The following is a 104377-nucleotide window of genomic DNA, read 5'->3' as shown; positions in this document are numbered from 1 at the left end:
GCTGACATAGCTGCATTGGTGCAAACACTAGTGCTGAGCAAGAAATACAATGGTTTATAGCAGTGAAGTATGGCAAATGGCAGGAGCTGGCAAATCCCCAACACGCACAAGGGTGTAAGTGCAGCTAATCTCTGATGGAGGTGCCTGATGCTGGGTTAAAATAGTCATGGTGGCTGCCAAGCCTGGGGAGAAATGGAGAGAGTTCACATAGGGTGGTTTTGGAAGGGCTGAGTTTGTGCCTCAGCCGTGCCCAGGTGGGATGCCAAGCCCCGTGAATATGGGGCTTGTTCAGCATCAGGCAGGGACGGATCCTGCTGAGGGCAGGAATGAGTCTGGCTGCAGCGCGGGAGGACTTGATTCCACATTTCCTCTTGCACTTCATTTGCTCATGGCTCTCTATGAGAAAGCTCACAGAGCAGCACAGGTGCCAAGGAAAACACCGAGGCACTTGACATTCTCTTTCCAGTTGCTAAATGGCAGGGAGGGAGTAATTTTTTCCCCTCTGTTATCTTTGAAGAAGTGTGTATTTTTGTGGTGAATAACTTCAGTAACAAATGATGTCTCAGTGCTGCTCTAGGAGATGGGGATAATCTGGGTTTTTCTCCTGCATCCCCTTACATCCAAACTCTTTCAAGTTTGCTCTGCTCACCAAATTGCTCCCTTGCTTCCTTTCTAGTTAAGGGTGTCATTTCAAGCTGACTGTCTGAGCCAGTACAAAATACTGAATAAATGCTTCAACATATTCAAACCTGGATGCTATCAGTGAATTTACAGACTTAAAACCTGTGGCCAATTTTAAACTGGATACACATGCGTGCGCACGAAGGTTAGCACAGTTTAGCTACTTTGGTTTTGCTTGTTTCTAAGAGCATTTTTGGCTCAAAAATGTGATGTCTCTCACGTATTTGGAAAGAGTTGTCCAAAGCACATGACCAACATCTGTTGGTTTCAGATATGCCAGAGGAGCTCAGCAAGAATGTAATAGATGCAGAGATCAGAGAAAACTGTGCTCCTGTGTATTTTTTTTTTGAAGATGGATTTGGAGTTTTCCTATTGCTCAGCAATTTGAGCAATGGACTGATGATCTGGTTAGTGAAAAAAAAGCAAGAAACCCACCTACATTGGTTCAGGTTTTTGTTAGTTTTGGAGGGAATAGCTGAAAAGGATATAAATCAGACACTGCTGCTGTACTGTGCTTGCCTTGCCAGCTTAAAAGAACTAAACTAGTTTAAATAGGCAGAAACACTGTTTTATGATGGCCCGCATCTCAAAACAAATCTAAGCACAAAGACCGTGAAGGAAGTTGCTAGGAAACCTCTACAGTGCGCTGGAGAAGTTTTGTAGCGCAGGCACCTCTAAGAGAGTTGTCACCACCTGCCAGCCTGGGCATTTCCCAAAAACTGCAGTGCAAAATTGTAGTCCACTTTCATTTCCATACATGAAGCATCAGGAAATGCCTCACAGCCCATTTTAAATCAGTGCAGCTTCAGGGGAGTGTAAGCCATTTCCAGAACCATCCCTGAAGACTCGACACTAAGGTCCTGTCCACACTAGCGCTGAAGCCCTGAGTTCTGTGTTCAGGCAAGGTCTGACCAGGCTGCTTTGCTAGCACATGCCTGCAGTCATCTTAATTAGGTTCTTAGCAAAGATCTTTTTGCTTCTGTGGGCTCTAACCTTGCCCATGCTGAGATTTCAATAAGGTAACTTTAAGCCAGACTAACCTTCTGGAGGCAGGGCCACCGAGTCTCATCTCTTTTGCACTTAGTCTCAGGGTGCGGTTTGCCAGCAGAGATTTCATGCAGGCATGCTGCCACCTCAGGTGGTTTTTCTGCATGGGATTGCTCCTGAAAGTTGAGGTGAATCAATCGAAAATGTTAAAGCTGCAGGTCCACAAAGTCAACGTGCACATGTTAAAGCCCCCATTTCTGTACCAAGTAGTTGTAATTATGATATCTTACTCCTCTTAACACTTGTTTTCTTTCCTATGGCTACTTCATAGCTGAACACATCCATTTTAGTCTGTTTCTACGAGGAAACTGGTAGCTGAAAGATTGGGGAATGATCAAGGACATGTTTTTCATTCATCATGAAGTCATCTGTCAGTGCAGCTCATGCCTAGGATAGGACAGGTAAAGACATCAGGTATTGCTAGGATTGCTTGTCTGTACGCTTCCTCAGTAGCTTTTTCCAAAAATGGGTGGTGTGAGGCATGGTGGTGGAGTGATGGCTGCCGTGAGCATGATGAACAGAGCAAGCCGGCTATGGCTTAAGTCTCTGTGAAATTCCCTATATGTGGGAACCCCCTGATGGTGCAGCACCAGCAAATTCCTGGCTGCCACCACCCGTCCTTGCTACGTCGTAAAAGCCTGCCCAGCACATTCCCCACTCCTCTCTGCCCACCTGCCAACATGACCCATCATGGCTAAAAGCCATTAGCACTCACAAGGTGGACTCTCCTTCAAAGATAAGCAATAAATTAAGAGAAACCAGGAATACATGTTAAGCCTGAGGGTGCTCCTTTGAAGAAAGGTTTGTTTTAAAACACAGGGGTTCATTACATGGCAAAGGAGGCACTCCGGACAAGATGTGACGCTGATATGCGATGCTGATACATGAAGTGTGGCTGTTACAGGATTTTCCATTCTGGTTTATCTAGTCCCTTGACACATAAAAAACGAAAGATCCAGATCTTCAGTTTAACGTAAAAAAAGCTCTTAGGAAATCCTTTTTTACACAAGGTATAATTAATGTATGGAATCAGCCCTGGATATTCCTGACAGGTTTAGACTAGCTCTGCACTTGATGGTCTAGCAGTGTTTGTTAGCTGTGTCCCCGTGTGATGCTGTGGGAGGAAGGGCTCCGAAACGTTCTGTTATGGCAGAAACTCAGTTGTTAATTTAAAGAAAAGCCTTTTCTTCCAATATAGTTTCTGGAGCACGAAAACTCTGCGAGAGTTATAGCAACAACTGGAGCTTTCCTGGTTCAGAGCAGGTTTTCTGCATTTCAGAAAGGATTACATACGTGCATAGAAAGCATTTCCAGTGGTGTTACTGGAGTAAGGTTACATCCAAAGACTCTCGGTTCCCACACTTTGGGACTCGGAAAGCAGCACCCACCTCACCTGCTCTTACAGTGGTGATGCCCACACCTGAGCTGGTTCCCTGCACCTTCTTTACAGCCAGTGGCGAGAAACGGGGACCCGACGGACTCAGCTGTACAGCTGTTGGTGGGATTAACTGTGCCCTAGGAGCACCTCTCTCCTTCACTGGCTGCAGAGGAGATTTAGAGGGGAGTGGATGTGTTTACTGGAGAGGTTTGAAGTGTGAACCCCATTAAGGTGCTTGCTGACTGCAGCCAGGGAGCCATCTGCCTGTCCCCGCTCCGAAGGCAGTGCCGCCCCGGATCAGCGCTGGGCAACCCGGAGGTCCCACTTGGTGTCGGACAGCTGAAGCAGTCACCTCTTGCAGTCATTCGTCCTGCCCCTTTGGTAGACACAGTTGCCCTGAAGCAAGGATGTGCTCCTCCCCTGAATCATCTCCTCAACCACACATGTTCATGTGTCACTACATGTCTGTTGGATCCCTGTGTTCACCGCGGCCACGCGCCTTGCACCGGTGCAGAGCAGAGCAGTACCCGGGCAGGTCCCGCTCGGATGCAGAGCTGCTGAGTAGTGAGAAGAAACAGGAAAGGCAAGTTCAAAGGCAGGTGTGACACAAAGGAAAAGATGACGGTAGTAACACCAAGCCAGCAGCAACAGCAGCTGCTGCACGTGGCAGGCACCGCCCCACACAACCCACTGGTGTCCATTGGACTCCTCACGTCAGGACATGCTGCGGCAGCACCGTAACTCCAGCTGGAAATGAGAAAGGGTCTTCTCCAAAGCATCCAGCACAGACAGGACTGTTAGAGGCAGGGCGCCAGAGCAGACCTAGCCCTTACTCATCACCACAACGTCCATGTGCATAGGTAATTGCCTCTTCCAAAGCAGCAGCCCTCACAGACCTGAGCCTGGGAGGCGCAGAGCATTTCCCGCTCTGCCTGACACCTGTGGGCCATCTCGGAGATCAATGCTTCTAAAACAGGGTGTAATCATTATGGTTCATCAAAGCACAGGCTTAATTTTAAACTCCTCAGTAATACAAGAAATTACTGTCTGACCCTGTCTCACACCCTAACAGTGCTGCCAAAGGAGGAGGGAAAGAACTGAAATTTTACGCAATGGCATATGGAGAGATTCAGAATTCATTTAAAATGAAGATGATGAGAAGAATAGTTTTGTCTGGTCTTTGATCCCTTTCACAAATACAACTCCCTGGGTGTGGTTAGAGAGGGCTCATGCTGTGAGCTCCGGTTTTTGTAATCACCGCTGACTGGAAGTGCTTGTCAGTCCGATTTGTGCATTTTTCCAGTATGTTTTATAATAAAATCAAATTACTGTTTCTACATTGTAAGAGATACTTCACAGGTTTCTTGGGAGATGACACCAAGCTCCAAGGGTAAATTTTTTTCCTCTCAAAGAAGAATTTTACCAATGTTCATTCTTAAACCATTTAATTTGATGATTACCCACAGAGGATGAAAATCGATTCAAACAGATCTTGGGTAACAACACTTCACAGAGACATCTTGCGGTCTTCCTCCTCCGCAAGCAGCTGCAGTTCAGTGACATGTTTACCTGTGCTACCATCCCTGCTCTGAAGCTCCAGCCCCCTTTGGTAAGAGCCATTGCGGCTTCACATAGGTTGGGGAAGTTTACTTGTGGCTTCAGAACTGGCTTCGTTTGGGGTTGATACAGTTTTTGTGACCAGATGTTCCCCAAATTGGAAGCCAGCCATGGAAAAGAGGAAAAAATAGAATGAAAGAAAAATCCATAAATTGAGGAACTTCATATTTCACAATACTTTAAGTGGTGAAAGCGTCTCTCGTAGAGTGGCACACCAGGATGTACCCGACGCCTAGAGGTATTTCCAGATCCCCGTGACCGGCCCTAAACCTGCTTTTCCTTACGCTCACCACTGTTGCTGGTGCTGCAGAAACAAGCTACCAGAAGCTCTTCAATTTTAACCACTGGGTTATTTACATCTGTTTTGAGGATACTGTAGATAAAATCTCTGAGGCCCTGGGATAGACTCAATGGAGAAAGTAAGGCTGACACAGCTCCCGTTTCACCACTGCTAAAGGTGGCCCATGCTTAGTGTCCTGAGGTAGGACCTGTACAGCTGCACAGCTCGTCCTTCTGGGCCACTGCTATTGCTGCACCTTGCCGGGGAGATCCTCGTTGCAAACAAGAACTGCTCATCCTTCTTTAAACAGGGAAGAAAAGCTTGAGAGAAGGAAGGCAAAATTAGGCTTGGGGTTTTCTTGTCATCGCCAGAGCCCACGCCTTTTTCCATCTGTGCAGAGAGAAGCTGTCACAGAAATTATGGGAGCCTAGTGGTGAGAACTGACCACCAGAGAAAGACATCTTTAGTAGTCTGGAGTGTCCAGCCAATGTTGGTGAGTGGTATAGAGGTATTTGGTAACTCATTTCTCACTAAAACTGACAGATTTTTTTCTTCCTAGCAGAACAGGTGAGAGTAGAAATGTTTCACATAATCACTGATTTCACTGAGATATGACAGAATTATCAAGCACTTTAAATCTTTTTCAACTTGATATGAAGCCCATAAAATATCAAAACACCAGCATCTAAACAAAGGACTTCAATAAGCTTGGTTTTGATATTTCTATTATGTTCCAATTCGGAATGAAAGGAGATTTGAAATAATCAACATTCCCAAGAAAACGTGACTTGTGAGACTCACGCAGCTCTAAGCATCCTCGCGTAAGCCTCAAGAAGCCCAGTGATCCCTGCTGACAGGCAAGTCCTCTCCTGCGCTCAGTGATGCTGCAGCTAGTCCAGCATGCCTGCCACAAAGGGAATTCTCATTTGCAAACTGCTCAGGGTCGTCTTCCAAGGTGGCAGCACCAATTGCCAACACCGTCTTTTGGGGGAGTACTTTCTTAACCACACTGATGGAAACGCAGAGGTCTTCACCAGCGTTCGAGTAACCTTGGCACATCTCTGACGAGTGGTTAGGCCTTACCTTCATCCTGCAGAGGAGAAAACAAAAGGTGACCTTGGCACATACAAACTATTTTCTGTTGAAGTGAAGATGGATGTTGTAGAAATAAGAGAGTTCTCATTAAAAGAGTTCTCTCTTCATTGCACTAGCACATTGATTTCTACTCCTGCGGCAAAACTGAGTTTCATTTGTAGAGAACTGTCCTGAAGAGAAGTGGATGTCAGACTATTAACTAACAACATAAAATGCACTTTTTTATAGCAAATAACATTTTGTTCTTTATTTACGTGTAGGTAGACAAGATACCTAAAATGGAAGAACAAGACCCAGCAAATACACTATGTACTAAACTGCGCAGGCACCAATGGCTCTTGGCACTTGTTTTCAGATGGGAGTCGTGCGCTGCTGGGTAATACCCACCTCTCTCATTCATTCACCTGAGAGCTGGAAAGCGTAGATAGCGACCGGCTTCAGCTGCTCCACAGTTTACATCTCTTCTGGGTGCCAGACTCGCCGTTTGCTGAGCTATTTGAACAAAATGGGAGCAGTAGGAATACAGTAATGTTGGCTGAAAACAAAAGCTGAAGCAAGTGGATTTTCAGAGCAGCTTTAGAGCCTGAAGACTACTGCAGTCCTCCTGTTTGTGCTACGGAAAGGTGATGTGGGCACCTGGAAATGACTCTGGTTGTGACAGAGAGAAGAACTTTCAATTTATCATCAGGCTGTTCTCTTTAGGCATTGCAGCAGCTTTCAGATACTACCTTTGGGAAGACTGGACTGGCTTGATGGAGGGAGAGAGGAGCTCTTCCATAGCATCACCCCCTCCAAACCTGCATGACGGCAAGCAGCTGCACCGTCTGCTCCGCCCCAGCAGCGCAGGAGCAATGGCAGGGGCGGCACAGCCAGGCTATTGCAGAGGCTGTCACACGGGAGGAGCAGTGAGCAGGCAGAAAGCCAGAGCTAGTGGGGAGATGTTGGGACATTTTAGGGTTAGAAAAGGCTCTAGAAAGAGTAAGCTTAGTGAATGAGCACAACTGACATGCCATGACAGGCACGCCATGGGCTTTTCCTCTCCAAGGTGTGGTGCTGCAGGGTGTTTCAGTCAAGATCCTGTGTACACATGGGATAAAGCATCTTTAGCAATGATGCTGAATACTGTGGTGCCCTGAAATGTGCTGGGGAAAGACCTGTCACTGCTTTAATTGTATTCAAACATGCAGAACTAGCGTGAATAATACCATGAACAGGTCAGCAATTAATTAACTGGTTTGCTGTAAAAGGGAAGGGTAACACTCATTTTCTTCCATGCAGCCTGTTTAGACCAGACCTTGTTAGGAAGAAAAATATTTATTCATTTAGGTGTAAGAAAGCATGTCCCTGCTCTCAGGTCCTCGCCACTATGTGCCAGTGGGAGAGCAGAAGTGGAAGAGAGCCCGGGATGATGCGGGAAGCATTATTTGAAAGGAAGACACCTTAGGACAGCACTAGGAAAACAAGGAAAAGAAAACCCTTTTAAAGTTGACTAAGCGTCAGTGTGTCTGAGCAGCAGAGTGAGAAGTGAGTCAGTGTAAAATATTCAATGAATCATGTAAATTTGAATTGAAGGAACTCAGTGGCTCCATTATGAGTTTCAAGTGGAGAAAGAATTCCTTGAGGAAAGACGTAAAAAGCAGTTTTTGATATAACATGAATATCTTTTCCCATGAAGGTTAGAGAGTGTTAAGTATGTCGGTAAAACCAAGAGGATATCAGGATTGTCTCATTTACATAAACAGTGTGTTGGGAATCCAGAAATACCATCCCCAGGACTTAATTCGACAGGTTTGTGTGGGAAGTCTATGCCACTGCGAAGAGCAGGAGGCTGAGCTGGAGGCTGACGCCCTGGGTCTGCTCCAAGGCTTTCAGCAATACTTGGCTGGACACATAGGTGCACAGTTACAGGGCTAATTACTTCCGTTCCATATGGAAATTAGGAGAGGGGAAAATGATCATTATTATCCATTTGAGCACATGGTTACCTGATTTCAGTGTGTGGCTGCAGTGCTCTGCATGCAATTGCACTCTCAGTTAAACAACGTCTGGCTTTCTGTGCGAGGGTTAGTCCAGGCTGGGCTTAAAGCGATATCCTTGCACCACACTTAATAACATGGCTGGGGTGTTAAGAGATTCTGGCTGATATCTGTAAATCAGTGTGTCAGACACTGTCAAAAGCTGCCAGGTCTGAAAATATATTGACCAAACTCTGAATTGATCGGTACTTGCTGTACTTGATCTGTTCTTGCTCAAAAGAGACCAAGAGAGGCTTTGAAAGAACGGGCTAATCAGGCATTATATTTGGAAGGGCAATGAAGGCAGCAGTGCTTCCAGCCTTTAGATTTTGGGGTTTGGTGGGTTTGGGGTTGGGGTTGGTTTGTTTGGTTTTTTGTAAGTTTCATGTCATTTGGAATATCTTAAAGTCCATCTCCACAGACTCCCCTGACAAGGTGGACTCTATGTTGGGGGGTCCCTGGCTCCGCGCTGAGGACAGGGAGAGGCAGTCATAGCTGGCACTAAGCTGTGATCTGAAGGACATCTCCCAGTTTCCATCCCTCCACTCTGCTTTTACATTTTAAGAGAAAGGTTCTCAGCTTCATGGGTGTCAGGAAGATCTTGACAACCAGGGACACTAAAGGGCTCAGAAACAAAGAGCCAAAGAACCTATACTGTGTTTGACTTACCTGTGTTGGGATGTTGTTGCCTTTAAGGTCACCGTGGGAGTGAGTTCAAGACAATCATCTGTGAGACTGACAAGGGGCAGATCAGAGATGGATGCTGTGGTATATGCACTCCTTCATCCTCCTCCTCCTCCTCACACTGGGTTAGATCTGACTGCACAGCCTCCCTAAGACTGCAGCAGACTCAAAGGAGGAGGATGTCCTATTCCACTGATAAGAAAAGACAATTTCAAAACAGCATTTACAAGTTAGGCTTGATAGCGGACTCACTTCCTTGACAGCCTCAAATATGTTTCATTGCCTGATCTTAGCAGCAGTCAAAATTCATCTTGACTTCACTGTGCAGGGACCTCATTAAGCGGAAGCCTGCATCACACCACAGCAGTTTTACCGTGGTAATTCTTCATGTCCCAGGAACATGCAGCATCCACATATCTGCATGTTGCCAGCAACCAATGTTGCATTTACAGCACTGGGTGACTTGCAGTGAAGGAGAACCACTAGAAGACCCTCTTTGCCAGAGGGAGTATTGGGACTACCCCACCAGCAGCTGGAGTAACACATCGTGTGGCAGAAGTCCCTCCTTCCCCTAGAGAAATGGAGCTGAGCTGGTTCTTGAAATGGCAGACAGCAGTTGGAGTTGACCTGTGCTCAAAGCAATTCCCATCCATCCACATACCTTCTCAGCCATGTTTGGTGCCCCTTTCAAGCAGGGCCAGCTAGGCAGACCCACATAAACGTGGGTGCCACTCCCCCATGCCTGAGAAGTCACTAGCTCCGCAGTGGTGACGTTGGCCAAGTCACCTGCATGTGGTTGGTTACTCCTCCAGTGTGCGCCCATAATTACCCATCCGTGCCCGGAAGGGCAAGCAAGCTCTCCCGCAGCTCGCAGGAAATAATTACAGAGCAGCTCACCTTCCTGCAGCGCAAAGCTCTTCCTCATACGTCCCAGAGGCACCGGCGGCATTACTCATGGTGGGTGACGTTTCCCAGCGTGATTCTCACACCCCGGACCGGCCATCCAGCCCACTTCCATCTGGGGCTGGTCAAGCCCGGGACAGCACGTCAATGCTGGGGAGTTGGGGAGGAAGGGGAGGAGTGGACATGGCTCTGGCTGTGGGAAGCAGCCCATCAAGAAATGCTTGTTTAATGCACGGTAGATTAACTTGCCTCAGGAGCAAGCTGCTTCTGTAAATTAAATGGTTCCTCATGAGTCAGGAGCCCAGCCCTTTATTACAGAGTTGTGTATTTTCAGAAATTGCTGAAAAAGTAGCAGGCATTTTGGAGAAGCTGTTTCACACTGGTGTGGCCCCACTTCCCATTTACTTGGCTGGTTCCTGTGCCGCCTCCACAGCTCACCAGCTCCATATGTGGAGCAGCTGGAGGTAGTCCAGCGTGGTGCTGCCCTGGAAGAGGTGCCCTCCCACACTGATCCTCCCCTGATAAGGGAGTGAAAGGCAAAGGCTGGTGATTTCTCATGCCAGCTTTGCTGAAGAGATGCCTTCTTAGCAGCTCCACCTGCAATACTCTTCATTCTCTTAAGCTGGAGATGCCTTGAGTCTCCCTTGTTGCTCTGCAGGAGCAGATGCAGGTCTCTGGTGGAGACCCAGCAGCCTCAGAAAGTCTCTTTACCTGTTTAGGGTGATGCCTTAAGACACGATACCTGCCTGCAGGGGGTTGACCTCACAGCCGTGGCAGAGAGAGAGCTTGCATGTTGTCCTTGTCTGGTGATATGTGGTGGTAGCACACAGCTAAGGGACTGCGCTCACCCCAGCCCATGGGTGGGCTGGAAGAAGCTGGGGAGTGGGACCTTCATCCTTCACCTGCCTCTAGCCCTGCTCTGTTGAAAGAGGTGAAACCCCCCCGATGGAGTCCTTGGCCACCGTCTCTCTCACAAGGCACCATGTGGGCTCTTTTTACCGCAACAAACACTGGTGAGTGGAGCAGCCCATAGCCCATTGTCACCCTGGCGGCTTATGGAAGACCCCATGGCCCTGCGAGCTGATGCCCACTCAATGACAAGCCCGGCGTGTGGGCTTAGCAGGCTTTTCAGGGCTGGGGGATTTTGACTGAGCACTGAGTTGTTTAAGATATCCTTAGCTGCCTCACCAGTCACCTACTCACGGTGACGTTGCAGAAGATGCCAACTACACCGCGATCTTTTCAGAGAGAAGCAAGACCATGAGAGAAGGCTGGGAGAAAAGGCAGAGAGAAGGTAGAGGGAGGAAAGACTCACATTCTGAACGGTTTGGGGTGTTTAGCCAAAAACTGAAGGCAGTTTATGGGTCATCTATGTACCTCTCTCCAGCCTGTTGAGATATGTCAAGCCTGGGCTCAGAAGGACTTACTAACATCTCCATTCATCACAGGGTTCCAGACCGTTGGCTTGGCATCTGTAAGGAAGAAACTTGCTCCATCCAATCTGCTGCTGTTGTGTTATCAATATCGAGTCACACATTCCCCCCCAAAAGGGTGGTTGGTGACAAACCTTATCGTTACGGTTTACCCACCTGGGCCTGTCGCTCGCTTCCCAATCTGTCCCCCGTTTCTCTCACTGTACTGGGAGCAGGTGACATCAGTAATTCAGGGATTTTTATTGCTAACATTTGCTGGTTTTTATGTACCAGGCTGAGGTGGGATCTGACTCCTTTGAACCATTAAGACCATGGGTTTGTCTGTAACACCAGCACCCAAATGGAGTGAAAGCCTGGAAAGAGATACCAGGCAACCCATCCGCTACCATCGTTTGCCAAGAGAGCCAGATCAGTCTTTCTCCTCTGAATGCTTTTGAGGTCCCTTTCCTAAAAATGACATCCACAGACAGTAAACTCTATGGGGACAGTGCTGGAAATGATCACGTACGACTGAGAATGCTGAAACTAGATTTGTAATACTCAGCTGCTGTAATGTGCAAACAGTGCTAAATGCTAGAAAGAGGCAGCAGCCACCTTCCAAAACTGTTTTTAAGTACATACGATCAAGAGAGTCACTTGTCACAGCCAAAGCAGGTGCACACTTCTGCTCAACCGCTAGGAAGTCACGGTAAGTATTATCATCCTTATGTAGATCTTTCTAGAAAGATCATAAAACATAAGATGAAAAATAACTATTAAATTGTCTGGTCTAGCCACCCATCCATCCCTTATAAGTGCAAAATGAATGATTTGCATAGGGAAGACCAAAGATTTAAAGTGGGGGTGTTTTAACTAAAAACAGCAACAGAGGCATGAAAAAAGCACGCTGCCAGCATACAATTCTTGCTTAGCTGCTGCAGCAAAGGGAAACAAGGCTACAAATGACTTTCAGAGCTGTGTATTTCCTTTTGGTTTAAAAACTACAGCCCAGTTTTCAGAGCATTAAAAAAATGTCCTGCCTGCAGTCAGGTTTTTATGATTTTTAAACACTGATTGAAAATATAAGTGAAGATATGCAGTTGGTGTGACCCTTGGGGATGAGCAGCTCTGCGCACAGGTGTTTTGGGAAGTCTTTGTAAACCAGTGTTGCTACCCCTGGGTTAATTGATTCCACAGAGGGCACTCACTGACACAGCGTTTCATCCTACTGCAGGATTTCCCGGGAGGTTTTGGGACACGGTAAGACAAGGAAAAGCTGTTCCCGAAGCAGGGCCACTGCACGCCAGGAGCAGTGCTGCACGCCGCGCTTCAGGCTGTGATAGTGGGATGGGAAAGGGGGCAGAGGAGGAGAGCAGCAGCTCGGCAAATCTCTGCTTGGCTGATTTGTGTCCACAGACACCTACTTACCCTACGCAGGATGTGCGGTGATGCCCTCCGAGTTTATTTTGCATGCAGGTCCCTCTGCGTGGTGCTGAAGGTCATGGGCTGTGCTGATGTTCTCCAGGTCTGGGAACAAACTCCCTGGGTGAGCCTGCCTGTGAGGAAAAGCTCACATCCCCTGGCATAAAAATGCATCCCAAAGGAGGCAGCACCCCACGGGCACCCCCGCCTGCAGAGCCTCCCCACTCTCCTGCGGGGCACGTGGTGAATCCTCAAACCCCCTGATTTCATGCGCCAGGGAGGTTTAACTTCAAATCGTTTTCAAGGTGTTGCTTTTCCTGCAGAAATTTTATTTTGACACTCACGCTTGTGTTCGGCGTCTTTGCTTCGTAACGGATCCTGCGGTCCGTACCCCAGGACTCTGACAGGAAGGTTTAGCTCGATGCTCGGTTCGAGTGGTCTGCTCCAGATCTCATCTCTTCAGACAGGACTTGATGAACAAAACTTCCTCTGTGAAATAAAGGATTCAGACTCTCACCATGCAAGAGAGACGTCCTGAAAGACTCTTTCATGTGGAGCCAAAGAGACTAGAGAGTGTCAGAGTTTTAAAGACAAAATACCGCCGTCAGAAAGGTATACAGACTTCATACAGGAGGGACCCTTCACACATTGGCAGCCTTTGAATTCACCTTTTAAGTAAAAGATTTGTCTTCAGACCGAAAAAGTGATGCCTTTTATAAGTAATAAAGCATAAAGCAATTTTTTTTTCCTGGATGAAACTACCATTCGATGTAAATTAAGCTGGCTCTTTTGATTTATTGAAAAGCCAAACTCATATTTCGCTTTGGGAAAAGAACACATCATCCAGCTCACCAGTTTGCAGATGCCTGAGAGACGAGGTGCTGTTGAGGCTGGGATTAGCTTTTGTGTCAACAGGCCAGTCTGAGGGAATATGGTTCATGTCTTGGGCTACAGCACTGATCAGAGATGAGGGGATGGAGGCTGATGGCGAGTATCATTGCTGGGAATTGGGGATTAAGAAGTTTTGCTTTATAAGTATGTATTAAGCATTTGGCTTTTAACAAAGGTTTTTCATTGCTGGTATATGTAAATGTAATTAGGTATATAAAGTTATTTTAATGTTTTAATTTATTCTTGCATATGATACACCAATGTTTGAATGTGATCGATGTCCAACAGAAAGCCTCACGTATTTTTGTCCAACCTGAGATGTGACCTGCTCCCCTCTGTGGTTTCTGGGGTCCCCCTTTCGCACTCCCCGCTCGGCCGCCGGCAGGCCCGGCTCCCTCCCGGTGGTTGCAGGCAGCCCCATGGGAGCAGGCCCCGGGCCAGTGTGGCTTTGCCTCCTTGGAGGCTGCAGGGGATATTTTTCTTGTCTGGGGCTACTTGGGCTTTTGGACACAGCTAATAATTGAAGGCCCTTCCTCCATGGGAAGGTACGAGCAGGTACCAGCAGCTGACAGCCTCCCGAGGGGTCTTCTCCTGCTCTCTTAAATACACAGGGACTATGCATTCCCACTGATACTCGGTCCACTGCAAGCCCTTAAAGACCAGATTTCCCCAAAACACGAAGCATTCCCCACTCCTGTAGTCTTCTCTTGGTTTTTCAAGCAGTATCAGACCCAGGAAGTTTTGGTGTCAATGCTGCTTGCGATTAAAGTACATCACAGGCGCCTTTCAGGGAGCCAGGCAAATCCATCCGTGCCATGAGCATCGCTGACACTGAAACCCATGCGGGTCATTCTCAAGAAAAACTGATGCAACAGCTTGACAGGACACGATGGCTTCAGAAGTCCTCAAAGCAGGAGCTGATGACTGCGACACCCCTGCCCAAGCTCACTGAGCGAGCAGGCAGCAGATCCCAGCACACACGGGATCTGCAAAGGTAAAACTGTCAGCTCAGATAAGTTCTTGCAGCAGTGCCCTGAGTGCGCACGGCGCATGTGCCCTCTCTCCTTCTCTGTAAAATAATTGCGGGATGCAGCATCCTTTTTGCTGTCTTCCATCAACCGAAATCCTCATGTCACCCACTCTTGCCAAGGCAGCACCTCGTTCTGACGCATGGGCAGGTAAAAACTGCAGAGTAACATCTGTAAGGGAGGGAAGCAAATACCTGGGTCTGCTTTTCCTAGTGCCTTGTTTGCTTAATATGGTGCGAGAGCACGACATAAATATTTTTGAAGGTGCATGTTCTCAAAGTGTTCCCAGAAGTATCTTAACTGCAGCTGTCAGTATGGGATGTAAAGAGAACCTCCCATTTCTGCACATTTTTAACCATTTGCCATGTCTTTCCCATTAAAAAAAAAGGGCAGAGAGCTAGCAGGCAGAGGGAGAAGTTCCTGATGGAAGCAGCGGGTTTGAAGTCACATCTGAAACTTGTAGCCACTGGAGAAAACCCCGGGAGAAGAGAGCCGGCAGGACGGGAAGGCGGGGTGCTCCGCTGGGGAGAAGCTGTGCGGGAGTCGCCGTGAGCACCTCGCCTTTCCCTGGCACTCACTGGGGGGCCGGTGGTGCTCCCGGGGGTGCCAGCACCCCACAGACCAGCCTGATGCGTCTTCAGGCCAAGGCTTCTGGTAGCCTTCACCTAACGCCATGCTGGCTGTCAGTGAAAAATGTCTGTAGGCATCACACATCCAACGCCTTGTGCAAAGCACTTGCGAAAGGAGGAAAAAACATAAAAAGCAATTGCAGCTCTCCTTAATTTACACATTTTCTTTCAGGCTGTGGTAAACAGCAGCAAAACAGCGAGGAGGGGAAGGCTGCAGGGGGCTGCAGTTTTGCAGCAGGTTGGCAGCAGCCCACTGCTGGGTGCACGTGCACGTTTCCCTTCTCCCAAGGCAGTGGTGGTCAGGACCTGGGAATAGGAATCCCCACAAGTTTCAAGACGAGACCACACTTAAAGGGTTGAGTGGAGATCTGGGCTTTGTCCGTGGGGATTTCTGCCTGGGAGTGGAGAGGGGCGGCTTGCGTTCCCTCTGCGCTGGTGTGGCAGGGCAGGAGAGGGGGATAGTGTGGGCAGCCGTGCTGAAGCGATGTTGTGCATGAAGCCGCACCCAAGTCATGCTCCTGATGGCCCGCGGCTCTGCTGCCCGGCCATTGCACACATACCCCCGCCATGCCCCAAGCCTCCCAACGTGCCCCCCTGCCACGGGCTCCCCTGGTCCGCGGGTGGGAGCTGCAACGGAGGGGGCGGTTGTGCACGGACCCGGGCTGCGCTTCCCATGGCGACTGTGGAGCTGTGACGTGTCAGCGGGCCCGTGATGTCATAAGGTACCTGCTGGAAGGCTGCAAGAGTACCTGCAGCTCCACTCACACGCTCAGCTCCAGACAAAACTCTTGAGGCAATTTTTCCCCCTCTGCGAGTGCAGGCTGCCACGGCCGCGCTCACGCCCTGATGCGCTTTGCAGTGTGACGATGTCGTTGCACAATCGCCTTTTGGAAGACGCCGAGCGGGATTTGAGGCAGGCGGAGAGAGAGGTGCAGAGGCACATGAGGCTGCTGGACCTGCACCTGCGGCACCTCCGCGAGGAGCTGCCTGCGTCCTGCCCGTGCAGGCTGGCCCCGCGTCCCTGCTGCCTGTGCCAGCCCGGCCTCCGCCCCCGGGAGAGAAGGGCCCTCACCGCAAGGCTGGACGTGGAGCGAAAACTGGGCAGGTAACAGGTATTTGCCTGCTTTCTATGGGCATCGGCATCCTTTAAGGCAGGATGAAGGGAGGTTTGGCATCGGTATCAGGAGCAAAGGTGGAAACAGATAAGCAGGACAGAAAAGAAATAGGCATTTTTGGAGAAATTAGTTGAAAGGGGAACAGGAAGGCACAGCTTGTTCAGGCCGGCAGCCCGAGAGGAGCCATGCAGGCAGCGCCTGCACCAGAAGGCATTTGGACCATGGCATTGTGACATTAACCATCTCGCAAACTGCGTCTAAAGTAAAGTACACAACCAGATCCAAGCTGTTCAGCTGTGGAACAAAGTCCATCTTTGATATAAATTCAGTTTAAGTCTGTTAAACACATAATTATCTTCATCAATAGCCAAAACGTGCCTGCACGTGGGGGGGTGCAGCACTGACGCACCACAGACGTGTGTCTGTATTTTCCCACCTCGTATAGTAGGAGGAATAAATCTCAAGATTTCTACATCTCCATTTTGACCACTGGTGTGATGATTTTATTTTGTTAATGGAGTCCAAGATTGACTCTAGTAGAGATAAAACCCAAAGGTAGCCCTACAGGAAGGGAGTTGTTGAATGATAAAACCTTACCATTTGGGTTAAGGCACAACCACATATTGAGAGACCAGAAGGGCTAAGAAGTCCCTTGGTCATCAGCAGCGGTGGGAGTCTCTTGCTGCATTTGTGGCATTGGTATTTTCTCCACAAACTCAAGCTTCTGTTTGAGTTAGTTCTCTTGGGTTGCACCTGGAGATGATGAGACCCACATCTTGGCAATTGAAAAGTGACATTTTTGTTACCCATCGAGCAGCATCATCCCACAGTCTGCCACGTGCGTTACCTACTGGGTGCAATAAAGTTAGAGGAAAAAGGAAAAAAGCCTGACCCTGGGTTAATTTTACACTGACTTCAGCAAAACCAAAAGTTGCTGTGAGGTTACTGTAAACTTGGCCGGTAGCTGCAGCTCACGCAGGGCTGTCGAGTAGCAGATTTCAGGTCCCAGGCATTACAGGACTGGTGTCGGCGTCCAGATTTTCATCAGTGCTTTGGCTACCAGAGCTGGGCAGGTGCAGCATCCCCTTGCAGAATCATTGCACACCAAAATCTCAGTGAAGGAATGGAAATTCAGTCTTACTGGAAGCTGGGGGGTCTCAGGATGGGCCGTGGGATGCCAAGGTATGATCTCCCTGAGTGCCAGGCTCCCCGGCCCTGCCACACTCGGGACAACTTGCTGGTTTGAACATGAGTCCATACCACTGCCACCTGAAACCACACCACAGCAGGATTTCAGCCCATCACACTGGGGAATTCAGCCATCCCCTTCCCACAAAAAATACTGTGAAGGACCAACTCTTGTCAGCACATTTATTCTCTCCGACCAGCGATACAAAAAGACCAAAGAGGCAGGTGGAAGAGACAGCTCTCACAGAGCACAGAAAACATATCCCAAAATCAGCACACCGGGTTGAATCATTGCAGGCTTTAAGTAGAATTGCTGAAACGGGTATACCTTGTAACGAACCACTCGTTAGGGATTTCTCACCTTAGTGGTCATGCCCGTTCCCTCATTGCTTGCCCTATTTCCTCTTCCATCACACCCATTATCTTTTTAATTTGGTGCCTTGTGTCCAATTTAGCTATTATAACTGAGGTGACCCTTCCATTGCCTACTTTACAAATGGTTTGAATAAGAGCCAGCCTTCTGGTTGAGCAGAGTCACTGTTTGACAGTATTAGAAATCATTTTAATGGCTCAGTGAGCCTCCAGCCCAGCTCTGCAGGAGCATTTTGGATTTTTTTGCCAGATGCGTCTCCTATCCACTGATTGCTTTAAACAAAACTCCTAACTGGAAAATGTGATCTATTGTAACTATCCATTTAAAATGTAGGACAAGGCATAAGGTGGACACACATGGCTTCGTGGGTGTATGTACATGTGAAAGAGGAGCACTGGATTTTCTGTGTTTAGGTGAAAGAACTTTTCATCTCCACAATTGCCCCATCCCAAGAGGGGACACTGAAATACTCCTGACTGCTGTGGTGTGCAGGTGGGAGCTCCTTCTGATGGTGCAGACACCACCCCAAGTGCTGTGCATGAAGATGGATCCAATAGTTTCCTATTTACTTCTCTTGTCCTTAAGGTCGTCCACCCATTCCTCTGTGAGCTGGACTGAAAGGCTGTCCCCTTGTTTTTATTCCAGCATGCAAAGAAGACTTAACAGGATGTTGAATTCTTCCCATGATCACAAGCTTTTGGCTTTGATGGACATGAAGGGTTTTGACCCCAAGGAAGTCACTGTAACGGTGGAAGATGGGAAGGTGAAGGTGTCAGCAGAGCACGAGGAGGAGCACACCACCGCAAGAGGGAAGGAGTATAACTACAGAAACATCACGAGGGAAATCAGCCTGCCGCCGGGGGTGAGCGAGGACGAGGTGACCTACTCGCTGGGACCCAATAGTGTGGTGGAGATCGAAACGGCACACAAGTGCCACCCTTGTCTGCTGAGCCGCTGAGCCGCAGCAGGGAGCAGCACCCGGGCACAGCCGTTCCTCTGCCGCATCCCTCCTCCCCATCGGCTTTAGGTCTGTCCTGCCAACCGCGCGCCAGCAGCTCCTCTTCCGAAATAAAAGACAGCACTTCGAGCAGATGTGTGTGAGGCTCATTTTGAAGGGGTTTGATGGCAAAACAGGAGATGCCAGCAGGAAAATGCAAAAATGGTTTGGGGCATACTTGGCTGCGGTCACTCGCTGGGTACCGAAGGCACGGCTGGAGGGAGCATGGTTCAGGGCGGATATTGCTGTTGCGTACAATCTCATGGATTTTAGAGGCTGAAAGGCACCATTTATGATCAGTCACATTTCTATAAGGACACGTCTTTCAATCCCACCACTTCCATTTGAGCTAGTAGGATATTTCTAGGAAAAAAACATTGATAATAAACACCTTGACGGGAGGAGCCTCCTCCCAAAAACTGAGCTGTGCCGTTTGTCCCCTCGGTTTGGTTCTTGCAGAGGCTGCCCGGCTGGGAAGAGGGGAGTTGAAGGACAGAGAGCTTTTCCTTAGAAGACACTGGGACTAGGGCAGAGCACGTACCAGCGGAGGAGCGGATGACTAAAGCATTTCCTGCTGTAGCCCGAGAGAACTGACAGCTCCAAATTAATAAGAAAACATTTCTCATGTTGCAAGAGGGAGAGAATTGTCGATACAATTTCTTCAACAAAAAATTTAACGTCCAAAGTGGGATCTTAGACAACTGCAGCCCTCGCTCTCCCTAAGCACAGGAACCAGCAGGATCAGCGGGACGGGGGTGGCACCAAGGGACAGCCTTGCGGGGGGATGGCATTTGCTGCCCTGGCCTCAGCACTTGGGCACGCGCTCCTGTGGGAAGCAGCGTTAGCTTTCGCTGCAGAAAGGCACATCACAAGACAATATACTTGATGCCTGCATTTGCGAGCCGCCTGGGCAAGCCATCTCTCCAGCCAGCACCACCTGGTTCAGGCTTCATGAGCCCCCGGGGCTGGGGGGAGGAAGGTTGCCACCTCTTTTTGTGGTGCACTCCCCCGCGGCAGATTTTCCTGGCGGGGGACCTAACGCTTGAGGTTGTACTGGTGTGGAAATGAACCTCTGGCATTAACTAACCTGTCAGCAGGAGGGCGGGCAGCCCGCAGGCCGGTGCCGTGCGGGTGTGATGCCCGCTTGAAACCCCTCCGAAGTGGGGTGTCGTCCCCTGCCATTAGCCTGGCTGAGAAATGCAGTTGTCTGCTGTCGCACAGGGGGACCCCAGCCCCCACGGGACCCCCATGGGGGGATATTACCCTGGAAACACTCACGTCTAAAGACAACAAAGCCAGTCCTTTATTTTCAGCCTGCAAACAGCCAGCTCCGCTTTCACAATTTAAATTCATCTATGAAGGTGGTGAAATCAGACGGGATGGGTTACAAAGCAGCGAGTCAGCGGCTGGGAACAGCGCGGCTGGGGGAGACCCTGGCTCCATGCCCCCTGCTCCTCTTCTCCCGGCTGGAGACACGTGGCAGCAAACCCGTCCTTGTCCATGCGTTCAAAAGGCTCAGAGCAGCCCTCTGTGTCGATTTGATGCCGTTTGGACAGGGCTGGGGAAGTCAGCAGCACCTCAGCCGCCTGCGAGTGAGCACAGCCCCTTAGGCCAGCTCACTGCAAGCATCTCCCCAAAATCACCAGCACCATGAAACAGCTCCTTCAGTCAAACGTCCCAGCAAGTGGTTGAAGATCAGTTTGGCTTGGCCGTAACCAGCTAGGTAATTTAACTTTGGTGCAAGAAATGAGCTGTTTCTGGCATGTTTTCAGTATCTAGCTAGTGCTTAAAAACCACCTGATAACAAATTTTAAGTTTTATGGGCTTGGTGTGTAGCTGCATCGGTATAGAACGATACAACCGTGGAATGGTATGGTTGGAAGGGACCTCTAAAGATCATCTAGTCCTACCCCCTCGCTGTGGGCAGGGACATATTTCTCTAGATCAGGTTGCTCAGAGCCCTGACCAACTTGACCTTGGACACTTCCAGGGAGGGGGCATCCATGACTTCTCTGGGCAATCTGTTCCGCTTCCCCACCACTGTCATCATAAATAATTTCTTCCTTATGCCCAATTGTCCTGGTTTCAGCTGGGATAGAGTTAATTTTCTTCCTAGTAGCTGGTATAGTGCTGTGTTTTGGATTTAGTATGAGAATAATGTTGATAACACACTGATGGTTTAGTTGTTGCTAAGTGGCGCTTACATGGTCAAGGACTTTTCAGCTTCTCATGCTCTGCCAGCGAGGAGGTGCACAAGAAGCTGGGAGGGGGCACAGCCAGGACAGCTGACCCAAACTGGCCAAAGGGATATTCCATACCATATGACGTCATGCTCAGTACATAAATTAGGGGAAAGCTGGCCAGGGGGCAGTGACTGCTGCTCGGGGACTGGCTGGGCATCACCACTGGTGGGTGGTGAGCAATTGCATCATGCATCAGTTGCTTTGTATATTCTTTTTATTTTTATTATTATTACTACTACTACTACTACTACTATTTTACTTTATTTTATTTCAATTATTAAACTGTTCTTATCTCAACCCACGAGTTTTTCTCACTTTTACTCTCCCAATTCTCTCCCCCATCCCAGCGGGGGGGGAGTGCGCGACTGGCTGTCTGGTGCTCACGTTAAACCACGACACAATCTAAATCCTCTCGCAGTTTAAAACTCCTTGTCCTGTCACTTGGTAAAAAGTCTCGCTCCACCTTTCTTATAAGCCCCCTTTATGTATTGAAAGGTAGCCTGATTCTGCTGATGTTGGTCGAGGACCTTTAGCAATAAGCCATACCTCAACCAGGAGGCTGCAGGGACGGGGACTGGGGATGCTACAGACCCCCGGAGAAGACCATTTTCTTGCGAAGCAACGCTCCGAGTAATAAAACTGAAACCCCTTTGGAATACAGTCTTCTCACTTTGTAACTGTTTCTACAGAAGGTGTCTGAGCGTGCAGAAAAGAAACATATTTCAACACCTCCTGTCTACCTGTGACTTCAGACTTGCAGAATATATCAAGTACCACAGCGATCATAGGCTGCTCTTATCCTTATTGCTTATCCTTTAACACGTTCTTCACACTTTGTTCCTAAATTAGGCTCCTAACACCAAATCACATTCCTGAGCAGCAAGACTTTATTGACAGATATGACTTCATTCCCAGACTTCAAGACCAGAAGACACTGTCAGATCATCTGGCCTAATCTCCTCTTATACCACAAATAAACTGCCCAAAGTCTAACTTCCAGGAAGGTATCTAGTCTTTGTTAGAAGAATTCAGGAGACATACTCCAGCACCTTTCTTTGTATTTTGATCCAACGGCTGATTTCCCTGTAATTAAATGTCATGCCTTGTTACTAACACGAGATTGTCTGGCATCATCAATTCATTTTTTTTCGCTGCCAGATGACAAAAGCCCTCAGAAGCTGAATTGTAGTAACTCAGTAACAGTTATGAATTTCGACATTGTAAGCAAGTTACTTTTCAATCTTGAAATTCTGGAGTTTCTCATTGTGAGAGAGACCTGGTGTCCAACCCTTCAATATTTTTAGCTCATTCTTGCCCGCTTTTTCAAGTTTTTGGTGCCCTCGGCAAAGGTGGCCACCAGGACTGGCTGCAGTAATTCCCTCTCCACCCTACCAATACAGTGTACGGAGGTAGAAACACAGTGTTGGCTCTTTTACTGCCTTCCCAGGTCGGAAAGGTCTCTGTATCGTTCTGATGCTGCATTGCATGAGGTTCTCCTGCTGGGCGGCCGTTCCGCTCCCAGCCCTACAGCTCGCTGAAGGGGTCCCGTCCCCCCTTTGCAGGCTGCAGCCTGGGAGGGTGCCTGTGCTGCTCCTCCTCATGCTGCAGATGCGGAGAAGGCTGGGGTGGCAGCCCAGGGGATTTGAAGAAACATCCAGGGGGGAGCACACTTCAGTTAGTTATTAAAGGAAGGTTTAGGAAAAAACTGCTTGGTTTATATTTTTTCTTACAGAAATGAGCCACAAATAGCCATTTTTTCCTACTGATTAGGACTCCTAGTATTTAAATTCAAAGCGGACTTTCAGGCTGGGAGGCACGACTTAGGGGGCATCCTGAAGAAAACTCCTAATTTGTTTTATATCCCATGAAATGCTAGTCTGGGCTGGTAGGAGCATCTTTAGGACCTTTTCCGTAATAGAAGCAAATCACTCAAATAGTCACTTAGTTTTGTGAATACCTATGTGCTGTAAATACCTTGGGCCATACCCCAAAGCGTTCTCAAAATCCGTACCCTCCAAATAGCACTTAGATGAGAGTTTGCCAAGTGAACATACCTTTGGAAAACTACCATTAACACAGCCAGACGTGCTCACGTCAGCATCTCCCTAAAACAAATCCCTTTGCCACTAGGTGGCAGATTTTTTTTTTTTTGATTTACCACCGTGTAACTCTTTTTTTAAGAGCAAACCCGGTGAAGGTGGTGGTACAAAGCAATAAGGCTGGCTTGTGCTGCAGCTGGCGCTTTGATTGCAGTGTTAATAGCAAACGAAGAGGAGGACAAGAGTTAGAGCTGCGGTTTGGGATCCTGGGCGTGCAGGAGCCCTCGCGACAGACCACCATCACGTTAGGTTTCTGCGCTGGATTATATTGACCTTCAATCCTGCAGCTCTTTCCCTCTGAGTACAGCTCCTGGATAAGGAGAGTTTCATTTGCTTCAGCAGCCCAGCTCTACCGCAGCTATTAGCCTGAATAGGGATTTCCAGGAGTTAATCTATTTTTCAGCATATTGTTGCACCAAATTATTTTGGGGGCCAATTTTGACCATCCTCGTATAGCAAATACCCTCTCTGAATTCCCTGGCATGAGAAAGATGGCTGAGAGGGCAACTTGGCTCTGTAGTTATAAACGTCAGTGCATTCTTGAACTCTGGCCTTATCGTGGCATTTATAAATAGCCAGAGCCCTAGGAATTTGTAACAGGAGGTCATTTGAGGATGCTAACTCAAGGCATCTCTTCGGTCATGGGTTTCTAGGGGTTTTCCTACAGCCAGGCAGTGCTCTGTGGGCTTAGCTCATGTAGAAATGTTATTTCTCTCCTAGCTATTGCAAAACTGGGGAGAGCGGTACCTCAGTGGGAAGGTGCAAAGCGATCCCAGCTTTCCTCTCCCAGTGTGCCGGTTGCTGCTGCTCCCGAGGGCACCGGCACTGCCCCAGCTCCTGCGCTCTCTGCAGGCAGCACCAGCGCGGGAGAGCTGTTTCTGCAAAAGAGCAAGCTGTTGCCCGTCGCAGGGGCCAGCCCCGCTCTTAAGCCTCCATTCCTCGTCCTCCGGGCTGCGGCGCGGCGAGGCTGTTGGGATCACGCCAGCCGAGTGGGGCTGGTGCGGCTGCAGCCTCCACAGAAGGTGAGAAACTTCATCCATCCATTTTATTTGTGCCTAAAGTTAAATTTGACCATTGTCCCTGCTAAGCCGTGTGGCACCTCAGTTTCTTGGATAAACTTTCCAAGCCTGTTGTCTGCCATCTCCCCTGGAGAAAGCACTGAGAGTTTGGAAGACGGAGCAGGACCCACAGCTCCAAGTGTGCCTCTGTGCCAAAGACTTGGCGGGTGTGTTGTCATCCTGGACTCTGCACTTGTCACCTCATTAATAATCCTGCACTGGATTTAGGTTAGGAGTAAGCTGACCCTTCCAGCGCGCTTGGTGTGACTGTTGAGAAGCTGCCACCTCCGCGAGCGTGGGGCGCTGGCCCTTGCTCCCCCTCTTTTACCCTGTGGGTCCCTTACCTGGTCACTTGAATAAAAAGTTATTTTTCCGTCTCCGGCTGTCTTCTAATTCCCCCTGCCATCCCATTTGTCCCCCTCCACTTCAATTGCTGTAGGTCGGTCCTTTCTTTTGGCAAGTGATGTGTGGGGTTTTCTTCTTCTCTTGAAAGATGGAGCCTTTTGGTAGGGCTAAAATCCCAGTCTAGTTGCACAAAACTTGTCCGTCTCTGAGTTATCCTCTGGATTGCTCTCTTATTTGTAGGTGGCGTGAAACCATCCCCATGTAACTGTCCTTGATTTCAACATTAGTTACAAACAATAGAAGGTCTCTTGGCTCTTTGGTCCCTCGTCCTGGCCCCTAACTTGGGACGTTGCATGTAGTCTGTAAAGACCTGTAAGTTAAAATAATTCTATAATTTAAAAAACTGCAAGCCACAAATCAAATTATGGGGAAAATCATCATCCCCTGCACCTCACTAGAACAGATTTTAACTTGCCAGAAAAATAAAATGCAGCTTCTTTTGTTTGGTTGGTTGGGTTTTTGATATAGCTTTGTGCATCTATGCCTGTGTGTGCAGAAAAGCCTGCAAAAGGGAGAGCTGCCAGGGCTCCACCTCATGGTCGCACGATGCGGCACTTTAAAACATCAAAAGAGAAAACAAAATCCCCTCCCCGCTGAGGTCTGGGTCCCAGATCCGGACTGAGCCGAGAGGGGCCCGCAGCAGCCAGAGCACGCGACCGGCAGTGATGGCGCTCGCCCCGTCCCCTTGTGTCCTGGCGCTGCCCTGGGTTTGTCACCTGGGGTGTCACCAGCCGCCACGCACCCCGTGTTTGTGGGGTGTAGCGTTGTGTGCCTGCAGGCACAGAATCGGGAACACCACCCAGAGCATCTGGCTGTGGCTTGATAAGCATTTCGAGGAGAATTTGAGCCAAAAGTTATGTCAGACGGAGAGACCAGGAGAACTTGCCAGGGTGCTCGCAGCCCAGCGACGGGCAGTGTCACTCCGGGCAAAGTGCTCGAGCCCTGCGGGACCCAGTGCTCCGGGCTGCCACTGGGACTGCGGGGCCGGGCCGGGTGTTTTGGCCACGGCACGCTCAGAACCACGCTCAGATCCATCACAGCTTATGGTGGAAACTCCTTCACCATGCTCTCAGGTGGTGCAATGAATAGCAAAGCATGTGGAAAACTCTGCCATCTTGGGGAAAGTGTCAAAACCCCAGCTTCCCCATCCCCTCTTGGCTGCTCGGTGTGCCTAGAGAGCCAGGCGCTTAGCTCGAAATCCAGGGCTGTCACCCGCAGAGATTTATGGATGTTAAAGCACCAGTGTGATTTGACCCTGACCTCAATATTTAAAAATAGCCCAAGGGACTGACCCACATAAACTCCAGTCTAGATTGGGTGCCCGGTTAGCACGGTGACATTTTAAACGTGGTGAAATGGATTTCATGATAATATGGTGGGTCTCTTCTAGGAAGGGTATGCAAAGTGTGTATAAAGAACAACACTTTGCGTTAGATTAAAGCAGCAAAGGAAACTGGAGAAAGCACTCGCTGTTTACTCCCCAGAGCAGCTACTAAAGGAGTAGGAGCAATGCCTGGACTGTAGTATTATTCAACCATTTATGTGTGCTTCCTACTTTCCCCAGAAAACAGGTCAAGCAAGCCACCACGTGGCAGAGGATGACTGCACACGCGAGGGGAGAAGCAGTAAATACCACAGTAAACACTGGCCAGACCGAGGCCCCTGGGGCTGGGCATCCCACCAGCTCCTGAAGGAGCTTTGTACCGGCTGCCCGGGGGCCCCGGAGGCAGGGGTCCTGCTGCCTGCGGCTTGAGCCCTGCCTTCACGGGAGCGCCTGGAAACTGGCACTCGTCCTCCTGGCTCCCAGGCAGGGACAGCGCAGGGGTGCCCGTTCAGCACTTTCCAGGTTTTGCACCCTCAGTGTTGCCAAGCTCCTTCAGCGTTGGCCCACCCAGGGACGTCAGTGATGAGAAGAGCAAGGTCAGGTGCCACACCGGGAGGCGGCTTAGCCTCCCCTCCCGGGGTGCCTGCAGCCTGCTGGGGAAGCGGGATAAACCACCTCAACCCCACTGCGCACACCCAGAGCCCTGCACAGAGGAGCTAGCAAGGGCAAATGTGCCCCCCGTGTTTGGGAGGGATTTTCCAAACCATAGGCAAATCCTTAACGAGGTGCTCCATCACCCCAGCAGCAAACGGAGAGGAGCGAGCCAGAAGCCAATGTAATCCCCGATGCAAACACGTGCTTCTGGGAATGACAGCGCACGGAGCGCCGTGTATGGGATGCAGCCAGAGGTTTTGTCACACCTACTTCATTTTGCCTAAACCCTTGAGCTATATGGGAGGTCTGGGAGAAAACATGTACCCATGGCTCGCCAGGACTGCACTCCCGCTGCTCAGCCCTGGCCCTGTGCCCTCCGTGCCACGCGCTGCCAGGGAGCAGGAAAGCCAATGCAGCAGAGCTTGGCTTCAGCCAGAGGCTCACTCTGGTAAGATGTACATGCAAGGTAAAATCTGGTTTAAAAGAGATTTAAAAATGAACTCACGGAGGACTGCGGAGCCGGGGAGCAGAGGGATGCGTTGCCTGTCGCTGTGTCGGTTAGCAGCAGGCAGCTCTGCAGGCAGCACAACCAAAACTTCCCCTCTAACAGCCTATGTGAAAGGAATTTATCGGTGACGGCCTGTCCCCGGGGTACTGGTGACCCTGAAACAAAAACTGCACCTCGTTTGCAGCCAGATTATTGTGGCCCCTGCTCCATGCCAGGTAGCACCCTGGGTCTGCATCGTGCCAAGTCCCTGTCAGCTGGAGTCACCCAGGACGAGGGGCCGTGACAGCCGGGCTATGCACAAACACAGGATGGCACATTTCCGTTTTTCTGATCATCTCTTTGGGGATGTGTTAATGACCGAACAAGGTTGACCAACTGTGTCAGAAAAAAAAACCTGTTTCAGATCAAAATTCCCATAGAAAAGCCAAGCACGGGTTTGAGGACATTGAAGTCCTTGTGTTGGGAGATGCTGCATCCTCAGACTGCCTGAGGACCACATTTGGTCCTTAATTGTTTCATGTTATTTGTCTGAGACCCAGCATGGTGTGGTACAGAGAGTGCTCAAATCCATATTTCATCTGAGGAAGAAAAACCATGAGTGAAATATTAAAGGAGTAAAGAGTAGAGGTTCCAGACAACTTCAGAAGGAATCAGAGTGAGGGACAAATTTAAAGCAAGAACATTAGGTGGAGAGCTGACTTTGGAGCAGTGCAGAGGGTGTGCAGGGAGATCCCAGCAAGGACTGCACAAATAGCCTGCCCCCAAAACGGGGAGAGGCACAGGCTTTGGGATATATCTGTAAACAAACCCAGGCTGCACCAAGAACACTTCACTCCTTTGGCAATCTCTCCTCACTAGAGCAAGGCAAGATCCCATGGTTTTGGCCAGCCCAAGGGTAAAAAAAGGTCCCAGGGGCCTCTTCAGTCCCTGGTAGAAAAGGCAGTGGCCCGAAGCCAGACCGAAGAGCGATGCAAAGGCAGACAATGCCTGGAACACACTACCAGCCGCTTTGGTGGGATCTCCCCCTGCTGATGATGTGTCATGGCGGTAGTGGACGCCTCTCACCAAACACCAGTGGAGCACAAGATTTAGCTCAGTTCAAGAATAACCAGCTGAGATGTAATGGCCTAGAACACAGTGTATCCAACTAGATGACCCGGTGGTGCCTGCTAGTCTGAAAGGCTCATTAGCTCCTCCTGAGCGTACATCCACCCCGGGGCAGCCCCGCCGCAGGGCGTGGGAAGGAGCTCCCATCCATCCCCTGCTGATGACAGCAGTAACTCGAATCCCAGCCCAGTTCATTTTCTGTAAGGGAATTTTTGTCTTTCAAATGGGAAATAAACAAAATTACTAGTTCAATGCTTACCTTCTTGCACAACAGATATCTCCGCATAAGAAAGTTTAATCCGTTCCTAATTCCTAAATCACCTCAACACATCTTGTAGCCCCCTGCGAAAGCCTCTGGTTTCTCTAGGACTCGAATTCTAGTCCTTGAGCTCTTTTCTTCCAGAAATACTGAGTCAGTCCTGGGCACCCGTGTTTTGGAGGGATGTAAATCTGAGGCTCGGGATCTGCACAGGAGTGTCTCCCGATGACACCCCAGAGACCTGACTTCATTCATCCTGTCGTGGGGACTGACTGGGAAGAGGAACACCACCTTTCCTTCCCATCTGCTTTGTTCCACCTCAGGGGGACCCAGGCTTTTGACTTAAATTCATGTAGCTTTCTAGACCTCAGCTTATTCTTTCTGACCTATTAACAGCTTTCTGCCCATCGACCTCTTCCACGCCCAATTTACAAATGAAAAGCGGTTTGCTTCCAATGCTTTGAGTGGGTAGACCCATGAGATCTGGCAGAAACAGCAGCTCATCACTTACGTTCATTACACTGGAGGAGAATATCACAAATAACAAGTAGGGAGATGGGCTTACCTCTAATAATCTAACATTTTTAGAATATTCCTTTGATTATTACAGAAGGAAAGGTAACTAAATGTGTTTGAAGAGACAGAGGCTCTCTCCCTTGCCTAGCATTAGCATCAATCTCTCTGACATTATTTGTGCTAGTTTCCTCCTGGGTATAGAGGTTTAACTGGATTTCAAACATTATTAGGAAGACTCAAAAGGTAAAGGCCAGATATTTTTATGCTTGCTGGCTGGAATGGGTTTTATTCCATCTCCTTGACTGTGATTATAGAGACACTTCTTGCTCCTTGAAAACAGTGTTAAATTCATAACTGCTCACAAAGCCGTATAAAAGTAATTTATTGCACATCACTTAACACCCTCAAGAGGCCTGAAGCAGCATTAGCATTTTTATAGGAAGTGCTGGTATATCCTTTTGCACATACCCTACCTGCTCTTTTGTTCCTACATGTTTATGAAAGGCACATATACGCTTGCGAAGATGTGCCCAGCACCATTCAGAAGAGCCAAAGCCGGCTAGAAGAGTCTCCAGCAGGATGTAGCGGGCCACACCGACTTCCACATCAGCTGCAGCAAGACATTTTAACTCCATTAAGTGCCAAGGACCAAAGGCATATGGTTACAAATCCATCCATGCTGACCACATAAGGCTGGTTACTCCTGACCAGAGAAGCCGTGACTCATGTCACCTCCTGCTGGGGTGGTGACAACAGGTTGTGGCAGGTAGGACACAGAGGACCCAAGAGGAGAAGTGACTCAGCCTGTCAGCAGGCTCTCCAATAGCTTTTATGACACACATATTTTATCCGAAATAAAGGTGACCATCACCGGTGTCACTGACTGGGCAAAGAAATAATAAAATATCCAAATAAAGAAAAATAAAGAACAAAAGAAAGCTGCATAGGCTCGTGCTTTCTGCCAGCCACACCAGTGAATGCCACAGTCATTGAAATTTAAAACACCAAGATAGTTGGGCTTTAAAATTCTTCTATCAACAAAGCAGTAGTAAGAGAGTTCCATATGAGCTAATATAGGTGGTGCAGATTGAAAGTCATTTGGCACCAGCGCGAAGCAAGGGAATTGCTTAATTTTTGGCTGAGGTTCTCAGGGGTTGTAAAAGTTACATTAGCAATTGGATTTCTTACTTTATCAGCTGACATTCCCTCTGATCAAGCTGCTTCTTCTCTTCCCCTATTTTTTGCTTGTTTATTTTAGGGCATTCACTGCTGGTACAGAGGGGCAGCAGGTGCTGTTTGTGGACTACTCTTGGCATAGAGAAGCCGCAGCTCAGATTTTGGTTGCAGGTGTATTTGCAGGGAAGGAGCATACAAAAACATCTGCAGCACAAGATGATTTTCTGCTTAGTCCGTGGGCCTAAAATGAAAAAAATAATTGTCCTTTGCCTGGACCACTGCTCCACCTGGCTCCAATTTCTGCATTGAAGAGAGCCAGATTTCACAGCAGGCTGAACGTGGGCTGTCCTTTATGCGCAGAAATGCTCCTTCAGCACGCTGTGAGCATCCACATGTCAGGGAGCACCAAGTTCACCAGGAGCTTCATCACGAACTCCGGTGTTTGCTAGGAAGCACCTTAGTTTGTGGTGCTCTGCTCCCAGCTCAGCTCTCCTGTGATCTGAATTTGGCTGGGACAGGGCTGAAATTCCCGGAGAGGCTGCTTCAGCCAGACTTTGCTGAACGTTGACCCCAGCCAGCTAAAGTAATTTTCTCTCCAAAGCTCTGCTGTAGGTGCTGGCAGGGCTTTTTGTGCAGCAATGCCCTAATTAATACACAGAGAGGAGGTTGCAGATTTGGTCCTAGGCCTTGTTCTGCCCCAAAGGGACCAGCCTTGCAGCTCACATTTCTCAGGAAAGCCCACCGGCAATAGCCGGCAGCGGGCAAGCCTAGAGCAATCCCTCTCCATAGCAGGAAGGGCAGAGCTGGGCAAGTAAAGCCCCGCAGCAGGGAACGGTCAAAGTGCTCCTGACTGCAGCCTTGGGGCGAGGATCCCTCCTGTGTTTGCCATTTAGGAGCATCTACACCAGATGCAGAGTTGTCATCAGGAGGCTGTCGTGGGTGCCGAGTCAGGCTCACTCCCACCCTCCAGAGCTGGCCTTTCCAGGCATGCAGTGAACAGGAGAGCGAGCGTGTCTCCCTCGCTGCCTCTCCAGTGGCTCCGGCATTTACCTGGGCAATGCAATCCGTGGGCTGGGGTCTGGGCATGCATTGAGAAACATTCCAGGCTCTGTCCCTGGGCAGGCTGCAGCTGTCCCCCCATGCTGCTCGGTGCTGACCCAGCCCAGCCATCTCAAATCCCAAATGCCCAACGCTGGGGCCAACCTGTCCATGCACCAGTTCCTGCTGAAGACATCATAGAATCATAGAATGATCAAATGGCTTGGGTTGGAAGGGACCTTAAAGATCATCTAGTTCCAGCCAGGGGCAGGGACACCTTCCACTAGATCAGGTTGCTCAAAGCCCCATCCAACCTGTCCTTGAACGCTTCCAGGGAGGGGGCATCCACAGCTTCTCTGGGCAACCTGGTCCAGTGCCTCACCATCCCCAGGCTCAGCGTCAGGACCTGCAAACAGCAAGTGGGGTGACCTGGCTTGTACACTGAGAGAGGTGCAGCCCTCGTGCTGGGTTCTGGATTGCCCGGGAGGTACCCATCTCCCCCAGAGGCTGCACCGCTCGCTGAACAACCCTCCTGCTGCCGGGAACCTCCTGCTCATGTGCTGGCTATATTTGTTCCAGCAGTGCAATGGCAGGGAAATCAGTGGCGTTGGGGTGTGTGAAGGTCTGCCTTTTCATCTTTTACTAGCACAGACTTTATTAAAGAATTAACTCCATAAATTCAGGCATCCATGTAATTATCAGTGGTCTTCATGCCTTTGGGAGTCAACCATAGCCTAAAAACTTCTTCTGTTACAAACTTTCCTAAAGGATCTTCTTGTATTTACGATCCCCTAAATGCCCTTGGAAACTCCAGGAGAACGATAAGAATCAGGCCGGAGGCTTTTTGTCAGCTTTGACTAATGAAAAACCCACTTCATGAAACGGAGTGACCTTCTTTCCAAAATACCATGGCCGTGTCCCAGACACCAAGGTCTAAGGATGGATGAGTTCATAGTTTATGGCTTTGTTTTCAAATCAGTATATTCATATTCAGAAAAGGTTTTTTTTTTTTAAAAAAAAGGAAGATATTCTCAGAGCAGCTACAGGGACTGAAAAAGTTCTCAGCGAAGCAGTATTTTTTTGGCTTGCCACTGAGTTACCTTAAGTACTGCCATCAGCACAGGAACCACTCAGAATTTAATCAGATCTGCTGAGAATAGCAATTTGCCTTTCTAATGCCAAAATAAAAATTAATACAAGCAGTTTTTCCCTAATTTTTTTCTGACTTGCAAAACGGGCCGTCACGTGGCAAACCGAAGGGGAGGAGGGAGGCTGCCTCGCATGCCGCCATGGCGCTCAGAGCTGCAGGAGGAGGTCTGAGGGCTGCGGGGAGGCCCCTTCTCAGCAAGATGTGACAAACGCTGTTTTGTCTCACCACAGTGGCTCGTGGGGACTAACACGCAGCGAGGCAGTTGCAGCAAGGATGGGGAGCAAAGCCTTGGCAGCACAGCCTGTTACCTGTTTCGCACAGATGCTGGGTGTTATAAAAGCCCCTCTCAGCCCCTTTTGGCTTGGTTTTAGGATTACCTGGCGGGGGGGAAACAACAAATTGGGATTACCTGGGGGGGAGGAGAAAATCAAGGGTATTGCCAAGATGCAACTCCCGGCTGCGGGTTCAGCAGGACCTGCCTGAAAGCTGGGAGGCAGGAGGATGCACGTGATGTTAGAGAAGCCTCAGGCAGCAGCTTTCCCAGCTCAACAGCAGCAGAAGCAAAGCTGCTTCTCCTGCCTTTGCTGTTCTCTGCTGCCTTCTTGACAGGCATCTTCAGCCCTTCTTCCCCATCACTCCCCATGCCGAGGACATGCAGATGTTCCCATCAAAAGGTCTTAGATCCCTGCTGGAAGAGTTCATGCCCTTGATTTCATAACTCTGAAAGGGGAAAAAGGAAGAGCAGCTACAAGAAAAACAATCTCTGAACAACAATTCTTCCCGACGCTCCTTTCCAGAGTGTGTGATGGACAGAAAGGGAATGGCACTGAGCTGCAGTCCTGCATCACAGCGCTGGCCTTCGCCTCTGCTGAACAAGGACGGCACGGCAGCTGGGACCTCGGTGCTGCCAAGCTGGAGACGGCGCAGCTCTCGCCCCGTCCCGTCCCTCTCGGGCTCTCTCTCCCAGGGGTCTGAGTCAACTAGAGGAATGTGTGGGGAATGCCAACACACTGAAGTAGAGCAGAGGAAGAAAACAACAAAAGGAAAACATTATTTGGGCTTTTTTTTTTGCATGAATCTCATTAAAAATGCCATAATTAGAGAGGGAAAGAGAGTTACAGCTAAATTCATCAATTCTACAGTTTTTATGCTTTGCATAATCCTAGGAAACCACAGTTTCAAACGCCATGAGGCACCACTTCAAAATATCAGCATGCCTAGAGACATCCCCTCCTACCATGTACCCTGCACTCCTCGGGGACCAGCTCTCCCCTTCGCAATCCCTGCCCGCTCGCCTCACACTCTTGCCTTCCTCCAGCCCCCCTGTCCGGGGCCAGAAGCCCCCTGCACCACGATTAGTCCCCCAGCACCCGCGCAGCCTCCCCAGCCCCAGCGGCTCCCTGTGGATCTCCTCCTCGTGTAACGCCTTTTGCCGCACGGCAATGGCCGGAGCAGCTGCTGAGCCAGGGCTGGGAGCTGCTGCACCCGGCCACCACCACCCAGCACCCACCACGCACGCCAGAGGTGTTGCCTGACGGGACACCGTGTTGAAGCGGTCCTTCTGCAACACCCTCTCCCTGGCTGCTGCCTCTTTCCAGGAGGCCTTTCCTGTTGCACGACCCTCGGCAGTCGCCGCGGCATGCTGCGTGACCCAAAGCCTGGGGGCTACGCTGGGGACAAAGCCCAGAAGGAAGCGAGGGTACCTAGGATCTGCCACCCCACGTTCCTGCTGCCAGCAAGGAGGCACAGCTGCAGCCGTGAACTCATCGGCATCTGCCAGGGCAAAGAGTTCAGGCTCCGATCCCCACATTCATAGCAGGGGTTAACACAAGCATGGTCTCTTTTAACCCTGCATTAAAAATAGCAAATTGCCTGAGGCTATGCCTGCAAAGGCAGGTTTGCGAGGCCTTAGAAGACGTTTGATGTGTCCTACACCATCATGTAGAAAAGCTGTCCCTTTCAAGCACCTCTCAGTAAGGACCTGTGTAAGTGTTTGTTTGGAATGAAATACTAGGAATAAACTATCTTGGACATTCTTTAAAAAAAAAAAAAGGCAGGGGGGGATACTACTATATGTTTTTCTCTGAAACACTGAAATACAGGCTGGCTCGGCCAGCCCTGGCTCTGGTGTGCCGGTAGTACAAGCAGGCACAGCTTAAGCAAACGCCACCTTTTGTCTGAAAGAAGCTGCGGGGGGGAGAAGACTAAAAGGGATTTAATTTTCTGCCTTAGGACCAAGAGGGCTTTCCAAGATCTCCTTAGAAATTGGACCATAATGAAAGTGGCGTTGCATGGTTGAATTTCCAACCCCAGCCAGCCAGGAGGCAAACAATGCCGGAGAGCCGGACGGCGGCCAGGCGAGCCTGCCTCCACGCGCAGTGCCCAGCCGGCTCCCATGCTGGCACGTCCTGCGCCGCCTTGAAAATCTCTCCTTCGGACGGCGTTCAATTTAATGCATTGATGTATCAGGCAGCAGGCACCCAGATCGGAATCCTGCTGGCATACGTTTTGGGAGGCAGGGGTGCCCACTGCCTGGTGGGACCCAGAAGGATGGCAGAGCAAGGGGGACTTTCTGGAGGAGGTTTTGCACCAACTACTGTCCTAGAAAAAGCTACAAACTCTTCTTTTTGCAGTTTCAGGTCACATCCAGTAAATTTTAGGGGTTAATTTTGTTGTATCCAGCACACCCCAGGGCTCCCCCCACCCTGCCCAGGGCCCAGGACCCCATTTCATATCTCATCTGCAATTAAACATCTGCTTAGAAAGCAGCCAACACTGCAGAGCTACATTTGTTTCTGCAAGAGCAAGTTTTGTGCTGGGTGCTGTATCGTGTGTGGGGGTTGTTGCCATGGGAAATATCGGTGTTTGTCAAAACTTTAAAATCCAAAGCAGCGTACCAAAGCATCCCGCTCCCTCTTGTGCAGCGTGCCCACAAAGCTGGGGACAAATTAAAACAGTGGCAAAGTGACTGTAGAGAGGATGGGGAATTAAATCTGTTTGATTAACATTAAAGAGAGAAAGAAATAGGCAGCAGTGAGGAAAACTGCTGAGAGTATCGGCATGTAAACAAAAAGTATCAGGGAAAAACAGGCCAAAAGGCAAAGGAGTTAATTAATAGTGACATTTTATTTGACTTTGGTGACATTAAGAGGGAGTCCTGTGGCTTCAAACCCAGCACTGAAATTGCATTGCAATCAGTGCTCAGGGTTGTAAAGAGTTTCTGTTACATGGGTATTAATTACACTAATTAGTGGCAAGGCCGTGCCTTGGCTGTGGCTCCCAGCGCAGGTGGGTGAGGGGTGGCCCCGTCCCTCTGCTCAGCGTGGGGAGGACAAAGCGCTGCTCCCTCCTCCCCAGCTGGTCAACACCCAGAAGAGAGAGGAAGAAGTGGGGGAAGTGAAAACTGCCCCACGCCCCAGTGTTGGCCCTACTGACACTCCTCCAAAAATGCAATGCTCTGCCAAGCAAGTCTAGCGTAGCTGTCAATACGACAAGAATCATAGAATCGTAGAATCATAGAATAGTTTGGGTCGGAAGGGACCTTTAAAGGCCTCTAGTCCAACCCCCCTGCCATGGGCAGGGACATCTTCAACTAGATCAGGTTGCTCAGAGCCCCGTCCAGCCTGACCTTGAATGTTTCCAGGGATAGAGCATCCACCACCTCTCTGGGCAACCTGTTCCACTGTTTCACCACCCTCATCGTAAAAAATTTCTTCCTTATATCTAGTCTAAATCTACCCTCTTTTAGTTTAAAACCATTCCCCTTGTCCTGTTGCAACAGGCCCTGCTAAAAAGTTCGTCCCCATCTTTCTTACAAGCCCCCTTTAAGTGCTGAAAGGCTGCAATAAGGTCTCCCCGAAGCCTTCTCTTCTCCAGGCTGAACAACCCCAACTCTCTCAGCCTTTCTTCATAGGAGAGGCGTTCCATCCCCCTGATCATTTTTGTGGCCCTCCTCTGGACCTGCTCCAACAGGTCCGTGTCTGTCTTGTGCTGAGGGCTCCAGAGCTGGAGGCAGTACTGCAGGTGGGGTCTCACTGAAAGAACTGAAAGAACTGAAGCTTTCCAGAGTAACAAAATACCAAAGGCTCAGAGCTCAAGCCGGGCAGGTGAGAGTTCAGGAGAAAGAAACTCTAAACCATCGCCTGTCAGATACCAAGACCGAGCTTTGTCTCCAAATTGCAGACTTAACCACCGCAGGCTGTCCTGCCTGGCACCAAAGTGAAGCAGTGAATATGGTAACTTCTGAAACCCAGTTTCAAGCCATGCGAAGACTCTGTGGAAGAAAGCTGTGCCTTCCCAAGGGCTCCCAGCCATCGCAGGCTGCGTACCGCAACGGCACTACTCAAGCAAAAGAAACGGTTTATAGACTATTTAAGCCAACCAGCGACATTAGCAATGCACAGAAATAAAGCTGATCGATTCCTTATTGCAGGGATGATTTTTATTTAAATGATCCCAGAATACACCACCTTTGAGGACAAGTAAAAGTTTGCTTTAGTGTTGGAATGGCTTTCAACATAGGCTTAAAGCTTTCAGGAGGCAGGGCCTGTATTTCTTAGATACAACATGATGAAGCCAAGACAGCACCACGTTACGCCGCTGAGAAATTCTCCTCCCCAGCAGCAGTGTTGCAAAACTAAATCTGTTAATACTTCGTTGCAAAGTTTCCATTGATGGTGGTGGTAAAAGCCATTGAAATGCCCTCGCAGGAATGCTTTTCTTTTTCTTTTCTTGTTACCTACTAACACCAGCAATACTTTAAGCACATAGAAATTGGGTGCCCCCTTTTTTTTCCTTAAAGGCTGTGGGTAACAAAGGCAGACAACTCTCTTAATTTTAGCAAACAAAACTAGCTTTCCTCAAGGGAGGCATCACTTTGATTTCCCCCCAGAAACACACTGATTTGGGTGATTTCTTTAAAGATGCACTGGTTGGGGAGCTGTCACCCAGCTCACACTATTTACTCGTTGAACTGCTGTCCGTTCAAAGCCCGAAAAGGGCAAAATAGTACTGACCATTTTTTCACCTTGTGTACGTTTAATCAAGAGAAATTATCACTTAAACACTAGAGATCCATCCTCCTTCTTCCCCTGATCCAGTGCTTTATGAAACTAGAGCCTAAATAAACTCCTAAACACGTTAAATCTCATTAGGTATGCAGATATCCCACAAACTGGGACACGTGCTGAACATCAGCATCAATTGTCTTGGATGACAACTGTGAGCACTGAATCAAGCCACCAGCACATAATCAGCGTCTAAAGCGATAAAGCAAGCTCATCACCTTCCAGTCCATGTGTCCTGTTCAAGCACCTGTTTAACCGTGCCGTGACATGGTTTCGTGACAGGCTTTTGGATTTTAACCTAGTGTCGGAAGTAGGGATGATGTGAGCACAGGACAGGGAAGTGAGGGCAAAGCTGTGTTGGCCACCTGAATGACCCGTCTGCAGACCCCTCTGCTTCGAAAGCATCAGGTACTGGCACGGTCTAACGCCATCCAACAGACATTGATTGTGTTTTGCAGCTGAGACTTTCAAGACCTCAGGTGCCGTTTTGTCTTCTTGGCAATGGGTCCTTCCCTCCGCCCCCACCCAACCGCTTCCCAGAGCAGCTACAATTATCCAAAATTTAACTGTCAAAACCTGGGGAGATGGGTGATCCTCTGCTGCTCTTGGAGACAGCTCTGGCAGTGCTCGGCAGAGGTGAAGCTTCCATTGCTTTCTGCTGCCCAAGCCCAGTATCGAGCAACAGCATCTCCATATTGAGGTCACCTAGGCCAGTTTGCACGCTCAGTAATGCTCTTGCCAGCCATGCCACACAATTATTGCCAAATAGCTTTGGTTTTCGTTTCCCAGTGGCACCCCTGCATCCGACCTCGTGGTCCGGTGGTGTGAGCCGGATGAGCAGAGAGCTGGAGAGGCTGAACCGCGGAGAGGTTTCCTGCTCACGGCCCACTACCTCCCGGCAGCGGAGCCGGCAGAGAGCAAGCGGCCGCGGCGCAGGAAGCCCCTCCAGCCACCTCCCGGCAGAGCCCCACATCCGCGCCGCTGCCGGCAGTGACTCACACGGCGGTACCTGACCTTACTCGTGACGAGCTGCCTCGGTGCAGGCAAGCAACTCACGCCGCAGCGGCGGAGAGCTCGGGCTGCTTTACCTCCCCTCTCAGCACGCAGAGCCGGTGCAAAGGCAATAAATGAGGGGGACTGTGGCTGCACGGCCGTGCCCCTCAGAGGAGGGCTGCAAAGCTCCCCCGTGTCAGGGGCGAGTGGCCAGCAGGCTCTGTGGCACGTGCTGCTCCGTGCAATGTCAATGAATCCTTTCCAAAAAAGCACGTACTCCCCGCCAGCGCTTCCCCCCTCCTTCCTGGGAGGCTTGCTGTCTGGCGCCTGGGAATACATGATCCCACGAAAGAAGTTGGAGTCACCTTCCAGATCTATCTGCATCTAGAATATATTTCCTTTCTTTCTTTTACATTTTATTAATAGTCCAGCCTTCCTGCAGCTTTTTTCCTGGCCTGGTGACTCATCATCGACTCATCATACTTGTTGCTTCACTTAAATAGGGAATTAAAAAGTCTCTTGCATAAATGGAAAAAAAAATAATAAAAAGATCCCCCCAGCTGCAGATTAGCAACTAACCGCTTAGGATGTTTTCCTATGGAAAGACCTGAAATCATTCCTGCTGTCCCATGGCTTGGGAGGGTTATTATTAAGATGAATTGGTGCGAGACACAAGCGATGCTATCTAGGCCAGCTAACTCGTCCTTTCCACCCGCTCTGCTTCCCTCTGGGTACTTCCAGACGGTAACTATTTCTTTCTCCTTCTTAGTTCAGCAATGAGTATTTTTGACCTGTGTACTGCATTGAGAATTTCACAGAGATGCCACAGTTTCCCCCTTCATTTCAGAAAACGGCAAGACTCTCTTGCCAGCGTGATTTCCCCGCGAAAGGAGATGGAGGCGATCACACCACCCTCCTGAGCAGCCGCCAGCTTTTCTGGCAGCATGGGAAGTTTGTGGGTCACCTCGGCCGCAGCCAAGCGAGGAGGTGAGGTCCCAGAGACACTAAGCTCTCCCAAGCTTCTTGCAAAGAAGAGACCCAAATTTCAGATGGCTGCCGAGCAGGGCTGGGGACTCGGTGAGTGCCGACGCTGGTGGGGAGGGTGAGCCCATGGGTCAGGGTCAGCGAGGGACGCGGCCGGGCAGTGGCACGGCTCCAACGTGGGGTTCAAGCTGCTCCAGTGCCCCCAGTGAAGGCTCCCATGCAGTGGGAAATTGTTTCCCACTTCCTAAGCTCTGCTCTAGGCTGCGGAAGCCGGTGCAGAGCCAGGAGCAGCAGGGTGCGGGGTGATGGGGTGACAGTGTGACAGTCACCTGCCAGGTGGAAGGGCTGTGGTGCCGGTGGGAAGCACGTTGCCTAATTCCTAGCAGTGGGAGCTTCTCGTAACCCACCCTGCAGCCCAGGGGCACAGGGGAGCCCCTCTCCTGGAGGGCAGCGTGCAGCCATTTGCAGGCAGGAACAGGCTCTCTCCTCCCCAGGAGTGCAGGGAGCCTGGCAGCTCTGGGGAGCCCGAAAGAGCCCCAGAGTGCCTGTGTGGCACCATGAAGGCTGGTAAATGTTGGTGGGGAGAAGAAAAGGAAATAAAACCGCTTATGCTTAACCAAGAGCATTAAAGGCAATTGCCCCCTAAACCTGCGTAGCGATCAGACCCAGCAGCAGCAGGATGCCCAAGTGCCGTGCCCGTTGTACAGCCCCAGGGGCAGGAGGAGCTCTCAGGGCCAACCCTGCCGTGCTCCTCTGGCCAGCGCTCTGCGCTGCAGCTGCAAACAGGGAAATCCCTCTGGCTAACCCGGCCCTCGCTTCTGCCTTTGCACTCCCTCTCCCTTAGTCGGATTACCTGATGAATATTGACTGCAGCTGATCAAGAATTATGTTTTCATTAAGCTGATTGCTTGTTTGAAGATGGCAGCTCCATTCTCTTGCAATGCTGCAGCTTCTAACTATCTTTTTATTTAGTGACTCTAGTGACTGGTGATGTTACATTACGGCTGACACATGGTCAGGGGAGTTGCTTTATTGTTTGCTTGATGAGGGTTTCATTAATGTTTTGACCACCCTGCATTTTAGGCTATTAATGTACTCTCTGTACTCTATATATATTTCTTTAATTCTGCTCAGGTTGCATGCGATACTCGCTTTCTATTTTCAGTTTGGGGAGGTGGGGGTTGTACTTTCCAGCTGCCTACTAGGCAATTAAACATAAAAAGTTCTATTTCCCAAGCAGAAGTGTTTAAACTGGCTGAGGTTGCTGTTCACAGTAAGTATCTCGTGCCAGTCCCCTAGCTATCACTGCGAAGATCCCAGCCCTCACAATTAAACGATGACAATGGGATGGAATCCAGCCCAGCTGGTATTAACGAAATGAGAAGTTTGTGAATGTTTTAAAAAAAATAGACTTGACAAATGTCAGTTCCTCCTGCATGTGTTGGAAGCAGACAGGAGACGAGCTGTGCAGAGAGGAGATGCTATATGCCTCAACTATTCAAAGCCATTTAAGTTTTGCAGAGGCCCTGGGGAATATTTAGTGGAGGCAGGGTGTGCTTGTGCCTCGCCACAGCTATTAGTGCATGGGCATTCCCCACGACTGCTGCATCGGTTTATTTGGGAAGTTGTTGCCGTGCGAGTACCTGGATACCTACCAAAACCTTCTGAGTAGTTGAAGTAGTGGTAACAGCAGAATTTTTTTCACCAGACAATTACTTTGACTTTCGGAGTAGAATACACAAGCAAGTATAAAGTTTCATCAAAACTGTGGTATCCTAACAAAGCTTCTGAATTACTTAACGCATTTTATATGATTATTACCTGATTTATACCACAACATAGCAAGTGCATTAGCAAGTTTAGCCCCTGTCTTCTTGTGCACATAATGAGATGGCTAAAGACATGTTTTGCTCTCATTTTCTTACTGCTTAAGTATCACATTTTCTTTTGGTGACAACAGAAAGCGTTCCAGATCACAATATCCCTAGAAAAGACATGGAAGCTCTGTCTGACACGTTCAATTACATTGTAAGACATATTCGAAAAACATTTGTTCTAGCTGAATATTAACCCCCCACTGACTACATGCTTCAGAAGCAAAGACTTCTGCAGAAAATCTGTGGTACAGAACAGCAGGGAGCTTGAGCCCATAATACACATATTCATTCATTCATCATTTCTCTTGACCTGATTTTGTGCTCTAACTTTTCTGACAGTTTGCAAGTGTTTCCTTGGTGATCTAAGTTTGTTGCCAAAGCAGACAAATGAATCATCTATTTACAGTAAAAATGGGGAGCTGCCAGGGGAATACCTGATGCCTCTGCATGCGGTGTGCAAGCCTCAAGCCAGCCAACGATAAAGCCCTTCCTCTCGGCTCTCGGGCATGTGCCACGTCTGCATTGTGGCACCCACCCTGGCGCCGAGGCTGTACGGACCCTCTGCCAGGACCACAGGACCGGTTGGTTACAGTTGTCTTGAAATAACACCACTGGATGGTGAAGCTTGGGAGGAAAAATCTCAGAAAGCCAAGCTCTGCAGGCGGGACGGGTAGACAGGCTGCCCTGGTTCTCGTCTTAGCCGTCTGTGGCTCCAGACAAGCTGCCCCAGCTCAGGACCCCTCTTCTTCTAAAATACATATTAGTTCACTCATAGAGCATCTAAGCCTTCCACAAATACTCCTGCTGTAATGGAAATTATTCTTCTCCAAACCACAAGGGAAAATGCTTGCTTTTTCCAGCCTTCTCTCCATCCTCTCTGAAGAGCTTAAAATCCCCTGAGCACTGTCAAAGGCATACTCAGTGCACGTGCAGGGTGCCCTGGCACCGCAGTCCCCTATGGCTTACCCGTGCTGATTTAGCTAGGGGGTGGGATAACCAGACCCCGACCCCCCCAAGGCGTCCTGCTCAGCCCTGCTGCTCCTCCTGCAGCAGGAGTGAGCTGCCTGCCCAACACCCAGGGCAGGCGGGCACCCTCTGCCCCCAAACGGTCCCTGTCTCGCCCAGCACCCATCAGCAAGGTAGGCATACCAAGCGTGGGGTTGTATTGCTTTGCTTTGGACACGGTGGCTCGCTCCCTCCTTTCCCAGGACAGCTCGTTGTGAGACCCCAGCTGCTCTTCCCTGCCCACCAGGACGAGGAACGTCCCTTGCTCCAACTCACATAATAGATGTCACCACTGCGGCATCCATTTTTATGGGTGCACATCACTTTGGAGATTAGTGCTACACAGCAAGATGAAGGGTTTATAGATACTTCTGAAATCTGCTTCCAAGAATATATGCTGATCTCCTGGATCTCTTCGGATCGGCTCCCCAGAGCCAGGTGTCTCCACAGCAAACGACAGCAGCGGCCGCCCCAGCAGCCCCGCCACAGCCAGCGCCTGCCAGCGTTGGCATCCAAGTACGAATCGGGGAGGTTGCTGAGAACATTTCGGTTTGTGTTTCTGTTTGGCTTCATCATTAAACCCAAACAGAAGGACAAAATACGGGATGTGTTTTTGGTTTACACAGAGGAGTAAGGAAACCCTAATTATTCACAGAAATCTGTAGAAAATTCATAAAAATTAAGTTTCCGACTACGCAACCAAATTCTATTGCACAATAAAGTCAGCATTGAAAAGGTGTCTAATAATGTCCTTTCAACTACATTTTTCAGGTTAGACTTGGATTAAACCCTGGAATGGCTGGTTTAATTTCCAGTTGGCTTCCATGATTAAGCTTTAAAAAATGGCGTGTGAGGTAAATTCATAATTACGGCTCTGCCTTCAGCTGGAACCAGAAGTGCACTTCTTACTGTAAATTCTGTATTTAGAGTGAGAAATTGTATTTTATTTAGCTCGCAGCAATGCCAGAAACAGGCTTTCCTCTGCAGCCTCCCCAGCGGTGCCGCCAGCGGGTGCTCTCAGGGCACATCCCACACACACCTCCAGAGCTGGATGACACACAAAAAGCACCAGCAGCTGATTTTCTTTGGGAAACACAGGCAGCGGAGATAGCCACGGCACGGAAACTCCCTTTCTTCCCCTTTTATTGCATGGCAGCATGAGAGCATGTGCCTGGGAAGTCAGATTTAAGTTCAGCTCCCTGCTGAGCTCGAGAGGATTCAAAGCTCACCGCACGCGCTGGCGAGGAGAGCCACGGCCGTGCAGCATAACGATGGGGGTGGCACTTTCTTTACGCCCTCCTTATACGGGACCACGGCACAAAACTGTTCAGTGTGCCAGAGCTGGAGAGGGGACCCTGCTTCCTAGCCCAATGGATAGTTGCAGACGTGGAAGCGTTTCAGACCCAGAGCTGTTAAAATACTTTATCTTACGCCCATGAAGCTTAAAATACCTTGAAGCAAGATGGCGGAGTGGACTCGGGCTCATGGAGAAGCGTCTCTTTTGCACTGGGCTACGATGCCGTATTCCCCCTGGAACAAGAAGAAAGGGCAGTGACTCACGGTTTTCCTACGCAGGGCACTGCATCAAACAGGATAAGGTAAGGAGTGCCCCTGCCCCAAACACCCGCAGGGCAGGGCAGTGAGTCAGCAGCCACGCGATTGTGAAACCTGGGGCTCCCCGCAGGCCGGGCAGAGCAGGAGGCAGAAGGGCCCCCACAAACAGCACCCAGTGGCCCTCCCCTGCCCACAGGCAGAGGCAGCAGGAGGCAGAGAAACCGTGCAGCCCACCCGCCGCGCGGAGCGGGTAAGAGCCCACCTCCCCGCCCTCTTCCCTGTGGGAGTCTCCCGCAGGAGACAGCTCCCAGGAGGGAGCCTGAGGGGGCAGAATAGCGACAGTGGGTGCACATCTCCCTACCAGCGCTGCGTTCCAGCAGCATTGCCCGGGGCAATGCCACGCAGGGATCTGCTCCCCCTTCCGCCTGACGGCTTGGCCATTGGAAACAGGGGCCAGGTTCCATCCCGGGGAAGACAGCGTGGTTCCATCACCAAGAAAAAGGAAATATTTGTCACAGTGTTGTAATGGCCCACATAAGCACATTTATTTTTGTGTGCCTGGAGAAAAGGAGGGAGGATGAAGAATGGGGAGGGAAAAAAACAAAAACAAAACAGCGACTCAAGAGTAGTAAGCGCAGACTTGAAATTCCACTCCTCTTGGTTTCATAGAGCTTAAAAAAAAAAAAAAATCAACGTTTAAGAAACAGCGTTTCATTGGTCAGGACACATTGATGGACACTATACTTTGTTTTGAGGTTATTTTCCTTGCAAAGGGATAAGTTCTGCTATGGAGAAAGAAAAGAGAGGTCTATATTAAAGAAAATTGGTTTTATTGTAAACAAAGTATAAAGTACAACATAAGAAATGTGCAAATCTTTAAAGTAGTCACAAAAAGCATATCTAATACACTATTTTCAAACTGTTCACTTTCTGATATGTGTCCTCAACATAATATGATAAAATAGAAATAGTGGAAGTTGATGCATTATTTGTCACAAAAGCTACAGTTCAAATTCTAGGCCGGTGTCTTTACTGCCTCATTTTACTTTTCGAATCACAACTTTCTAATTTAATACAATACATAATATATCCATTTCATTTTTAGTATAAGCCATCTTTCAAAGAATAACACGATCAAGAAGCCTAAGGTTCTTGGTTTTCTTCCTTATTCAACCCGAGTAGTTTACAGTTACAACGTTTCTCTTAAAAGTGCACTGTATCCCTTTATGGAAAACGCAGTGGTACGGAACTGTGAGAAGGCATAAAGGAAACCATAAGCAACACAAAAGCAGAAGCATCATACGATGCCCAGGTACAACCAATTGTAATAATCACAAAGCTTGCCAAAGCAGCTGGGAAAATACTACAAAACTAATGAGGATTCAGAAACACTCCTACCCTCCAACTGCCCGTGTGGTGCCGCTTCACGCGCATTCCAAGCCCCCCTGGACAGCAGAATAAAGCTTGGTGCGTTGAACACCCCGTGCAGGAGGATAGGTCTAAAATCTCCAGGAGTTTGGCACCAAATCATTGCTCATGACTGGGCTGGAGAATGGATAGGAAGAAAAGATTCCCACCAAGAAAAGGTGGCAGAAGTAGGAAAACCAATTTAGATTATCTTATGCAGGTGCGTTCTGGGCTTTCGAGCCTATGCCCGTACACTGCTGCCTTCCTAGTCTGTGTTGTACTGAAGACTGACAACCGAAAGTTAAAATCGGAGTTGGTCTCAAGCGTCAGCAGCAAACCTTCAGTAACACTTACGCATGACTGATCTAGAGTATGTATGAATAATCTGCAGAATTCAAAACTGGCACAACATGTGCTGCTCCGCTCTAGAACCTTCCCTTTCTCTCTCGCCTTACCAGTGCAAAAGACACCCGCTATTCCAGTCAGCCACCGGTTCTCCCAGCCACATTTTTTGTGACTGAGCACAGGCTGCCTTTGCCTCTCTGCTGCACTGCCATCAGCAGCCGGCGCGGGAGAACCGCAGACCGGGAGCAAAAGCCTTTCTTTAGCTGGTGTATCCCAGTGACAACAGTTAATTCCACCGCCTTCAGAATAAGTCCTTTCACTGCGTGGTCGCAGATGTTGGCGGCACGGAAATATCGTTTAACTTGCTCACTTCCATTTGCCAGTTTGGTAACTTCTTAGCTGACAAGTGGCGACGCGCATGCTTCGTTAAGTGGTCGCTCCTCATGAATCGCCGCTCACACATCGGGCAGGCAAACTTCTTCTCCCCGGTGTGCGTTCTGCGATGGCGAGACAGTTCATCAGACCGTGCAAACCTTCTCTCACAGCCTTTCCAACTACAACTAAAGGGCTTTTCTCCTGAAAGAAATAAATTACAAAGAAAAAAACCCAATGAGTACTGACTGAGCAACAAACACTACTGCGTTGACTGGCAGGATTTTTTAAAGAAAAGTTTCTATTATGACAGTTGGGCAAAAAATCAACATAAATATTAATTATTTTTATATAGAAGAAATGTGAAAAATTGTTTATTTACCAATATTTAAATATGCAGACTCACTATCGCCAAGGCTAAGTAGTACAAAGAGTTAACAACTCTCTGGAACCAATTAGTTTGAGATGCTCTTTACGTCTCAAGACAGCTGATTTTAACTCTCAGCTCCACATGAACTGCAGATTATGACAACTTAGCAAAAACTATCCTCTGAAACACAACGTGCAATAACATTTTATGTAACAGAGCTCTGGTAGTGCACTGTGAGCCTATGTGAAAATACAGGTGAGTCGTCTTGCTACTGCGATTAAGAGCTGAGGCGTGGAGAAGTTAGTCTAAAATAACCAAGGTAGGAATAGTCTGGAGTGGATCCTTACATTCTTTCATAAAAGAATCTCTTTAGGTTTTACCCGCTTCTGACAAAGGCATTCTTGTGGAGAAGCCTAATAAGATGTCTTTAACTCTGGAAAAGCATACTCTACATTGGGCAAGGCCTTGCTTCCACACTCGTAAGAAGCATTACTGAATGCCTTCTGACGTGAAGCAAGGCCAGCACAAACAAACTGCTGAGTCAACTTCCCCTCCGGGAGATTTCCTGTCAGAGATTAGGCAGTGTTATAATGCATGCTGGCAAAAAAAGCATTTCATTGCTGCCCTGCAATTTGTTCCATGAACGAATCTGGTAATCGCTAGAACCTTAACAAGTTGTGCATATAGGTGCAATTTTCTACATTAATTTTTAACATCCAGTAACAGTGACCAACCTGTGTGTGTTCTGACATGAGCCTTCAAATGGGAGCTCTTGAAGTATGTTTTCCCGCATCCTGGGTAGCTGCAAATGTGACTTCTTATTCTCGAAGAATCAATGGGAGGAGTGGTTTTTGCTGCAGAAGGTGCGAAGCCAGGAGCAGGGGCAATGGGAGAGAGTCTCGTGCCGTTTGGACTAATAATGGGAGCCTTTGTGCTCTGCACAACTGGCTGGGGGACAACAAACATAACAGCACCTTTGGGAACTTGGGTGCCCATGAAGACCATGGGCTGACAGAGAGCCGGCTGCTGGCTCGGCGTGGCGTTGGGCACTACGGCCGTCACAACGTTGTTGTTTGTGGGCAGCGGGACCATCTGGCAAATCACTGGCACGGGGGGGGCTCCACTGCCTTGGGCAGGGCACGGCGGGGCCACCCCCGCCGACTGCTGCGCCAACCCAGGGGCAGGCTGATATCTGCTGACCGAGGGCCTTGTCAAGGGCGCCGGACTGACAGCTGCTGCTGCGGTTCTTCCTTTTGCCACCGACTCATCACTGGCTCTGCTCGGCGCCACAGCGGAACACACCGCATGTTCTGCTTCAGCGTTTTGTTTACCGTTTGTTTCCCTCGAAACACTGTCCTGGTATTTCAGCACACTGTCTGTTCTCACTGGGCAGGTTTTGCGGTTACAAAGCTGGGCATCAGCTGTGTGGCGGATAACACTCGTCGCTCTGGCCTTCAGAGGCCCGGCTGCTGGAGGCCTCTCCGCCTCTCTCCGAGGTGCGGCCAGAGGAGGCTTGGCAGCCTCGGCCAGCGACTTGCTGAGGGCTGCAGTAGGCGCCGGTGCCCCGGGATGGACCACCTGCGACATCTCCAGGTCGGAAGGGCTGTAGGGGGGGGTCAGGCACTGCGCGGGGAGACAGACACAGGGAGGGGGGCGCGTTACCAACACATCGCCACACCAAATATTAAAAACAAGCACACACACATACAAATTCAAAAACTTACAAATGTCGGTATCGCATTAAAGTCGGCTGCTCCAGGAAGCAAAGTCTCGTCACTCTCTTCTGACATATCAGATGCTGGAGTTATAGGTCTCATTTCCGCATGTTTTTTGAAGTCTGATTTCCAGTTGCAACTCATAGAAATAAGGGCTTCTACAGCCTCATAATCGCTTTTTTCAGGAGCATGGTTCCAGAAATACCTAGTATCTCTCTGTTTCTCAGTCATCATCTCCATTTCTTCCTCCTGTTTCAGTTAGAGGAAAAAAGGAGACTTTAAACCTGATGCTAAGTTTGAATATTTTGCAGTGACTTATAAGAAGGCATTGTAAAAAACAAACAATGTAGAAACCAAACAAAGCAACTTGTGCAAGATAAATACGCTTGGTCATGTGGGGGGGTATGCCTGTATTTTCCTGCCCTCTTTCTTATTTATATAATATTATTATGAAGTTGTTAGTGGGGAAATCTGGCCATCTGGTGAAGATTATGTATTTTCCTGAGACAAAAGAACTCCCCCCAAATCTTAAGCAACATTTTAAGTTATTCCATATTGCAAGTGTTGTGTCTGAAAGCTTAACAAAAATCTTCACCCAAAAAAACCCCAAACTTCCTCCCCCTCCTTCCATTTTTGCTTTAAACACAGCCCTTAGTATTGTGCTTATTTTGACACATGAGAAAGGGCCATATTGGGACCGATGCACATTTTCTTCAAAAGGTGTTAGCTACCAAAAATGTTCCAGAAAATATTCAAAAGGTCTCTCTCACACACGCATGCATGCAAGGAAAATCACCAACTTGGAGAACTGAAATATATGTACGTATATTCACTATCTGGCAGATCACCACACAGAACCAACCCACGCAGAAAGCCTCCTAAGCTCTGTGTTCCACCATTATCCCTAACACAGCTTTCGACCTCTGAGGGATGGTAGCCGCCACTGCTGGCGAATCCCCCCCCCCCCCCCCCGATGAGATGGTGTGGGTGGAAAAGCCGCGTCTCCAGTCACGGGTAACAGGCACCTTTTTAAGGAGGCCTGGCCACCCCTGGGCGGCGGGGGCGGGAGATCAGCCCCGGCTGTCACCAACAGCCCCCACAGCGGCGGGCTGAGGGGGTGGGGCCTCGCCCCCGGCCGTTGGGCGCGCGCCACCCTCACCTCAGCGCACCCCGCCGCCCGCCCCCGCGCGCACCGCCGCCGCCCTCCCCTATTGGCTCCTCGCTCCGCGCCGCGCCGGCGCCCATTGGCCGGCGCCGATCGAGGCGCGGCCCGGGGCGGGGGCATGTGAACAAAGCGTGATCAGCGCCTGCTCGGCGGCGCGGGCGCTGCCGCGCGCCGACCTTTCACCCAGTTCCCCGCGCGGCCGCCCCCGCCCTCAGCCGGGCGGCAGCCGGCAGGAAGGCAGCCCGCCACAGCCGCCGCGCGCAGGGCCGCGCCCCGCCCCGCCTCCCCGGGGCCACGCGGGGCGGGGGAAAGCCCGGCCGGGGAGCCGCGCCGCCTGGCTGCGCCGCGCCTCGCCTCGCCTCGCCTCGCCGCGGGCGGGGGCCGGGCGAGGGTCAGCGCCGCCACACCCGGCGCCTCCCGCCGCGGGGGAAGGGAAGGGAGGCGAAGCGGCGTCCCCGCGGGGAGCGGGCCCGCGGCTCGGCTCCGCCAGCGCCCGGCGGGGGCGTCTGCGGCTGGCTCTTCCCCGCAGCGCCGGCCCGCTTCCCGGCCCCCGCACCGCCCACCGCCGCCTGACCGCGCCACGCCGGGTCCCCCCGGCTCCCTCATTCCCTCCCCCCTCCCCCCCCCCCGCCGCCGCCTAGCAGACGCAGCCGCGGAGTCTGCCGCTCCCCCGCCCTGGGCGCGCCTGGGCACGCAGGCTGCACGTCGCCGGCCCGGCGGTGCCGGCAGGTTCCGGGCAGTTCCTCTCCCTCCCGCGGCTTTCCTCGCCCACCGGCCCCCTGGGGGCTCACCCGCTCCCTCCCCTCGCCCCGCAGCCACCCAGCAGCCGCCGTCCCCTCGCCGCGGCTCACCCCCTCCGGCCGCCGCCTCAGTCCGATCTCCCGCCCGCGCCGCTGCCCGCCGTCCCTCCTCTCGCCCGCACCGCCGGCCGTCCCCGCGCGCCCCTTCGGGATCCCGTCGCCGCGCCATGCCCGGGGTCCGCCTGCCTGCGTGCCTGCCTCCCCACCTCGGGGCACCCCGTCCCCCACCGCCCCACGCACCCCCGGGGGTGCCCTGGCCGCCTCCCCCAACCCGGGGCCCGCAGAGCCCGCCGGGCGGGGCGGGGCCGGTCACTCACCGGTGGCAGGAGCCGAGGCTGCCCGGGGCCCGCGCCGCCGCCGCTCTCCGCCCGCTGCCTTTATTTTCCTCTTTTTGTTCGCCGCTCCCCATTCAGGTGGCGGCTCCCCCGGCACCGCGCGCGGGGGGGGGAGGCGGGGCTCCTGGCCACCCGCCGCCAATCGCCGGCAAAGGTGTGTGAGGCGGCAACCAATGGGCACCCAGGCCCGCGCGTGATCGGCGGCTGCCCCGCGGCGTGGCCACTGTGTCAGCGCGGCGTGTGCGCGGCCCACGGTAAGTCCCCGCCGCCGGCTGAGTCAGTGCCGCCCCCTCCCCCTTCCCCCCCGCCTCCGGGTGGGAGCGGCGGGGGCGGCCCGGCGCTTCCTCGCGCATGAGGTCACGCGGCTGCGAGGGGGGGGGTGGGGGAGCAGCCTCTGCGGCGCGGCCCCCGCCCATCCGCCCGCTCCCCCGGGCTGAGGTGAAGCGGGGTCGCGGGCGGGGGGAGAGGAGGGCGGCCCGGCCGCTCCGGCTTCCTCAGGCCTTTATGGGCCCTCCCCCCGGAGGAAACGCCGTGGCTGGGCGCGCCTGGGTACCCGCGGATGTGTCCTGGCGGCACCGCGGGGCCGGGCCGGGTGGAGGCTCACACAGCCGCGTCTGCGCGGGTGGGGGGGGGGGGGTGTGCTGCCACGCGTCGGGATCACCCCAGGTTTGCAGGCCGCAGCCGCCTGGGGCGTCCCGTGAAGGCCGGGCAGGGCCCCGGCCTGCTCCCCAGCGCGGCCGGGATCTCCGTGGGAAACCCCAGCCCCGCGGGGCCTGCGGGCATGTCGGCTCCGCAGGCCGGAGAGCGGCGCGGTTCGGCGGTGTCCAGCTGTAAACCAGCGAGCCTGAGCGAGCCGCGCTGCCCGCGGCCCCGTGTGCTCCCTCGCCCTGCTTCCCGGCAGCTGCCGTCCGGCCAGCTTGGGTAACAGCTGCCAATTAGCTTGGGTCACAGCTAGTTACGTTACACTGCAGTCTGCGGCGCTCCAGAAGGGCGAGAGCTGTTTGATGTATTCTGCTCGATGCAGAGTTTAAGGCGGGTTCTTTTTCCTGTCAGAAAGTTTTAATAAAAGCAGAAAAGGTGGCTGTGTGTGTCAGCACCTGAGGAGCGGGATCCCGAGCCGGGCTGCAGCTGTTGAGTGCTGCTTGTGCCAGGGTGCTCTTCTGCTCTAGAAATACTGTTGATGTTTTGTTATGGTTCAGTTCCATTTCTCCTATTTATTCAGCTTCACTTCAGCGATCTCCCCTCCTCCTCTTAGGCAGTCCGGCCTCGTTCGTTCAGAGCGTTTTTCTACTTTTTTTTTCCTTCTTCTAAGATACGTCTCCCTGCCTTTCCCCTTTTCAATGGTGTCATGGTCCGGTATTCTTTCATTCTGCTTAATTCTTCTTCCCCTTGTCAGCCGATCCCAATTGACAGAAGGGGTCTGACAGCAGGTGATGTCCTCTTGTGACTTGCCTGGAAACTTCCCAGAATGTTTAATTATGTCTGAAAGTGAAAAAAACGCTGCAAGAATAGCAAACGAGCAGTTTCTTCAGCCTGAAGGAAGAATGAGGATATAATAATTGCAAAACATGAGCACAGAGTAAAATATAATTTAAAACAATTCTTAACTAGTTCAAAGACAGAAGAGTGGTAATTTTATTCTCAGGAAGACACTTTTTCTTTTGGTATTGCTTTAATTCCAGCATTTCCAGTGATGCACTGTACAGCTGGAATTTCTGTTATTCGGCTTCACTCTGGTACCCCATACACATCTGGTGGGATGCGCTCTCCTGCTGTGCCCCCCTGCACCAGACTGCGGGGGGGGATCCCCCTCTCCTCACTCCTACAGCTTCCACGATTGTCAGGTCTGAGAAAACGTGCTGCCTGACAGGGGGAAATCTGCGTCTCCCATCCTCTGTTTCTGTTCCGTAACCCGAGTATCTGCTTGCCTTTTGGCCAGGTTTTATAAGATCCCTGCTGCGCCTGCAGGGAAACTGATTGACTTGACTCCCTTATCTAGAGGGAATTCCCTCTAGAAGGGAAAGAGAATTCACTTCAGGATGATGCAAATCCTTTTCACTAGTAGTAGAAAACAGTTGGTTACAAATTACTCCACTGGATCCCACATCTCTGGGTGTCTTAACAGGAGAAAGTGTGTTTACTGTGTGTTTCCCACTGAAATCAACAGGAAAAAATGTTGATGAAATGGTTGCTTGACTCCCGGAACATGCTCTCCTTTGCCAAAAGGTGCTACCGTCACGCGGCTGGGGAAAGACTTCTTGGCTCCTAAGTGCATCTGTCTGCATCCGCTCTGGCTGAAACAAAGGTCGTGGAACTAACACAATAGTTCTTGGTGAAATTCTGTGTTTTCTGTTTATGGCAGGTTCTGTCATGTTTTTTGTGATTGTAATTGTTTTCATTTAAAACATTTTGAAATCTCTTTTGAAGCATATTATTGGCCCTAAAACTAAATCTGTAAAAGTTGCACCAGCATTACAGTTTAACCTATGTGATAAATTCACTCACAGAACTAATAGCTTCTGCCTGTACGTCAGCAGAAAATTAGGCAGATCTTTGTCACTTCTTTCACCCTTACATGTATGTAATGCATATACACAAAAGTTTTACTGATACAGTTGAGAACTTTAGTGTCAAAAATCCAGTTGCCAACATGAACTCACAGCCTGTAACATGAAATACTGTTACCATTTTTAGTTTGCTTGCTATGGCAAGATGTTGCAGGTATGTGCTGGACTATTTGTGGAAGTTAAGGTGATTCTGCAGTAATTTTCTAGAAGAAATAAACTGCTCTTTGGAGAAAACAGAATTATTTTCACATAAAATGGAAAGATGAAGAAATTGGTATAGCGATGTTTGAGCTTTAGATTTGTGGTAAGGGTAGCTTTCAGTGGACCCAGAGCGAGGCTGTTGTAAATGCTTTGAAGTTTTGGCCGTATCTCTCTCAGTTTATGCAACGTGAAGTAGGATGCGACCCAACGCTGACAGGTACTTCTGGGCCCTGCTATGGTATAACTATGAGAAAACAACGAAGGGCTGACGCGCAGTATCAGCTCCCGCTGCAGGTGGCCTGTTCTGTTTTGTTCTTTTCCTGCTTTTACTTCTCTCTCCTCCTGTCCTTGGTTTACCTCCTTGTCCATACTCGCTTTGGCTTTCCGATAAGACCGCTTGGCTCTTTGCCTTTGTTGCTGTGGGTCCTGCAGGACCACCCTTGCTGCTTGCAGCACCCCTTCCAGCGGTAATTCTCCACTAGCCCTCACAGCTCGCCTTTCCCTGTTGCCGATCTCATGCTCTTAGCACACACCCTGCTTCTTAATGCTTAATACTTCTTAATGCACCTTCCTTCCCATGACATCTGGGCTGCTTTCGCTCCGTGAAAGCCTCTCCCTGTGGCCATTCCCAGTGTGCCTGCCAGAGCCTGCTCCACACCACCTATGGCCAACCTTACCCTGCCACCTCCTCAGGCATTTCTGAATCCTCCCTATCTGTGCCAGCACCACCAGCCACTCCATCCCAGGATGCTCCCAGCTCTGCCTTCCCAGCTGCCATCTTCCTTTGCTTCTTTTAACCAGCTTGTTTCAACTTTAATTTCCAGAGCAACCCTCTGCAGCTGCTCTTCTCATCAGTCTGCTCTTCTGGTCCCTTGGGAAACCTCCTGCTCGTTCTCCCTCCTCCTGTGTTAGTGTCTCCTCTCACCCCTAGGTTTTGTTCCCACCACGTCAGTGCTTGTCTTCTGGTGCCACAGGACCTTCTGGCCCCCCAAGTTTCGCGTTACACACTGACCAGCTGCAGTCAAAGTGCATAAAATGGCTGGGGCTGGACTGGTGGGTCAAAATCCTGTTATACTTTCCCTCTTCAGGGTCAGATCTTCAGATGAGGTCTGGGTGCTGATTGTGGTACTTGGCAGGGAGTATGGGCTTTGTAAGAGACTGCCTGGTGGCCTGAAGGTGACAGGGATGCAGCTGGGGTGAGGGACTTTGTGTGGCAGGGTGGAGAGGGGCTTCACTGTGCCTGTCCTCCACAGGCAGGCTCGACTGTCATCTCAGAGGCGTGTCCTGTAGCAGCATTGCTAGCAGCTGGCCTTGGCTTGGGAAAGGGCAGCCCTCAAAGTGGGGAGACTTAACTGCTCCTTGACTCCCATACCCCACAGGAGCTTCGTGTCCCCCCACAGACCCTCAGTCCCTTCGAGTGCACAGCCAGGAGCCCTGCATGTGTGTTGAACTGCTGTATTCCTCCTCTTCTCCCCCTGCACTGACATAGCCTGCCCTGTGCTCTGCCTGTGAACTGCAGGCCAGAACTGTCAAAACCACCTCTCCTAAAAATAATCTCTGCTTCAGAGGCTGGAAAATGTGACAGTTCGTTTTCATATGCAGAGCGATGCGGTGGGTGTCTGAAAGCAGCTGAGGCTGAGGGGGTGGCCAGGGAAAGGCAGCTCTGAAATGGCAGGAAAGTGGCAGCCGGGGAACACGAGAGGAAGGACGGAAGGAAGGGAGCAAACCGAGAATGGGGAGGGGGCGGAAGGAGGGCCAGAGGCAGCGGATGGCGAGTTCAGGGCAAGAGAGGGTTGTACAGTGTGGAGCTGTTCTCTTTTCACTGGCACGCCTACTACCGCTCGTGTTCATTTATTAATAATTGGAAAAGCGTCTCTGCTGCTACAGACAGCAGTTGCAGAGCTTTACATATCAGATAACTGGGGAGGTGGAGAATATAATCGGCAACAAGGCAGCTTGTCTCGTTTTTTGTCTCCTCTAAGTTCTTTTCCCTTCTTCTTCATACCCCATTTTCCTCACACATCCCAACCTTAGGAAAAACCTGCTTTGTCCTGGTTCTGCAATTGCTTGTTAGAATACCAGGTGAAGACCAGAACTTACTTGTCATTAAGACTTCAGTTTATGGGTTGTAGTTTGCTTTACCAGTCTGATTGCCAGACAGAGCAAGTCCTGTTTGGCTGGCAATGCCATGTTCCTCCCCAGCCCTACATGATACTAACCCCAGTTTCTGTGTACGTGCATTTTACACAGTATTGCTCATGGCCCTTTTTCTCCAGAGCATTTGTGGCTGTTCCTGAGTCACCGCAGTTCCAGTCCTGCCGTGCCTGCTCAGCGCTGTTCAATGGAAGGCTTCAGGGGCTGTTAGCAGCGCTGATGTTTGCACTGCTGCCATAGGAGACAGCCTGGCGAGGGGAAAAAAAGACCTCAAACACCCCTAATGAAGCCTAGTACAGGTAAGAGAAACTTCTTTTTGGCAAGAGAGCGGTTTTCAATGAGACTGATTTTCTCTGGCAATCACTGGAAGCAGCTAAAGGATTACTGTCAGTTCACATGTATTTGTATTTTCCATTGAGTTTCCCAGAGAAGCTGGGGATGTGGTTTTATGCCGCCCAGGAGAAAACGGACATGCCTGGGTTTTTCGTTGGGAAGATGTTTAGGATTTTGACGTTTAAACACTTGTGGGTTATTTAGGTATGCCTATTACACTATATCTTAAGTTTAAATTTCCCAGAAAACCACTTATCCAGCCTGCAGATGATGATCTTCTGATGTGGAAAGCTAAATTGTCATGGGATTAGGAAGATAAATTAGGGAAGAGAATTGGCAACACGGCTGGTAAATCACTGGCCAGCTGTGTAACTGCAGTCCTGTCCAGCAGTCCAGGGACTGAGGCTAACTCAGGTGAAACGCCAGTCTCCTGAATTTCACCCTGCTCTTACGAAATACAGCTCTGTTATCTGTGGTTTATCTCAGCTTTGGCATGCGGAATTAAGAAGGCGTTTTAAGTTGCTCCTTTATCCTAAACTCTTGGCTTCTACATACTAATAAGCAAAAGCCATTTTCCACTTCCTGTGACGGGACATCAAGGAGTATTTTTAACCTCTGATGTTAGACGTATACCTGTTTCACAGAAAACTGTGGGATAGATGGTTATTTTAGTCAGAGCAGAAAGACCCTAGATGAGTAAATGATTGCTTCAGTATCCATTAAAGATTGTGAGAGGTTTTATATTCAATTTCTTCTGTGCAGGATCAGGTTGTACACCAGCCAGAACTTTCCTCAGGTCCTGTGGCTGTCAAAAGAACTGTGTTTCTTCTCAGGGTACTGGACAGGACGACAGTACCGGCTACAGCCCTGCATACCATCTGTCTTTTTGGAAGGGCAGCTAGAACGGGTGCCTGGTCAGCTCAAACCAGCCGCGTCGCATACTCGCTGCATGTTTTGGTCCAAGAAATCCTGGGAATGCTCTATAGTGGAAATCAGGAGTTAATATTGGAATGATTTGTTGATTCTTTCCGTGTAGATCATGCTTCCTATTTCACTTCACATGGTGTGACCATGTGTTTATTTTTGTTTAGTATCTTGCGTGGTCTTTCTTCACTTGTGCGATGCTGGTTTTGTTGATGCCTCCAGGAAAGGGCAACATTGTTGGGTCCTACACGTGATTTGGAGATATGCCATTTCACAAGAACATGGATACCTTTGGAGAGCTGTGGAAGAGTATGGCAAAGTGGCATTGTTGATTTGCAGACAGAGCTTGGAAAATACCAGAAAACACAACGGAGAACCTTTTCTGCTTGCAAGGATGACATATGGGTCTGGGCGTTCCACCACTTTGAATGGTGTATTTATTATTTTCAGAGTTTTCCCGGTGTCATGATTTATTTAACTATTTAGTATAAAACCTAACTGATCAATTTGAATTTCTGCTAACAAAATCAGATACTTAGAAGCTGAACTGTCAGCCAGTAAGATGAGGAGACAGCCTGTAGGCATTGTAGAATGAGCTTGTGTAGCTAACAAAACCACCTGCTACAATCAGATACATGTTTTTCCGATGGAAGCATTAGAAACACGTTTGTGTGCTTTTTCATGCCAAAACAGAATTTACTTGTTACATAGTGACTTAATGGCTGCTGCATTTCAAGAGTTCCTCTGATGGGCTAAATCCTGGAGGTAAGAAGGAGATGAGATGGTGGTGTGGCCAGGGTATCTCATGTGACATATCAATACGGTATAGAAGTCAGCAGGGAGAGCTTTGCCTTTCCTCCTAACACAGGTAACAGCATTTCTACACCTCCCATTATAGGTATTTTGATAGAAGGCATGTGAACGAAGGTCCTTCTTTTCTTTAAACCTATCTACCTTTAATAATTTTTGAACTATTGACCAGTTTCAGCCCCATATGACAGATGAGATAGAGGTGTTAGTAGCTCCTGCAGTGTTAATTTGTTGATGCTAACACTTGATCCCACCCCCACTGCATACCTGTTAGTTTATATTCAAGCAAACAAATAGTCACTGGATAGGAAAATGCAGGTAGCATGTCCTACATACAATACAGACTACAGTGCGTCCAGTTTGGCTCCCTGCACCCAATACGCTCCTCCTGTACGTGTCGGCAGGCCTTGAGCTCTCCCATGTCCCGCTGCTGTCTCTTGCCAAATGCCTGGCTCACATACTGCGCCCTTGGCATCATGGTACAAAACACACCGCTGGCATGCTGTTAAGCAATCTACTCGCTATTAGTAATTGATTTCATTTTATTTTCCTTAAGATGTCACAGGAACTAAAGGCAGAGGGCACACTTGAGGGACCTATGGAGATCAAGGCCTTGTGTTTCATTTAAAGAGACGTCATAAGAGTCACAGCTTTGCTGCACAGATAGTCTCTCAGCAGCAGTATGAGGATTGAATATTACTACTTTAAATTTTTAAAACAAGAGCCTGTGTGAAAGCCAGCTTTGGTGCTGCTCAGTGCAAGTATCTCCACTGTGATCTCAGATCTACGCGAGGGGCTGCAGAGGGGCTGTTTGCTCTCCAAATGCACAATGTGCAGAGATGGTGTCGGCTCTGTCAGAGACCACAGGGAGTTGGGATTGCCGTCAGTGGCCAGAAAAACTTGCCCAAAGATTTTCATCAGGTGTGCCAAACCCCTGAACCTTGCAGATTCCTGTGGCACGGTTTAGCTGGAGATTGTGCAGGTTATGCAACATGCAGCCCGTCCCAACCACCTGCTGGGATCTCGCCGCTCCCTGAATTCTCCTCTGTGTGGCTCACTTTGCTCTTGCAGCTCAATTTTGGGGACACACACCTCAGTCCCACAGCTCCCCATGGGAGATATGCACTTTGGTCTTGCAGCTCACTGTTAGAGAGGGTCACCTCTGTCCCGCAGCTCGTCTCATGGAGACACAATGCACCTTGGTCCCACAGACGTTCACTGTGCAGGAGCCACAGTAACAAGGAGAGGGACTGTGTGGGCCCTGTTTGAGATGATCATGCAGGGTGGCACCCTGATCTCATGGAAGCTCTTCTAGAAGAAGAGGGCACTGACTTGTCCATAGTAGACAGGGCATGCTTTACTGATAGGATCTGGCAATGCAGACTGAGCCCGTGTAGCTGATTATGGTACCCATGACTCTGCAGTGATTGCCAGCCTCCAAAGGATGGTGGCAATTCTCTGCTCCGTTGAGATGGGGACCCAATGAGTGATGTGCCGGAGTTAAAGGGCTGGCGGGCAGCCTTTTAAAGACCTCATCAATCTGAACCCGCCTGTGACTGCTGTCTCCCTGGTCCAAAGTCTCCTCTTCATGAGGGGAAGAAGGGATGGTGGATGAGGTCAATGCCTGGAAGGCTGTAGATGTGTAGGCACATGTCTGTTGCAAACCAGCCATAGAGTGCTGTGGAGGGTGGCCGTGCTAGTGAGTGCGCTGGCACGGGAGGCTGAGGAGGCCTGGGGAGGTGGGAAGTGCACTGGCATGCTCCCACTCATCTTTTCCGCAGGTACAAATCATCTGCTCCAGAGGACCCTTGTGAGCAGCTGGGAAGCGAGCCAGTTTGCACTGTTTGACCCTGGACCCAAGGTTGTTCTTGAGTTCAAATAGCAAAGTGAATATAAATGTACCCAGAGTCACTACGGGTGGAGTTCATCCAAGATTAGGTGCTTATAACACAAGTGTCTGTTTTTATAGCTCTTTTTATAGTCAGTGGAGTGCTAGTAAATATAAACGACAGGGTTCAGGCATGTTTCATTTTTCCCTGATGTGGGATGAATTGCACTCTGTGCTCTGTTGACTCCATCTCTTGTGCTGATGATGATGGAAGCCTGGGCAGCTACCATAGGAGGGTGAATCGACAAAGCAGGTGGAGTGAGTTGAGATGGATCCCATCATGAGTGCCTACAAGGCCAATGAGAACCATCAGCTGGGCAGAGGAGAGTTTCGTGGAGGGGTGGACCAAGCGAGCTCAGGCCTGCCTGTTTGCTGGCTGCTTGGCATGCAGGCCTTCACGTGCGTGGCTGCAACTCGGACACAGCGCAGACTGCCCTTTGCTGCCAAGAGACTTGGGGAAAAACTGTGGGGAGAGAGGAGATACTGTGATGGGGACTCAAATTTAGGAGAAGTTGAGGAAGCCTGAGGATCTTGCAAGGGCACAAAGGAAGAGGAGAAGAAGGGATACTATAGCTATTGAGATGGGGCATGCAGAGGACAGTTTCAGACCCTGTAGGCAACCAGGCTTTTCCAGAGCAGCTGCCCCGGGGAACAGCTTGGTTGCCTCTATCCTGTGTAAGAAGCTTCCATTTTGCCTCATTTCCCCTCGCTGTGGTACGCAGCATGGCAGCTGACTGTCACTGTCTCTTGGAGGTTTGCTCTGCTGAGGGGCAGTGGCTCTTTTCTGTTGGCTTTTTAGAAATGTACTTGTCCACCATAAATCTCCTCTTAGGCCTGTGGGTCTGTCTCTTTGGGTGCAGCTGTAAGACTGGGGTCAAAGGCTTTGTGATCCCTGCAGTTTTCAGAGCTGATTCAGAAGTGTAGTTTGTATTTAAAAATAATTTAAAAAAAGTCAGGAGAAGGCTTGCGTACAACTAGCTCCATTCTCCCAGGAGAGAATTGACATTCATTTCTCACTACTTCCAGAAATGTTTGGTTTTTTGAAATGTTTTTTTCTTCCACTTTCCACGTTTTTCTATTATTTTCCTGTTGCTGAGTTAACTTGAGGTGGGTTTTGCAGGTAAGCTCTGTTTCTACACCAAGAGGAATGGCTGAAGCTTGACTGACGTGTTCATTTTCAGCATGAACTTCCATGAAGCCTTTTCACGGGTGCTGTTGAAAAGTAACTGTCTGGTTTGCAGTAGTGGCAGGACAAAACGATTCTTGCAAAATACTATTTCATCTCCCTTTGTTTAGGGACTGAAAATGCAGATATTGGGCAGAAAGAAAGAGGGTGTGATTCTGCAGTTGTTGATCCCAGAGCAATGAACTGTTTTGAGCAAGGACTGAAAGGTAGAATGTGAAAGAGATCTCTACCAGAAGAAGGCTTGCATCCATGTTGTGCTTTAACCCCAGCCAGCATCTAAGCCCCACACAGGCGGTCGCTCACTCCCCCTCAGTGGGATGGGGGAGAGAATTGGAAGAGTAAAAGTGAGAAAACCCGTGGGCTGAGATAAAGACAGTTTAATAGGTAAAGCAAAAGCCGCACACACAAGCAAAGCAAAACACGGAATTCATTCACTGCTTCCCATCGGCAGGCAGGTGTTCAGCCATCTCCGGGAAAGCAGGGCTCCATCATGCGTAGCGGTTACTTGGGAAGACAAACACCATCACTCCAAGCGTCCCCCTTTCCTTCTTCTTCCCCCAGCTTTATATGCTGAACATGACGTCATATGGTATGGAATATCCCTTTGGTCAATTGAGGTCAGCTGTCCTGGCTATGCTCCCTCCCAGCTTCTTGTGCACCTGGCAGAGCATGAGAAGCTGAAGAGTCCTTGACTATGTAAACGCTACTTGGCAACAACTCAAACATCCCTGTGTTATCAACATTATTCTCATACTAAATCCAAAACACAGCACTATACCAACTACTAGTAAGAAAATTAACTCTATCCCAGCCGAAACCAGGACAATCCAGTTGTTGGTTTCGAGAAGCACTCCTGAAGACCATCTTCATTTATTTGATGGCACCAGTTGTAAAAGAAACATTGATGTGGTAACGTCTGTGTGTGTACATGTGTTTGTTTTGCAGCCGGAACAGTTTTAACTATCAGAAAACAGCTACATCCTGCTCTGCGCGATCAGGATCATGCGCTTACCAGGAACTGTCTTCAGAGCCCTTCCAAAAAAGGACATTCCCAGCATCGATGTGAGTGTGGGTGGAAGAGAAAGCAGCGAGTGAGGGTTGGGGGTTCTTGTGCCCACAAAAGGCTTTGTCAGATAAGGTGGGTCACATTTTCCACACTTTTATTCTGCTTGTGTTTTTAGCCTTCCACTGCACGAACCTGGATGTACGGGTGGTGGATGCCATCTTCATGGGTCCTGGTCACGATCAGTGAGCCATGGCTGGGACCAGTGCTGGAACATGAGTACAGACAAAAGGTTAACATCAGGAAGCTTTGATGTTAACCTCAAATCCAGGTCAACCTCATGAGACCGTGTACGTTATAAGCTGCAATGTATAGTTCTCTGGAGCAGGTAACATACGTAACTATTCTCCAGAAATCTTTGCCTGCTCCTCGGTCAGACAAAGGACTTCAGATTCCCAGGACTTCTTGCTTCTGGAGAAGTCCTGGGAACTCCTAAACCTGGTGTGACACCCCTTTCTCCTCCACCCTAGTATTTTCTGCCCTATGTGAGTTGCGTTGTCACACATCGTCAGTCTGTCGCAGTTTGGATCTGTTTCCTTACGTGTAGTGAATTAAAGGCTCAGATTTCATATAAGAGCAACTAGAGGTGTTGCGAATGCTTGCAGTCGTAGTGAAATCGGTCATATGCCATCCTGGTCAGCATACCTATGGAAGGCAAAGCTGAGACACTAATGAACGTACATGTAAAATAATACTGTGTCTGGAAAGCATCTGTTAAACTAAAGAAACACAGCATAGCAACCCAGGCTGAAGAAAGCTTTATGGATCCGAGTTAGGATGACACAGATGATACAGCAAAGCCACGTTTTTTAGGAGCAGACCTATGTGTGGTCCTACATGCACAGACCCCTCTCTCCTCTTTGGAATAACTATGAATAGCACGGGGTCTGGCCAGCCCAAACTCAATGGTGTGTGAGTCTGTTTGGTTACTGCAGGGTTATTTGGCAACTTGGGGTGAATGCCCTTAAACAATCCTGCTGGCACTGGGTGTTAGAGAGTTCGAGGCTTTAGAAACTTTTGGGTCAAATTTACTCTTGTTAAATAAACAGTGAGTATTGATTAGATCATATGACAGACCAACTGAGCACTCTTTCAAATACCACAGCTTATTGGAGTTCGTTTTTATGTATTTGTATACTCAGAATCCCTTGAAATATTTGTTTTGGTGAAAGAAATACTAAGTCTTTTACTCATGCAATTCTATATACTTTTATGCTGTGCACATGCATTTGAGGATTTTCAAGGCTGCTTAAAGGATTTAGATGCTCACTTTGTTTGGTTTAGTTGGAGACTTGAATCCCTTAGGCAGATTTGAAAATCTCAGCCATAATTCTTTGCTTATTTTAGTACATTGGGGCAAGACCTTTTCCCTGTTAAAATAATTTCTGAGTACTCTTTACTTGCTGCCATAAAATAAAAATGCGTTTAAGTGGAATTTTAAGCAGCATTTGTTTTTCTATACGTATCCATTTATCTTACTCATTTGCTGTTTTGTTTACTGAGGAAGTTCTTAAGTCACAGTCTGTCTATATTTTGTACTGAGTAGAGCAGCAAGGAGCTTGTCAGAACTAAACATACGGATTTATAAAGGCCTTTTATTATGATTATTTATACAGCTTAAATGTCCTGGAAAGGTTTTCTCATCTTAAATCTCTCAGCAGTACAATTACGTATCTGGCCTCAAATATATGTCAGGAAAACGCCATACGGCCCTGCCAAATGCAGTACCTGCACACACACAGAGGCATTGGTTTGCAGCGGAGGGAAAAAGGCGAGGAGTGAAATATGTAAACAGAGTTTAGTAGGTGAAAGGCTGCAGGGGCCACGTGTGCTCTGTTTACGTGGGTCCCGAGCGGGAAGCGCTCATGTTGCACAGGCAGTTTTGTTCGGGCGGGAGCACAGCCTGTCTCGGTGTTCCTTCCCAAGGTGGCTTATTATGCTAATCCCCATGTCTGGCGAGGTGCTGCTTGAAGCTCAGAGGAGCTGCAGCCGCAGGGCGTACCGTCCTGGTGCCCTCCCAGCTGCTCTGCTGCAAGTAAACCACCAGCCCCCACCTCGGGGGAGGCGGGTGCAAGCAAGGGGCTTCTCTTCACGTCTTCTCCCCAGTTTGTCTCCCATGTGGAAGTGGCTGTGGTCGGGTGGGCGCCAGCCTCCTTGCCCTGTTAGCCGGGCTACGCAGCGCGGTCTCGGGCTGCGCAGGGTCAGCGTTGCCTTTCTGGGCTGCCTGGGTGATGGAGGAGGTGAGCTGACGGACTGTGCTGTGCTGGAGCAAGCCCAAGTGTGGGGGAAACAAACCCATCCCCAGACCTGACTTAGCTCTTTTAATATTGGGTTTGACTTCTGGTTTAGGGTGACATTTAGGGCGACGGGAAGAGCTGAGTACTCCCGTGGAGTGCCAGCCACGTGCCTGGAGCACCAGCACATTCTCCTACATTCATATCCTGTAGCCTTTTTTCTTTTTAAATTGTGGCCTAGGATGTGGCCCCGATGGTGCTCAAGAGAGGAGCTGTCCCAGACGTCTGTGGTAGCTGCTGTGGGTGTAAGACCCTCTGCAGGACTTGCTCCGCCAGGCTGAGGACGTGCTCCCTTTGCACGCTCCCAGACACGCTCTGGTTCGACGCTGGTTGAACAGGAATGGCCATAGAGCAGGCTGGAGGCATCAGCCCCTTCCCCAGGGCTGGCCCTGCTCCCTCGGTGCCCGCAGCAAGAGCAGCTGCACGTTCTGCTGGCGCAATGGGGAGTGTCCAGCAGCTCCTCTCCGCTCCGGGTGGGAGAAGTCTGCTGTGGGCTGAAAGCACCGACAGCAGACGCGGGGAGTGACAGCTCGGTGGCTGCGTCCATCGTCCTTCAGGAGCGCCTGCAGACACGGTTACTCATCCACAACTCGTGCCAGCTCCGGAGAGGCCTGAGGGAGACGGGCAAACCACCACGTCACCCTCCTCCTCTGCTGTTTCTCTGCGGGCACAGGACAGCCTGTGAACCACGGCAAAAGGGCCTTTTGGAAATCTATTGCGAAACCCCATGATCATTGATTTTAAAAAAAACACAAAAGCTAGAATCATTTAATAGGCCTGTCTCTGCTCATCCTGTCCTGCAATTTGTAGACAGCATAGAAACCTTACGTGAATTATGAACTAAGTACCAAGCCAAACACGAGGCTTTCATCTGGAGCATTACAGTTGTGCTGCTTGCTTTTATCAGTTTGCTCAACTGGGCAAGAGAGCCTAATGCAGAAGCTGAATTTCTTTGAAAAAATTAACAATCATCTACTTAATGCTGAAACAACGCCTTCGACTTGCTGTTAGGGCCTTCAGCTAGTTTGAGCTTAGCTTATTCCAGACTTTGTATGTCATGGCGCCTGTCCTCAACTTCACCCTTCCGCTGTACGCCTTATCTGAAACCCTGCTTCTGGGATTTGCGGTTGTTCGTTCAAAATTAAAAATGAGACAAACAACCTTAGATCTCATTTGAGTGCATAATCAGTGAGAAGCTGGGAACTGTACTGGGTAAAGAAATGACTGGTTTATCGAATGGCTGTCACGGGGTGTCCTGGTTCCGGCTGGGACAGGGTTAACTTTCTTCCCAGTAGCTTGGGGGGGGTGCTCTGTTTTGGGTTCGGTGTGAAAGGAGCGTCGATGGCCCATTGATGCTTTGGCTGTTGCTGGGTGATGCTTGCACCGGGAGGGGGGAGCACAGCCGGGGTGGTGGACCCAGCTGGCCAATGGGGTATTCTATACCATGTGACGTCATGCTCAGTATAAAAACCAGGGGTGTGGGGGGGCTCGCCCCCGTTCATGACACGCGGTCGGCGGTCGGTGAGCGGTTGTGTTGTGCATTGCCTGTTTTGTGTATTCTGTTATTGTTGTTGTTCTCACTGTTATTATTACTGTTCTACTTAGTTTTATTTCAATTATTAAACTGTTTTTATCTCAACCCGGGAGCTTTCCTACTTGTGCCCTCCCGATTCTCTCCCCCATCCCACCGGGGGGGGGTGATTGAGCGGCTGCGTGGAGTTTATTTTTTGCTGGCTGGGGTTAAACCACGACACGGGGACATGCCGCAGAAGTGTCCCAAAGCCCGGCATTATGTGTGTGTGTAAAACACAGGTATAAATAGAGAGCTTGCAAGACAACATGTTTTAAGGTGAAGTTGCTACAGTATGAGACAAACCCCCAAAGCTCGAAGGGACGATGTCAATATGAGTTTGGGGGATCTTCAGTAGTCACTGGAAAGGCAAAAAAAATTCACACATAGAAAGACAATGTGATCATATGGGAACAGGCAGCTGAAGCGAGCCCAGCTGCCCTCTCTCCACGCCCTGCCAGCGCCGAGGGCAGTGCGTGGGGCAGAAGGGCTCAGCCCGCGGCACGGAGAGCCTGCACCAGCTCCCGGGAAGACCCGGCGCTTCAGGGGGGAAGGTGCCCTCATGGGCTGCGGGAGGCTCCGGCGTGGCAGGGAGCACTGGTGGCACCATGTCCCCTCTCTCCTCTGCCCCACTGCCCATGGCATGTCCGGAGTTCTCTTCTGCGGTGCTGAGCCCCGTCCTGGCGAGCGCGTGGCTGTGGCCGGTGGTTGCGGAGGGTGCCCGTGCCTCAGCAGCCGGGCCCGCTGCTTGGCCATGGCTGAGGTGTGGGGCTTTGGTGTGCAGACTGTGTGTGTTCCTGCACGCGGGGCTTGCGGACACCATCTCATCGTGGGTGCTTTAGTCTTGCATGAGTGCATGTTAGGACACTTGGCAGGTGAGACAGAGTTCCCTCTTCTGAAACTTCCCTAACTCAGCGTTCTCCGGGGTTTTGCATCGGGGCAGGAGTTTGTTCCTGCTCGAGCTGCGTCCAACATAACTGGTCTGCAGGTTTAACAGGGGTTTGATGTCAAAGAAACTCCCCACTCTGAGCAAGGGGGGTTGCCTTATGGTTGCCAGTGACTGCTTGGGCCAGGAGCGGCTTTGCGTGGCTGTGCAGGGCTGGTACCCAGAGCTGCAGCCCCGTGTGCTTGCAGCCAGGTGAGCGGCACCGGCAGATCCAGTCCTGAGCACTGAGGTCCGGAGCCAGACGTGTGCGTGAGCGGTGGGCAGCAAAGGCACTGTTGGGCTTTATGTGCCTGCCCTTTAATAGCCGGGCTGCAGATGACTCCTCTTAGCTTGCTAACAGACTTGTTTGAGGTTTGAGATGATTGAACCCCACAGAAATGCCCGAGCAGGTGGCATCCTTCAAGGCCTTGGGCTCGGGGGACAGCAGCTGCACCCCGGCCACGCAGGCAGAGTGCCAGCAGCTCGTGGAGGCGGGTGCGGATGGGTGTGTGCCGTGGGCACAGTGGAGCCAGGGCTGTGGGCTGCCCGCTGCCGCTGGAGTGAGGGTCCAGCCCTTCGGCAGCGCGGGCGATGGGAGAGCCCCCGCTCCAGGGAGGTTGCCTGGGTTTGGCAGAAGCAGAGGAACAGCATGCCAAAATGCACTAAGCTAAACCAGCTTTGCTCTGCGGATTTTTTTTCACGAGCCACCAAATAAAATGCCGCTTTGGGAGCTGAGCTGAAGCTGGGACTCCCTCTCCTGTCGCTGTCTTTCCCCCTGCCTGTGGCAGCCCAGCCCTCCTCCTCCTGCCCACACCATCGCAGGATCCCACCCGGCCCGGCAGCCGCTGCAGCAGCACTGTGGAAAAACTGCATCGTGGTTCCGCGGGACTTGGCTCACCAGCCCCGAGGGACGAAGGGCTGGGACTGCTGGGGGAGCGGCAGCCGAGCCAGTGCCCCGAGCCTGGCGTGCTCGAGCCCGAGGGGCTCCCCCCTGTAGGGCTGCCTGTGCCATGGGGACTCCCTAAAGCTGTCTGGAGGATGTTTTAAAAGCAAACATTGCAAAGCATTGTCTGGCCTTTCTCTAGCTAGCGGGGAAAAAAAACACCACCCTGGAAATCTATTCTGGTCTCGCATGCGTCTCAAGTGGAAAATTTCAGCTGAACTGATTTAGGTTGGCGGGGTTAAGGGAGGTGAGGCCTGGCTGCCGCTGGCTCCGCACGGCAGGGAGGGATGGCTCCGCGCGGGCGCCCGTGCCTGCCACGCGGGCAGGGCCGGCTCTGGCAGCGGCTGCCTGTAACACCGTCCAGCGGCTCTGGAGGGGAGAGAAAGGAAACCTGAACCCAGGCGGAGCGGGGGGAACGGTGCAGCCTCCAAACAGCATGGCAGCCGCCGCCTCCGTTATGCCTCCCAGCCTGGGAAAAGGTCGTCCCCGACGATCCGGGTGCTGAGGGATGTCTTTCCTTCGACTGTCCCCACCACCCCCCAGCCGCAGGCACTCATCTTGGTGTGGCCCGCGGCGGGGTGTAGCGGCAGGGTCGTCGGGTGCGGTGGCTGGTGGGTCCCAGTCCCCGTCCCGCAGGAACGACGTGAAGCGTGTCGTCGGCAGCGCTGCGCCCACGCTGCGGGTGCTGCCAGCCCAGCCCTGCTGATGGCACAGGCCTTGAGCACTGGCCTTGAAACCGCGCCGGGCGGCCTGCGGGACGGTGACTGCAGCAGAGGAGCAGGCGGCTGTGAGCGCCTCGGGGTCAAGGACAGCTGGAGAAGGAGGCGTCTTTGCTCCTCGGCCTTCCCCTCAATGCCGGTGTCCCAGGGCCACTCGCTTCGGGACCTAGAGCTGACTGGGAACTTGCTGTTGAGGCATTGGTTGTTGGAAAATAGTAGTAATTTGTTGAAAATGAAACTTTTGATGGGAATGTCCATGTGCGTGTGGGAGACTGCATCCCCCGGTCCTGTGTCCCAGAGTCTGTCTCCCAGACAGCCGGTACCAGCTGGTCAGTCCCCATCCCTAGGTGGAACAGGGAGGTTTTGGACCCTCAGACACCTTGAAAGAGAAATGGCTTTTCCAGCCAGCCCTGTCCACGCTCCGGCAGGGCGGTGGCACAGCTCAAGCTGAGGGGAGGGTTCGTGATCTGGTGTCACCGGATCACAGGGTAATTACATGGGGAAGAGGCCCCAGGAGGTCTCCAGTCCAGCTGCTGACTCCGGGCAGCCATCGGGTTAGACCGGGGGATGGAGACCGGCAGCCTGGCTGGGCACCTGGTTGCAATGCCTAACGCCTACAGCCCGCTTCCCCCGGCTGAACTCCCGGGGCATTAAGGAGTGGATTAAAATGTGACGCGGCGGCTGCAGCCGGTGTAACCGGGCGGGTGTGACTCTCTCCAGCGTGGCTTCGCTGGCCTCGCCGGCTGCCGCCCTGCGTGGCACCGTGCCCCTTGCAAAGTCGCTGCCGGGTGCCGGGACCCGCACCACCGGGGCCGAGCAACGTGGCCGGGCGCCGGGCTGGGAGCAGGCTGGTGCGGAGCAGGCTGGTGCGGAGCAGCACGGAGAGCTGGCGGGAAGGGCAGCCCGGAGAGGAGCCGAAGCAGGGGAGACTCTCCCTCGCCGACCCGCGGCAGCCGCCCCAGCCCGGCTCCGGCGGCTCCGGGCAGGCGGCCGGGCAGGGCGGGCGGGTGGAGCTCCCTGCTGGCCGCCGCTCTCCGCGCCGGCCGGGACGCCCCGGGAACCAGCCAGCAGCTGCCGAAACTCCGACATCGGGCTGAAAAACCGGTACGGGCTGGGGCAGCTTGGCCCCGATGCCCCAGTGCCGCTGCTCCACCTACAGCAGGGTTCGCTAGGTATTTTTATTTGCTTTAAAGGGGGTTTACTGGGAGGAGGGTGTCAGGCCACAGCACCAGAGCCCATCGCTTCTGCTGAACACAAACCGCTGCTGCCCAGTGCATCCCTTTGCCATCTCTGTGTTCACCTAACGGGCCACACCAACCGATGCACGAGTGACCTCAGGCTGTATCGCTGCTGCTGAGACCTGGAGCATCAGCTCCCTTCTGCTTCACCGCCTTAACAGCAGGTATTTCCATTTGAGAAGTGTAATAAACTTGTGACACAAATATCTGAGTGTTTCCTAATGGTATGAAGGCAGCTTATGTTCAGGACTCTGTAGTTGAGCAAAATATACAATCAGGATCTAAAATCATGCAGGTACTCGCTAAATCGCACTATAAATTCTTGGGCCTGAAATAGTTTTCCCTTCCATTTTTGACTGATACCAAGTATCTGCCCTATATTGAAGTAGTATAGTAGGACATGTGTCATTACATGATGCACATTTGACAGAGGTTGTGGTCTGCACTACTGCCGACTGCAGCATTTCAGTCAGAGAACATTAAAGTATTATATTCAACAGAACTTATGGGAATGGCAACATACAGTCTTTGGAGAAAGACCTACCTGTAACTGAGGCTGCTGGCTCTCCGTGCGGAGATGACGAGAAGCAGCTGGTCGGACTGAAGGCAGTGGGACCAGCTCCTGCTGCCACCTCCCCGAAAGCGTCTCTTTTCTGACTCAGGCTGACAAGCGCAATTAGTTTTGTCCTATGTAGCTGTCAGGGTAATCCTATTAATGCCCCTAATTCAGATTAAAGACTATGCAGTTGCAAAGAGATTAAAACATAAAGTGAGAGCGAGGTTGTTATTCCAAGGATAGGGATGGTAACAAGGGGGGCCCACACCACTCGCACTCTTACCCTCGCCCAGGTCTGCAGAGCAGACAGGCTCCCGTGTTTGCCAGGCTCTCGGGGAATAGCCCCGCAGTCCTGAATTACAAAGATCTTCACCTGCCTTCCCTTGGAAGTCTCAGTACCAGCACTGCAAACAAGCTCGCCCCCCTCAGCGGTGCCTGCCGGGCAGGGGCTGCAGCAGGCGGTAAGGGACCATGCCTTTCCCTAGCCCTCAGGGCAAGGACCTGAAGTGCACGACTCTCATCACATATTAAAGCAATAGAGCAGTAAATTGTTGTAGTGAATTACATGGCACTGCTTACTTGAAATTTTGAATTTTAATAAAGGGAGGAAATAAGAGTTCAGAGAATGAGCAAGAAGCCTGCAGTCAGCACAGTGCTTCCATCGTAAGGAAAAATTGAATGTGTATCGTCTAGCACTGTCCTGCAGTGCATGAACTGGAGGACAACAGCAGTCACAGAAACGACTTTCTCCTTCAGTTACAGTCAGACCAGTTGAGACAAACCATCTTTGGTACATGCGCTGTTTCTTCAGCTCCCGGCAGCGTTTGGCCGGCAACTGGCACAGCCAGCACCAGGCAGAGCACCTCTGGGCCCCTCTGAGCAGCAGCACCAGGGACCTGCTGCGGTTGAGGCTGCATTTGCTTTTCAGCTGTTGCCTACGGCCTTGGCAAAGCCCTGGGAGCACCACCACTCTACTCCTCACACAGGAGGAGGGCAAAGGGAGCCCCGTGGTCTTTGTGGTAGTCACGGAGCAGAACAAAGCTGATCAGCAAGATTGAGCTAGACCAGAGTGTGGCAGTCACCCCGCCATCAGGGAGTAAAAGCATTTTTTTTTCTAAGAGGTAGTAGAGCTATTTCCTGATTTTTCAGTGCAAGCTCTACCTTTTAAAGCATTCTGTTTAGTTTTGATGGATTTTTTTTGTTTGTTTTTTAAAAAAAGCAGGATTCCAACCTGTATAAGCTTACTCTGAAACACATTAACAGACGACTACACCGCCCCCCCAAAAAGCAGCAATGAAGAGTATATATGAAGTGGCAACACATCCAATGGTGGATCCAGGGCACCAACTTTTATTTTGAGCCAGTGTAAGCCAGTTGCGCAGCTGCTTAGACACACGAGGAAAAGGCAGAATCGTTTTCTCCCCTTGCTGAGGAGTAATTGGCACCACTAGTAACACAGCCTTGTCTCAAGTTGCAACCCTGGATCTTCCTTGGGAAATGGCATGCAGACCAGAGGGCTGTATCAGGGAAGTACTTCACGCCAAAGCAGGTGGGATCTGTTTGGCATGCACAACAAGTGATTATATTATACACTGAAATACTGTTTGCATATATCGGTATCAAAGAAATTCCAGCTATTGCAGCTAGCCATACCAGCAGGGCTACAAGAGCAGCGGCCTCAGTCAACAAGAAGAGTTGCAGACATGTATTGAGCACGACAGAGCTACGTTAGTTCTAAGTAATATATAGAAACCATTCAGCTTTTGTATTTTGAGTAAAATTCTGAATTGCAATTACAAAATAAATAGTAACACTTAAGCAAATCAAATTGAGATACATACTGTGTTCAAACTTCAGGTTGTTTTTAATGGCAAACTGTCTTCAAGTACAATGATTATTTCTGCCCTGACCACTGTATCATTTATAGAGGACTTTTTTTCAACTGGTCTGTGAGTTAACATAAAACAACTCTCCCTAAGACTGTGTAACAGAATCCTGTTAAATTATCTTAGGCAATTGTAATTTGTATTTAGTCAAAAACCATGCAGCAGTCTATGTTTTGCCTGGAGAAAGACCTCAAGTGGTAGACTGAAGCGCACGTCACTCCTTGAAACATAGGGAGAGCTAGTAACTTTAGGTTTAACGAAAAAAAAAAACCCACCAAACACAAACCAAAAAAATAGCTTTCCCACTATCATTATTTATGCCCCTTTCCTACTTTCACATTTTTCACATTTAATTCCAGTAATAAATATTTCTTAGACTGTATCTTCAAAATGTAAGCCATTTTGTACCTCTTTTAGCTGGCCTGTAAAACTCTTCTGACAAGTTGAGAGTTTTCTTTACTTTCAAGTAAGAGTTCATCAAGTTTTATGAAATCTTTGCTTTACAGAGCCAGAAGTTAACATTTCCTACCAGCCGGCACTCATGCAAAATACACTTGCAGCCAAAAGGTAGAAATTTTATCCCCAACTAAAGGGTTAAAAAGAGTCCCCTTTGACTGCAGCATCCAGAACTTAATGCACTTTGAAAGCCCTGACACCCCCACTCCTCCTCCCCCTGAGCTTTCAAGTAGGGGAAGTTAAAATGAGAAAGTAAGAAAAGGACCTTGAAGAAATCAAGAGGCTCCAGTAACATAATAAAGAAATCCTCTGAACCGTTTCAGCAGTTCCAGTTACTCGATGCAGTTGGCATATGTACTTCTGGTAGCATGCTTTACCTTTACTTTGTGGATATAATGAAATGAAGTCCAGCACAAGAGAGCACTGAGGTTTCTGCAGACTTGCATAGCCCTTCTCTTAGGGGTCAGCACTATACAGAACTAGCTGAAGTCAAAAGTTAGACTCCTCAATAAATGCCATTAAAAAAAAAAGGTAAAGGTTCTGTGACAACTTGCAGAGCTGGACTAACCCATGCTGCCTTGGGGGCACTACATGCATGCTAGCTAAAAGACTACCTCTCTGTGTACATCTATATCTACTGCAGGTTTGCTGTTTGGTGTTAAGAACTGAATCTGAAGTCACACGCTAAAAAAAACCACCACCCACCACAAATTACCTTTTGGCCTTCCAGGAACTTATGACTTTCACTTCATACAGGTTTATCGAGCTTAAATTATTTATGGTTTAATACAAAGCTGAAATAATGGGCTAGAGAAAAGAAGGCTTCTCAGAACAATCCCGTATACATCTGTTTTATAGCTACCTCTTCTGCCTAGCCCCTCCCAAAGTTAGCCTGAAAAACAGTAAAATCTACACAAAGTTTTATTGCAATCATACAAGGGATACATCAAGGGTCAAATACAACAAATACTATGATGCAATTTTACATTTATTAAACTACAGTTCAAAGCACAAATTTACACATTCTAAATACACTAAACATCTAATGAAGTCACACTGGTCTCCTACTGACATTTGATATATCTGGGCGAAAGACAATAACTTTACAAGACTGTTCTAACAGGAATCCTTAGTATAAAAACTGTGTACTTGTATGTAAACTGTTGAAGAACCCAAGTGATGGGTTTCCATCTCCAGTAAGTCATCCATTTTGTTGCATATTTAAACGCTCAGGGGTTGAATGAACTTGATTTTAAATTTGGACGCCATTATCTAACCCTCCCACCCCCCAGTGAATTGTAGCTGTAGCTTGTTTTGCCTGGTCCCCATTAGCTATTACTATTTTTTCAAGTTTTGAAGAGAATGAATTGAATTCAAGATTGTTCCATTTCTTCCACACTGGAATGTTGACCAGACAAACTACAGACTTGCAACTGCAGGTCTACATGAAGCGTTAATGCCTGTTTAAGCTGCAGTGGAAAAGCGGTCTTCTGGGCTCAGCTGAATGCAAGAAGGCACAAAGAAGAAGTTTTTCATCAATGTGTCTGAAGCAATTCCAGCATCTTGCATCTCATCCCTGCAGCAGAAAAGGATGAGAGTTGTAACAAAGCGATTTCATGCACAATTTCACATCAGAAACCAGCCTTGAATATAGCATTTGAGGTCTGCTGCTCTTGGATAGGCTGGCCCCAGTCTCAGCAGACAGGAGAATCAGCTCTGCAGGTGCTTGGCAGGCACAGAACGGCTGTGACTCTCCACGGGCAGAAGCACAGGGCCCTGCTACCTGGGCATTGGAACAGGTTACCCAGCTCTCACCATCACCACAACAGCATTACTGCCCTTCCTACCCACAACGTCAGTGCTAACATTGTACGCAAATTGCAATTACTAGTATTAGGAAACCTCAACAGCTGATGTCAAGCAGTAAAAGGCTACTACTCGGCAACAACCACCACTAAACTCAGTCCACATTGGGTATTTTGCTTTCCTTTGTCAACCCTAAAGCAAAAGCAGGCATTTTATCACAGCTCTCAGTTTAGTCTTAGCAAAGTCAGACAGAATAGTGAAAAAAAAAAAAACCAAACTAAAAGGCACACTCTTGTGCTCAGTTGCATCTTCCTGTATTTGCCATCAAATATAATTTATATTTGGCTGTAAGTGTACACTCTTGAAGGAAGTGAAAACAATCTTGCCACTATCAAGAGAATTTTCTTACCAGTCACTGAAAGACATCATGTAGTAAATCAGTGGCCTCTGATAGTCGTTAAAGGTAGACTGTTCACCTAAGGTACCAGAACCCATATTATCAAAGATCAGCCAATCTCCAACGCTCAACTCAGGAAGAAGACAGTTTTCCACAATTTGATCAAGCTCATCACAGGATGGACCCCAAAGGCTGCTTGTGAACAGAGGCTCATCTTCCTTGTATTTCTATATAGAAATGATCCAGGTAATTCAGGCTTTAGTTTATTAAATAAGAACATTTTCAAATATACATAAGGATAATTTTATAAATAATATATAATTATATACATGAGGTGTCAAATATATACAAAAACATAAGGACAATAAGGACTATCTCTGAAGAATATAGAAGGACTCACCTTGTGAACCTCTGGGATAGTATTCAGTTTCTCAGACAATTTACTTGCAAAAGAACCATAAACACCATCATTTATGTAATATGTAAATACTGGTTCATCATGATTCCTGGTTTGCTCCACTGTAAGTAAAAAAGAAGTTGTCTTGCATGCATTTTTTGTCTTAAGTAGTCCTTTTGCAATCTAACTTAAGTCAATTGCTTTCTCCTGACAAGGGGGTTCCATATATACTGGAATGGGAGAATTACGAGCAGAGTAATCTGTATGAGACTAGATCATAAATGCAGTTGTAACATTAATTGTGAGGCTTAATAAAATTAATACTTTCAGTAATCATCACTGTTAAGAATATAAATCCAATATCCACTTTAGCAGAGAAGCAGCTAGCTCTATGATATGTTTTTCTATGTTCTTCTAATACCACACCTTCCACAAAGCACCCAATGTAAGTTTAATCATTGAGAAGTCAAACCTAGTAAGGAAACATGAGCCACATAATGTAACAAAAAAAGCGAGATACAGAAATAACATATGGTCAGAACCCAAAAGGTGGATTACAATGCAAGCATAAGAGAATGTATTAAGTATATGCTGAGACAAATTAGTCCATCCCGACTAAAAGAAGTGGGCACTTATCTGTACTTATTCATAACATGTAAAAGATAAATACAACCCTTACCTCCGGAAGGAAGAAGTTTATCATACTCAACAGTCTTCTTTGCAATGATGTTAACTGCTAGTGTAAAAGCAGATGAAACGTAGTAAAATCCAGGCTCCGCAATCACATTAACACCAGATTCCTTAGGAAAGTAGACATCCAGCAATGGCCTGATGACATGATTAACCTAGGAAATTGAAGTCAGAGGTAAGACCAATGAAACTCAGCTTATATATATATATATATATCTATATATATATCAGATACCCACACACACACACACTTTCAGTCAGCAACAGTTCTAGCAAGCACACCAAAAGCTTACTCTGTTCCTCTATTCTCTCACAAGAAGAATAGAGGTCCAAAATTTACAGAAGTGTTTAAGAAAATAGATCATTCTGTTAAACACTGAAGATTGAGTACCATGAGTCCGAGTACTACACAGTCCGTCCTCCCAACCAAAGTTCAAGTTGTAGGACAATCAAGACTGCACAAGTAATTTCAAAGTTTGTCCAGCACAACAGATAACGTAAAAGTACGTATGAATCCAGAAGAACAAGGAAAGGGGCTTTTTGTGATCAGTTCTGAATACTGTCGTATTAGAAACAGAATGAATTATTTAATACTGACACTTAAATCTTAAGCCAGATATTTGAAGAAAAACAAGTATTTTAGACAAGTAACAGAATAGTCAGAACTAAGAACTAAGAAAGAAAAGCCCTGATTGTTGTTAGTAACTTTAATTGAACCACTACATTCAAGAAGTTTGTCTTTAAGACAACATAACAGTGTAAACAAGTTATTCTGTTTTATGTGCTACTGCATACTAAAGATTCCATTTAGGCCAAATCAGTATTAAGAGTTTTATTTAAGGCCAGCCAAAGCAAAGATAAAAGCAAGACCTTTAGCCTTCAGTTCTAAAGCAAAGTACCAGACACTTTGATACAGTAGCAGTATGGTTTATGATCCAAAGCATGCTAAGCAATCCTCGCCCAAACCATGCAATAGAGTAACCAGTTTGGACAACAACAGTCCACTGCCAAAAAAATTGAACTGCTACTGTTAAGGTGGCTTAGGTTTTAATCTGTGACACGCTTAAGTCAGCATTCACCCAATATGAACAGGACTAAAAAGAAATGATGATCACCTCCAAGGACCGATTACACTACCCATGATAAAGAATACAAAACCAGTTATTCGGATCTTGTAAGTTACAGTCTAACATGTATTTTAGACTAGGTTTCAGCTATAAATATTAATTGCAGTTTGAAGGTTAAACACTTCAACTGCCTAAATCAAAATTAGAGTTTCAACTTCCAAAACATTGCATACCTCTTCCAGCTGAAGTTCTGAACCTGTGAAGCCCCCACCAATATCCAACATGTTCATCTTAATGCCAAATTCTTCCTAAAATGCACAGACAGAACATAAGTACATGGACAACCGTAACTGTAAAAATATTTTTTGTTGCTCCTTACTGTGCTTGTTTTCAACGTACTTATACTTTTGAGTATATTTAGCAAAGTATGTCTATGAGGGAGTCATGGCATAGTAAAAATTAGTATGGCTCCATTAACCTAGTAGTAATAGCATTGGGATGTCAATAGAGGCTGGTTACACAATTCTCAAGTAGAAGTCCCACAGCAATGTCAGCTCCCATCTTGTGGCATTTGTTACATTCAGACAGTATTTGCTGAACAGGGTGGTGCATTCTGACAAAAGAAAGCTTTAGGAATTTACAGATATGTATAATGCAAGTCTTTTGGCTAGTGCTTACGTGACAAGACTGCTACAATGAATTTGCACAAAGATCAGTCTTCTCTATTTAGAGTTTATGAGCTTCTCATTTATAGGAAGACAGATGTTCAGAGAAAGGATTTTTGAATTTTGCAATATGAGAAATACACATAGAACATGTAAGACTCACATGAGTCATGTGAAGCATCCAACAAATCCATTCTTCATCCAAATTAGGATATCCCCCCACAATGAGACACCTTTATTTCTTATGGTGCTTAGTTATTAATCTCAGGAATCACATGCACCAAGTTAGTGGTTGTACCAGGATAAATGCCAGCACACAAATACTTAATATTTTAATATAACTTAAAAATGTCAATTGTGTATTTGCAGGACAGATTTGAATTTCAAAATTTCGAAAAGCATTTACTAAAAGTGGGAAACTAATTTTTCATTTGAAAATAGCATACAAGGCTACTGCCTGTCAGTGGGACAGTATTCATTAACCTTTGTCCACAATTAGGATTATAAAGTTTGTTTTACCTCTACCACACGTCTCACAATGGATTATTTAATCCCTTGCTAAAAGTTCCATTTCCTACATTGATATATTTTGGAAATAATGTAGTTGGCTTGTTAGTAAGATTAGAATAGAATGGATCCTCTACTATAGCAGTTGTATGTGTGTATAGATCTACTTACAGCCATGTCAAACACACACCGAGCATCAGATATAGCATGAATGTATGTTTGCAGTTCCTTGCAAGAGCCTGAAACATGAAATCTGAAAGAAATAAAAACAGAGTTAATACACCGAACTGTGCAGCTTTCAGCCCAAGCAAACTGCTTCATCATCTAAAGCAGCAATAGAAGTAATTAGTTCCCAAGTGGCTCAAGACAAGCTTGCATAATATAGTAACTGTGCCAAGAACAAGCTCAGAAGATGATTGCCTTCTATTCCGTTGGGTTTGTACTTGAGGTCTCTCTTGCTTTTAATGCTAAGAATGTCCTACAATATTCTCATCTTTAAGAAATGTCCTGAGTTTATTGAACCTTTCAGTCTTCACCATCAAAATGGTTAAAATTTTTTTTTCAGTGGGTGCCAATGCTAATACAGTACCTGTACACAGTCTCCCCTCTCTTGTCCTATTTTGTGTTGCCTTGCCTGCATGCCCTTTCTCCTTGGCCATCCAGTTTTCTTCCCAAAGCTAGGGCTGTACTATGCACACTATCTACTCTCTCCAACATTTGGGAGGGTGAGGAGAGGCATGTCCCACTGCCACCTTGTTCTGAAGCCTCTTCACCCCAGGCCAGGTCCTAGTTTCATAGCAAGACTGAACAGGCTGGTGAGCAGGTCATCAGAAGCAGAGAAGTACTGATGCCTCCCACAGGCTCCTGAATCAACTCTGGTTCCTTGTTCAAAAGGTTTAAGTAGTGCCATAATACTGGTAGTAACTGAGGTGCTAAAACAAGCGTCAACATTCCCATGGGCTTCCTTAAGACCAGTATGGTCTGCTGGATACACATACCATCTGAGCCACGACACTCTCTACTCCAAGTCTGCACCTTTAAGGAATGCCATTTTGAGCAAAGGTCACTTTTTAAACTTACTTTCATGAATCCACATGTGGATTTTTAAATTTTTTTCTTTTTATAAAGAAAATGCACAAAAGCTGTGGGATTTTTGTTAAAGTGAGTTTAGACATTATATAAAAGAGGTACATTTTCTCAGTAATATAATCTAATTTTTAAATACATTTGTCATTTGTAATGATTATAGTATGTTTATGCTTTAGTTTAACATCAATTTCAAACAGATTTACACCAGAACAATTGTGGCTTAAATCCTCAAAATCTGACTTCCATTTTAAAAGTCTTGATGACCCACCCATTTTAAAAGTCTTGATGACCCACCCTCTTTGTTTGGTTGCTTTCCTAAAACATTCATGAGCATGTGATACATTAGTAGCTGAAGGTAGACAAAACAAAGACTTGTGCATTTTTCCTCCATATAGTAAAAACTTCAAATTAAAATACCACAGATCATTTGGAAGCTCTCAAAAACACTAGGATTAATTCCTGCCATCTGCAAGTCAAAAACTTATCTAAATACTATGTCTTGATAAGATCAGAGTGTCATGGGACCTAACTCTTAGAAAATCCAACTGCATGTTCATCTTGTTCAAAGTCTGTCCAAGCTATCCTATGCTATACTAGCACCTTATTTATTGCTGGAAAAATACAAATCAAGTTACCATGGAAGTACAAGAGTATAGCTAGAAAACAGGAAAGGCTTCTAAACTTTGCTTTTATGCTGACAGAAGGATTTCTCATACTCTATTTCAAATTGCTTTGATGTCTGTAATAGTTACTTTGTTTCATGCAATTTTTTGCTTGGATATTAGTGCTTTGCTTTGCTTTTTGCAAGCAAAGACTCATGATTCAAAAGTTTTGTTGTTTTTGTTTTGTTTGGTGGTTTTTTTTAAACCCCTGTAAAATAGCGCCAAAAGGGGGAAAAAAATTCTTTTGTATTCTACGTCTTGAGTACATCATACAAACATCTGCTCAGCCAGCAGAGAACAATAATGTTACTCACTTGACACCAACTATTTGGACTCCCAACTCCTTAGCACATTCCATGAGGTGCCTACAGTTCTTCAGGGTGGTGCCAAACTTCATATTCATCTCCTCATCAGCAGTAATGTCTTCTGTGGCAATGTGCAGTAAGAGCCTAAGAGAAGGGGAAGATGATTGGGGCAGTTGGTTTACATCATCAGCACATGTGAAGCCTGAAGACTGTCAGAAGTGTGTTGATTATGTTGTCAGTACTCCAGCTCCATCGATGGATGAGTCAAGTGAACCTAATAAAAACAATCCTGTACAGAGAAAAAACTAGCAATTAGGGGCTAAAACATGGAGCCAACAAGGACAAGGGATTTCGAAATGCAGCAACTAAGACTCTTTTGTAGCAGCAAGAGTCTGTTGAGTGCTGTAATAAAAGAGAATGTTACCTTCTAATAAAGTATACTTCCTCATAAAACCATTAAGACTGTAATATGTTTTTCCTATCTCTGTTCTCCTTTCTAGCCAAAAGGAGAGCACGGAGATTCCGCTTTCAGTCAGTCACTTATCAGATTTGGTTAAACTCAGCATCTGGAGAACACCAGGCTGACACACTGAAAGCACACCCTGGCCACATCCCTCCACCTCCCCTCCTGGCTGAGCACATGGACTGGGGATGGGGTGGGGGTGTCAGTCCATTCCCTGCGCCTTCTTCCAGGGCACTTATGGAGCAGGGAGGCAATGAGTGCCATCTCATGCAGTCTTATGCAGTGAGACAGCTTCCTCCCTCCGGTCAAAGCCTCATTCTGGGTAGGTTTGGCAAACTGCAGTGCCAGTGTTGACAGTTTTCCACACTAAAGTAACACTTGAGTGGTAAAGGTGTGTTCACATCAAAACCTGTAGAGCTATAGCCCCAAAACTCACAAATTCAAACTGCTGTCCACTAAGAAAGTCACTGGCTTCCTCCTCCCCACCACCACAGTAAAGATCAATCAATCAGCCATGTGGTAAACTAAATAGCAGTTGTGTCATGACATACACGCAGACTGCACAAAGCATGTACAGTTAACCAAGATGGAGAGCGTAAACAAGTAGTAAAAGCTCTGCACCCAAAGTGAAATAGTTATTTTCAAGACATGCAACAAGCGAAACTTAAGCCTAGCCACGACAAAACACATGTTGGCCTAACAGCTACCTTGACTTCTAAAAGCCCTTTCCAAATGTCTCATGATGTTTTTAAAATGCATTTTGTAAAGAGCAAAAAAAAAAAAAAATCCTAAATTCTCACACAGGTTGCCCAGTAATCCCTCTTAATTTTAATTTATACCACTTCGTCTTGAGAAACTGTGACTAGCCTCTCATTTCCTGCTTCTCCACTAGCACAGACAATTCTGTTCAAGAAATCTGTAGTCAAACAGTATTTTGTAAAGCATTTGGAAAAAGTGCTAGATATAACAAAAAATTGTCGAACGTTAAACTCTTTAAAATGTAAAAAAAATTCAAATCCATAATACTATGGTTTGTAACCTCACATTAAGATTAGACAAAACCATTTCTTAAAGACATCCAATGTTAAATTTTATTGATGAATTATTATGGCAGTATACGCGAGTCAAGATATTTTTCTAGTGCAAACCACTGAAAAAGTGTAATTCTGATTTCTAGAAATCTAGTAGGATTCTTCTTCCTGGGTTTCAGCCAGTTAAAGCAGGGCTAGAGGATAATGTGTGTGTTTGGTGTTCGGGTTTTTTGTTTATTTTTAAGAAAGCATTGATACTTATAAGAACCATGCCTCTACTGGAGCTCTTAGGACACCAGCAATCTTAACAGTTAAACTTTGCCTGGAAAAATCCAACGGTATAAAGAAATGAAAGACTAAGCACTCCTTTCTGATATTTCTCCTCTTTCTTAAAAAAAAATTTTTCAATCATTCAAGTTACTAAGACTTCCAAAGGCAGAAACATCAATTATAAAGAGACCTACCCATTACTGAGTTTAGTGCAGAAAGTTACAAGAATTTTCAGAAAATGAGAAGGTTCAGAAAATGAGAAGGAGACTAACAGCTTTCTAAGCAGGATTTCCTCAACCAAAGCATAATTAACTTCATCTACAAAAAAACAACCTAGCTATAACCACACATAGGAAGAACAAGGCTATATAAAGACTTTGACTTTTTGAAACTATGCCAAGGAAGACAAAGAAGAAAACTCGTAGTTGTCACTTCAGCATCAAAGTTTTAATGACCTGAATAAGGGAATTCTAATAAAACAAGCAAACAAATCTCTACCCAGTAGGAGAGATGGAGATCAGGTTTCTGGAAAATTTAGATGGCAAATTGCAGTTCTTTTGTAGAAATTGAGTTTCTTGTCCTTGGTAAACAGGAACTTTCTCAAGTATTAGACTATGGGATCCTTGAAAAGAAATAGTTTATGTTGTTTTTCTCTAGCTCATGAAACTCTCGTTCTGTCTCCCCACTTTACAGTTTCTCTGGCTCAAGACAAATCTGCATCCTAACTTCCCTTGCAGTGGATGTTACGATAGACAACATCTTCTAAAAGAGGCTGTTAGACTCAAGGAAATAGATCAACGTAAACACTAACAAAACACTAAAAACACCAGTGATAACTGGTGAAACACTAATGATGCAAGAGACAACTTTAGCATTGCTAAGGCTTTCAAATGCATCGAGTATGTCAAGGCCAAGATTTTACACACACAGTTATTTATCATAGATAATGTTCTTTGCACAGGAAGTACCCTCCAGTATGCAAAGCACTGACAGGCTTCCATGAGGATGAAGCGTAATCACTAGCAACAGCAATATTAACTCTCAAGGTAGTCTAAAAAAAAAAAAGGAAAGAATAACCAGGTGGGATAAGCAGAGTCTTTAGATACTTTAGATATTCAGTAGAATCTTCCCAATTCTACAACTACGGCTACAGTTTTGGGAGAAGACATGACACTTTAATAAGGACTGTCTAGAACCAAGGGCTTTGTAAAAGATGTCAGGAATTCAGTTTCTTAGTGCGCTCTGGTGACACTTGTGAGAAGCTATACCTCATTAATCACTGGAAAGTACTGTAACATTCACTTAGGCTCTGACTCCAAATTTCTAAAAGGTATGGCCCACAGCCAAAGTATTCTTATGTGAGGGATGTGACACCTAATGACATGAGCACCTGTCAGTCCAAAAGAGACCATGATACATTGGCAGAAATAAAATAAAAAAGCATCTGGCATATTTAATAGACCAGCAGAGCATGCCCAAACCCCAGATGGGACCCAATGCACATGCTCATTTGCTGATAGTGTCAGCCCTGACTTCAGCTGAAGCCACTAATAACACAAACAGAATAGCCTGAAAGAAAATACCGAAGCCACAACAGAGCAGGAGGAAGATGTATTTGCAGATGACAAGGTGACAGACTGCTGAAGTTTAATCACTGAAATCTTTAAATGAAGATTGCCCTATGAAATCAAAATGCAAGATTTCTCCCAAAACAAGGGCCTTACTATCGTATTAGGAAGCTGATACCCAGTAGGGAAAAAGTTGCAAAAAAGCTACCTTCAAAAGAGACATCAGAGAAGAGAAAAATAGATACAAGTGAATTGTATTGAAGAAGTCATGTACCTTTGTTGCAACTCAAACAATCCCAAATACAGGCAAAATTAAATCTCCGCCACATAGAAAGCAAAACCAGAATTTTGACACTTACTTAGCATTTGGATGGTTACGTGCAATTTTCTTCAGCTCAATATCATTGTCACAAGTCATGATGTTTATCCCAGCTTTCGCTGCATACTTTATCTGAGAAGCTTGCTTGCAAGGATTTGTATATATAATGTTTTCAGGAGAAATGCCCAGGTCTTGTACCAATGCCATTTCAGACTGAAAAACAGGAGCATACCAGAGTTTGACACAGTCCAATGCACTATCTTTACTGAATTTTTACTAGATGTGCTCTAATTTAGTCCAGTAAATTAGACTGGACTAAATACTCAAGTACACTAAAGAAAACTATCCACTACTGCTAGGGTGGAAGTACAGATTTGCAACAGCCAGTTACACAGGAGTTCACAATTTAAATTATATTATATGTAACCATGGCACTTAATACCAAAAAGCCGATTTTAAAACAGCAGGCAGATGGAAGAAAATAAGACACACAGATACACAGAAAACACAAACTTACTTTACTGGAACATGCAAATCCAACGCCAAGGGTTCCCAAGATTTCGAGTACACCTGGAGTAGAATTGCATCTTACAGGATAAAACGGTTTTATTGGTGCCATCACGTTCTGCCATTGTATGTTCTTCTTTACAAGCTTTCCAAGATCACCAACATAAAATGCTCTTTTTCCAGTCTAAAAAAAAGGAAAAGTAGGAAAATAAAATGTCTGAAATTGTGGGTTTGCTGTCAAAACATAAATAACCCATGAAACAAGGTCTTAAAGAATTATGTACATTTTTTTCATCCTACTATTAACTTTTAGGTTTGACCTTGAACAATCCTCTTGTTTTTACTTTCACCTAGCAATTTGAACTAGTTTAAAAAAAAAAAATCAAAGGGAATACCTACCACTTCAGAGATACTATGAATGCTATTTAGACGATATGCTGAGATTCCTGAACAAGAGATACTACTTAAATGCCAAATGCAGATTTTATCTAAAAATACAGAATAGGTTACAAATCTCTTCCAACTTTGTATTTTCAGAAGTCTGCAACTTTTTGGAGGAAGAAAATCCACTGGGATGAAAGCTTCCACAGTCTCAACATAATTTATAGCTTATTATACAAGGAATAAAATCTAATGCACTACCATTATTTTAACATCTAGCTAATAGCTCATTTTACTGAAAATTTGTTTAATAGTATTTTAATTCAGGAAGTCAAGTTTGAGACTGTTCTCCACATCTTGTGAAGCACAAAGTTCAAACAGAATTTTAAGAACTAAACTCAGTGTGTTAAGGTTGCAGAGTCAAGTACATAATCTTCAAGAAAATGCACAGGAACTTTTCTGGAAACTTAACAGTCCCCCTTGTGCATCTGTTACCATAGTCTTTCTCAATATCAAGTCATGATGTGGATGTAGTGGATCGAAATCCAAACAGATCATTCTGTATTTGTTTGTAATGTGCACTCAGTAAAACTCCTGTAAATGAATGGCCTACTGTATATCAATTAAAGACCATCACAAAATATATGATCGATGACTGTACATCAAATGTCAATTCTAGCACTAGACTTTCGCAGATATGAAACTATGTTGTGGCGTATTGTACACAATGTCTTTATTTCTGTTTAAAAAACACAAATAGAAATTCCATCGGGTGGAAGCATACTGACCCCCTGTACGGGTCACCAGCAGGAATGGGATCTGGAGCTTTAGATCCATGGCACAGGCCTCTACCCCTTGAGCTAAAGGAGTAAATGAAAGCAGCAGGAGGCAGCTATCCTCTGTGAGCCAGCCAGTGGTTGGAGACATGACATGTTGCCAGTAGTTTACCTATTTATTTGCTAGACAGAAAAAGAATATTAGGAATCAGGATTTGGGAATCCTACACCTGAGTTCAGAAGGCCATGGGATTTAGCTATCTGCTGTACTACAGTAGAGCACTTGCATTTGAACATTAGTTCTGCTAAACCAAGGGAAAAGTGAACAACTCATAGGTATATTAAGGATACAGTATTTGCTTAACGAAACTTCCTTTGTTTTTTTAAAAAGCTCTTTCTTTCTACAATCTTGTCTATAAAACAAAGGCTACAACATCTTCCTGCCTCTTAAGAAGTGAGTGAAGCCTTATTCAACAAAACTATTATTGTATATACAGAATTATTTAAGTTTCTTTCCAGTCGATTGCTAAACCTTAATAGCTTTTAGACCAGTTTATTTTCTTGAAAGAAAAAAGGTAGCACCTCATAATGTGCTCATACCCGTGTTTCCAACACAGAGAAGGGTAATGGGAAGATGTATAACCATACAACTGTGACCGACCACACAAATTTTAAACATGGCTTTAAACTGGCTCAGTATACATATTTGTCTAAACTTTGGCATAATTTTAGGGAAAGAGCAAAAAAAAAGTTTCTAACTCAGTGATATCCACTTGCCCAATTTCAGGTTCCTGGTCTAAACTCCATTGATAATAAAATCTCTTCCAACAATGAGATGGGAACCTGCATTTAATTACATCAGCAAGACTACTTTCCTGCTAGCCACACTCAGGGAGTTAACAATTGTTGCCCAAATTTCCCCAATGGAATTCAGCCCAAGGCAAACAAACAGCAAAGAAGTAGAATTAGATGAGGAAACTATTTTATAAAGCGAGTTTTAGCCAACTGTTCCTCTGTTGCTATCAGCTTATCAGTGCTAAATACCTTGACCTACTTTGAAGACTTAGAGAACTAAACTAGAAGATTTGGAAAACTTATAAAACTTACATGAGTATGTTCATAAATACAGTTGTCAATAACATCTGCAAGAGTTGCTCCTTCATCCAACAGGCCAATGGAGTAATTTGCATCCTCAAGAAATCCTTTCATCTCAGCCGTATTCCACAAAGCCGACAGTCATAAACCAAGAAACACAAGGGACGGGCTTCCAAGCCTTATATCCGGGTCCTTAAATTATGCAACAAACTGTACAAAGAAAACATGAATCAATGGGAAAAGAGGCACAAAGCATACTATGCCGCTATTTAAAAATTAGAAAGAGCTTCCTATATCTGATGTACTACAAAGAGTAACACACACACAATCTACAAAAACCAAGTATTTTTTCACTCTGTCCACCCTCCATTTGCCAGGGATAAGGATAGCGCAATTCTACTGAAGCCAAGAATAAAATAGAAGCTGCGTCCTTTAAATCTGATACTAACTTAAAGAAGAGAAAGAAACCACTGATGCAAGGCTGGTCTTGAGAAGAATCCCAGACTGTATGCACACTGATCTTAGTTATGCTAACTATGAAAGTACTGCAAGTGTAGCATACTTGTACAAACACCTCAGCTCAGCTATTCTTAAGTATAGCATCTTAAGTGACATTAGTATTCAAGTATGCAACTGGAAGACTGCCTGTAATACCCCTGGGATCCACCCGAGGGTACTGAGGGAGCTGGCGGAGGAGCTTGCCGAGCCGCTCTCCATCATTTACCAGCAGTCCTGGTTAACAGGGGAGGTCCCGGACAACTGGAGGCTCGCCAATGTGACGCCCATCTACAAGAAGGGCCGGAAGGAGGATCCGGGGAACTACAGGCCGGTCAGCCTGACCTCGGTGCTGGGGAAGATCATGGAGCGGTTGGTTTTGAGGGCGCTCACGAGCCATGTCCGGGACAACCAGGGGATCAGGCCCAGCCAGCACAGGTTCATGGAAGGCAGGTCCTGCTTGACCAACCTGATCTCCTTCTATGACCAGGTGACCCGCCTCGTGGATGAGGGAAAGGCTGTGTATGTGGTCTACCTGGACTTCAGTAAAGCCTTTGACACCGTCTCCCACAGCATTCTCCTAGAGAAGCTGGCGGCTCACGGCCTAGACAGGTGCACTCTTCGCTGGGTAAAAAACTGGCTGGATGGCCGAGCCCAGAGAGTTGTGGTCAACGGAGTTAAATCCAGTTGGCGGCCGGTCACGAGCGGTGTTCCCCAGGGCTCAATACTGGGGCTGGTCCTGTTCAATATCTTTATCAATGATCTGGATGAGGGGATCGAGTGCTCCCTCAGTAAGTTTGCAGATGACACCAAGTTGGGTGGGAGTGTTGATCTGCTCGAGGGTAGGAAGGCTCTGCAGAGGGACCTGGACAGGCTGGATCGATGGGCCGAGACCAACTGTATGAGGTTCAACAAGGCCAAGTGCCGGGTCCTGCACTTCGGCCACAACAACCCCAGGCAACGCTACAGGCTTGGGGAAGAGTGGCTGGAAAGCTGCCCGGAGGAAAAGGACCTGGAGGTGCTGATTGACAGCCGGCTGAACATGAGCCAGCAGTGTGTCCAGGTGGCCAAGAAGGCCAACGGCATCCTGGCCTGTATCAGGAATAGTGTGGCCAGCAGGAGTAGGGAGGTGATCGTGCCCCTGTACTCGGCACTGGTGAGGCCGCACCTCGAATACGGTGTTCAGTTTTGGGCCCCTCACTACAAGAAGGACATGGAGGTGCTGGAGCGTGTCCAGAGGAGGGCAACGAAGCTGGTGAAGGGCCTGGAGCACAAGTCTTATGAGGAGCGGCTGAGGGAACTGGGGTTGTTTAGTCTGGAGAAGAGGAGGCTGAGGGGAGACCTTATTGCGCTCTACAACTACCTGAAAGGAGGTTGTTGAGAGGTGGGTGTTGGTCTCTTCTCCCAAGTAACCAGCGATAGGACAAGAGGAAATGGCCTCAAGTTGCGCCAAGGGAGGTTTAGATTGGACATTAGGAGAAATTTCTTTACTGAAAGAGTGGTCAGGCCTTGGAACAGGCTGCCCAGGGAAGTGGTGGAGTCACCATCCCTGGAAGTATTTAAAAGACGTGTAGATGAGGCACTTAGGGACATGGTTTAGTGGATATGGTGTGTTGGGTTGACGGTTGGACACGATGACCTTAGAGGTCTTTTCCAACCTGTATGATTCTATGAACATTTCTGAACTTGTTAAAGAAAACTTGTAGTTTATTGATTAAATGTTAGCATTGATATTTGTTAGATTCACATATTTGTGTTAACATTCTGGGTTTTGTTTAGATGCTAATTTATAACCATTGCCTTCACACTTGTATTTACTAGACATCTATTTTGTTGTTCTGTTCATAAGATTACCTACAACACTTAAAAATCTTCACTTCAATAGAGGTTACCAGAAAGAAGCCACTAGCTAGAAGTAGTTTTAAAAATAACAATTAATCTCAGTAAGTGGAACTGGTATTAAAAGAAAGTAACAGTTATAGCTTAGCTTTATTTGCATCTTGCTTATCCTCCAACCTTCACTGCAAATTAGATGTTGTTTATAAGCAGTGTTTTCCAAAAGACAACCTGAATCAACAAGGTCCCCAAGACAGAAAACATTGTTAAATATACACAGCCTCAGAATATGGATTAAATAGCCAGCCTCAAGTAGAAATCAGTAGACAGCAGAAAACTACCAACAGCTGATTATATCCCTTCATCAGCCTTATTTGAATACAACAATCTGCAGTTTACATTCCATTAGAGTTGTAGGTCTTGTTTAAAATCTGTTTATTAGTTTATAGCAACTGACTGGCCAGACTTTTTTTGTTTCAACTGTCATCTTTATGACTAACACAAGACTGATCAAAGCCAGCCAGCTAACTAGATTCCTTCTTTACATGAACACCTTAGGCTTTTTTAATCTCTCAACGGAAGTTGCATAGTATTTATAAAAAAAAAATGATTGTTTTCTAAAGCTACCTGAACTTGGCTTTAAAATAACAAAATTATTTTTCTAATTAAGTGTTGATAGAAACCAGAAACATTACAGCCGAAGGTAAAAAATGCTTCACTAAGACTCTAGAAGCTAAGAAGATAATTTAGGCTTCAAATGGTCACAAGGCCATGGTATTAACTCTGTCTCATGTTTCTTCCACCACCTCCCTACAGTCAAAAAAAAAAATCCACAATTTGCAACATAAGTTTGTTAGCATTGTTAATATGAACAAAGCTACTTTTGCTCAAGCTAATACTAAGACAAGTAAGTAGCAATTGCTTCTGCTTGTCATTACACCCAATGCTGGGGAAAAGAGCCAGCAGAGTTTTGTATGCTTTCTGTGTAACTCAAGTATGCCACCTATGTTTCTTAAGAGAAGTATTTACTGCCAAGTGAATTTAACTCAGTGGCAACAAGAATTTTCAGTTATATTCAGAAACTGAATGATAAAGACAAGTATGCTGGGTAAAAACATACTTGTCTCACACCTACAGTAAGTCATATGCTTATTTCAGGGAATCCTGAAGATCCAAAACAATCATGAAAAAGCAAGATAATTATCACACTGATGTAAGGATTTAAGTAAATTACAATTATAAAAACTATGACTAGGTGGTAGACACTATAATAACCAGGAAAAACATCTTACATGTCAATTTAAATTTGTGAGTAACACCTAAAACTCCTTAAAAAACCCACCACCAAACAAACAAAAAAAAGACAAGCTTGTGAACTCAATTTGACTTAGAATCAGTGAAACAAACATGAACACCACAGTCATGTTTATGTAGCTACTGTCACCCTCTGAACAGGTACTTCATCAGTATCCTTGATTTGCTAGCTGATTAGCACAAAGTCCTCAACATGTTCACCTCCATAAAATATCCATGATTTCCAGGAGCAGTGTACCAAAAAGGGTTTGGTTTGGTTTTTTTCCCCTCCCCCTCCTGGAAAGAAAAGCTGGCATCAGGATTTTACTGATAATTTGATATAGTTCTGTAGTATTCAAGACATGAAAATCAAAAGAATAAAAAAGCTAACAGCAGAGTTTAATTCTTTTAGCATAATTTCTTTATACTATGACTTAAACAGCCTAATGTTTAACTAAGTTTTAAAGTACTTTATGCATCCTCAGGAACTTGCTGGTTGTGTAACATACATTAAACTTTTCTTCTACAATAATAGCTCTTCTGTTGTCTTCTTGCGAGAAAAATAATACCAAAAGAGAGGAATAAGTAAACCAACCATGGTGAACACAGGCAAGAGCAAAGTGATTTCCATTTTCAGCAGATTATTCAAATGTAGCATATCTGTTAACCATTCAAAAACCACAAGTTTTTTAGTCCTTTTGTGACACAGAGGGGTGTATAAAGGAAAATTTTCAAATTTCAAATATGTTTTGTGCTGCATCTAAATCTGTAACATCTTTTAGGACACATCTAATCTGTCCTATGACTTCAGAAAAAGTTCAACAAAACTCAGTGGCAACATTTTGACACTATAACTCTGTACAGGATGAGCTTCCATGATCCCAGTTCCTCTTTCTCCCTCCCCACTCACATCCAACCAGTAAATACTCTAAGTACCTGCAACTGAATGCATGTGAGAAGTGACTGGGCTGGCAGAAGCCTTATATCTGAGCTTCTTTTTATTGTTTATTCAAGTTGGACAAATTCTGTGTTTATGATCATAAGCTCACAATTCCCTGACATATTGTACAAACCTGTTAAAAAGCCTGAAGGCAAAACTAAAGCATTTTAAGGATTTACTGTATACACAAGGGTACTACTTAGCTACATTTTAACCATTTTGGTGGTTTTGGTGTGTGTCCCCCTCCCCCCTTTTCATACTACAAGCCACTTCCTACACTCTAAAGTGTGCAGATGGTCAAGAATCCCTTCCACTGAATGAATGCACACCCCCGATCTGCCCTGCTGGGAGGTCTCAGTACACCCAGTGGAACCAGCCACAGCACTGAATACATTTTTAGACTTACCAGACACACACCCCCCCTACAGGCTAATTGCTTGTGCCTCGTATTTCAAATGAAGAAGCCCAATCTAAACAGCTAGCTTTTTTTCCTTTAAGTCTTGGAGTAGATTTAAGCTAATTTTGTACTACTCTTAAAAGAAAGTTTTTTTCATAGTTAATGATTGTGGTGTCTATAGCTTTCAGACAGAGATGGTGTAGAAAAAAATACTTTCCTCCAAAAGCTGTCCTTTTACTTTTGGGGATATCCTGTAGGGAGGAGGGGGAAAACTGGTTTAAGTAAAGCATGGGGGGAGGAGGCCTCTTTACCATTAACTCCCTCAAAACAACAATAACGAAAAGAACACTTATCTGGTAAGTTAGCTTCGATGAAGGTCATTTCCTAAAACAGATATCTCTTGTAGTTCATTCATCCAAAAGCATCTTATGGTCAAGAGGCAGGGACGAAAAGGAATCCACGCTAGTACAGACTTAACAAAATAGCTTGCAAAAAACCATAAACAGCCTAGTATAACCTCTCCCAGACTGCTAAACAGCGATTGCTTTTTCTAAGCATGGCCATGACATCTAAGCTTTTTCATTTAGCAAAATTCATCTAGTGAAAAAGCTAACATTAGCCTACCAACCTCTGTCCTCAGAGTCACAGCCCATTCCCCTCCTCTCCAATTTCTCCTGCTCTGGAAGAAATGACATCTTTTCAGTCTTGTTCAGAATATTCTTCCTATCTTCTTCTACAAAGAGAAAACTGAAATTCCTGTCAGCACTGCTACAGCACCACCACAAGCCACTGAGAAATGTTTCTTTAAGGGGTTAATACCTGCAGTGGGATTTGGGATTGTGCTATAACCTTACTCTGTTCCGAATGGCCCCCCCTCCTGAAGGGGGAGGAGAATCAATGATAAAATCCATGAAAGATCAAATGAATACACGCAGAAGGAAATCGAGAGGATGATTCTATGTTTGTAAGAAGAGTCAGAAATCATTACAGTACAGAGTTCAGTCCTTGCTGGAAATGCTGACTTGCTGCAAATCATGATTTGACAGACTTAGCGTGGTAACACCACCCATTTTACCACCTGAAATGTTAGTCTGCACAATGCTCCAGGACATATATTTTAGGGCAAACAAAAGCTGTCAAGTGGTATGAGACTTCTACACAGGCATGCAATTGCTTTCTTTGAAGTAAGCCTTACATCCTCAGGCTCTTTAGGGTTTAACACAAAGTTCTTCATCTGGGAAGTCATTAAGATAAAAGTTTACATATTTAAACATTGCAATTAATGCAGACATATGGAATAGAAGAAAATTAAAATGCTCTGAAAAGTGACTAAAAACATGCTTGTCATATGCAAGCATCCATAACAAACACATCATTTTCAATTTATTTTTTTTCTTTACGTTGTCAGAACTACATATTGTTTAGCCTGAAAAAAAACCCTTGAGGTTTGGTTCTTTCATTAAAAACTTCCTCTGCAAAGAACAAAGTCTCTGCAAACCAAACGGGCTCCCGATATGTATTTCAACTACATGTCTTACTAAGCAAAATAAATATTTATGACATTATTATGCTGATGCAAAAATCATAAAGAGGTAAAATACATTCATCTCGCATTCCTCACAATACTGGTTCTTCAGGGGTAACAAATCAAAAAAGCAAAAGCATTTTGTTACTAACACTGGCAATTAAGTACCGAATAGGTATACTAGGACAGTAGAAACACGAGTCCTCTGTTTTCAGTTCAGGAAATGCCTATTTATAATGGGAGTATCTTTTAAAAAAAATATTCCAAGATGCCATTTCACCAACCTATATCCTTATCATTCAGTTAGCTGAATGCAGCCACTAACCAACTGATGGAAATGCTGAAGCAGGTGTCTTTATATACAATGGCAGAGGACATTGTGCATTACCCAAGTTGCTTCTCAGTACAAATCCCCTGAGGGTCATAGCAGAGGTACCTGTACAGCTTAGGTTAGTTGCACCCTACCATTCCCTCAGGAGTATTCCACATAGTTAAATGAGCAACATAACAAGAGCATCTCTGCTGAAGTAAGCAAGCAAAGGGGGTAGATACTAAAAAATAATGCCCCATCTGAGATCTTCTACAGGAATCATGCTTTCAAGAACCTCCTTCTGTTTTCTTGAAGTTTGAATACATTATCCAAAGCCAATAAGTTAGCAAAGCTTACAAAAATGAGTACTCTTCTAAGTTCATGTATACTTCTGTGGTACCATACCAGCACTTCTCTTTCATGACAATGCAAGCAGTTACTTCCCTGTCCTATCCTCTCACTTTCTTTGTCAATATTAGTATTTGGCCTCCCCATTGCCCTCCAGCCCTCCTGTTCCCTGATTGCCACCCAGTCCCACCTAGACAAAGTCAAGAGAGCTTTAAAGGCCAGCCAGTCCAGATAACTACTGCTTCCACTGGCATAGACAGGGCTCGTTAATAGATCAGATTTCCACAGCTAATTCCCTCCATTTCCGATCAACCAGATGTGGCAATAAATAGAACAGATTTTCAAAGGAGCAAGACTTCAGACCACAGTTGCCAGACTGCTCAGGAAGTCAGAGCTGGAAGAGCAAGACAGAACTAAATGCCAAGTTCTTCCTTAGCCAGTGTAATACAAGGACAAAAGTGGGAGAGAGAGAATTATAAAAAGGAAGCAAGTTTAATGGGAATGTAAGTAAACCTTCAGACAGAAGTTTTATTTGAGTTCCATTGGAACATAATATTAATAATTATATTTAAAAGCTCAATTGACCTTTTTCCCATTAAATCACTTTGCAAGTTGAACAGGACTCAAACTACCAATTAGCTAAGCTAACTTACACCTTAGCTGTATTTGAGGCAATTACCTGTGCTTCAGCACACCAAAACGGGTACAGATTTACTGCCAAACACTTGCAGACTACTGCTACCTACATCACCACTACATTCAATACTGAACACATATTTGTGTACAGTATATTATTACTGAAGACATAATAGATCCAAGCTCAAAATAAACACAGAGATCATCTGAACATTCAGCTACAAATACAGCAAATCCAGTGGCATTTCCATTCTAGGACAAGCTATACCTTGCACTCTTTGCCACAGCACATCAGTCTACCAGTTAGAGAAAGCATAATCTCAATGAAGGTACCAGAACAAGCCTTCTCCTTGAAGAGAAAAACTTCGGTCAAAGCCAAAATTCTTTCGGAACAGTTTTAAAAACTAAAACGCATGTATAGTACCTTAAGATTTTATACTTTGTTCACTCCTTCCTCCTAACAACTCCTATGCCTTTCTTATCTTTTTACTACTTTACTTTATTCCTGTTGAAGTGCAAAATGTCATGCAAGAGTTCTACCCACATACAAGAGTGAGCCAAAACTCAGAAACTAAAGAAGAGAAACAATTTTCTCAGATCTTTTGCTTATAAATATCATATGACACCTACAAAGTAACAGTGACAGCCAGAGAATTTTCAGTGTTAACTGTATTCACTTGAATAGAGCAGTCATCTACATAGAACCAGATATATGCGGTTAATTCAATAAGTTTCACACAAAATAAAAAGAACATAACCTCTGGAGATAAAGCCAGAAATCATGATAAACCAAGTGCACCCTGTGCCTCCCTTACTGCAGTATCTTCAAAGAACAGGATCATCTACATTAAGTACCTTATTAGGAGACATACTAACACAACTGGCATTTGGACTCTTTAAAGTACCTGGCTCAGTTAGATGCACTTAACCACTCTCATTCTCAAGTTTTACATTAAAAAGCGTTATATAATTTATAGGTACTAAGCCAAACAAAAATGCCTTCAGCTAAACAGGAAAAAAGTAATACTGTATAAAACCTGCTTAACTCAGATATTACAAATGCATTTAAGGCTATTGTTAAAACCACATAAAGCTATTGTTTTATGTTAACAGAACAGGATAACCACACACATTCCAGAGTTTTCTGTGCTCCTTAAGATCAGCTATGCGCATTCATTTGTTTCCAGTTATCATGGGTTTTGTTTTTCTTTAATAACTATTTGCCTCTTGAAAATGTAAAGGCATTTATAATTGGTACACAATTTCCATCCAACACAGAATTCCACATTCTACTGTAGCTCAACTACAACTATTTGTGGAAGTGGATAGTAATTAGCAAATAATGGAGACAGGCATTTGGGAAGGCACACCCTTTATGATCAGCATTAGTTACTGTTTACAATAACAAATTTTAACTATTTCAGTATAAAATACCGTAAAAAAAAAATCACACAGTACTCAGCAAATCATGATTTGATGCTAACAGTCATGCAATGCCAATTCATGACTTCAGAATTACCGAGAGACTGAAGTTACAGCATTTTATTTTAGGATTTCTGCAGCCAACAGCCCTAATTCAGAAAAGTAACTCTTTCTACAAAGTTTACTCACACATGTTTAAGTCTCAGAAATTCATCAGGTAACTCTGTTGGTGAAAAGTATTAGGTGAGTAAAAATTATAGCCCTCCCTTGAATGAAAGCCCCATATAATATGCACGCCACTATTTTCAAATGTTGATAAGCTACATCAAGACAGTTATCTTGCTTATCAAAAAGCCAATACATGCTGTTTGTATTTTTGGAAGTGCTTATCCTCCTGCATACAGATCAAGAGAGAAGGAAAAGAGACTTACATGGACAAGTTAGGAGATGGAACCCTACTATCATCAGCTAGGTTCCCAAGGTGGCTCAGCGTTGAAGTCGAACTGTTCTCTATAAAGCACTTCTCCTAAGCCCTCTGGATAGTTGTAAACTTGATCAGAGATTTTGCCCTGTGAGGGAAAAAGCATACAAAAATAAATTTCATAGCCAGAACAAAATAAAAGCTTTATCTTAAAACATGTAACAAACACCTTTTCAGTAGTGCTTTTAAGGAGGCTTGCCACACTCCACCGTGAAAGTTTATAATCACATAAAATGCCCAGTTTTCAGTGTGAATGTAAACTCTGAACCAGATCAAGTCAGATGTGTGAAGAACTGCTAAAACACATGAATTAGGCACATGAGACTGCTTGTTTGTACTGATCTTTCATAGTCTGAAGTGGAAGATTTTCAAAACTACAAGCAAAGAGCTCTACATTGATTCTGCTTTAGGGTAGTACACCTTAATACTGGACTACCCTCCCAGAAGCGTTTTTAACCCTGTAACCACTGCGATTCTTCCCCTCCCCTTCTATTTTAGAATTCCCTTGCTGTGTTCTTTCTTCCTCTGCTGTGATGAACACCGCATGTGGGTGAAAAATAGTGCTTTTTATAGTGAAACTGAACACCATACAGACAAATCCAGAGATGAGTAAGACAGTAAAAAGAAAGAAACTTATGCTTGCCTTCAGGAATGAGGAAAAGTTTCAGCTGGCCCTTAAAGGCTATTACACACAACACCAAAGCAGCATTTTAAAGTACAAGGCTACTTTACTCAAATTAAGGTAAAACAATCACACAAAACAGTACAATGAACATAAAAAGCAGTCAAGGAAACATTAACCAGCCCTGCTAAGAAGTTATTCCTTCTCAAAGGAGCTGTCATTTTCATGGAATTAAAAATGGTACAGAACTGGTCATGTGTAAACCCAACATACAACAAAGTTTCTACAAATTCACTGTGGTCTATGGCATGAAACGTGGAACGTACCAACCTATTGTAAAAATAGGCCTTTGCTGCTCTCATTATTTAAATGAGACTACATGTGCTGATTACAAAAACCTGGCTTCTGGGAATCACCTAACCCAAATCATCATCTTTTCAACTGCATTACAGTTAAGCAAACTGCTGAAGTGTATTTTTCCACTTATTCTTGCTATTAGAAAACTAAACTAGTATACTCTATAAAGTACTGAATTACAAACAGAGTGGATGCAACTTGAGGGTATCTGTTTCACTGCAACTCCACAGAGCAATCTCTTCAGCTTTACCATACAAATTAGCATTCAGTAACATATAATATTAAAAGTAAACCGCAGAGCTTCAAAATTAATTGAGATATTAAGGAATTTTGCCAGCCAGAATTAATGTATATGCAGTGTATTTAATCTTATCCCTTTCTTCCACTAAAGCAAGAAGTCAGTAACATTTAGTTCATTTAGCATGCACACAACAGTTTTAAAAGCTGGCTACACTTTCCTTTTGTAAGATTAACTAGCAGCTCCACTATTTTCTAGTGCTGTTCTGATTATACTCAAGAACTCAGGCAAATTTTCCAGTGATCATGAATTAAATTTACCTTCCCAGCAAAACAAGTCATTAAAAAAGGTGCTTCTAGGGATAGCGCATGACCTTTAGTGCAAAACTTAAAAAGCCATGCTTCAGACAAATACCACCTGCAGTACTATTCCAATAAATATTCTCACATGACCCAAGAAGGAAGCGTGCAGTGAAAGTTCCCGTGGAGCTGGAATGAAAACCAATCATTTTCTGTAGCAATAGTCAACTCTGAGCTGCGCTGAGCTCTAATTGCCCTTCAGAATTTCTTTTAAATGAGAATTATTCATCCAAAGGATCTACACAAACGTACAGAAAATAGTCTGACTGCCCTCTTTTATGCAGGTTTGCCGATATTAAATATCCAGAAAGGAAAATGGTACGATTTGAGCCTTTCAAATCATAGTAATTTTACTCTGCTTTAACAAGCACAAAGAGTTAGTTTGCTGTACTGTGGCAGAGCAGGACTACCATTTTAAGCAGAAGTGTATTAGATGTCCATAACCTATATGGACAAACCCAGTTTTAGAAAAATTGCACATGTGATCAGCCACAATGAAGCATTCATTGTTTAAGAGTCTTAAAGTAGGTATAAAAACATTCTTTGCTAAACAGCTTTGAGTTGCAGGAATAATCAACAAGGCAGCTTTGCCTTTTAATACTGAAGTGACACCTATATGCATGTTATTTATATATCATCTGTTAGTATACTCTACTAGCAGGTGCCTCAAGTTTGACTGCAGCTCAACCAGCAATGCTGTACTTTGTACTTGAATAGTAAAACTCAGATGAGGAACAAAATAACCCCCCAGTCGTCCACAGTGCATAGTTTTGCCAGAACAACTGCATCCCCGCAGCAAGCCCTGTGAACACCAGCAAGCCAGTCAGGGCCAGGCCCTTTCCAGCTCACTGGCCCTCTCAGCTCCCCATATCCGATACAGACAGGCCTACAAAACCGGGCACAGATTCATTTTCTTTGAAAAAAATGACTCACTGCATCTCTCCATTTCCGAAAAGAGACCCTTTAGTGACCTGAGCTAAAATATCCGTGAACCAAACCACAGAAATCCAGCAATAGGATGACCTTGCATATTTACACCAACTAACAGACTTGGAGGCACCAAGTTACTCTGGTCCACAAAAAACCCCAGCTATTCTTCTGTTACAATAGGTCTTTTCCAGATCAGGGCCAGGGCGTTGTGGCAAGGTGGTTCCCAGGGCAGAGCAGGTCCTGAAGGGAGCACAGGTCCCTGAGGAATTCTCCCATCAACCGCACTCTTGCTCCTGTGCTACATCAACAGCTTTTGGAACTGAAATTTGCCATTATAACCAAATTAGACCCTTACACAATTAAGCCTCCCTTTCAGGAAGGGACAGTCTTAATTCCCTTCCAGAGCACTCTGTCTCTTCTTCAATTGGAGAGATGGAAACATTTCCAGACCGTACAGCCCAGCATTGCTGCGAACACACACCTGCACAGCCTTCCAGCACAGGGAGCAGCGAGAGGCACAAGCTGCTTGCCCGGGGGCAGACTGCAGCCCTGAAAGGCAGTAAGCCTGTCTCTTGCCTCCAGTAAAACTGTCCCCATGGGAGAAACATTCCCATTGCTGTTCACCACCAAACAACACCCTCCCCCTCCCTACGTCTTGTAAAGACCCCTCTTTTTCTGGGGTTTAGAGCTCGAGGCCCGGCAGGTGGGATGGGGAGGGGGGCAGACTGGCTGGCTGTGGGGGCCTCAGCTTGCGGCAGGCAGAGCTCAGTACAGCCTGAAGCACACGGGGAGGGGGCTGCCGTGTCGCAAGCATCAGCCACGGCGGCAGCAGCATTGTTCACACGGTGACAGGAAGGAAAGAACTAGACTGGACCAGTCCAGACTGGAACAAACCCCTCCTACCATCACCATTATTCACAACCCCCACCTCCCCCCCAGCACCACTGCCTCCCACATTTAGCCAGGGAAGCATAGTGGGCAAGTGCAGTACCCTCAGAGCCAAAAATTCAGCAGCTAGAAGTGGGGCAGCACTCCCCGCCCCCTCCCCCCCCCCCCCCCCCGCAACCCACCACCACACAGGAGACCCAGCCACGTGTCTGGCCGGGAGGGTAGGCAGGTCTAACCTGCTTTATAGGACGCCACAATGTTTTCGTTCAGGGCAGCTATATTCGACTGGGACTACACAATCAAATCCTGCTCGGTCACCGGAGACTGCTGCAGAGGTCTGAAACGCAGCGCTTCTGCCTACTGGCACATGTCGGCTGTGCAGGATTTTGCACTGCAGGAGATACACTTCAGAAAGGCTCAAAAGAAGATTTAAGCTCACTTACTTCCCTCTTCACCACAACCAGGGTCCCCCCCAGCATAGACAGGCATCTTCTTGCGCTCTGAATGAGCCCTGACTGCCAACTGGAAAAGACCTGCAGTGCTGTTAGTAATGAGCAGTAACAGCATCCTCCTCGGCCACACCAGCTGCCCCACATTCCTGCGTTTGCACCATCCCCCTTACACATGCATGAACCCCCTGCTCCCACACCATACTTCCAGCTCCCCTACAACCAGTAACAGGCACCTCTGCTGACCTCTCACCAAACAGGGAACAGCACCGCAGCGAGCACACACACACTCAGAATACCCTGACATCTAGGTGCACACACTTACACACATGCACCCAGCCAGCAGCTGAGCAGCATCTGGACCCGTTTGTCCATGCTTTCCAAAAGCCACCAGTACAGTAGTGGCCGACTGGACCACAAGTACTGGCGGAGGCAGCCAAGCCAAGGGGGTTGAGGCTCAACCAAGAGACTTCCAGAAGGGCTGGTGGCACCAAACCTGCTACTGCTATACTAACAGACTGACCAAAGGGAGGGAGAAAACGTGTGTCCTTGAGACAACCAGCAAACACCCCTGGCAAAGCAAGGAGACTGCTAACAGGAGGGAAGGGCTGCACTTTCCATACCCTGGAGGACCCCCTGGCCCTTCTGCGTGAAGGCAATTTGCCCCGTCATCCCAGTGCTTGTCCCGGAAAGTGTCACTTGTGCAACACCCTTACAACTTGTGCAGTGCCCTGACAGCTCGTGCTGCCGCCCTGCTCCTTGGCATGTCCCCCCGCCACGTCCACCATGCTGAGGGGGACGGGGTGAGGCCTCGTGCAGGCACCCACAGGCACAGCTCAGGTGAAAGGGAAAAGAGGAGCACGACAGTGGGAGCCCGGATGGATAGCCACGGTTACAGACACACAACATGGCCTCTGAGAAGCAGGCAAGCAGAGACGCTGTGGCCGTGGCACCAGCACTTCTCCAGCCTCTCTGGCCCTGCCACCTAGGCTGGCCTCGAAGCCTGTCACGCAGCTGCTCCCCCCTGGGCCTGAGGGGGCTTCCTGCGTGCGGGTGCACCCGAGGGGAAGACATCCACAGAGACCTGCACCGGAGTCGGTGCTCCCGAGCCCGGGCAGCTGCCACAGGGCGAGGGGACGGCACACCGGGTCCGGGGAGCCCCGCTCCCTGAGGGGTCCAGGCGAGGACGCCCCTCGCCCCCTCCCCAGGAAGAGGCACACTGCGAGAGGTAGCAACGCCCGCCGGGCACGGGTCTCCCGCCGCGGGGCACTGCCCCAGCTGCTGAGGGGGAAAACACCACACAGCCCCCCTCCGCAGGAATCCGCCATGTTAGGGCGGCCGCCGAGCCCCCGCTCCCCGCGGAGCCGGAGGGCCCACCGCCCTCCCGCGCCCTGCGGGGTTGGCGGAGAAGGGGGTACGGCGGCCCCGGCGCAGCCCTCGCCCCGGTCCCCGGCCTCCCCCTCCCGCTCGCCGCCTCTCACACGCAGGGCTGTCCGCCATGTTAGCGCGGCGGCCGCTGACCCTCTCCGCCCGCCGCCACTGCCGCCCTCCGGGGCGCGGAGAGCCCCGGCTCTCGCCCGCCCGCCCCCCGTGCGGCGGCCCCGCATCGCCCGGCGCCTCGCTGCGCGCTGGGGAGAGGGGGAGCCTCGGCTCTGACTCATCTCGCCGCTCTCCATCTGCCGCCGCCGGTGGCAGCCGGTCTCGCCCCACGCCGCCGGGCGAACGGAGAAAGGGCAGCGGGAGGAACCAGCCCCATCCCCCTCCCCGACCGGCAATGCCACGGCGGTTGGCGGCGGTGCTGCCCGCCGGGCGCCCCTCCGCCCTTCCCGGGTGCCGCGGCCACCGCTCTCCCTTCCCCTCCTTGCACTGGGGGGAACAAGGGCCTGCCCCTGCCCAAGCCCCAGGGAGGGGAGAGCTCCTTCCACTCCCTCCCGCCGCCGGTGTCAAGGGACGCCCCGGCCCGCTCCGGGGCTCACGGTGGGCGTCGCCGCCTGCCTCCCTCCCACCCGCCCGCCGCCTCCCCTGCGGCGGGAGCCCCGGCCCGGCGGGGAGGCCGGGGGCGCCGGGACCCCCGGCACCGGTACTCACGTGAGATAACGGCCCGAAAGATTTGGTAAATCGTCTTCTCTTTTTAGGCGGAATTTTTAAAGAGGGATGTGGGAACCTACAGCAGAAATACAGGCGGCGGCAGCGGCGCCTTCCAGGGCCATAGGCTGCGGGGGCGACCGGCGGGGGAAGCGCAGCGCAGCGCTGGGACGAGAGGGCACAGGCAGAGAGAGACAGAGCCGGAGCGGGCCGGGGGCGCGGGGCTGCGGCAGCTGGGGGCGAAGGCGGGAGCGCGGCCACCGGGCGGCGAGGCGAGCGGCGAGGCGAGGAGAAGGGGCCGCCGCCGGCAGCGCTCTTATAGGGCGGGCGGGCGGGGAGGGACCCGGCGCCACGCGTCACCGCACCGCGGGGCGGGAGGCGCTGCCGCCGCCGAAACCACCCCCCACCCGCGGCGGGCCGGGGCGCGAGAGGCGGCGGGCGGGCATGCGCCGAGCGCCGCCGGCGGGCAGGAGGACACCGCTACCGCCACCGCCGCCCCGGGCCCCGCCACCCAACATGGAGGCGGTGCAGCGGCCCCCGCGCTGCCGCCGGGGCCGGGCCGGGCGCAGGTGCGGGCGGGGCGGGGCGGGGCGGGGCGGGGCTGGGCCCGGGGGACGCGACCCGCCCGGCGAGGCTGGTGGCCCCGGCGGACTGCCCTCCCTGGCTGTCACCGTGGGTGCTGCAGGAGAGGCTGGGGTCTTTTTGTAGTTCCTGGCAGGAGGCAAGGCAGGGACCACGTAGGGCTCCGCTAAAGGCGTCCCTCAGGATCCAGGGCAGGCGGTTACCCATGCGTGAGTTCATATGGCAACTTGAGTTTGTGTTTCCGTAATGGCTTCCACAAAACCAAGACCCATCCTGTGTCACTACAGCTTTGAGCAGGTGGGAAAAGAAACCAGGTCTTTTTGGCCAGTCAGAAGCCTCGTTCACCGACTTAACGACAGCCTACTAGCTCGCACTGATTCACTGAGCATCGATGAGCTGTTAATAACACTCACTGGAGGAGGCTAATCACAGTGCATACCTGGCAGCCTCAGTCTTTCATGAATTTCAGGCCTTCAAGACTCCCATAAGTAAATATATGAACTGAAGGATTTAGCTGACCCATATATTTCACAGAGTTTCACTGAAGCACTGGGGCATCTTCAGCATATCCCAATGCCTTTAGTACTTTCATAACACCCTGGTGAGGAAGCGCGGCTCAGCTGCAAGTGGAAAAGAGCCACTCAGAGATCACGTGCCTCAGCTAAAGGTCACAAAACTGTTCCATGGTGGAGCTGAGGATGAACCCAGATCTGCCAGCCCCAGTCTGCCATGTCAACTTTACCAAACCACACAGGGCTGGTTTTTTTAAAAACTCATTCCAGTAGTCACAATTCTTTCTGGACACTAAAATACATAGTTATCCAGTTCACCGAGACCCACCAAAATATATACTTGTTCTGGAAAGTAATTGTTCATCTCAGGGCACATTCCTTTACTTTTTAAAATGGTATCTTAGTACAGTTTGGATTTTTTTTTTCCAAAGCAAAGCTGGGTTTGTTTAGTTTTATAGCAGAGAGAATTTAGAAAAGTGATGAATAGATACACACCTGTCATCTCTTCAGAAGTAAAACGAGACTGAGGTTCCACAGCATGCAGGGGTGGAGTTTGTTTATTCTTTTCATCTGTTCTCACCTTCTCTTTTGCAAATAATTTTAAATGAGGAGGAAGTGAACTGACAAATATATGCAGTCTCATTACAGTGTCTCATCTTTCCTGGTAACAGCGCTAGTAGGTTATGGATGAAGTCAGTAAAAGTAGGCACATTGATTAGAAAGTTAGAAACCTCTCACATACATTTGCAACAAACCCTGCATTGAGGACTAAAAATGGAGTGGTTTACACTGCTGTTTTCTCAGGTATGTTCTGTATTGCACCTTTCATCCCTGACTTACCTGTTCGTTTGTGTTCCTATTCCAGAAGGCAGACGCAGGAGGAGGAATCAGAGTATACAAAAAAACCCCAACAAACCAAACCAAAAAAGGTATAGAGAGATAGGAAGAGAGATTTGGGCAGAGCTTGGACACAGCACAATAAATGTGAATCATTAACAGGTAAAGAAAGGAGGAAGGGTTAGAGGGGAGGACAAAGGTTATACTGATATATGCAGAGGAGCAATCCAGAAAGCTGTATTCTTTGGGAAGGTAGATTTTTTAAAACACATTTTTGGAAGGGATTTAAACTAGGAAAAGGACTTGACTAGTTTGGAGGCATTTAGGCGCAGCCAAAAAGTGATACAGCAAGGAAAAAGCAAAGAATAAGTCAATACTAGTTCTACGTAGAACTATGTATTTTATCCATGTTCTTAGACGTCTCCTGATGGTAATATCTGAAGATATCTCAGTGATATATGAGTGATGTAACTGCCACATCAGTTACTGCCACCTCGTCTACATTCATCTTCCCAGAGGAGTTTTTGTTTTGGTAGGTAGGGGATGTTTTTAATATTCATATAGGGAGTAAGAAAACAGATGGACTATTTAAGAGGGGAGGACAGTCACATAGGACAGGAAAAAGAACTTCAGTTTGATATGCAATTAATTGGGGGCACTGTCAGCTATTTTAAAAATGTATGGAGGGAGGGAGGATTTCCTGCTCGTATGGAGGAAGCAACACTTGAAAACAGAAACATAAACTTTATCCTCTCAAATCTACGGGAAAAAAAGAAGAGTGGCACACTATTTGGGAGAGTACAAGACTGAACTGTGTAGTCACTATATGCAAAATAAGAAAAAATTG

General features: G+C 47.8%; 3 protein-coding genes and 1 long non-coding RNA gene across 9 annotated transcripts; 2 read left to right on the top strand and 2 right to left on the bottom strand.

Annotated features, from left to right (window-relative positions):
* Nucleotides 1–15948: 15948 nt before the first annotated feature.
* On the top strand, nucleotides 15949–18831 carry ODF1 (outer dense fiber of sperm tails 1). The gene is made up of 2 exons (XM_075144580.1): nucleotides 15949–16187; nucleotides 18404–18831. Exons 1-2 carry the CDS (start codon nucleotides 15949–15951, stop codon nucleotides 18714–18716), a joined length of 552 nt encoding a protein of 183 aa, XP_075000681.1. The 3' UTR covers nucleotides 18717–18831.
* Nucleotides 18832–44584: 25753 nt separating this feature from the next.
* KLF10 (KLF transcription factor 10) lies at nucleotides 44585–50525 on the bottom strand. The gene is made up of 4 exons (XM_075141312.1): nucleotides 50263–50525; nucleotides 47990–48229; nucleotides 47000–47888; nucleotides 44585–46099 (listed from the first exon to the last, which is right to left on the bottom strand). Exons 2-4 carry the CDS (start codon nucleotides 48218–48220, stop codon nucleotides 45840–45842), a joined length of 1380 nt encoding a protein of 459 aa, XP_074997413.1. The 5' UTR covers nucleotides 48221–48229; nucleotides 50263–50525; the 3' UTR covers nucleotides 44585–45839.
* LOC142078590 (uncharacterized) lies at nucleotides 50444–70987 on the top strand. Of its 3 annotated transcripts, XR_012672283.1 has the most exons (4): nucleotides 50698–55501; nucleotides 61289–61481; nucleotides 69051–69259; nucleotides 70255–70987. It is a non-coding gene; the product is annotated as an uncharacterized LOC142078590 (long non-coding RNA). The 3 variants fall into 3 exon arrangements; XR_012672281.1 differs by lacking the exons at nucleotides 69051–69259; nucleotides 70255–70987 and adding an exon at nucleotides 50444–50534 and having other exon boundaries at nucleotides 55325–55501; nucleotides 61289–65337; XR_012672282.1 differs by lacking the exons at nucleotides 69051–69259; nucleotides 70255–70987 and adding an exon at nucleotides 50523–50534 and having other exon boundaries at nucleotides 52406–55501; nucleotides 61289–64945.
* Nucleotides 70988–72896: 1909 nt separating this feature from the next.
* Nucleotides 72897–102010, bottom strand: AZIN1 (antizyme inhibitor 1). Of its 4 annotated transcripts, XM_075141317.1 has the most exons (13): nucleotides 101603–101899; nucleotides 95622–95759; nucleotides 86001–86198; nucleotides 84906–85076; nucleotides 83747–83920; nucleotides 83270–83442; nucleotides 79588–79722; nucleotides 77694–77775; nucleotides 76584–76658; nucleotides 75273–75438; nucleotides 74597–74715; nucleotides 74209–74423; nucleotides 72897–73569 (listed from the first exon to the last, which is right to left on the bottom strand). In XM_075141317.1, the coding sequence occupies exons 5-13, from the start codon at nucleotides 83846–83848 to the stop codon at nucleotides 73458–73460; spliced, it is 1179 nt and encodes a 392-aa protein (XP_074997418.1). In that variant the 5' UTR covers nucleotides 83849–83920; nucleotides 84906–85076; nucleotides 86001–86198; nucleotides 95622–95759; nucleotides 101603–101899; the 3' UTR covers nucleotides 72897–73457. The 4 variants fall into 4 exon arrangements, with proteins under 4 accessions (XP_074997418.1, XP_074997415.1, XP_074997416.1 ...); XM_075141314.1 differs by lacking the exon at nucleotides 84906–85076 and having other exon boundaries at nucleotides 101603–102010; XM_075141315.1 differs by lacking the exon at nucleotides 84906–85076 and having other exon boundaries at nucleotides 101683–101899.
* Between the last annotated feature and the right edge of the window lie 2367 nt (nucleotides 102011–104377).

Source organism: Calonectris borealis, chromosome 2, assembly GCF_964195595.1.
Source record: "Calonectris borealis chromosome 2, bCalBor7.hap1.2, whole genome shotgun sequence".
NCBI lineage: Eukaryota > Metazoa > Chordata > Aves > Procellariiformes > Procellariidae > Calonectris > Calonectris borealis.
Note: the sequence above shows the minus strand (reverse complement) of the source record. Positions and strands in the feature narration are given on the sequence as shown.

Bases quoted from the DNA above. Each gene is read 5' to 3' on its own strand.
- KLF10 (XM_075141312.1), bottom strand. From the start codon at position 48,220: ATGGAGATGATGACTGAGAAACAGAGAGATACTAGGTATTTCTGGAAC. The intron at 47,889-47,989 runs GTAAGTTTTTGA...CTCCCCGCGCAG, and splicing joins TTAATGCGATACCGACATTT to TGCCTGACCCCCCCCTACAG. The intron at 46,100-46,999 runs GTTGGTCACTGT...TATTTCTTTCAG, and splicing joins TCATGTCAGAACACACACAG to GAGAAAAGCCCTTTAGTTGT.
- AZIN1 (XM_075141314.1), bottom strand. From the start codon at position 86,102: ATGAAAGGATTTCTTGAGGATGCAAATTACTCCATTGGCCTGTTGGAT. The intron at 83,921-86,000 runs GTAAGTTTTATA...CCTTTTTTTTAG, and splicing joins GTATTTATGAACATACTCAT to ACTGGAAAAAGAGCATTTTA. The intron at 75,439-76,583 runs GTATGCAATGTT...TCAATTTCCTAG, and splicing joins CAGAACTTCAGCTGGAAGAG to GTTAATCATGTCATCAGGCC.
- ODF1 (XM_075144580.1), top strand. From the start codon at position 15,949: ATGTCGTTGCACAATCGCCTTTTGGAAGACGCCGAGCGGGATTTGAGG. The intron at 16,188-18,403 runs GTAACAGGTATT...TTTTTATTCCAG, and splicing joins GTGGAGCGAAAACTGGGCAG to CATGCAAAGAAGACTTAACA.